The sequence below is a fragment of the Periplaneta americana genome, chromosome 16 (assembly GCF_040183065.1).
Source record: "Periplaneta americana isolate PAMFEO1 chromosome 16, P.americana_PAMFEO1_priV1, whole genome shotgun sequence".
NCBI classification, from domain to species: Eukaryota; Metazoa; Arthropoda; class Insecta; order Blattodea; family Blattidae; genus Periplaneta; species Periplaneta americana.
This window is the reverse complement of record NC_091132.1, coordinates 185,884,826-186,010,070: the sequence shown is the minus strand read 5'-3', so window position 1 is coordinate 186,010,070 and position 125,245 is coordinate 185,884,826. Positions and strand designations below refer to the sequence as shown.

The following is a 125,245-nucleotide window of genomic DNA, read 5'->3' as shown; positions in this document are numbered from 1 at the left end:
AAAATGCGATCATTTTGATCCAGAGACCACTCATTTGGTGCAATGACAATTCCTTTAACATGTTATTAATTGTTATTACCAATTATTTTTGGAAAAGCGAAAATTAACAGAAAAATTTTGGCTACAAATTTATTATTATGTTTATATTATATTATATTATGTAAAAAGTGTACTGATAACGGATATACTCGAATTAGAAAGTTTTTAATTTGTTGTGGGAGCTCTTGAATCTCAGGAGGAACAGCTTTTACAACAGAGCAAGATAACCTGCTTCGCTCATTACCCAATTTTTTTGCATTGCATTTATTGCATATATATTTTATGTATTTTAACACGATTCAATTGAGCATAGTTAAAATTTGAATTATAAAATAATGGATTGCTAAGCTAACGTACTATTACTGGATACTAAATCAATACACTCTCGTTGTTCGTTAATTCTCTGAGATAAAAATGAATATGTTCATAAACATTATTTTCAGAAATACAGGACATGAATATACAGAATAACCTATCAAGTTTTCTGTGCATAAGAAGCTATTTTAATCTTACCTGTCCTCAATTCACTCACAAGTTACTGTAATAACATTCTAGCATTATGTCCATCCAGAGAAACTACACTTTCCAATGATGAATTATACAAATCGGTTAATTTAGCTTCCGATATTACTTCATACAAACACAGAAACATTCTCTGTAGGCTATGTTTCATAGCTTTCGATTGTTGTGTCCAAGGCCCCTTATAGACGAAGTCATTTGTTTTTTATTTCAATACACCGCCTTAGATGGCAGTTATTTTAATTTTAAAACTCATTTATCTCATTAAATATCAGTCCTATCAAAATTTTTCAGAGAATAAAACTTATCAGAAATCATTTTTAAAGAAATGTTTGTTATGTAACGTTTTTCACAAAAATTAATAATAAGCGAGATATTTCGATTTATTTAATTCAGGCCCCCTTATAACCCCCTTTTAAATTATGTATTTTGAATGTCATATAGCCTAAAATCTAAGCTACAACGAACTTAATTTATATTCCAATTTTCATCGAAATCCGTTCAGCCATTATCGCGTGAAAAGGTAACAAACATACAGACAGACAGACAGACAAAAATTAAAAAAAAGCGATTTTCGATTTCAGGGCGGTTAATTATATATGTTAGGACCAATTATTTTTGGAAAATCGAAAATTACCAGAAAAATTTCGGCTACAGATTTATTATTAGTATAGATAGTGTTGTACAAATCTAATCTAAAAACACTCAGCTTGTTTTATTTTTGTTCTATTCCTTTGGATTTATATTAAAAAGCAATTGAGGGCGTTTTCACAAAACTCGTTATCTACATTTTTTGCGATTTTGAGGTTTTAGCGTATCCTTACGTTTTTGGGTCAGGAGAATCCAATGGTGCTATCAGAATTAAGCTAAAGTTGGTAAGTATATCAGTAAATTGATCTTCAAGTAAAGGAGATTTTTTCAAAACTCGGTATCTACAGTTGTGTATTTTAGAAAAGAGTTGTCTTGAAGAAAAGAAGATCAAGTAGATAACGAGTTTTGTGAAAACGCCCCTCCTGGAGTGGTTTTGTGCTACTAAATTATCAAATAAAATTAGTGAAAATGTATATTTTTATAAGCTGAATGTATCGCATTATTGCAAGCACAAACTAAGTTATATTACGATTATTGACATTTTATTGTTTATTCTTTAGCATTAGCTATCAAGGTTTAAACCATCTTAATTGATAAAAATGAATGACAACTGTCATTACAATTTAAGGTAACTTTGATTTCAGCTTTCGTGAGCTCTGTGGAACATCTGTTCCTTTCATTCCTCCCTCCCCCCACTTAATTTTCACAACAGAAAATAGTCTACCATTTTCTCATAGACATTAGAAGAGATAGGCAAAAGGATCCATGTATTGTGGATCCCTATCACCACGGCATGGCGCGTCCTCAGGATGTGGATAGAGGAGACGGCCTCCAAATATGGAGGGTAGCTGCGAATATATCGAATAAGCAGTCGTGGACAGCCGATAAGGGGTGGTCCTCCAGCTTGGGAGTTGGGTGAAGGGCTAACAACCCATCACCGTAAGAAACAGCTTGTTACGAAACCAAACAATAACTGTTAGTTGGGAGGCCGCAAAGCCGGAGGGAATAAGTCCTTTGGGGAGGCCGAGACGTAGAGGGGAGGATAATATTAAAATGGATTTGAGGGAGGTGGGATATGATGATAGAGAATGGATTAATCTTGCTCAGGATAGGGACCGATGGCAGACTTATGTGAGGGCGGCAATGAACCTCCGGGTTCCTCAAAAGCCATAAGTAAGTAAGTAAGTAAGCCAAAAGGATACTAACATTATTATGTGTGGGACTTCACAAGTTGACTTCGGTAAAGAAATTGGTGTAATTTGTATTTACACTTTCATTGTGTATAGTACTGAAAAAATGTATCAGTCTTACTATTTTATGTTAAAGAATAACTTACCTCGCATAGAAAATAAAAGTAAGTTTTCGGAAATGCAATTTCAGGAAAAATATCGCTATTCAGGCCGGTGTGGCATTAATAACATTGAAACACTTGACCAACGTTCTAGATCTTACGTACTGGCTTTTAAGGAACCCGGAGGTTCATTGTCGCCCTCACATAATCCCGCCATAGGCCCCTATCCTGAGCAAGATTAATCCAGTCTCTACCATCATATCCCACCTCCCTCAAATCCATTTTAATATTATCTTCCCATCTACGTCTTGGTCTCCCCAAAGGTCTTTTTCCCTCCGGCCTCCCAACTAACACTCTATATGCATTTCTGGATTCGCCCATACGTGCTACATGCCCGTCCATCTCAAACGTCTGGATTTAATGTTCCTAATTATGTCAGGTGAATAATACAATGCGTGCAGCTCTGCGTTGTGTAACTTTCTCCATTCTCCTGTAACTTCATCCCTCTTAGCTCCAAATATTTTCCTAAGAACCTTATTCTCAAACAACCTTGATCTCTGTTCCTCTCTCAAAGTGAGAGTCCAAGTTTCACAGCCATACAGAACAGCCGGTAATATAACTGTTTTATCAATTCTATCTTTCAGATTTTTTGACAGCAGACTAGATGACAAAAGCTTCTGAACCGAATAATAACAGGCATTTCCCATATTTATTCTGCGTTTAATTTCCTCCCGAGTGTCATTTATATTTGTTATTGTTTCTCCAAGATATCTGAATTTTTCCACCTCTTTAAAGGATAACGTTCTCGATCTTACAAGCAAATATTCTCATGGGAGTAGATAAAAAAGTTATTTTTTTTTTCTTCCACCACGTTAATGTCAAAACAAGTGCTTATCCAAATTTTGACACTCGAACGCAATTACGAGGGTCGTCCAGAAAGTAAGATGCCCTTAGGCCGTTTACAGGAAGGAAACACAATTTCATAGAAAGATTGATTGGAACAGATACAACAATTGTTGCGCTAATTTTCAAAATATTCCCTACCGGAATTGAGACATCTTTCATACCGTGGATTAACAGAGATGTGCAGAGAGTTGTTACAGCAGCAGACTTCTACGACACAGGGATACAAAAGTTGATTCCATGTCTAAATTCCGGTGGGGAATTATGATATTACATTTGTAATCTTCATCTTACGATGTTTGGTGACGTATATTAATCCCACAACAAATCCCTGTTTTCTACGGTTTGTTCTTTGACACTTACAGCCATTTTTATGTCCAGTCTTCATTTAAAGACAAAATAGATTTAATAAAAACGATTAGGGTAGAGTAGCATAAATCGCACCGCTTCCTAAATGGGACCACTGCTATTTTAAAGCAAGTTACTGTAGTAGTGTGGCATCTAGTGGTATTGTTACAATCTACCATATGAACTTCCACCGTGTCACTTGATTTGTGCCACTTCTTTTTGTCAGCAGCGTGGTGATAGTGTAATATAATCGCTCGGGTGGATGTATATTTAGCTAACATTTTGTAACTAAATAACGGATTTGTATGCAAAGGATCCCATAATCTTAAGATGTTATTGGTTTAATGAAATATTAAAGAACATTTAACTTTGTATGATTTTCGAACATGTGGTAATTATAGGCTAGAATGAAGGAAATAATAACTTATGGCGTAGTTTCTCAATTCGCACCACTTTGTAGGTGCCTAATTCGCACCGGTGCGATATGAGTAACTGTAGCAATTCTAGTCGTACAAAAGAAGGCCCCAAAAATTTTAACTGAACTAGGAATGCATCAGGTGGGTGCAATATCAAGTGGTGAAAAGGGCGTTAATACAACAAGTGTGTGTTGTACAAGCGCACCAGGCATTTTGTGCCATCTATGATAATTTTTAAACGTCAAACAGTGCATCCTACATTATCAGCTGGTGCTCCTCCAGGATCGTTATTTGTTTACTCTGAGTCAGGTTACATCAACAGTGAACTATTTGTCGAATAGTCAAACATTTTATTTGCTGCTTCTGTATGTCCACCTATACGACCCATTCCAAAAATTTAGAAGTTAGATTATCTCGGGAACATGATGTGCTCCTGTTTCAGCTTTCTCGTCATAATACTCATAGGCCAAGCCTTTAGATGTTTCTATGTTCAAACCATTTCAGACAGCTATATCATGAAGCAGTTCTTAGGTGGCTTCGAGATAATCGTGGAGAAAAGGTGACGCAGTTTACAGTCTGAACTGCCTGGTGAAGCACATGGCAAATGTATAACAATAAAAAACGCATTCAGGCTGTTTAAATGTTAGGTAATTTATGCTCTATTTTTCAATTTCATGTGAAGATGTGTTACTCTCTTTCATTAATTTCAATAAACTTGTAATTTGCATTTATTACATTATTCATATTAAATATGTTCAATATTAAAAGCTTTCCTTCATCCTGTTCCCTGCAGATAAAGAGGTGCGATTTAAGAAACCGCAGGTGCTATTTAGGAAACTAGTTGCCTAAATGGCACCACTGACAAGTGTTTCGAAAATGTCACTCTAATTAAAAAAATATTAAATCAAATTCAAGGATTCTTTTTTACATGAAAGGTAAATGTTCTGGGAATGTATCTCTGTAAAGGAATGCAGAAAATAAAAGCTGTATTGTTCAATAAAAATTATAAATGCTAAAGTGGTGCGATATAGGCAACTTTACCCTATGACTCGATGACAGTTATTACTTTAACTTATTTTCTTTTATAGCATGTTATTAAACCAAATAAACACCTAAAATGTAATTTATGCCATCCTAGCATTATAAACAGGTTGTTACTACATCGAAAATCGTGCGTTATTGGCTTATTATAGCACTCGTGCCGATATAAACAATGACGTATTTGCTATGACGTAATATCGGAACGCTTGCTATCTTGGTTGTCGCTTCTACGCGCGACGTAACAAGAAATTAAATGCAGGACAGAAGGTACAGTTGGGACGGTCGTTCTGTGCCGGTGTGCTTGGTTACTTGAGCAACAGAGTGAGTTTATAGAAACACGTGACTTACCGCCTCGGCTGGGATCTGCAGCGTGTAGTGACATCATCATGCGCAGTTGATTCCAGGATGTGCGATGAACGGCGCATTCCACTCACAGTTGTCCAGTATCACTTATCACATCACACGTGTTATCATAATAAATACAAACTGATTATAAACATAACATGTTATCCATGGTTCAATTATATAGCAATGAAGAGAAACAGACGCAATCAATATATCTAATCATCAAACTTTCGATACCAGATATATCACCACCATTGTCGTCGTGATTTTCGTTATGATCATCATCTTCATCGTCGTCGCTTTCACTACTGCTGTCTCCGCCCGTAATTATGAAGCTTTCAATTACATTTTCCATAATTCCTTCCTGTTCAATATATTCATCTTCGATTTTTTCAACATGTTCACATACTTTTTCCCATTTTTCTACACTGATGTCATCAACCCGTTGTTGGCACAATTTCATCACTTGCTCTAATTTAAAAGTTGTGTTTTGACCGGCTACCCACTGCTTGATATCTGCCCAAATCAATTCCAATGGATTTAGCTCAGGTGAATACGACGGCAATCTGAGTACACAGTGTCCATTCATAGCTAAGAGATTGTCAATCACGTAAGTTTTATGAAGTGGCTTATGTGTTTTAATGAGCCCGTAAAGCTCCACTTTCAGCATATTTTCCTGAAACTGCACATTGTTTCTTCTAAGCCAGTCCTGCATATCACTTTTCTTTGAATTACTTGAGGGAACTTTATGCAACTGCACGTTATGGTAAGGTGCGTTATCTATTATAAAAAACAGATCTAGGGGGCAAATTCGGAATCAACTTTTCCGTTATCCACTTCTGGTAATTGTTGGCATTCATTTCATGATGGTAGTCTCCAGTTTTCCTGTTCGATTTAAACATCAGAAATGCGCCAGGTACAAAACCCGCTCGACCCCCTGCATGAACAATAATAAGCCTAGGTCCTTTCGAAATAGGCGCCAGTAAACCTGAGGTTTTGTCATCACTCCAATTTTTTGGTCTTGTATGCGTGCTATGAATATACGTTTCATCCTCGTATATTAGAGGCCTACCTTCTTCTCTGTATTTCTTTATTGCGCGTAAATATGATACAAGCTGTTCTCGAATATCATGCCTTTCCTGTAATACCGCTTTATTATTTCTTGTCTTCTTCCATTTAAACCCCATATCACGTAAAATGATCTTTAAACTTGTACTACCGCCGTTAAAGTTTATGGCATCTTTTAGTTTAGGTAGCAGTTTACTGACAGTGGGCACTGTTTTGTCATTTAAATAAAAATTATAAATTGTCTGTCGTATAACTCTTTTATCAAACTCATCAACATCTGTGATGCGTTTCGGTACACGATGAACTTTACCGGGCGTTCCAAAAGAGGTCCCTTCTTCCTCACACTGTTTCCCTTCTTTAATTATCTTTCTTATTGTTCTTTCGGGCACTTTAGTTGCTGCACTCACTCGTTCTTGCACCTTTTTCAGCGGTATTAAAACAATATATTAAATAAACAATATGAATATGAACTAACTAAACTAACAAACAGCAATTATCACGCACGTGGCAGGACGATGTTACACAGCCAAGGCTTTCTGCGAGACTGGCCACTTGCCATATTCTGCGCATGCGCGAGAGTGTAGGCTCACTGGCTAGCTACCACATGATTCTCACCGGCACAGAACGAACGTCACAACTGTAACGTGGTATCATTTATTTCTAATTTTTAACAATTTTGTGTATATTTTTCTTTTTTTTACATGCAATTTGTGAAAAAAAAATCTAATTTAGGAATCTTTCAAAATTCAATAAAACAGTTAGAACTAAAATATAATTTATGTATATACTATATTACTTTCATTATATTATTGCATAATATTTTGTATTTATTTTACAATTGTACTATTTAATACTTTTTCATTTCATTTTATTATTTTTTAAAGGTGCCATCGGCTCTTGTACTTTCTAGTTAACCGAATCTTCTATGTTTTACCTGATTTAATTTCATTGTATTTCTTGTATTATTATTTCTTGTATTGTTATTGTGATATTCATCACTTTCTTTTGCTTCTTTTGATATAATTTCATTGTATTTCTTATATTATTCTTTCTTGTATTATTATTTTCATATTCATCACTTTACTTTTGCTTACATACATTTGATTATTTAAATTAAACAATTAAATAATTATTTTAGTGAATGCTTAAACTTGTAATATTACTTTTTCATTATTCGATGTAAACTCCACTCCCGGCTACAAGCTTTTGCTTCATCGGGAGTGTCAACCAAAAGTGTACCATTATTATGATTGTTTAAATAAATTATTATTACTTTTGTAATACTTATTTACTTACTTACTGGCTTTTAAGGAACCCGGAGGTTCATTGCCGCCCTCACATAAGCCCGCCATTGGTCCCTATCCTGAGCAAGATTAATCCAGTCTCTACCATCATATCCTACCTCCCTCAAATCCATTTTAATATTATCTTCCCATCTATGTCTCGGCCTCCCCAAAGGTCTTTTGCCCTCCGGCCTCCCAACTAACACTCTACATGCATTTCTGGATTCGCCCATACGTGCTACATGTCCTGCCCATCTCAAACGTCTGGATTTTATGGTCCTAATTATGTCAGGTAATATCTGTAATATCACGTAAAACAGTTCTGTGGTTCAGAGAAACTATATTAACAAAATAAAGGAACATTTGTAACATAACCTCCAAGATCATTCATTTCTCTTTACTCAATGCCAATTCCAGGCGCAACTAATCGATACGGACATATGAAGATAATTTGTCAGCTATGGATCCCGAATTGAATTTATTTCATAATTTTTTTCTATAATTTATAATGCTAATATGCCATAAAGTGTTGTATCCAACTAGTGGATAATCTTATTATGACACTCGTGAAAATTGTTACACTCACTATCGTTCGTGCGACAAACATTCATTCACGCCATAATCATCAAGATTATCCACTTGTTGCATAAATAACTATTTTACTGCATATATTTCAATTTTTAGCGCGTATTTCAAGAATTTTTATTGCATAGTGATATTTTCAGGTTCTTTAGTGCATAAAGTTCCGTAGTCTAATTTATTATTTACTAGCCGTACCCGTGTGCTCCGCTGCACCCGTTAGAAATAAATATAAAGTAATTACATAATTAAAATAGGACGTTTGATCCAGGGAACATTCGTGTTTGATAGAAGGATAAATCGTTTAATATGTTACTTAATTTGAATTGTATTTAAATAATTAAAATGCGATCATTTTGGTCCAGAGACCACTCATTTGGTGCAGTGACAATTCCTTTAACATGTTTCTTATTTGTTATTACATGCAACCATAGTTTAATGAAGATTGACATATCATTTAGTTTTAATTTGTAAACTTTATATTACTTGCTATATGTTTCCATTGAATTATGGTAATAACTTAATTTTAACCATTGTTTTCTACGTCTTCAGTAAATGGCGCTTGGCCCACTATGGTTCTGAACCCTTCAAATAACTTAAATAGTGATACATCTATATAGTGATAGGTAATTATATTTCTTTTTTTCGAAAATATAACAATTCACGATCTCCTATGTACCATTGCCATGGAATGAATATATGTTTTTTCTTCCTACTCAAAAATTTTATATTTTGCACATAGGAGTTACTGCAGGAACAACAATGCTACAATCTGAGGCGGCGGTGAAAATGTATTGTATTGTTATTTTAAAAGTCTTATATATCCTTAAATATCAGTCCTATTAAAATTTTGCATAGAATAAAACTTATCGGAAATCAATTTTAAAGAAACGTTTGTTATGTAACATATTTCACAAAAATCAATAATAAGCGAGATATTTCGATTTATTTAATTCAGGCCGCCTTATAACCCCCCTTTTACATAATGTATTTTGAATGTCATATAGCCTAAAATCTAAGTTACAGCGAACTTAATTTATATTCCAGTTTTCATCGAAATCCGTTCAGCCATTATTGCGTAAAAAGGAAACAAACATCCAGACAGACAGATAGACAGACAGACAGAAGACAGACATACAGTACAAACAAAAATTTAAAAGAAGCGATTTTCGGTTTCAGGATGGTTAATTATACATGTTAACATCAATTATTTTAGGAAAATCGAAAATTACCAGAAAAATTTTGGCTACAGTTTTTTTATTAGTATAGATTAGTTAACCTGTAACAATAAAGAAGTAACATTATATGGCTGTAGAGTATCACCAACGTTATTTAAGATAGCTATACAGAGTGTTTCAAAAATACGGGGCATAATTTCAGGTATGTATTTCCCACATGTAGACAATCAAAATAGTTAATTACAACATGTGTCCGGAAATGCTTTATTTCCGAGTTATAGCCTTCACAACATTGAAATTCACCGGAACGTTTTTCTTTCCGCAGGTCGTTGCCGTCAAAGGAGACATAAAGAGGGCACTCTTACAGTTCATTCCGAGGCGAAGGTTGCATTCAGTGTTGTGTAGGCGTTAGACTGTGAGACATGTATTCAAATCAAGAGCTGGCAGATATACACTTCATGTACGGTAAGGCGGACGGCAATGCTGCGCTGGCTCGTCGTTTGTACCAGGAGAGGTAGGCTACCCACAGCGACAATGTCCAGATCGGAAGACATTTGTACGTCTCCATTATCGTCTGTGCGAGTATGGAAAATTTAACTCTCCTGGTTTGGGAAGGGGACGACCAAGATATACAACTCCAGAAGTACAGGAGGAGATTCTGGAGGCTGTGAACATGACTCCTTCTATCAGCACACGAAAGGTAGCGTTGCAAGTCAATGTTCCTCATACGACTGTCTGGAGACTGTTGAAAGAGTATCAATTGTATCCTTATCATTTGCAACGTGTACAGGCCCTGTCACCAGCAGATTATCCTGCACGAGTTAGGTTCTGTCAGTGGTTCTTGCAGCAGTGTGGTGTAAATCCGAACTTTCCTGCCTTAGTATTATTTACAGATGAAGCACAGTTCACACGAGATGGCATAACAAATTTCCACAATCAGCATGTATGGGCGTATGAAAACCCACGTGCAACTGTTCCATCTCATCACCAGGTGCGGTTCTCCCTCAACATGTGGGCCGGTATCATTGGTGATCGATTAGTTGGACCCCATGTAATTGTAAACAGATTTACGGGGCAGGCGTACACAAACTTCCTGGAAAACACCATACCTCATGTTTTAGAAGACACTCCACTGATCAATCGTCAACACATTCACTTCTTGCATGATGGCGCTCCTGCACACTTCAGTCGTACGGCTCGCCGGTACTTGGATCGAAGGTTTCCTGATCGATGGATAGGTAGAGGTGGCCCAATTGCTTGGCCTCCACGCTCACCTGACCTGAACCCTCTCGATTTCTACTTGTGGGGCCATTTAAAATCATTGGTTTATTCGTCTCCGGTGCCTGATTTGGAATCCCTTCGGAATCGAATTGTGGCATGTTCTGAGGACATACGCAATACTCCTGGAGTTTGGGATCGTGTTCGCAGGTCAATGAGACATCGATGTGAGGTCTGTATTCAAGCAGGAGGTGGACATTTTGAACATCTTCTGTAATGACAACGACCTGCGGAAAGAAAAACGTTCCGGTGAATTTCAATGTTGTGAAGGCCATAACTCGGAAATGAAGCATTTCCGGACACATGTTGTAATGAACTATTTTGATTGTCTACATGTGGGGTAACGGTTAACACGTCTGACCGTGGGTTCAAATCCAGGTTGGGACAAGTTAGAAGGTTTTTCTGGGGTTTTTCCTCAACCCATTAATACTAAATATTGAGTAACTTTGGGCGTTGCATTCTGGACTCATTTCGCTGGCATTATCACTTTCATCTCACTCACACGCTAGATAACCACAGCAGTTCGATTCAAACTTAAAGCAAATAAAATACTACAAACACTACCGCATGCGAATGACCAAATATTGATTGCAAGCTCAGAAGGTGAATAATTACAAATGGCTCCATTCACATTAAATGACATTGCAAGAAAGTATGATATGGGACTCTCAAAAACAAATAGGCCTACATGGAATTTTAGGGAAAGAATATAAGCAGGGTGAAAATTGAATTTGAAGGGTCCATAATAGAATAGGTATCTCAAACTACTTAGAGGCGCTGATAGAAAACAGCATAAATACAACTAGTTAATTGGTGTTGTTAATAGTTATTATGTACTGTACAATGCCGAGCAAAAAAAAAAAAAACGCAACACTTCAATAAATTTGAAATAACAAACCATAAAATAAATTATAACATTACTGTATCCTTCTACAAACCTGTTTGTGTTAGGCAAGTGTTAATTCATGTTTTGGGAAGGAAAGTATACCCATTGGGTGGTTTGTGACACTCTCTTTGCTACTTTCTGTCCCTTACTCTATATTTATTGCTATGCCATTAAAATTTACTACCCTAAACACAATCAGCCAAAACAAAGTTACAACACTATTGTTTTTTCTTTGTATAATGAAATTCTGTGATATTTAACTCAGTTTTAAAAAACATTATATTTATATTTGTTACTGTTCCTCCAAGATATTTGAATTTTTCCTCCTCTTCAAAGGATAACTTTCCAATTCACGAGACATAATCATATACTTCGTCTTTTCTGGATTTACTTCCAAACCTATCTCATTACTAGCTTCAAGTAAAATTCCGGTGTTTTCCCTAATAATTTGTGGATTTTCTTCTAAAATATTCACGTCATGTGCATAAACAAGCAGTTGATGTAACTCATTCAATTCCAAACACTCCTTGTTCTCCTGGACTTTCTTAATTGCATAGTCTATTATTATTATTATTATTATTATTATTATTATTATTATTATTATTAATCTCTTGCAAACTAGATAGGCCTACTTAATAAATTCCTTCTGAAAACAGCAGCGTGTTTAATATAGTCTATTGTACCCTGCATATTACGTACAGCTCAAAACGTTTAGCTCTATAGCATTTTTATCACGACAGTTAATACAACTTAACTCGCTGAAGCTTTAATATGAGTCTGCGTTTGGCTATCTTCAGGAATTCAGCTTATCTCCTTAACTAATTACGGTACAGAGTTTCATTATGTGTCTGCCGGTCAGTGACACCGTTAAATTTATAGTGACTTATCTTAATCGTGGGCGTCAGGGTATTAAAAAAAATAGGCTACAACTTTTATCGTCTCTCTTTTCTCTTGCCGCAAACTTCATTGGGCCATGTACCCCATCCAGTAACAATGGGCTCTGGAGGTAGAGGAAGAGTATGTGCTAGTGTCATGAATTTCGCAACCGTCTTTGCGTATTTGTTGGCATTCATTCTACAGTACCCCCACCCACTGTACGCTTTACGACTATACCTATAGTACGCCGTTATGCGGATTTCCCACGGAACTGCTCTATTGGGTCCGATGTCTCGAAGCCTGCTTATTAGTAATGATATCAAGAAGTGAAATTTGTATGTACCAAAATCTATTGCAGCTCCCCCAATCCATAAGTTCACGAGCCGCCACTGAAAACAATTATAAATAATATAAACTACGGTAGATAAAGGATAGAAAAGTTTTAATTAAGGATGATGAAATACACATTAATCATTTTAAAAGGTACAATATTGAAAGTACAATGTTGACAACGAAAGAAACAAGTGCTAGGGGGATGATAAAAGCAAATTCTAGAGAAGTTATAAAAATTATAGGTTAAGTAGCCATCATTGCTTGAAACACGTCGTTCCATACCGTTTTATTGGTCAAAATTAGTATAGTAAAAATGTAACAGTCATAACACTTCCGGCGCACTCGATCGCAGTTGGGATTTTCCTTGAGCGGGCCCGAGTTCATATCCTGGTTGAGACAAGTTGCCTGGTTGAGGTTTTTCCCTGGGTTTTCCTTCAACACATTAGAGGAAATTCTGAATAACTTTAGGTGCTCGATCCTGGACTTCTTTTGCTTAATTTCACTCAGACGCTACATAACTATCACAGTTGATAAAGCGTCATAAAATAAATCAATTAAAAAATCTGAGAAAACTTTGATTGCTGTTTCTAAAAAAGTCGTTATGTATTTTTCAGAAAATAACATCATGTGATTTTTTTATACAGTGCAGTGTCAGTAACAATAGACCTATTTATTTTTTGTTCTCCCATAGCGCATTCCTAAATGCACATATGTATATACACAGAGATATGTACATATTGCATATAAATGGAATTTTAGTAAAATCTGTAGGCCTATTGCTATAAAACGAAATCGATCGCATTGTAATGTATATAATCGGCAGTACAAACGCTATAACGTCTGTGAACGTCTCCTGTTGCTTCAACTGAGCCATCGAGGTTGTGTCTATCCATGATAACCAACTGTCGTATTTCAGTTAATATTTAAGATAACATATTTCACGTAGTAAGTTGTAGTTTAGTGAACTTAGAATAATCGAAATAACAAGGAAGTATTATGTATAGTGAAAAATATAAAGTAGTTTTTGTGTTATTAATTTAAAAGGACACAACGCTAAGGAATCTAGGGGAAATTAACTTCTGTATGTCGATCAACCTAACGTAACAAATGTTATATTTACGTCATCGTGTGAATTGTCCGGAATGGTCTATAGAGTGAAATATTTGGGATAATTGATCAGCTGTGGTTACGTTGAATTATATGTTTATCTGTGTATTTCTACAGCATTTAATGTTTAACTGTGTGTGTTTTGCAGAGGCGAAATTCTATGGAAGGGGATCATACAAGTCAATGCGAGCGACAGGTGCGTAATGTTTACGACAGATATAAAACATGCATACTATGTTTGTGACATTCCCTGAATACTCTTATGTTATTAGCTGTACGAATTGTAAATTCTGTTTTCCTCTAAACAAATAATAGAATGACATGCTACAAAATCAAAGTAAAGAGATATGTATTTACTTCAGATACGTCATCATCATAGTTTTGAAAGTTTAATAGTGTTTTACCTACAATGAAGACATTTTCGAGGATGTGCAGTACGAAATTTTCACTGTTTGCTTTGTTTGTTTTTTAGTTTTAAGTATCTAGTCACGTATTAATTTATGTGGCAGGATATCTTTTTAGCGTAGTTAGTATAATAAGGTAACAACATAACCTACAAGTTAGATGACGATCTAAACTATTTTGCAACCCCAGGTACCGGTATAACTTAAGTTAAATTTCTACTAAAGTCTTACACAGAAACCAAAAGCGAAAAAAAAAAAAATTACGAGACCAATGTGATGTAACATAGTATACCATATTGTACTTAATGTAACTAAACCTATCGTAACCTACACTTCTAGGCTTATATTCTAATTTACTGTAGGTATTCCATTTTATTCTGCTGTGCTCTAGTCTCTTAACGACATACCGGTAAATCATAAAATGTTCCTCAGCAGAATAAAATGTGTGGCTAGAATGTAGGCCTATCAAATGAATGAACAGTTGTAATTCACATACAAACAGAGAAGCCAGTTCTAAGTGCCACTTCTTCGAACATATTTTCATGAGTCAGAAGAAAAAGATGACGAAAATGAACTGTCACTGATATCAATTCTTATTAAGCTTCTTTACTGGTTAGTCTGGTTAAAGTTACTGAACCATTCTAGTGTCTAGACGAATCTGTTTTGTAACCTTTCATCCTCTTAATTCCGAAAAACTAGCGATAAGGTTGTTCCGGTGATTTCGAAAATGAAAATTGTTCAATTTGTAAGGTTTATTTTTTTTTGGTAATTGTATTGTATTATGATGCAGCTGATCGTATATGCAAGGCATAACAAAAGCTCAAACTAACCAAACCTAACTTGTCACTGATTCGTATATGCAAGGTATAAGAGTTCTACCAAGAGAACTACCTCAGCGCTAATTTAGTCTAGATTTTCAACGTGTACTGTTCGTAATGATACAGGGTCGAAGTCACGTAATGGTAAACATTAGGGTATTTCTTTACAAAAGCGTTACCACTTTAAGGCACAAATTTATTAACCAACTTGGCTTCAGTAAAACTGTAGCCCATCATGACGACCTCTTTTAGCTTTTTTTCATAACAAATGACCGTATTTTATGTTTTTTTTAGAAACACAAATTAGCCTACTGAAAAATGGCGGAAACATAGTTTAAATATCCAAAACCTCAGGAAATAAGACAAACTCCAAATTAAAAAAGTGGATAATTTCCAAGGAAAAAAATACACACACAAACGTAGCACCATTATATTTCTATCTGTGTACATATCTACCAGTAAGCGTATATGCTAGGCATACCAAAAGTCTAACACACCAAACCTAAACCTGTCACTGATCCTCGACCTTACGAAAACTCTCCATTTACTATATCTCAATATCTACCAAAAATCGTACATGTAAGGCATACCAAAAGCCTGAACAAACCAAACCTAACTTGTAATTGATCCTCAACCTTATGAAAACTCGCTTATTCTATTAGTTCCACAATTTGCACACACACATTTATCGGATAATATACACTATATAGTCCACACCTGTGGAGTAACGGTTAGCGCGTCTGGCTGCGAAACAAAGTGGCCCGGGTTCGATTCCCTGTTGGGGCAAGTTACCTGGTTGAAGTTTTTTTCGGGGTTTTCCCTCAATCCAATATGAGCAAATGCTGGGTAACTTGCGGTGTTGGACCCCGGACTCATTTCACCGGGATTATCACCTTCATCTCATTCAGACGGTAAATAATCTAAGATGTTGATAAAGCGTCATAAAATAACCTACTAAAATAAAAAATAAAATACACTATATCATCCAAGCAATACCAATGGAGGGGGGAGGGTACTTTGTTCCCACCTTCTCCAAAATTCATATTTTAAATAACTTATTTAGGCCTAATTGATTTATTAAAAATATGAAAATAATATATATTGTCAGTTATGAAGCCATCTATCTTATTGTATTATTGTTTAATTGTTTCCACTGATAGTTTTATTAAAATACGGAAATATGCCAATGCGGACAAAAAATATCCCTCACTTGAAGTAATTGTTCGAAAATATTCAGTGACGTTTGAATTTTTCTCTTTTATAATACTGTACTGGATGAACAGTTTAGAGCAGAATAGGTTTTCACGGCCAATCGGTTATGCGCGCAGAGGTGGGGAACTCAAGACCGCGCTAGCCGTGAAACCTGTTCTGCTCTATACTGTTCACCCAGTAGTACATACTATTAGCAGGTTAGGTTAGTTTAGGCTTTTGTTAAGCCTTGCATATAAGAATCTGTGCAGGATTTTCACAGTTTGGTGGTTTTTGTATGGTGATGTCAGTACTGGCTAGCATAATGGCGGACATATAAATGAAATTACATTACCGTATGGAAATTGTGTCATTCATTCATTCATTGTTCTGCTCAAGGGCAGGTCTTTCATTGCAAACCCAGCTTTCTCCAATCTTTCCTACTTTCTGCCTCCCTCTTTGTCTTCTCATATGATCCATATAGGCTATCTTAATGTCGTCTATCATCTGATATCCTCTTCTGCCCTGAACTCTTCTCCCGTTCATCATTCCTTCCGGTGCATCCTTCAGTAGGCAGTTTCTTCTCAGCCAGTGACCCAACCAATTCCTTTTCCTCTTCCTGATCAGTTTCATCATCATTCTTTCTTCACCCACTCTTTCCAACACAGCTTCATTTCTTATTCTGTCTGTCCATTTCACACGTTCCATTCTTCTCTATATCCACATTTCAAATGCTTCTATTCGGTCCACACCTGTGGAGTAACGGTCAGCGCGTCTGGCCGCGAAACCAGATGGCCCGGGTTCGATTCCTGGTCAGGGCAAGTTACCTGGTTGAGGTTTTTTCCGGGGTTTTCCCTCAACCCAAGATGAGCAAATGCTGGGTAACTTTCGGTGCTGGACCCCGGACTCATTTTCACCGGCATTATCACCTTCATCTCATTCAGACGCTAAATAACCTAGATGTTGATAAAGCGTCGCAAAATAACCTACTAAAATAAAAAAGCTTCTATTCGCTTTTCTTTACTTTGTCGTAATGTCCATGTTTCTGCCTCATACAGTGTCATACAAAGCACTCCACTAGTATCTTCCTTAGTTTTTTTTTTTTTCCAGAGGTCCGCAGAATATTCTCCTTTTTCTATTAAAAGCTTCCTTTGTCCTCCTTTTGACTTACTGGCAGCAGCTCATATTACTGCATGTAGTACATACCAAGTATTTGAAGCTGTCCACCTGTTCTACTGCCTCATGTAGAATTCGCAAGTTTACCTTTTTTGTTTTTCTTCCTATGACCATGCTCTTCGTCTTATTTGTATTTATCTTCATCCCATACTGTTCACAGCTGTCATTTAGCTCCAGTAGCATATTCATTAGTATCATCTCCTCTTCTATTAACAATGCCATATCATCAGCAAATCTTATGCATTTTATTCTTCTTCCTCCTACTATCACTCCTCCCTTGTTCTGAAAATAGTTCTTTATAAAATCCTCCAAGTAGATGTTGAACAAGATAGGTATTCAATGGTTATTGAATTAATACAAGTTTTGCGTTCTTCACATTACGTATATCATATCGTGTGTTTTATGCCCCTATGTTCATTTCCTTCACTAGAAGCCGTAACATTTGCACTTCCTCAATTTCATATTGTGGTATGCCGATAAGCTATTAATATTGACTATAATTATTTATTTACTGTGCCACCTTTGCTTATCTTAAAAGTTAATAATTCACATTAACGTTTTCGATACATGTGTATCATCTTCAGATGTAAAGTATTAAATAAACATTTATGATGAAAACCTTGCCTTATGGTATGGAACTTATTATGATTTTCGGATCTTGCTAAAGTGAATTGCTCTAACTTAACCTAATTTGGTCTATAACACACATGTTACATTAAGTTAAAATCATTTGCAGTCCATATAGTACAATTTAAAAGATTTAAAATTATTTAAAAGTGATATAAAACTATAAATAATCAGAGGAATATAAAAACGTTGTAGGACACTTTAAAACACTGTAAGCACTTGTTGGCTGTGTGTGCCAGTTTTTAACATCGTTAGATGGGGCTGCTTCTGTTGATCTTGATTTTAACAACGAACTAAAATGGAGCACTGTTTATATCACTAACATGTCTATAATTATTAACGATGTGTATTATTAAAACATTTCATTCGATTTTGGTCAATAGATTGATGTGAAAATCATAGATATTTGTTGCTATGCTGCTATGTGTCGGTGGTTTGACGTTATTGGTACAAGATGGATGTTGTTGAGTCCATGAGTTTAATACAGCCTCGCGTGTGATTTGACGTGTGTTGAACTGTATCGAAAACATTAATGTAAATTATTAACTTTTAAGATAAGCAAAGGTGGCACAGTAAATAAATAATTATAGTCAAATTTGCACTTCCGTTACCACGCACCTCTCATATCAGACGTAATTTACTACATTTCCGAACAATTTATTCTTCTTCAAATATATCTATAAAATCCCTACCTATACCTGTCTTTTCTCTGTTTCTTAGTTGACACACTAGCAATCCATGTCGTCAAGTGTGCAGTTTGTGTGAGTGCATTCGTGGTGCCTCCTGAAAAATTATTGCATGTAGAACATAACACATTTCCCACGCTCAAGAGCTCACTAGTGAGGCTGTCAAGATAAAACTAGACGTGCTATCAAAAGACCCAGGTTACACTGTGCTCGAAATAAAGAAGGTCTTGTGCCAAGAAAGTGTTGCTTGTTTGAACCTGGATCTCACAAACTCACAATCTGTACTATAAAATTGTGTCCAGTAACTTCATGTGATATTGAATGATCATTTTCAGCATTAAAAAATATCCTTATATGTAATAGACAAAGTATGAAAGCAGAGAACCTTGAAAAGCTGTTAGTTGTATTGTGCAACGAGAATAAGTAAGGTAAACAGAAATAAAGTGAACATACTGAACCTGAAATGTGCAAAATATTATATATATATTATATATATACAGTATATACACACAGTGAAACCTCTCATTTACGGACATCGAAAGGACAACAATCTGTCCGCATCTGGGAGGTGTCCTTTATTGGGAGAGAGGCTTCCCAATCTAACAGTAAATTATAATATGTATTATGTATCCCTTCGCGCTTTAAATGAAATGTGTTACTGTAGTTTAATTCTAAATATAGTATACTGTATTACATTAAATTCTTTGGGACTTTGAACTACAGTAGATAAGACCGAAAAAGGAAAATACAGTGCTGTGCCATGCAATCTTATTCTAGATCTACAGTTATGCAGTACTGTAATTTACAGTTTTCAACTTAACCTTTACGTTCAGGTGCCATGTCTCTCGAAACAGAACAACTGATTGAAGTGAAGAGAATAATCCTACTAACCCCATCATGTGTCAAATACAATTTCACGATCGTGGAAACCTTGGACCCATCAGACAGGTAAAATTTTATACATTGTTTATCCACCCGCTTCCAGCTAACAAGGGGTAGCTGGCTGGGCTAGTGGTAGTCTACGAGACCCTTATTGTCTTCTTTCATGTTAAGGAATTTCTGTACTAAATTTTCCATTTTTGTAACACAGTAGGTCTTGAAATCAAAGTTCTGTCCGCAGTCAGGAGGTAAAGCAAGCTTTAGGACTGTGAAACAGCTGTCCGTGTCCATGTCTGAGAGTGTCCGTAAATGAGAGTTAAATTTATCATTATTTCTATATTATTTCAGTTGGAACATGAAAATCTGTCCGTATATGAGGAGTGTCCGTATCTTGGGGGTGACCTTAAGGAGAGATTTCACTGTATGCCTATCTGACATCGTTCACATTTTGTTTTTTAAAAAGATAGTAAAGTATACAAAAATGGAGTTTTGCATGTTTTGCATATTACTTGTTTTATTAAACACTAGCCATACCTGTGCACTTTGCTGCACTGTTACAACTAAATATTATTTACTTAAATCTATTATATTTTCGAATACAGCTTTGTTATTACTTGCTGAGTAATTAGCTTGTAATGAGTTGTAAGTCATTTCCCCTGAATTATTTTCAAAATTATCTCAAACTATTGTAACATTCTCCTAAAAATCAATAGTAAGCGAGATATTTCGATTTTTTACTTCAGGACCCCGTATAAAGGAAGTTTTTTCGAACGCAGTGTAGTCTAAAATCTAAGTGGAAACTAACTTATTTTACTTACTTACTTACTGGCTTTTAAGGAACCCGGAGGTTCATTGCCGCCCTCACATAAGCCCGTCATTGGTCCCTAACCTGAGCAAGATTAATCCATTCTCTATCATCATATCCCACCTCCCTCAAATCCATTTTAATATTATCTTCCCATCTACGTCTCGGCCTCCCTAAAGGTCTTTTTCCCTCTGGTCTCCCAACTAACACTCTATATGCATTTCTGGATTCGCCCATACGTGCTACATGCCCTGCCCATCTCAAACGTCTGGATTTAATGTTCCTAATTATATCAGGTGAAGAATACAAAGCGTGCAGTTCTGTGTTGTGTAACTTTCTCCATTTACCTGTAACTTCATCCCTCTTAGCCCCAAATATTTTCCTAAGCACCTTATTCTCAAACACCCTTAACCTATGTTCCTGTCTCAAAGTGAGAGTCCAAGTTTCACAACCATACAGAACAACCGGTAATATAACTGTTTTGTAAATTCTAACTTTCAGATTTTTTGACAACAGACTGGATGATAAAGGCTTCTCAACCGAATAATAACAGACATTTCCCATATTTATTATGTATTTAATTTCTTCCCGAGTATCATTTATATTTGTTACTGTTGCTCCAAGATACTTGAACTTCTCCACCTCTTCAAAAGATAAATTTCCAATTTTTATATTCCCATTTCGTACAATATTCTCGTCACGAGATATAATCATATAAGTTACTTTGTCTTTTCGGGAACTTATTTTACATACCAATTTTTATAGATATCAGCTCAGCCATTATCAAGTGAAAAGGTAACAAAGATATAGACATAGAAACAAAAATAAAAAGAATGCGATTTTCGGTATCAGGATAGTTCATTATACATGTTAACACAAATTATTTTTTTAAAAACGAAAATTACCATAAACATTTAGGTTACCATACAGTTTTATTATTAATATGGACAGATATTTCAGACTTTGTGCCTATAACTTCTGGTTTTGGTGATAACATACCCATCTGAGGAGTTTTAGGCCCAAATGATGAGTCAACAGGACAAGAATTTGGAACAGAATGGTTGGTAGGAATCAAATCTGGTACCAGAAGGAGAAAGAAAGAGATGCATGTTTAGTATGATCATAGGAGGGAAAGAGTGCATGTGGGCAGTAGAAGTAGAAGAGGACATCTGGTGCAGTGCTGTATCAGTTGTGATCTACAAGGTACTTGTAGCTGTAGCGCATTTCTTTGTTACTGCATTATAAAATATCTCTTGTTGTGTATTATGGCAGGAGGCTGCAGAGGATGAGGCGTGGAGGATGTGTCCATCACCCGACTCTCCTCGGAAGCCTGTCAAGTCAACGGCAGTGGTGAAGTACTCGTCTGTACAGTCGTTGGCCAACTTTGCACTCCTCCAGTGCAACACTGACTTGAATCTGCCACCCTCCAACTGGCTCAGCAGTTCTGCCGAGTCGTATGGGCTCCAATATGTTCCGTCTCACTCATCAGGCTTCTCCAGGTACCGATACAAAGAGAAACTGCATCAAGTAACTAACTTTCCATATATCAGAATCAGAATAGCTGATGTCATTGCTTTGAACACCACTGTTGCCTCTATGAAAATCATACTTACTTATTATTGTTGTTGTTTAGTCAACTCTCCGAAGACAGGTTTGAACCTCTTAAGTAACACCAATAAAGCATCACTCATGAGGCAACTAGGCCAGGAGATAATGGGGTAGGGTGGCCAGTTCCTTTCTCCCTCCAATGTATACATCGCCGATTAGTTACATATTCCACTAATCAGACTCCAGATGCATACAAACAATTGTTCTTAAAGCACGATTATTAGCAGATTAAGCACCAAAATAGATTACTTTTATTTACTATTGTTAGTAAAATGAGTCATTGTTTCATATGAGCCGTTGAGAGCAGAAGTGGTGTAAGTCAAAAATGGGTAATGAGGGTTAAAGTAAACATTCTGTAAAATACAGCGTAAAGAAGCAATTAAAATTAAATTTATTTAAACTATTAGTAGTCAGTGGATAGCAAGAAGGGCATATTAATTGTTACTTTGCGTTGTATTTTACAAAACTTTTACTTTAAACCTCAAAACCCAATTCTGACTTACGCCACTTTTGCTCTGAACGGCTCATATATTTAAATTGCATACATATTATATTACAATTAATTAGAAAATTGGAAATAAACAAGAAATATTGCTTTAAAATGACAAAAAGAGGCATTTGTTATTGAATTAGTAAGAAACACATTAAAAAGGCAAAATAAAAATTCGCCCTATCACTTTGATTTACTCCAAATTGAATTTATATCTATGAAAACAATGATTTACTTCCACCTAATAAAGAAGGCATTTTGCCAAACATCTGGTCTCTAATAATTACATACAATTCTTTTTAATGCAGTAAAGTGAAAATAGAAGTGATTATGTTTTCCTTTTTTAATCCAGTTATATCCCCTTTTTAAATCCTTTTTTCGACAATATGTTTCCCTTTATTTTGTCCTGTTTTAATTAATAATTTCACCTTTGAATTCGGTCTTCAGTTTTTAGTAAACCATTATTTTGGGAAGTTTAATGTTTATATTTATATTTTGTGTTAATATATAACTTGAATATATGTAGCATCAAAACTTACGTGAATTTAAATTTCGTTGATTTTGCATTAATTTTAAGTACTCCCTTCAAAAACGTACAATCCAAATTTCACTTTATTTATTACTTTCCACAGTCCATATTATTATTTATGATTTTTGCTTGTATATGCTGTAATAATAATAATAATAATAATAATAATAATAATAATAATAATAATAATAATAATAATAATAATAATGACTTTATTTAACCTGGCAGAGTTAAGGCTGTAAGGCCTTCTCTTACACTCAACCAGGATTGAAACTTGCTTACATAGTTGAACATAAAACTGGATCAGAATTAAGTAATTACATACTGATACAATTTAGGTGCATGATGAGATCAAAAGAGGTACTAGTTACATAAAAATTTACCTCCTAAAATAAAAATAAACATAGTGGAATACATATTAATGTTGTTAGAATGAAATAGGCCTACGAATCACATAAAAACAGAAGCCGATAATTCAATAAAAAATGTACACAGTAGAAATAAAAATAAACACATTAGTATACATATTAGTATTAGATTACAATTAAGTAGGATTTACATAATTAAACCAGAAACCGACAATTGAATAAAATGTACCCAAAAAATAGATTAATAATAAAAAAAACAACACAGTGGGATACATATTGGCGTTAAGTGATAAATAAACACGATTTACATGATTACACAATAAAAAAAATAAATACAGTGAAACACATTCCATTAAATATTTGCAATGTGTTAGGTCTGGCAACTCATCATAAGATATTTTTCTAATTTACATTTAAAGGAAATTAAAGTTCGGTAGCCCTTGACTTCAGGTGGCAGAGAATTCCAGTGACGAGAAGTAGCTGAAGAATAAAGAGATGATGTGTATGAATATGTAATTTTTGCTTTCAAACTTGAGTGGCTGTAACACGTTGTTGTTTTGCAGCTTTCGGATGGCCCACATGTTCCCCGACTGCGTGGGGGAAGTGGACGTGGTGTCAGACGCGGAGAACATAAAGAAGCTGCTCAAGATCCCGTACAGCAAGTGCCCGGTGAGCATGATGGTGCACCGTGTTGAGAACACCCTGCTCATCGATGAGTTTGACGTGCACAAACACTTGCTGCGCACCGCGGAGACTGAGTGGCAGTGGCTCAAGAAATTCTTCTTTGAACACGTCCTTAAGTCACTCAGCGACAAGGAGAAGGGCGTGTTCCACAAGAACAACAGTCGCTATGCCCTTCAGCAGAAGAGCCTCGTGTCTAAGTTCCTGTACCACAGCCTGGCCGTCTCGGAGCCCAAGAGTGACGAGGCGGAAATACAGGACAGCAGAGACACCACAGCGGTGCCGGTGCCTGTCCCCACGGTGAGTCATTTAAATGACGTTGCTTGTAATCCGTGGTAAGAATAAACATGAGTATATAGTATACTAGTGGCTTGTGCAGCAAATACTGCAAACTAAGTCCATAAGAAGTTCAAATTAAAATTGTTCAGATTTATTTTCAATGAAGAACACGAGACATTTTGAAAGTTATTTGCTTCCATAATAGTGAAACATACTCCCTCTGAATGTTTTTTTTATGCCAAATACTTTTCCTTGAACCTATCCGTCTTCAGTTCTAGAGTTTCAATGCGAAATCGCAAGTAACAATGTCAGGACGATCAGCGAGTTTTTCATGTGGGAGTAATGCAGTAGCTATTTCAGGTCATTGCGGATTGTAGGTGAGAGTTAAGAAAATGTAAAGTTTGCCATGCTTTGAACAAAAGACTTATCTTGGTATAGCTGCTGCATGTTTCGTTAACTACCCTGAAATGTAGAGGGCAGAATCACTTTTTCCCACTAAGAGATGTTGCTGAGGTGATCATGAGACTACGAAATCTTGTAGGCCTCTTATTTTATCAGTAAGTAATACTTTTTGGTCTTTTCTTAAGAATTGTAATATTTGCACTTCCTCTAGACAATACTGATCTACCAAATACTGCTGGATTAATTTGTGTAACAATGAATGTTATCCCGTATATTTTCTGTAATATAGGCTGCTGTGAGGAATCTATTGCTGAGATGCAGAAAATGAGGCGAATGATATGTCAGAGTTGTAGAATCTTAATTGCGCCCTAAATAAAATTGTCCATCGCAAATCGTTAGCAGTTTCAGTGTTTCATTTGTTGCTGGTTGCGGGAAATAAACTTACTCATCACGGTAGCAAGAAGTGAAATGGCATGCTATTTTCCCTACAACAAAATATGCTTGGCAGCGATCACAGTTCTAATGGATTAAACCAAAGAAATATGAAATTAATTTTGATGTAGTTTAAAGACGCAGCTAAAATAGGAAGCATGACTCAATTACTACCAAGGAAAATTAGAGAATCAGACATATAAATATCTATATCATACTGCCATTAAATATATGAAAAAGACTGACACCACTTGATTAATAATTATAAAAATGTTTCATATTTAATAACAATATTGTTACCTTACATAAGTTTTATAGTTTCCAGTAACATATATAATATACCCGTTACTCAGTAAATTATAGAAATGAAGATCTAATATAAAATATTCTTTCTCTGCGTCTACTTATTTAAAGCTCCCGAAAGGTTTCACTTTCATATCATCAATATACCATTATGTGTTGCATTAACTATAATAATATTTCATTTTTAATGGTAATAATGTAATAAAAATTCATAAGTTTTGTAGTTCTTAATATCCAATGCACAGCTGTACTCGGAAAACTACAGACCAGAGAATCAGACTTGTAAATTATTTTTTATACATTATCAAAAAATTACACAAATGAAGATCGACATATGGGCATTATGATGTGAAAGAATCTGAGCCATCTGAACTCAACCATGTCAGCAATCCTGTAGGTCATGGCCTTCGTGTAATAGTCTGTTGTTTATTGTAGTGTGTGTTTGTTTTATTCTGAAATGCAATTAATTAGTTCTTAAAACTGACGAAAGATGGATTTTGGAAAATAGGAAAATGATGTAGGAAAATTGACATTTCACTGAAAACTACTATTTTTCTGAAAAACTTAGGGTTCTAATCTTCAAAATGAGGGGTCATTTATTAAAATCCATTCAGCCATTTTCCCATAATTTCCATTACCAGTTCAAATTATATATATATATATATATATATATATATATATATATATATACTGGACTTTTTTTAGTATATACTCTTGTTAGTAAGAATAAAAACATTTGAGTACCTACTCATTTTTGATTACATACTCATAACATGGAAGCATAGTAGAATATACTCAAGTGTCCATCTTGTACAGAATATATACTCATGCTTGATAAGAATAAAAGCTAGTATATTCTCATTTTTATAAGTTCGTTCTCATGTTATTTCTGAGTAGGTTTGTAGCAGGCTCAATTCTGAATATTTGTTGATTTGTGTTCAGTTTAAAGTTAAATAAAAAAGAAATAGCAGAATTTATGAACGATGTAGTGCCTCATGGAAAAATATAGAAAAAGACGTGATCTTCAGAAGCCTTTAGCGCTTCACAAAAGTGAATGTGAAAAAGATTAAACACGTATATGTTATTCATAAAAAACATAACCTATAAAAATATGAATGGCTATCAAATTACAAGGTTAGATTGTATTGTTAAATATAATTAATTACAGTTTATTTTGTAAAATTTGAATTGCAAAATGCAATTACTTGTAACTTTAAATTATATATATAACTCTCTATAATAAAAAATAGAATTAGCATAACTGGAATTCTATAAATGGATTGTAATCTCTATCCAACATCCCGTAATGACGATTTTCCAGTACTATTTTCTTGTTTCCTGTTTATTAACGTCACTTATCTGATTCACTTTCTCTTTCATATTTATTTATTTACTCATTTATTTATTTACTTATTTATGTGTTTATCTAATTAATTAATTTTATTATTTAATTTAAGTATTTATTTGTTTTTTTTTTACTTATTTATTTATTTACTTATGTATTTATTTATAAAAAGCAAAACACAAACCACTACAGCATGCGGATAGCATGTGAAAGTCTATAAAAAAAACTGAGCATCACAGTGCAATGTAATCAAAGTGGATAGATAACACGAGTACATACTAACTTTTAAACGATCAAGAAGGCTGTAGAGATGAGTAGATATTCGCATTAGGTAGAATGTCTTTATTCTTACGAATATGAGTATGTTCTAGTGGTTACGAGGAAGTCCTCATACTCAAAAGTATAAACCTTGAGAAAGTACTTAAGCTTTATTCTTACTACCCAATGTGTAAGCTTCCATTCACCTTTATGATACCATATTTGCTCGAATATAATTTATTTACAGTAGAAGCCTGCTAATACACTCATCAAGGGACTGTATCCTTAGAGCATTATAGACGGGAAATGATTTATGAAATGGAGAAAACAATTTAGGCACCACTTCATAGGAAACATATTTTATTGTATATTAGTTACAATGCAAAATGTTGTTGTTTTCTAATGCCAGGCATTTGACAGTAAAGTCATTTCTCCTCTAGCACTCCAATATTTTTCAAGCCACCGGCGTGGCTCAGTCGGTTAAGGCGCTTGCCTGCCGATCTGAAGTTGCGTTCGGGCGCGGGTTCGATCCCCGCTTGGGCTGATTACCTGGTTGGGTTTTTTCCGAGGTTTTCCCCAGCCGTAATGTGAATACAAGGTAATCTATGGCGAATCCTCGGCCTCATCTCGCCAAATATCATTTCGCTATCACCAATCTCATTGACGCTAAATAACCTAGTAGTTGATACAGCGTCGTTAAATAACCAACTAAAAAAAAAAATATTTTTCAAAGATATTGTCATGGCTAGCCACTGAAGCACTGAGGAGTTCCGAATCCATTTCTTGGTTTGAGTTGCACAATGGGCAGTTAGGGGACTGATATATTCCAATTCTATGCAGGTGCTTGGATAGTCATGGCCTGTTGCCAATCTAAATGCAGCTACAGACGATTTTCGTGCTAAATCGGGAATTAACTGTGGATTATTTTTTCCCATGAGATTTTGTTGTCAAATTTTGTTTGTTGAAGTCTAAGTATGTAGATTTAATAAGTCTTTTCACAGAGTAATATGTAGATTTAGTAACAGGTCTGTAAGTAGCAGTGCTGCCCTTCTTTGGTAAAGCATCCGCATTCTCGTTTCCCAGGATTCCACAATGGGATGGTATCCATTGGAATACAATTCTTTTATTGAGTGATATTAATTGAGAGAGCATTTTAGTTATTTCTGCTGTTTGAGATGAAGGTGTGTGTTTAGAGACGATTGATAGAATAGCTGCTTTGGAGTCTGACAATATAACTGCATTCCTAAATTTATTGATGTGGCATAGAAGATTCCTGAGACATTCACATATTGCAATGATTTCACCATCAAAACTTGTTCTTCCATATCCAAGAGATCTATAAAGTGAGAAGAGACAGCACGTAACACCTACACCGGCACCTTGTTCTCTGGAGATCAAGGATCCGTCGGTGTATAAATGAAGCCAGTTTTGTGGAGGGTACCTAATATTAATTGTCTCTAAAGACAATTGTTTCAGTATTTCAGTGTTTACTTCTGATTTCAGTATTTCTTCTGTTAAATTTAGATTATATTCTATATTTAATAGAGTTAAAGGGTTTGGTTTAATTTGTAAGTTTTCTTTTAAATTCGGGATATTGATTTTCTGTTTTAATTCTTGAACAATGGATATGAAACTTTTTTGAGTTTTACATTACATAATGTATATAACCGCCTGAAGACTTGAGTTTGTGAAAAACATCAGCATTCCCGTTACCCAGAATTTCACAATGAAATGAGATGAAGGTGTGTGTCTAGAGACTATTGATAGAATAGCTGCTTTGGAATCTGACAATATAACTTACAGCTCACTTACTTACAAATGGCTTTTAAGGAACCTGCAAGTTCATTGCCGCCCTCACATAAGCCCACCATTGGTCCTTATCCTGAGCAAGATTAATCCATTCTCTACCATCACATCCCACCTCCCTCAAATCCATTTTAATATTATCTTCCCATCTACGTCTCGGCCTCCCCAAAGGTCTTTTTCCCTCTGGCCTTCCAACTAACACTCTATATGCATTTCTGGATTCGCCTATACGTGCTTCATGCCCTGCCCATCTCAAACGTCTGGATTTAATGTTCCTAATTATGTCAGGTGAAGAAAACAATGCTTGCAGACAATATAATTGCGTTCTTAAATTTATTGATGTGGCATAGAAGATTCCTGAGACTTTCACTTATTGAAATGATTTCTCCACCAAAACTTGTTGTTCCATATCCAAGAGATCTATAAAGTGAGAAGAGACAGCACGTAACACCTGCACCGGCACCTTGTTCTCTGGAGATCAAGGATCAGTGTAAAAATGAAGCCAATTTTGTGGACTGTGCCTAATATTAATTGTCTCTAAAGACAATTGTTTCAGTATTTCAGTGTTTACTTCTGATTTCAGTATTTCTCCTATTAAATTTAGATTATACTCTTTATTTAATAGAGTTAAAGGATTTGGCTTAATTTGAAAGTTTTCTTTTAAATTCGGGATGTTGATTTTCTGTTCTAATGGATATGAAACTTTTTTGAGTTTTTAATCTACAGACAGGACTGTATGAATGCCAATTTTGTTTCCTGGTAATCTGATAAGTTTTTCATATAGAATCAGTGCTTTTTTTTTTTTTTTCTATTGTCATTTTGATGCTTTTAATATCCACTGAGTTAGCTCTGTGGTAGTGTGTCTGCCTCCAAAATAGCCAGTCCAGGTTCGATTCCTGGCGGGGTCAGAGATTTACTGGTAAAATTTCTACCTTGGGACTAAGAGAGATGGTGGTGCACAACTTTTAATTAATAAATTGTACACCAATATGCCTGGGTTAAATCTCAAATCTCTCCGCAGTGCATATGAAGGGAAGGCATATGTCACTGTTGATAGTGATTTGTCCGTTGGATGGGGACGTTAAGCCTGGCGGCCCCCTTGGTGCTATTCGACTGGAGTAGGCTATGTGCCTGCACTGGGTTTCTCCTTCTCCCTTCCTCACCTTCATCATCATCCTCACCCATTCCCTACACTACACTTACACGAACACTTAACATACACTCACCCTAGTACACAACATAACTCTTCACAGTTACATAGTCATCATGCATAACATGGCCTGCTGAAGTGGTCTGCAATTTGAAAATGGGTCATAGTCCTGCCATCTATTTGCAGTATATGGAACCCGAATCTCGCAAAGTGAAGTGGGTAGGCATCACGCACGCATGCACACCTGATAGAAGAGCTCATTTCATACGACAAAAAATTGTGATTGTCACACTTACTGCACACTCCACAGAATTATATGATCAAATTTTACAGAAAGGACAGGAATGTATTGATAGGGAGACTTTTAAGTGTTAAAATCCTTTCATACAAAGGAAAGTACCAGGAAGTGCAACTTCCGACTGTGCCCACCAGAGAGTTTTTCAGATAGAGGGTGAAATTTCTTCCTTGCACTCGTGGTACAGTGATTCTCAATACAGTCACAGCAATATATTTCTTCACTGTGCTTTTAAAACATTACGGGTGCTATTCATAGACATTTCGCAGCACGCACTACGAGCATACTAAGCTAGCCCCGGCTATCCACTGGTTACTAGTACAGAATTCAAATCATATCCTATTGCTAACACTGGTTTATGAATACGAAAAACGCTGATCATCCACCGGAAGCCCGCGCTAAAAATTCTATGAATATGGCCCTACAAGTTTCGCAATATATACGGAATTTTTTATTCATTTTGGCTCCGAATAAAGCACTACAAGCGGGGTTTGGAAGCGTTACAAGAGGAAAAAATTGTACAGGATTATATGATACTGCTTCCGTGACCTCCAGAATGTTGATATTGACTTGAAACTTGGTGAAAGGGAAATTCAAGCATGAGTAGAATTATTTATACATTTGATGGAAAAATGGCGTAACCTTTTGATGCGCTTATTCCATCAAACTTCTCAATTGCGTAAATGCGATGTCATCATCATTATCCTAGTGGGTAGTAGTGATGGTGTTTGTGGTTGTTAGTGGTCAATATTGGGTACTAGTGAGTGGTGGTGGTGGTGGTGGTGGTGGTGGTGGTGGTGGTGGTGGTGGTGGCAGTGGTGGTAGTTGTAGTAGTGGGTAGTGGTGGGAGTGGTATTGGTGGTGGTAGTAGTGGTGGTAGTGAGTAGTAGTGGGTAAGTAGTTGTGGTTGTTAGTGGTTAGTAGTGGCTAGTAATGGGTGGTGGTGGTGGTGGTGGTGGTGGTGGTAGTGGTAGGAGTGGATAATGGTGGTGGTGGTAGTGGTAATGGAGGTAATGGATATGGTAGAGCTGAGACGAGATGTTATGGCACCAACCTGCGCGAAATTTTAAATTGCCAGCCAGCAGGCTAGAGGAGTGGGGATTGTTTGGGTTACGGTTCTCAAGCTCAGAGCGGAGGCATATCCGTTTTATCTCTTTCCAAAAACATTCGTCTTACCTTAGTATCACCACTTTCCTACGCAAGAGTCCGAAGGTACCTAATGGAATTACGCCCGCTATTCCATCTTTACATTCTTATTCTCCGTCAGAATCAGACGACTGATCTGTGCTGGAATCAGATGTCCCTAAGTTTATTGAAATGTTCTAAAAATACTGTCCATCACGTGCTCACTTTCAATGTAATTATTCTCTACTTTCTTCACATAATCATACACTGATATCCATTTTTGGAAGAAGCGATTGCAGAGTCGGCCTCTGCTTATGCGTAGCGTAGAAATTATAGATGAGTCTTCTTATGACTTCCTCATCAAAACTGTCTACAGCTGCAACACTCTTCTTCTTCGGCTGTGATTTTTCCGGACTGGAGAAAGAATCTGCTGTTCCTGCCTCAATATTTTTCCCTTCTTTCCTGATTCTTGCCAAGGTTCGCTTTGAAATACCAGTGGCAGCCAGTACTCTCGCACACACGCCTTTCAATGGAATTGGTATTCCGTTTACAGCCTCTTCTGCATGAATTTCCATACATCGTATGCTATTTCATGTCCTTGACTATGAACTAATCTATGATTTCACACCTTAGACAATGCCATAATGAGGGCGCTCAGAAGGACAATGTTTTCAGTATTAGCAATAGCGGTAGTATCAGAACGATCTGAACACTCGGAATGCTAGTAACCAACTAACCCAACACCCCTCCAGTTGAGTGTGAGGGCGAGTCCAAGCAAACGAACTAAAATGCGTCCCTTGCGCTGGTGCCATAACTTCTCGTTTGGGCTCTAGTGGTGGTGGTGGTGGTGGTGGTAATAGTAGTGGCAGTGATGCTAGTAGTGGATAGTAGTTGTAGTAGTGGGTAGTGGTTGTTGTAGTAGTCATGGTAGTGGTAGTGGATAGTTGTTGTTGTTTTCTAATGCCAGGTGTTTGACAATAAAGTCATTTGACCTCTTGCACTCCAATATTTTTCAAAGATATTATCAGAGAAAATGGCAAGTTGTAGCCGATTTAAGTGAACACCATATTTTAACGTTTTGGTGGCTACTTCATTCACACACAACCCCCAGAATGTCTGGAGGACCACACCTGCTGTTGGTCGACGGGTCCACTGGACCTAGCTGGGAGATCTTGTTGATCACCAGCTTTCCCTCCTTAAGCCACTGGAGGACGATTTTAGTGCCATAGCAGGTCAGCACTAGGAACAGAAAAGTAGAAAGAGGAGGAAGGAAAGGGAAATGAACCCCTAGGCCTCGAATGCTCTAATGCCGTCGGGGTCGAAGAAAGTAAGAGTTCAGTCAGAGGACTGGATAGGAAAGGGTAAAGAGGGAATTAGGTATTGAATAGAGGAAAATGATACCAAATTCAGTCATTAACTCATCAAGCTGACCAGTGCTAATTGATGAGTAGCCCCTCCCTTTAGTTCAGCTTGTAAAATTATGCTTACTAACAGCTGCACCACGGGAAGGTAGGGATGGGACATTGGGTATTTGTCCAGGTTGGTTCCTTAAGGCCTTCAATGGGAAGGATTAATGGTTCTCCCCCCTGTATCCGACAGATACCCTCTTGCAGCCAGGGTAGTGGGTAGTAGAGGGTAAAGGTGGTGGTGGTAGTGGTGGTAGTAGTAGTGGTAATAGTGGGTAGTAGCGATAGTGGGTAGTGGTGATGTTAGTAGTAGTGGTGGTAGTGGGTACTAGTGGTAGTAGTGGGTAGTAGTGGGTGGTGGTGGTGATGGTGGTAGTAGTAGTAGTAGGGGTAGTGGTGGTTGTGGTAATGGTAGTGGTAGTGGTAGAATTTTGAACTCTGTGTACTCAGGCTATTGTAACCTTGCACCTGACAGCTTTGTGTAATGTTCGTAGCATAAGAACGACTTGGTATGAAGTATTGGGGGAGATTTTTACATGGACATTGAGTTGATATAGTGACTCTATTGTTCAGCCATGGCCACCCCTGCCTGAGCCACGGCCTGAAGAAAACCTGCCTGACCCGACATCAAATCACAAGTTCGCGCGCAACGTAGTGTGGACGTTCGAGGACATCCAGATGCTGATTGGCACGGACATGCCGATCTTCGGGGGGTCGACACACCCCTGCATCAGCCTGCGCCTGCGTGACATGTCCAAGCCCATCAGCGTGTTGACGGGCATCGACTACTGGTTGGACAACCTGATGTGCAACGTGCCCGAGCTGGTGATGTGTTACCACTTGGACGGCATTGTGCAGAAGTACGAGCTCATCAAGACGGAGGACCTGCCCCACCTCGAGAACTCCAAGTTCTCCCCCAAAGTGATCCGCGACGTTGCGCAGAACATCCTGTCCTTCCTCAAGTCCAATGCCACCAAGGCTGGCCACACCTACTGGCTCTTCAAGGGTGAGGACTGAGTTGGTTCTGTGTAAGGGAACACACAGGTAAAATTTGGCCAAAATCTTTGAAAAAGAAAAGAGGCAGTTTTTTTGTTTTATTCTTATAAATATGCATGAAGTTTCTAGTTTCATAATCTGTATCGATTTTTTTTTTGTCTGAGACGTATTTTAAGGATGTCATGTGACCTTTTCTGTGTCCGTGCTCACGTGTTCTGCAGGCCTTTAAATACAATTTTTCTGCATTTAGCTTTTCTTACATTTTGTAGTAATGTATTCAAACTGTTCCACACGATGCAATTTTTATCCAATTTTCTTCAAACTTTCAACACAATCTCACAAAGTATAAAGTAAAGAATTGCCACTTGGTTTTCCTGAATAGTTTATATTTTTCGAAATTTAAATTTATTTATGTGCTCAGCTCTTAAAAAATGTGAGAAAGGTAATATTATGAAACCTTCTCTAGTACAAAGGCATACTAGAATTCGCCTTTACAAGACCTTGGCGAGACCTGTACTTTGTTACGGCAGTGAGGCATGGACATTGAGGAAGAAAAACGAAAGCAGAATAACGGCTGATGAAATGAAATTTATGAGATATACAGCGAGATGTACGAAATGGGATCACAAACGCAATGAAGATGTAATGGAAGCATTTTCACAAAACTCGTTATCTACTGTACATTTTTTTCGATTTTGAGGTTTTAGCATATCCTTATGTTTGAGGGGCGTTTTCAAAAAACTCGTTATCTACATTTTTTTCGATTTTGAGGTTTTAGCGTATCCTTATGTTTGAGGGGCGTTTTCAAAAAACTCGTTATCTACATTTTTTTCGATTTTGAGGTTTTAGCGTATCCTTATGTTTGAGGGGCGTTTTCACAAAACTCGTTATCTACATTTTTTTTCGATTTTGAGGTTTTAGCATATCCTTATGTTTGAGGGGCGTTTTCACAAAACTCGTTATCTACATTTTTTTTCGATTTTTAATCACGTAAAACATTGTGAGAACAACTGGATAAATCATCTGCATCGCATGCATAGAGATAGAATCCCAAAAGTCATGTTCCACTATTGTCCAAACGGGAAGAGATCTCTCGGTCGTCCAAAGAAGCGCTGGATTGAAAATTCAACTGTGAGATCGTAACAGGCCATTTGGCCTAATACTTGAAGGGAAGAAGAAGAAGAAGGAGAAGGATTTGTTTCTGAGACAGTATGGATGGTACAAAAAGAATCCGTAAAATTCTTTATTGCTATTTACTTAAAGTAACAATATTTTTATTCTGGGCTCTTATGCAGAGGGCCTGGGTTCGATTTCTGGTCGGGTTGAATTTCCTGGTTGAGGTTTTCAGGGTTTTTCCTCATCCGTAAGGCAAATGCCAGGAAATTCGGCCCACAACATCCCTGAAAATCACCGGCCTCATTCATCACCGAAATTATATTCATAACAAATCAGTAGTATATACACAGTCGCCATCTAGTTCACAACAATAGAACCAGTCTCAACAATAGTACAAAGATTTTCAACCAAAGATTAACTCGTGATATGACCAAAGATGTTAAATCGAGTGTAAATAAGAGTGAGGAAAAAAAAAATTTATTTTGACAAAACTGCTAATCCTTCATCGTGTGGAGCATTTACAGTCAAACTCTTCTCTCACACTTTTCAAGGGACTCTAAAAATGATGTAAATTGAGGGATACTATGTGAAATGGGTTACGTATACCAGAAAATTATGGATACAGTGTTCAACACACAGAATGATTTGTAATGAACATGGATCTGAAAATAGTTTATTTCAGAGTTACAAGACAAGAAACTGCTGTAACATGCGTTGGCAGAAAGTTCTTCTTGGCTCAAAGTCCGCCACATTTAATCTTTGCACCCATTGAAGGTGATATAGGTACAGAAGACCTTCATGCACAATTCTCCAGATAGTCATGTGACTAACGTCTTCCCTTACTGCAGTGTTTTTTGTGCTATCTGATGGGTTTGCGTGCACATCACGAAGAACTCATTCTTTAAACTCAAAGCTTTGTACCTCTCTTGGTCTCCCAATATCTGAAACACCCCTCTCAAATGGGCCAGTTTCTCTCAAACGTTGATGAAATCTTGAAAATGTTCGTGAACAAGGTAATTTCCTGTCAGGGTACCTATCTGCAGAAAGTTCACGTGATTTAGTGCATATCTGTCTGTTCACATACAGAATACATTTTCATCTCATTTCTTTGCTCTACAACAAGCAAACAAACAAACAAAAAGCAATCAATCAGCGGTCAATGAAGAGACAAATCCTTTAATAACTCCCTAACGAATGGTTTTCAGACTCATGTTCATATCAACCTTTTTTTTTACTGTTTTGATGTTAGGAGCACGTCCCCGAAATATTTGACATCAATTTAGATACACCCTGTATTAAATATTATGTATATACTGTATTTCGGATTTGTGCAGTTGTCGTTCTCCATCCTCAATTTCCATTTCACTGTGTCTAAGCAGTCTTCTTCTTTAAGTCCCCTTTTCATCATAGCTTCCATTACATCATTTCTTGTCCAAACCTGTGGAGTAATGGTTAGCGCATCTGGCCGCGAAACCAGGTGGTCCGGGTTCGATTCCCGGTCGGGACAAGTTAAGACTGGTTCACAATAAACCGGGAACGAGAACCAGAATGAAAACGAGAAGCAGAGGACGTGAATATGAAAATTTTTGATTCACAATAAACCGAGAACGTAGACGACTATACATATCGATATGCATGTCAATAACGATATGTAAAGTCGATATTACGCATTCTGATGTTATTTGTGTATAATTGACCAATGGCGTTCTCTCATGAGTACAAGGCAGCCAACATAAACACAGGTTAAACAACTTCGAAATTTCAACTGAAACATTTCATTAGGTACGGTACTATAAATATGCCCATGCATCTTTATTATCACAACCTATTTTAAGTCTACCATAACGTAAAATAATTAGAGAAGAAACATTTGTAATAGAACAAAAATGAACACAACAGTAGTTATTGAATTGAAGCATGAATATGTAGTGTGTAATACAACCAATACAGTAATAAAATATGATTCACTTACGATCGGTGTTCAAAGATGCAGCTATTGAAAGCCACGTATTCTCCTTCATTTTCTCATCTTTATACGAGGTGCGCCGCTTATCGTAAATGTGAGGATTTCAATATTAGAATCTCATCAAATAAAACTTGCTCCATGATGCACAGCACAGAACAAAATAATGCATAGGTTATTTACGGTCTTCTTGCTACAAAATATGTGACGACAAAATAGCTTTTAGATGGCAATAGAATGAATCTAGTGGGCTGTGATCAGAAACGTGAACGCCAAAGTTGAAACTTGGCCAACTCTCCATTCCCGATCCTGGGCTCCGGGAAGCTTTTCGTTAATTGTGAATGCTCACATTTAAATGTACACATTTTAACAATTTTACCATTTTCGTTTTCATTTCGATTTTCGTTTCCGGTTTATTGTGAACCAGCCTTTACCTGGTTGAGGTTTTTTCCGGGGTTTTCCCTCAACCCAATTTGAGCAAATGCTGGGTAACTTTCGGTGCAGGACCCCGAACTCATTTCACCGGCATTATCACCTTCATCTCATTCAGACGCTAAATAACCTAAGATGTTGATAAAGCATCGTAAAATAACCTTCTAAAATAAAATAAAAAAAACATAATTTCTTCAACTATGTCTGGGCTGACCCTGTACCCTCTTCCCTGGTGGTGTCCATACTAATATCTACTTCGGCCATCTTGATTTGTTCATCCTTACAGTGTACCCATATCAAACTGTTGTTTCTGGACTTAATCTATGATGTCTTTATCTATTTCCATGTTTTCCCTTATTACTGCATTAGAAATTCTATGCATTCTTGTTTTTCTACAACATCTTCTTCTGCTACTACTATGACCTAACAGCCTCCTCTAGCTTCTTCCTCCATTTTTCCTATCCATCGCCATCCTTCTCCATGCCGCACTTCCGAAGAAGAGTCTGGAGTCAGTCGTAACTGCATCAATCCACCTATCTTTAGGTCTTCCAACAGGTCTCCTCCCATAAATCTTTCCTTCCAAAATTTTCTTTGGTATTCTCTGCTCTTCCATTCTGTAAACTTGCTCCGCCCATTCCAGTCTCCTCAGCTTGATATGTGTGACTATATCTATTGATTCATATAGTTCATACAGTTCCTGGTTGTATCATATTCTCCATTGTTGATTCTCTTGTATAGGACCGAATATTCTTCTGAGTATCTTCCTTTCGAACCTCCCCAACATACCTTCTGTTTTCTTTGTTAATGTCCATGTCTCACACCCATAACATAATATACTCCTAATTATAGTTTTGTATATCCTTACAGTCTTACTAATAAACCGTGTATAGTTTTTATACGAGACTTATGCAGAGTTGGGACAGAAAACGTTACTAATAAACCGTGAATAAGCGATGGATGTATGAACAGTCTGTAACTATACAATGGGAATTGCTTTGCAGTAGTTATATACACGAAACCCCTTGTTTAAGCGTTGTATATATAGAAAAAATGGCCGCTCCTCTAACAGCTGTTCATATCGATTGTCATTTTATGATGATAGTTGCCTTGTAACCACAGAAGAACAACCAAAGAGCACAAAATAATATTGCTGTAGCTTGTACTCTTTGACCAAAATGTAGTGTGATCATTGATTAGAGCCAGTTGTACTATCGATACTTAACCCGCCACACTAGAGCGCTCTACCGGATGCAATAGAGAACCTCAGATATTCTATTACCTTTGTAACGAAGTAATGACGAAACTATGACGTAGCTGTGTAACAGTTGTACTGTTATACACGATGTATGTAGTGATTATTAGTAAGGAATTTACACACGACGTATAAACGAGCTACTCATTGTATAAGTATAAGACAGTTAAACGTCTTTATATAGAGTTTTTATTAGTAAGACCGTTAGTTTATTTCTCAACATCATCTTAAGAAAATTAATTTCTTTCTAAATCTCTGCCCATATCTCATTACACTCTGGATCATGCTTCTGTAAATTCTTCTTTTTATACTCTGTATATTCATTTTCCACAAAATAGGATTCAGACATCTTGTTAATCTTCTGTCTCTATTAATTCTGTAACTCTTCACTATTTCCATCTTTATTAAATACAACTCCTAGGTTTTTGCATTTTTCTACTCCAGTTATTTCTCCATTTTCCAGACAGAGATTCTTTATTGATTTATTGTCTACAGTTCAATATTCTGATTTTTTGTAATTAATTCTTAGTGCAGCTTTTTCATATGTGTCTTGAAGTTTTCTGGCAATATATCCTAAATAATCTTGATCTTCAGCAATAACAACTTGATCATCATTGTTTATCTGAATTCCCTTTGATTCACATTCTGCTGCCAAATATTTGTGGAAATGGCAGTCTCACCATTTTCATCCACAACACACTGTAGCTTGGATCAGTGCTACCATACATACTATTAAACCAAAGACAAAAAATTCGATCTCTTCTATGGGCAAATTAAATTCATCCATGCTAATAACATAGAACTTGAGGGACAAAGTTTAATAGCCCCTCATTGCTGTTTTATTGATGGAAAAATTACTCTTTAAAACAAATATTAACTATTATTAAACATACAATTACTTCAGAAAAGTAACGTGACATTTGGGTAAATACTTAATTTGATCTTCAACAGGCCATATGAAGGATATCCATGCTAATGATAAATTGCATATATAATATTTTTTACCTTCCTATTTTGCAGTAATTTTCCAAGACAGGGGAAAATTGTTTGAAATATTTCTGCCAGCACGGTAAACAGTTTTAAGGAGCCGAGACAGGTGTCTCCTAATTGTAGAATTGTGTCTCCTCTCACTTGCTGGATTGGTGACATCACAATTTTAAAGAAACGAACCAAAAACATTTTATGATGGATGACGCAGAATTTCTGCATGGAAATATCATAATAATACAAAAATATTTTGTTAATTTATCGCCAAAGCTGAGAGAAAACAGCTCTGCGGCTCAGTCAGTTTAAGGCGTTTGCCTGCCGGTCTGAAGTTGCACTTGGGCGCGGGTTCGATCCCTGCTTGGGCTGATTACCTGGTTCGGTTTTTTCCTAGGTTTTCCACAACTGTAAGGTGAATGCCAGGTAATCTATAGCGAATCCTCGACCTCATCTCGCCAAATACCATCTCGCTATCACCAATCTCTTCTTCTTCTTCTTCTTCTTTCACTACCTCCTTTTTGCCGCCTAAGCAGCGTGGAGGGGTTACCTCTGATCCATTTCTTATATTGATCCCGGCCAGCTGCAAGAAGTTTTATTTGTGCAATCGACTTTCCCCTTTTTTCGACTATCTCCTTGATAACTTCTTCCCACATTATTCTTGGCCTCCCTTTCGGGCGACTTCCCTGGGGTTTAGCTTCTGCAAACTGCCTTGTCTTCCTTCCTTCCTCCATCTCAACTGCTGTTCTTCTATTCTTTTGACTACTGGTTCTTGTTGAAATTCCTCTCTGATGCGTTCATTTCGTACCCGGTCTCTCCTGGTTTTACCTGCTGTTCTCCTTAGTGCCTTCATCTGTACAGCATTCACCCTACTTAAATCATTTTTTGTTAAGACCCAGCTCTCGCATGCATATATTAGTATTGGTTCTATAATTGCTTTCTGAACTCTAGTCTTTGTTTTCTTTTCCAACTCTGACTTTCCAAATATAATGATATTAATTGCGAAGTATGGCGAGGTTGCCTTTTGGACCCTGTTACGGACTTCTACTCTCTTTCCAGCTAAAGATTGAAGTAAATGTAAATAAATGCACGTGGCATAATGGTTCCTTATTGGCTATTGGACGCACAACACCTCCAAACTCATACTTGTCATCTTCTTCCTCACATTAAAATAGTTCCTTCTAAAATAATAAAATGTATAATATACATGGAATACGAGTGAATTAAACATGCTTATAAGAACACTTTCTTACGATTTAAACAACATGTTTATATTAGTGGTTTCAGACATTGCGTGTTAAATCATTGTAACATGTATTATGGCAATGCTCATGCGTAATAGGCATTAAATCCCTCCCAAGGTGACTTGCAGCTTCACAGAGCACATCAGCACAGCTGGTATAACACAGTGCGAGATTCAGTGTTGCCAACCTCAAATAAATTTCTGTAGAATTAAAGAAATTCTCCACTCTTTGAAGAATAACATTTAATCACGAATCTACAGAAAAAGAAAATCCACTATTCCCAGTATGGAAATAATAAATATTAACCCTCTGTGAGCATTTTACGGGTTAGTTTAATGAATGTGTTGAATTGTCTGCAATATATCATACGTTGGCTGCCCTGCGTGCTCACTTGCTGAAAGTAATGCGCCCTGGTGGCTGCTTTGGTAGCTAGCTTGCGATTGCGGAGTAATACATTTCGGTTTTGTTTACGTCTACTTCAATCTTTAGTTGGAGTTTTTCTGTTCGGCGTATTCGGGTTCTGAGGTAGTTGTAGGACTCAACTTGTTGTAATTTTTGTCCTAAGCACATGATCTCTTTATGTTCCACCTGTTCCTCCGTCCTTGTAACCATCATAACTTGACTTTCCTTCATATTAACTCTCATACCCCTTTCTGCCAATGTTTCCGTCCATTCCGTCACTGCCTTTTGTAGTTTGCTTTCTGTATCTGTTATGAGCACAATATCATCTGCATATACTAAAGCCTGCACATATACTGGTCTCATTTTCCACATCCCAACTACAGATTTATCCGTTCTGGCATTACATGTCTTCATTATTTTATCCATAAAGATGATAAATAGTAGTGGACTTAAACTGTCCCCTTACTTAATACCTCTCTTCATGTCAAATATACCTGACATTTTTCCACCTATAAATACTACTTCTATCTTTTGAAATACCGACTGTATATCACCAATCTCACCGACGCTAGATAACCTAGTATTTGATACAGCGTCGTTAAATAACCAACTAAAAAAACAATACAGCCTTTCTGTAGCAGGAAATGATAGATTTTGTCATTGGTCCCTTGTGGCAAGCAGAATGCTTACATAGCAAGGGATGGATGGCCTATGGATTAATGAACTGAGAAAGCAGAGAAGGATATAGATGATATAAAAAGTAGTTACAAATAACACAATTGAAGGAAGCTCTTCTCATTGGTCACATAACATGTCTGAGTCCTTCCGTAATGAAGTTCCATGAACAACTGGTAACACAAGACAGGATACCTGTTAGTGTTACCAACAAGTGTACAGGAAGTCTCTAAACAATAGTTCTAATGTCGTTTTTCATCAATAGAAATAGTTTTATTTTTGTTGCTAGGGGTGCTGAAGAGTCGCTATATCCCTGTTTAAACAATAGAAAATTTCTTCTTCTTCTTCTTCTTCTGCTTGACAAGTGTTAGGCCACAAGGCCTGTTACGGTCTGACATAAAATTTTCATGCCATCTCTTAGCAGGACGACCCACAGATCTTTGGCCATGTGGTACATAATCATAAATTGCCTTTGGGAGTCTACTATTACTCATTCTTTCCAAATGATGTTTCCAATTAGACTGATATTGAACAATGTAATCTAAAACTGGTCGAGTTTTTAGTTCCTTTAAAATTTCACAATTTCTTTTCAGATCCCATTTAGTATAGCCCGCTGTTCCTCGCATGAATCGCATTTCACAAGCCGTTATTCTGCTTTTATCTGCTTTCCTCAGTGTCCATGCTTCGCTGCCATAGCTGAGCATCGGTTGTGCCAATGTGTTGTAGAGACTTATGCGGGTGTGTTTCTGAACCAAGGATGGTTTCATCACACTAATTATAATGCCCATAGCTCTTGTGTATTTATTAATTTCCTGTGATATGTCCAATTCTTCAAAAATGGAAAGATTGTAACCTAAATATGGGAAACTATTACATCTTTCTAATATTTTATTATCGAGACAAATTTTACTTTGTATTGGGTATTTCCCACAGAATGCCATAATTTTTGTTTTTCCCACAGAATGCCATAATTTTTGTTTTATCTGTTGAAATTTCCATATTGTATGTGGCTGCTACTTGCTGCAAATTATATATTGACCTTTGGAGGTCATCTTCTGAAAGTGCTAATAATACCAAATCATCTGCAAAGAGAATTGAATCCAATTTAAGGTGTCTGTTAATTTGTATATATCCATGGCGAGTTTGCTTCCACGCTTTAATTATTCGGTTCATATAAATAATAAAGAGAATGGGTGATAATCCACATCCTTATGCTTTCAAGTCTCAAAACAATAGAAAATTTAAAAGATATTTTTTCCAAAAAACAGTTAAAACTTGCCACATTTAGCGACAAATATATATGTATATGTCAAATGTTAACAGTATTCATAAACTTGTCGAAAATGGCCAGAAAGTCATTTAAATATGTGCTCCTACATACATGACTTGTATGTCTTAAAATGCAGATAGTAGGCTATGGATGATATGAAGGAGAAGAGTTCGGCCGGCACCGTGGATCGTGTCCTGGCATAGCTCAGTTGGAAAGAGCACTCAGTGTGCAAAGCTGAGAGGTCCTGGGTTTGATTCTCGGTGTCAGAACGAATTTTTCTCAATTTAATAGATATATCTACAGTATGGCTACTTACAGTCATTGTATTCAATGAGGATGGCGAGACCTCATATATGAATATATATATATATATATATATATATATATATATATGTATGGGCTATTCCAACTCAAATCGACCGAAATACAGAGAAAATTGACCTTGCAATTTTTAAATACAATGAAACTTTTTCTGTCCGTTGACAACTGTGATGCAATGCTTTGTGCAAAGTTTGAGGCATCAGAACTTCATAGTGTTTAAATTAAAAATATTTAAATTTATCATATTTTCATAAAATTAGCAACTTTAAACTGTTGTGATTTCGAAACCCTTTCACCCAATGATCAAAATCACGGTTTATTTTGATGCTGAGAAATTAAATTTTATATTGACATGTAAACAGTTTTTCTTACTTTTTATGGAAATGGAGAAATTTAGATTTTTCTTCATTAAGAAGCCTTTGCCCACGAAAAAATATTTTTAAAATATATGGTTAGATTCCGCATTGAAAGTACAAATAAACACATATTTTTTACTGGTGGTATGTTGATAAGAAAATATTGAAAATATCAAATAAAGAAAATAAATAGTACGCGCGTGAAGTAACCAGCTGACTGTGAGGCGGGATTTAGCCCAGACAACCAAGGCCAGGAGACAAACACGTGATGTTTCGTCTAGTAGCGCATAGCTGGGCTAGCTTTATCACAAGTTTTCATACACACATGAGTAAAATGACGCCCAACGCTCACTTATCTTCAGCTCTCGGCCAGTGCTTTCTGTACTGGGCCGTTCAAGTCCAGGCGTGTGAAAATAATTTATTTAATACCCTCGAAACTTATTGCCGAGCCACTAAGCAAACAATGCTGAATCCCTCTTAATAATGTAAGTTTTTTTCCTAAATTTTTTTCACATTTTTACAAATGGCCAAAAAGCCTAAAAGCAAGTAAAATCAGAATTATCTGTCTCTCTGTATAGAATAAAAATAAGGATTACTTCTTAACATAACCTACCAAATGTCAGCTTCAAAATGAGCTCCCATTCAGTGTTCTGCAGTAAATGGTTCCAGAGTTCTGAGCGCTGAAAGAGGCTTGTTTTTATAAAATACGCTAAATTTGTCGCTCAACAACACGAAAACCGTTTGACTTTCGATAGTATATTTTTGAAAATGCACTGTCCTCAGCACCTTGTATAAATAGGGAAAAAATTAGAGTATTAAAAAAAATGCGAGGTTTTTTACTGATCGATTTCATATGGAATAGCCCATATATATTACTAATAGTTTTTGCAGATTTCGATTCCTCTCAAATTCTGTGACATTTTTGACGCAAGTCTTTGTTTGTTGTAAGTATTACTGTTGTGTTACAGGAAAGGATGACGACGTAGTGAAGCTGTATGACCTGACATCTCTCTGCACAGATGTGATGGATGATAAGGGACAGAATCCGTTCACAGTGCCTGTAGCAATGCTGCTGTACAGGTATGTTATAAATCTCCTTTGCACTTCACGATTGTGTGTGACCATAATAATGCTAAGTCCTAAGATAGGTCATAATTATAGAATGCACCTTGGTTTGCTATGTAGAGGACTTAGCATAACAACAACGGGAGCGTTGACATTGACATCACAGCAGAGTAGTATCCGTACAGTACATTTAAGTACACAAGGAGACGTGCAGTGAAAAGGAACTGAAGGTTATTGAATCACGTTCATTCTAAGTTTGACTTGTGTATTGTTGAAGTGCAGTGTAATACGACTGAAAGTGATGCCGAAAACAAAAACCGCAAAAATCAAGCAGTTTATAGAAGAATATGGTAGTAAGTACTTTAGAGGAAATAGACTACCTAGGTATATGCCTAAAATAGACATTTTTATAAGCACTATGAAATTTGAACAGGTACTTTTAAATTACCTAATATGAAATTTGAAATAAGTTCCCTAATATAGTGACAAGACTACATACACATACACTAATCACGACTATCGATCTAATCGTGATCGTGGTTGTAATGTGCACACGTCCTGATCACGATCAGGAACTTAATCCTGCTTCCAGAACTAGATAATCGTGCTGAGACACAGCCCAGTGGACGAAAGTAAGATTTTATTAATCCTTGGTTTCGAATCACCTTGATATTTGGAAGTTTTCTATTATTTAGGAAGTCATGGTAGCTGCTGCTATGAAATTTTGTTACCTCTTCTGTTGTATTATATGGAAGAGAAAAGAAAACTAAGTGAATGGCTAGAAAATGACATTTGGTTACTATTAGAAGTTTTGGAGAAATTTAATGCAGATGTGAGAAAAGTAAAAAGAAATAAATATATTAACAAATGGCAGATGAATTATTCGTATATGGAAGGCAACAGAAGACTGCTGAAAGATGTTTAATTTCAATGAATCTTGGTTGAACTGATTATTTTGCAGATTTTTAATTTGAGTCTCTATTACTACGATATTGTTGAGATTAGGGTTAATTTTAAAAGTATGTTTTATTACAAAATATTGCAAACAGTGGGCCTAATGATATAAATTGTATATTAATATTTGAGGAGAAAAATTCGCTCCAGTGCCGGGGATTGAACCCAGATCCTTGGTTCTACGTACCAAGCGCTCTGACCACTGAGCTACGCCAAATTCAATCCACAGCATCGGATCGAACTCTCCTCCTTCAATGTCTCCCTTTGTGGCCTGACTCCAAGTTAGGCATATACGAGGGGGATCCAGGAAATAACGACCGTTCGTGCATACCCGCCGCGCAGCTGACTCCCCTTCCTTGTTTGAAGGTCAACTGGCTTCCTTAACATGTGTTCTCATAATGTTGTGAGTACTGGTTGCAACAAGTCGCCATTGTACATTTTGTGTTACTTCAAAATGAACGACGTGATTGATAATCCTGCCGACTGTGAGGTGAGGAGTGTGATTCGATTTTTGAATGCCCGACATTTGAAACCTGCAGAAATTTACCGGCAATTGAAAGAAGTGTATGGTGATACTGTAATGAATGAAAGAAATGTGAGAAAATGGTGCGAAATGTTCAACAATGGGCGGACAAATGTCCACGATGAAACTCGACCCGGACGCCCATCACTCATCACAGAAGACCTGAAGACTAAAGTGAACGACAGAATCTTGCAAGACAGGCGCACATCACTCGACGAATTGCATATTTCCTTTCCTGACATTTCTCGTTCTTTGCTTGGTGAAATTGTGTCGCAACATCTTGGCTACCACAAAATCTGTGCACAATGGGTTCCACGGCAACCGAGTGTCCAACACAAAACTCAGAGAATGGCCTCAGCATTGACATTCTTGATGCGATATCACATAGATGGAGACGCCTTTCTTGATCAAATTGTGACTGGTGATGAGACCTGGGTGTCTCACAACACCCCAGAGACCAAGTGCCAATCACGTCAGTGGCATTATCCCTCATCACCCAAGAAACCGAGAAAATTCAAACAGACTCTCTCAACACAAAAAGTCATGGCTACTGTCTTTTGGGATCGCAAAGGTGTTCTTTTGCTGGATTTCATGCCAAAAGGCACTACGATCAATGCAAATCGTTATTGTGAGACTTTACGAAAACTACGGCGAGCCATCCAAAACAAGAGGTGAGGAATGCTTTCGAGAGGAGTTGTGCTTCTTCACGACAACACCCGCCCGCACACTGCTGTTTCAACTCGAGAATTGCTGGATCAATTCGGTTGGGAAATCTTTGATCATCCGCCCTATAGTCCAGACCTTGCTCCTAGCGATTTTCACCTTTTCACTAAGCTGAAAGACTTTCTGGGTGGTACGCGTTTTGGAAGTGATGAAGAGTTGAAGAAGACAGTGAACACCTGGCTTAATGAACTGGCGGCAGAGGAGTATAACACGGGAATTCTAAAGCTAGTGAACAGATACGACAAATGTTTAAATGTAGGTGGTGATTATGTAGAGAAGTAAAGGAAGCTTCAGTTATGTAACAGACTTTGTTTTTTCAAATAAATATATTTTTTTTAATTATTACAACAAAACGGTCGTTATTTCCTGGATCCCCCTCGTATGTTGACGTATATGTCCAATGTCAACTGCCATTATACTAGGAGTGCACTCAGCTGAGTGACTTGTTTGGCCGGGATTCCGCAGTTAAGTGCACAGTAATCTGTACAGACATATGCACTGCAGCTATGAGGAATATTATAGATTAATTAATTTGTCCTACAGAATAATATCTCCTCAAATATTAATTGTCAGTATTGCGGATATTATTCTGAAGGACAAATTAATTAATCTATAATATTAATCTATAATATAAATTGTATAGCTTATAAAATCTCTTTCCAAAATAATATGAATAGTAATGGTATAAATTGTATCAGTTTAGGTTATAAAATTCTGAAAATTTTAACAAATAAGCTGCAAGAAACAACAATCTGAAGAAAGGAAAAACAATGAACAAACATCGAAAGAAAGTATGAACTTCAGATGTTATTCAGAGGGGAAACAAACATGTATCAAACAATCTTCTTAATGTATCCAGTTGTTTGCTGACAACATAAAGTCCACTATAATCCACTGTAGTCTTTTCAGTTTTTTTTTTTTTTTTTTTGTGAGAGATGAAGGGTATTTTGATCGGTGTTCATTATAGATGCCTGTTGCTAGTAGCCAGGGTTGGGGTGTAGTCAATATATACTGCAGGGCTGTGTCTTCTGCAACTGGTACCGATGACTTTAATTTACTACTTTTGTGGTTTATGGATGGACAATATAAACATAAAAGTATGAACATGGAGAAAATTGTTTCCTCTATGCTGATTCAGCTGTTGACCAGACAGGATTAGTGTGTCCACATATTTTCGGTAATCGCAATAATGGTAATTGCGGTTAGTGACTGTAGTCTGTCACTAGTGTAACTTACATACACAGGAATAAAGCAGGCATAGAGGACAATGTCTGAGCTCTACTGACGACACTGATCTCTTGACAAGTGTGTCTGTTGCAGGGTTTGCTCATCATAAGAATCATTACCTTCAAAAGAGGAATCGAATTCAAATTTCGAAGATTTCTCTAAAGATTTGCTAGCTACACTCTTATTAGATTACCAGAGAAGCGAGAACATTCACGTACGGCCACAAATTTAAAAATCTGTTTGAATGTAACAACTAAAACTGAACTGGTATACTCACATACAGAGATGACTACCAAAATTACTCATCACAGAGACAAGAATTTCAAGCACTATAAAATCCCAAAATATGCATGCATTCATGCACTATCAATCTATGAAACATGCACGATCAAGCGAAAAATACATTAAAATATGCACTTTCATTTTTCTTCCAAGTATCTTATTTCACTTCACTTTTTTTTTGCACAGTTAACAACTAGCAACATTCCTAAATTGGTTTCTGTGAGGTTCCTGTACTTGTCAGGCAATATGTTTTTGTAGACAGAGAATGACCTCTGTACATCGCAGGAAGTTATGGGTGCAAACTTGAATGAACATATTTGTGACAGTGTCACGTCAAATTCTTCATTCAAGTTTTCACCACAAATAGCCTTTTTCACTGAACAAAAGAATCCGTAGTCCGGGTTCGCATTTATGACCCTGTCCAGTTTTTCTGGCACTAGAATCACTTTCCCATGGGCATAACTGAGGGATCTATGGAATTCTTTGCAGATTCTTTTCTTTTTGCATTCTTGCAATATGTGAAGCAGATGCAATATGCTGGTCAACTTGAAATTTTTTAGTACATTTTATCTGAAATTATGATCACCTTACGGTTACCTAGATACAATTTTAAAATTTAATTAATTATTTTAAAGAAGTTTTGTAATTTTTTACAAAGAACAACTGCCATAGAAGATATTCAGAAACAGAATAGCAGTGTTTACCTCTTTACTGCAACAATCGCAGAATACGACATCCCCATATGATCTAATAAAATAATCTTTAATTGGAGGCATATTAGAACCACATTAACACACGCAAACAGAATAAACAAGCACATTAACCACTTACGAGGTTCACTCACTGCAAAGACAGTTTAGTGAATGATTCCAATTTTAGAAGGATCTAAATTGCTAATGCTAGAGAATTTACTACTTCCCTGATAGACGGTGCTTTTAACCTAAATTATTTGTCGGCAGTTTCCTTGAACCCTCTGTATTTCCTATATACTATTCTCAGAGTTATTCAACGTAATAATAATACATTATGCAACGAACCTATAATGGTAGTAATTAAGACGCAAGTATGTTTGTTTATGAAACGAGCTCAAGCAAGTTTCATAATTTTCATATGGGCGTCTTAATTACCATTATAGGCAAGTTTCATACGACTTTTTATGCTCGACCGTATTTCTAACTTGATTATTCAAAAGTTACGTTATGTTATGGTTATGTAAGTCAGCAGCGAACTCACCTGAATTGTGAGATGTGCGCAGACGCGAAAGTATTGATTTTTTCCGAGGCCGAATGTCATTCACCTTGATAAAGAATATGATGACGATTAGCCTTGATATAACCTGGAAATTGATTTAGAATTGAAAAACGAGATGACAAATTGAATTTATTTGAATTATTATAGTAACAGAACATAACCTTCTGCGACAGTATTGGATTTCCAGGCTCCGTGACGTTTTCCTCGTTGTCTTTCGATTGCATATCCAGAATAATCGAAAACCTGAACTGTAATGAGTAGGTGTACTTTAATGACATGCATTAAAGGACTGCTACCAGGTGTATAATTACTACATTTCGGCATGGTCGAGCATAAATCCATTTATGACACGCAGTCTGTAAAGGATCATTGGTAAAATGTTATAAAATTGAACTTCCATCCAGGGAAAGGTCCTCTAATATCTTATTATGAAAACTTGACATTTTATTTCATTTTTCTGTTGTTTAGTTTTTTCTTTTCCGTCTTCACTCCTGATTCCTGAAGCTGAAATAAGGGACATAAAAATCGAGAAACTGAGGTGTCCACTCAAAACCATTAAAACATGCTTTTAAACTCAATATAATGTATATTATATGCATTATTAAGCTAAAAATTGCTTAAATATGCATTATGCATGTTTTTATCCCCAAAAAGGTCAAAACATGCAAATATGCACGGAAAAAGTACACAAATTTGGAATTGGAAAGTAATGAAATGGATAGGTACTAAGTTTGAGTTATGTCCTATGTTCCTATAAAAAAAATGCATTTGCATGCAATTCTCGTCTCTAGTCATCATCATACAAAGCTTAAATTTTTACAGATATTTTGTATTGACTGGTGTAACAAATTGGGCCACCTTAATGTTCATTGATACTTATTTACAAATGGCTTTTAAGGAACCCGAAGGTTCATTGCCACCCTCACATAAGCCCGCCAGCGGTCCCTATCCTGTGCAAGATTAATCCAGTCTCTATCATCATACCCCACCTCCCTCAAATCCATTTTAATATTATCCTCCCATCTACGTCTCGGTCTCCCTAAAGGTCTTTTTCCTTCTGGTCTCCCAACTAACACTCTATATGCATTTCTGGATTCGCCCATACGTGCTACATGCCCTGCCCATCACAAACGTCTGGATTTTAAGTTCCTAATTATGTCAGGTGAAGAATACAATGCATGCAGTTCTGTGTTGTGTAACTTTCTCCATTCTCCTGTAACTTCATCCCGCTTAGCCCCAAATATTTTCCTAAGCACCTTATTCTCAAACACCCTTAACCTATGTTCCTCTCTCAGAGTGAGAGTCCAAGTTTCACAACCATACAGAACAACCGGTAATATAACTGTTTTATAAATTCTAACTTTCAGATTTTTGGACAGCAGACTGGATGATAAGAGCTTCTCAACCGAATAATAACACGCATTTCCCATATTTATTCTGCATTTAATTTCCTCCCGAGTGTCATTTATATTTGTTACTGTTGCTCCAAGATATTTGAATTTTTCCACCTCTTCGAAGGATAAATCTCCAATTTTTATATTTCTATTTTGTACAATATTCTGGTCACGAGACATAATCATATACTTTGTCTTTTCGGGATTTACTTCCAAACCGACCGCTTTACTTGCTTCAAGTAAAATTTCCGTGTTTTCCCTAATCGTTTGTGTATTTTCTCCTAACATATTCACGTCATCTGCATAGACAAGAAGCTGATGTAACCCGTTCAATTCCAAACCCTGCCTGTTATCCTGAACTTTCCTAATGGCATATTCTAAAGCGAAGTTGAAAAGTAAAGGTGATAGTGCATCTCCCTGCTTTAGCCCGCAGTGAATTGGAAAAGCATCAGATAGAAACTGGCCTGTATGGACTCTGCTGTATGTTTCACTGAGACACATTTTAATTAATCGAACTAGTTTCTTGGGAATACCAAATTCAATAAGAATGTCATATGCCTTGTTCATTGATAGTGGTAAAAATATGAGAACTTTAGCTTCGTTATTTAGCAATTTTTCGTACACTGTCGTTGGCAACATTGCATAATGAAAACTCGCATTAGTAAATTTCTTTAGCTGATTTAGTAAAGCTTCTCAAACTTTATAGATTATAAATTTGCATTTGTTTAAAAGTATTTGTAATATTTTACTTGTGATTTGTATATTGATCATTTATACTTTAACTTTGTGATACAGGCTCAGTGACATAGAATTTTGCTTTTATTCATGAGTAAAAGTAACTGTTACATGCGTTGTAGCATATGGCACCATTGCCTTTACTTCCTAATCTAATGGAAGCTGAACTTGAGATTTATTTTTCTTGAAAATCCATTGTTCTCATCTGAGTTCGAATATGCATACCTTCAGTCCAGAGACAAATAATTATGATCATTACTAGGCCACTGAGACAGGCACAAAAATGAATTATTGAAAGCTACTTTTTCAAAGTGCGTAGAAAAGCATCTCAATCTTTGTTTTAATGATTTTAATATTGATTTGTGCTGTATCACTGTTTTAAGGGTGGCACGCAACATGAAGCACTCCGCAGATGGTCAACGGCAGCACGGCACCATCCGCATGCTGCTCAAGAACTGCTTAGCTCTGTTGGTAAAGGAGAAATACCCACAGGTACTGTACACTCATGGAGAGATAAATCTGATTTCTCCAGAATCAAAGTGTTGTTGTTTTTAACTAATGCTCAGTTCTTGACAATAAAGCCGTTAATTCTCTTGCTCTCCAATATAGGAGAGTGATGTAGCAAAATGTATAACCGTTTTAATGTAGGCACCATATTTTTATGTTATGGCGGTTATATCACCTACATGCAACCCCCAAACAAACTCTTTGGAGGGCCACACCTGCCATTGGTTAGCGAGTCCATATGACTTAGCCAGAAGGATTGTCAGACAATTCCACTGACTTAGGAGATGCTTATGCGTGCCATGGCAGGTCAGCATGTTGAAATGGCATTTCCTCTATTTTTGATAGAACAGTTATATCGTTGTGATTCGTCCCCATAGCATCGTTTGTTAACACTTTAAACTTTGAGTTACTGGTATCTGTTTTCTACCTCCTAACTGCAGGTTTTTAACACATTTTGTGATATTTTTTTTCAATTACATGTACCATCTTATGCAATAAGAAATCACTTATTTAGAAGTAATAAACTTTATTCTTTTACTGATGTAGTAATTTTTTGATTTAGTTATCAATTTTTTTACAGAATTTACAGAAATGCATGTTTTTGGCATATATATATATATATATATATATATATATATATATATATATATATATTGCACTTATTATAAATAATGAAACATAGTCCTTCTGAATGGTTTTTTTATGCCAAATACTTTTTCTTGGAGTTATTTTCGATAGTAAGTTAACCATTTGAAATACATTTCTGGAAAAGCTCGTAAAAGATTCTCCCTTCTAAAAAGACTAGCAGGAAAGAAATGGGGGTGCTGTAGGAATACTTTGAACACTACAAACAAAATGTTTATACAGCCAGTGCTGACATACTGCGGAGAAATTTTAATTACTTCACCTTTCATAAACGAAATAGAATATGTTCAAAACCAAGCTCTCAGGCTCATTACTGGTGGAATCAAAACAACTCCAATAGATTCTATGAGATTCCTCACTAATATTAACAGCATCAAAATGACAATAGAAGAAAAAGCACTGATTGAATATGAAAAACTTATTAGATTAGCAGGAAACAATTGGCGTTCATACAGTCCTCTCTGTAGATTGAAAATTCAAAAAAGTTTCATATCCATGGTTCAAGAATTAAAACAGAAAATCAATATCCCGAATTTAAAAGAAACCTACAAATTAACCTTTAACTGTATTAAATATAGAATATAATCTAAATTTAACAGAAGAAATACTGAAATCAGAAGTAAACACTGAAATACTAAAACAATTGTCTTTAGAGACAATTAATATTAGATACCCTCCACAAAACTGGCTTCATTTATACACCGACGGATCCTTGATCTCCAGAGAACAAGGTGCCGGTGCAGGTGTTACGTGCTGTCTCTTCTCACTTTATAGATCCCTTGGATATGGAACAACAAGTTTTGATGGTGACATAATTGCAATAAGTGAATGTCTCAGGAATCTTCTATGCCACATCAATAAATTTAGGAATGCAGTTATATTGTCAGACTCCAAAGCAGCTATTCTATCAATAGTCTCTAAACACACACCTTCATCTCAAACAGCAGAAATAACTAAAATGCTCTCTCAATTAATATCACTCAATAAAAGAATTGTATTCCAATGGATACCATCCCATTGTGGAATCCTGGGAAACGAGAATGCGGATTCTTTAGCAAAGAAGGGCAGCACTGCTACTTACAGACCTGTTACTAAATCTACGTATTACTCTGTGAAGAGATTTATTAAATCTACATACTTAGACTTCAACAAACAAAATATGATAACTCAATCCCAAGGGAAAAAATGGAACTCTCTGCATCAAAATCCACAGTTAATTCCCGATTTACCACGAAAATCGTCTGTAGCTGCATTTAGATTGGCAACAGGCCACGATTGTTTGGCCAAACACCTGCATAGAATTGGAATATATCAGTCCCCTAACTGCCCATTGTGCAACTCAAACCAAGAAATGGATTCGGAACAGCTCAAAATCTGTGCTTCAGTGGCTGGCCTTGATAATATCTTTGAAAAATATTGGAGTGCAAGAGGACAAATGACTTTATTGTCAAACGCCTGGCATTAGAAAACAACAACAACTTTTTCTTGAACCTATCCATCTTCAGTTTTTGAGTTTCAACGCGAAAACGCAAGTAACAATGTCAGGACGATCCGTGTGTTTTTCTTATGGGATTGAAGCATCTTGGTATAGCTGCTGCATGTAGAGGGTAAAATCATTTTATCCTCTAAGAGATCTGAAATGATCGGGAGACTACAAAATTTTGTACGCCTCTTATTTTATCAGTAAGTAATACCGGCTTTCCTTAGGAACTGTAATTTTTGCGCTCTCTCGAGCCAGTACTGAAGAGAATGACGCATATAAGTATCTACATCACACCGCCATTAAGTATATGAAAAAGACTCAACCCCACTTGGTTAATAACTATAAAAATGTCCACACCTGTGGAGTAAAGGCTAGCGTGTCTGGCTGCGAAATCAGGTGGCCCGGGTTCAATTCCCAGTCGGGGCAAGTTACCTGGTTGAGGTTTTTTCCGGGGTTTTCCCTCAACCCAATATGAGCAAATGCTGGGTAACTATCGGTTCTGGACCCCAGACTCATTTCACTGGCATTATCACCTTCATTTTGTTCAGACGCTAAATAACCAGAGATGCTGATACAGCGTCATAAAATAACCCACTAAAAAAATTATAAAAATATTCGATTTTTAATAACAATATTATTATCTTATGCAAGTTTTCTAGTTATATATTAACTACATGGCATTAACTATAATAATATTTTATTTCTAATGGTAATAATATCATCAAACCACCTCAAGCTTTGTAGATTTTAATATCCAATACACAGGTGTACTCAGAAAATTACACACTGCAGAATCACACCTATAAATTATTTTTAGTAAGTCTTGAAGTTTTTAGTAACCAATTGAATTTGAACTCTAAATATGTCAGCTATCCTGCAGGCATGGCCTTCGTGTAATGGCCTATTGTTTATTGTAGTGTATGTTTTGTTTTATTCTGAAATGGAATTACTTCTCAAAACTGAAGAAAGATGGATTTTGGAAAATAAGAAAATTATGTAGGAAAACTAACACTTCACTAAAAGTAACTATTTTTCTGAAAATCCTTGGATGCCAAGCTTCAAAATGATGGGTCATTCATTAAAATCCGTTCAGCCGTTTTCCCGTAATTTCCATTACCAGTTCAAATTATATATACATAAATGCAGTTTCTCAACATTCTAAATCTTGATCACTGTGCATGTTCTTAGTATTATCACAGTCTAATATGTCACATATGAATATGTGATGTATTAACTGTTAGCAGTTGTCACAAACTGATGTTGAATATGGCCACAAAGTCATTTAAATATGCGCTCCTGCATATATGATGTGTATTGTCTCAAATGCAGGTAGTAAGGTCGTAAAAGCATTACGAGAGGGGTTCGGCCGGCGCCGTGGATTGCGTCCCGGCATAGCTCAGTTGGAAAGAGCGCTCAGCGCGCAGAGCTGAGAGGTCCTGGGTTCGATTCCCGGTGCCGGTATGAATTTTTCTCGTATTAAATAGTAATAATACAGTCTAGTATATACAGTCGCGAAGCTCAATACGTAGTAAATATGCAAACATTAGATAGTTGCTCACCACTAGGAACGCTAATATCGCCTCATTACAGGCAAGGCAAAATAGTACCGTCACAGTCTATTGTTTCTAGCACCCTCAAAACTCAAGCTTCGTGACTATATAGTTTGTAGACTGTGGTATTATCACATCACCAGGATTAGTTTTAATTGTATTGTTTTGACTTATGTTTATGTTGAATTTATGCCAACAATTGAAGTGTTTAGTACTCAGTTCAAAAAATATGGCTGGCCACTTTATGTTTCCATGGCTATAATGCATGATGAGTGCACTCTGTTGAGATATTTAGCATGCGGCTCATTTGTTGACCTGTTTGCAGATTGTCACATCAGCGCATTACATGCTGTCTGATCTGTATGTGCCAGCTGGCACTGACCCTGGCAAGCCCTGCCTGGACGGCCAACTCAGTGACGAAGACGAGGGAGGTAGTAACCATGGAGAAACAGAAGACTGTGATAACAAGAGTGGCGTTGAAGGTGAGTGTCATTTTACCACCACCACATTCATTTGTTGATAATAAAATTACACTGAGGTTGAGCTGGCAACTGCTTATTGAGTGAAGTGGATAAAACGTAAACAACAACAACAAATGGCTTTTAAGGAACCCACAGGTTGATTGCCATCCTCACATAAGCCCGTCATCGGTCCCTATCGTGTGTAACATTAATCCAGTCTCTATCATCATATCCCACCTTCCTCAAGTCCATTTTAATATTATCCTTCCATCTATGTCTCGGTCTCCCCAAAGGTCTTTTTCCCTCCGGCCTCACAACTAACACCTTATATGCATTTCTGGATTCTCCCATACGTGCTACATGCCCTGCCTATCTCAAACATCTGGATTTAATGTTCCTAATTATGTCAGGTGAAGAATACACTGCGTGCAGTTCTGTGTTGTGTAACTTTCTCCATTCTCGTGTAACGTCGTCCCTCTTAGACCCAAATATTTTCCTAAGAACCTTATCCTCAAACACCCTTAATCTCTGTTCCTCTTTCAAAGTGAGAGTCCAGGTTTCGCAACCATTCACAACAACCGGTAATATAACTGTTTATAAATTCTAACTTTCAGATTTTTTGACAGCAGACTGGATGATAAGAGCTTCTCAACCGAATAATAACAGGCATTTCCCATATTTATTCTGCGTTTGATCTCCTCCTGAGTATCATTTATATTTGTTACTGTTGCTCCAAGATATTTGAATTTTTCCACCTCTTTGAAAGATAAATCTCCAATTTTTGTATTTCCATTTCGTAGAATATTCTGGTCACAAGACATAATCATATACTTTATCTTTTCGGGATTTACTTCCAAACCTATCTCTTTACTTGCTTCCAGTAAAATGTCCGTGTTTTCCCAAATCGTTTGTGGATTTTCTCCTATCATATTCACGTCATCTGGATAGACAAGAAGCTGATGTAACCCATTCAATTCCAAACCCTCTCTGTTATCCTGGACTTTCCTAATGGCATACTCTAGAGCGAAGTTAAAAAGTAAAGGTGATAGTGCATCTCTTTGCTTTAGCCCACAGTGAATTGGAAAAGCATCAGATAGAAACTGGCCTGTATGGACTCTGCTGTATGTTTCACTGAGACAGCAACTAAAACTTACCCTAGTACAAACCCTAGTAATGCTGCACTTTGATTATTGTGACGTTTTGTTAAGTGACCTAAGTTCTGAACTGTCAGTCAAGTTACAGCGAGCTCAGAATATGTGCGTCAGATACGTGTTCAACATCCGACGATATGATCACATATCACCGTCCTTCGCAAGTCTCTCGTGGCTCCGACTTAAAGAACGTAGAACTTTACACACTTTGTCTTTACTCTTTCGAATTCTGCACACCTCAACACTAAATTACCTTTCTTCTCGTTTCTCTTATCTATACTCTAACCACGACGTAAATACCAGATCACTTATCTGTGGCACGCTAAGTATACCTCTTCATAGAACATCTTGTTATTCATCATCTTTTACAATATCCACCTTGCGTCAATGGAATTCCTTGTCACAAAGTATTAGGGGCTGCAAGACAACAAACACCTTTAAGAACAGCTTAAAAGATAACCTTATTAGCATTTCACTCCAATCATACTGATTTAAACTATCACTGACTACACTGATACTTTTTTCTTTAGACATCATCCTGATTATGCTGTATTTTAATTGTCTCATAATAATCTCTTTCTATTATCTAATATTATTTGAAATATATTAACATTCTATGTATTTTAGTTTAATTCTGCTACACAGTTTATTTCAGTGTTTAATTAATAGTTCATAGTATTTTGTTGTTTAATTCGTAAATAACTCTTGTATACATGTAACTCTCATCTAAATCAAATTGTTGAATTCTTTGTAAGTTCATGCATATGTATATACACTTTTTGCTGGTTGAGTGGAAGAGAAGGCCTTATGACCTTAACTCTGCCAGCTAAAATAAATCATTATTATTATTATTATTATTATTATTATTATTATTATTATTATTATTATTTTAATTAATCGAACTAGTTTCTTGGGAATACCAAATTCAACAAGAATATTATATAAAACTTATCTTTTCACCGAGTCATATGCCTTTTTGAAATCTATGAATAACTGATGTACTGTACCCTTATACTCCCATTTTTTTCTCCAATATCTGTCGAATACAAAAAATCTGATCAGTAGTCGATCTATTACGCCTAAAAGGAAATATTCCAGGACCGATAAAAGTTATTCTTACATCAGGGTTTATTATTATGTCATTTTCTGTTGTACGGAGGTTTTATTGTATTTATATACAAAGTGTTTCATCGAACATTGCAACCTCAAATATTTTCGTAATAGAACCACATATGGAGTACCTGCTTGCACGGGAATGTACGAACATTAGGGACTCACAAAATGAGAGCTTATACACAGTCCAACAAATTCAGAAAATATTACTTTCAGCACAAAGTGTATTGTTTTTAAATGGAACTTGGATTTTTTTTTCCTAGAGAAATGAAAAGTTGTTGTTGTTTTCTAATGCCAGGCGTTTGACAATAAAGTCATTTGACCCCTTGCACTCCAATATTTTTCAAAGATATTGTCATGGTCAGCCACTGAAGCACAGATTTTGAGGTGTTCCGAATCCATTTCTTGGTTTGAGTTGCACAATGGGCAGTTAGGGGACTGATATATTCCAATTCTATGCAGGTGTTTGGCCAAACAATCATGGCCTGTTGCCAATCTAAATGCAGCTACAGACGATTTTCGTGGTAAATCGGGAATTAACTGTGGATTTTGATGCAGAGAGTTCCATTTTTTCCCTTGGGATTGAGTTATCATATTTTGTTTGTTGAAGTCTAAGTATGTAGATTTAATAAATCTCTTCACAGAGTAATACGTAGATTTAGTAACAGGTCTGTAAGTAGCAGTGCTGCCCTTCTTTGCTAAAGAATCCGCATTCTCGTTTCCCAGGATTCCACAATGGGATGGTATCCATTGGAATACAATTCTTTTATTGAGTGATATTAATTGAGAGAGCATTTTAGTTATTTCTGCTGTTTGAGATGAAGGTGTGTGTTTAGAGACTATTGATAGAATAGCTGCTTTGGAGTCTGACAATATAACTGCATTCCTAAATTTATTGATGTGGCATAGAAGATTCCTGAGAGTTTCACTTATTGCAATGATTTCTCCATCAAAACTTGTTGTTCCATACCCAAGAGATCTATAAAGTGAGAAGAGACAGCACGTAACACCTGCTCCGGCACCTTGTTCTCTGGAGATCAAGGATCTGTCGGTGTATAAATAAAGCCAGTTTTGTGGAGGGTACCTAATATTGTCTCTAAAGACAATTGTTTCAGCATTTCATTGTTTACTTCTGATTTCAGTATTTCTTCTGTTAAATTTAGATTATATTCTATATTTAATAGAGTTAAAGGGTTTGGTTTAATTTGTAAGTTTTCTTTTAAATTCGGGATATTAATTTTCAGTTTTAATTCTTGAACCATGGATATGAAACTTTTTTGAATTTTCAATCTACAGAGAGGACTGTATGAATGCCAATTGTTTCCTGGTAATCTAATAAGTTTTTCATATTCAATCAGTGCTTTTTCTTCTATTGTCATTTTGATGCTGTTAATATTAGTGAGGAATCTCATAGAATCTATTGGAGTTGTTTTGATTCCACCAGTAATGAGTCTGAGAGCTTGGTTTTGAACATATTCTATGTCGTTTATGAAAGGTGAAGTAATTAAAATTTCTCCGCAGTATGTCAGCACTGGCTGTATAAACATTTTGTATGTGGTGTTCAAAGTATTCCTAGAGCATCCCCATTTCTTTCCTGCTAGTCTTTTTAGAAGGGAGAATCTTTTACGAGCTTTTTCAGAAATGTATTTCAAATGGTTGCTCCATGTTAACTTACTATCGAAAATAACTCCAAGATATTTGGATTCATAAGTCCTAGGAAGGTGTTGGCCATTGTATTGGATATTGAATTTTCTTTCTTTTTTACCGAGTGAAAATATTTGGTAGTTACTTTTGCTTAAATTGAGTGTCATCAAATTTGATGTATTCCATTCATGTAGTTGATTTAGAGCTCTAAGAGCAGAATTTTGAATTTTGTCTCTATGTCTGTAAGATCCGGAAGTCCGATAAAAGTTATTGTTGCATCAGGGTTTATTATTATGTCATTTAACCACTCCAGAAATGAAAAGTAGATTGTTCTTATTGAATCTGGAAAGACCCTCGTAAGGTTTTTGGAACAGAGAGATGTCACTTCATTCTCGAATGTTGCTCTACTTTGTAGAATTAGGATACGAACACGTTGGCGCCTAGCTTTAAAGCTAGCAGGCTCCGCTATCAGTGTTATGAAAGACAAGGAAGCTTGGTGTGCACAGATTGGAGCTTGTTTGCAGGTCGCTTTAATCTGTCAGCTGACTCACAGCTGATTAGGTCATTTCCTTGGAATCTCTGTGTAGACTTGATATCGCTATGAATCCAAGTAGTGGGGACGAATTTGATTTATTAGACAGGATCAAAGTGGTTAATATTACAAGAATCCTTCTCTCGAGAGTGCTCTGTTCACCCTATAAATAATGAAAGGGTTGCATTTGGTGAATATTATCTTTTTAAAAATTTGCGGAACTTCCCAGAAAAATTTATTAGCTATCTGAGAATGGAAATCGAAACTTTCGATTATCTTCTCTATTTAACTAAAGATTCCATACAGAAGACTTGAAAAAATTGCCAGGGAATCCTATTTTGCAGGAAGAATGGCTTATACTCACACTGAGGTAAACTGTACAATTCTTACAAAATAGTGCATAGTGAACATTCTCAATAATTTGATTGATGTTAGTTATTATTTATTTGTTTATTTTTTTTATTTTCGTGGTATTAAGACACATACAGAAGAAAGTGATTAAACTCTTGAAATGAGATCAAAGACTCCAAATTAGGCCTATTGGTGAACGACAATGTCCATTTGTCCGAATTCACTATGTAGTAGTTTGTAATTTAAAAATTAATTAAATTCTACCTTCAGTTTTGAATCTATACGAAAAGTTAATGTCGTGGCAGGTCTTTCAAACACACGAGCAATCAGTTTTTCTACATCCAATGTGTGCAGTGTTTTAAAACTTTACAACCACTGACACAGGATTCCCGCCATGAGTGAAGTAAGAGGTATGCTCAAGGCGGAGCTTGACAGGCCGCTGGCTGATAGTTGGAGTAGCCAAGAATGAGATTTCCCACTTCGTTTAACATTATCACGTCGTAGCATCTATGATATTCAAACAATCGTGCTGCAATTTTTTTATTGATAGGTCAATGTCCAAGGGAAGCATAGAAAACAATTCGAAGTCAAAATATTGTTTTTAAAAGTGAGAAAAAAAATACTAAGTTTGAAGTGATCTGCTCAAAGCAAAAAATTTACGGTAAGCGGTAAACTTTTTTGTTTTTCACGTTAGATGGGGGTCAAAGCGAGAAAAATGTTGAGTAAGAATGGTACTTCATTTTAAAAGTTACCGCTGCTCAAAATCTTTACTGGTTACCGAGTTACGGCCAATTAACGTCAAGACTAAACCAAACGTGCGTAGTTTAAAATAGAATACAAATTTGTGTAAATTAAAAAGCACGAATTACACAAATAATTGATAAAAGTCGTCCCTACTAATTACACAAGTCATCATTGACATCTGGTCCACAGATCACCTCTCCAGTGCCTCTCTGCTCCACGCCAAGACTTGCGCTGCAAGCTTGAAAGAATGACTGAAACCATTCTTGGAGCTTACAGCGTGCTGGAAAGCTAGCAGTAAAGCGACCATACGTGAGTCAACGTGTGCGGTGTCATATGATTCTAGCGATTCATTTCCCCCACTACCGCTACCAGCTACTCTACCATCGTCAACATGTTCGTACCCTTAGAATGGAGATCAGTAAAAGAATGCTTGTAGTAAGCCTAAAGCTCAGAAAAAAGTTGCATTCTTAAAAAAAAACACATAAAAATAAGGTAAGAACAAGCAGAATGGATTATTCCCCTTTTACAATTAATGTTCCTTTCTTCCCCTTCATTATGATGGATAGTCGAGGTTCTACCATAATGTCGAGCAAACTAGAGTTCAACTGCATGGAGCCCTGCTTCAATTACTGACAGCCATCTGTGCTGTTTACAGGAAGAAGTTAGTCGACAAGCACAAGTATGCATCGAGATGGAGGGTAGTCATTTCGAACATCTGCCTGCTTCATTGTACATTATTAATAAACTTTTCCAACAGGAGTATCATCTCTTCTCTGTTGCCCATTTTACAATCTTATAGTCTTCTCAATAACTCCTCAGCTATTGCTCGCCAAATGTAAGTTCCTACTTTCAATGTAATCAGTATTGTATCCTCTATCTGACCATGTAGTTCTTGTACACCATTTTACAATCACTGTCTACTTTATTTAATATTTATATAAATGACACCCTCCCTATTAGAGGAATCAAACATGAAAACAGCACTATTTGCAGATGATACAGTTTTGTGGACTTCCGGATCTTACAGACATAGAGACAAAATTCAAAATTCTGCTCTTAGAGCGCTAAATCAACTACATGAATGGAATACATCAAATTTGATGACATTCAATTTAAGCAAAAGTAACTACCAAATATTTTCACTTCGTAAAAAAGAAAGAGAATTCAATATCCAATACAGTGGCCAACACCTCCCTAGGACTTATGAATCCAAATATCTTGGAGTTATTTTCGATAGTAAGTTAACGTGGAGCAGCCATTTGAAATACATACCTGAAAAAGCTCTTAAAAGATTCTCCCTTCTAAAAAGACTAGCAGGAAAGAAATGGGGATGCTCTAGGAATACTTTGAACACTACATACAAAATGTTTATACAGCCAGTGCTGACATATTGCGGAGAAATTTTAATTACTCCACCTTTCATAAACGAAATAGAATATGTTCAAAACCAAGCTCTCAGGCCTATTACTGGTGGAATCAAAACAACTCCAATAGATTCTATGAGATTCCTCACTAATATTAACAGCATGCCCATTGTGCGACTAAAACCAAGAAATGGATTTGGAACACCTCAATCTGCGCTTCAGTAGCTGGCCTATCCTTTTGCTTACTCTGCCTTATAAACAAACGTTCAGTAAGTTTCTGTTCATCAGTGGTGGATTTTAGGCGACCAGCAACAGCTGAAAGTTCGTAAAAGCTATGATACCCACCTCATACAACTCATCTCTGACCTTCCTTCCTGCTAAACCACACCAAAACATTAAGGGGTGGTCTGCAGTGACTCAGTCGAGTTAATAACGCCCAGGACTGATATATTATCTTACAATTCATTGTGGAATTTCCAATAAGTTAATTACTATAGTCCCGACGCTGTTATTTCCGGCGTGACTCCGCCTCTTTGCTTACGTCTTAGAAAGTGATGGCTCTATAAAGTCTAGCTAGGTAGTATTGTTCCCCGTTTTTGTTCTTATGTTGCCGAGCTACCATACGAGGAATCTATTTGCCACACCGTTAAACATTATCATGTTGTAGCTCCTATGATAATAAATCAAACACAATGTAATTCAGCAAATAATTGAGTGGCAAATAACGTCTTCGTGTGCTTTCTGCGAACGCCAACAAAAGAGCTAAAATGGCGCACGATTATATTATGTATTTATCGAGCCTTAAGGAATGAATCAGCGAATCACAAGACGCAAACGTTTAAATGTACCCGACCAGCAACACGATTGGCTGCTGGAAATTAGAGCGACGGGACTATAACTTCAGTATTCTTGTTTATTAATAATACAGTCCATATGACTTATTGTAATTAACATTTTACATCTTGCTATTTACATTACATTAATATGGCAGTAAACGTTTTCGTCAGTTTGGCTCCATGTTCATGAAGTTAATTTCACGAAGAAGAGATAAGGAAAGCCATTGAAAAGTCCAATTGGAGTTACTCTGTAAGTGACCTGCCTTTTGGTTACACAGGAAAACAAGAAAGACATGTTAGATCTTCTGAAATATACTACCCTTGTTTATCATGGATACTATAAGAACTTACCAACATGTGCTTCAACAATTCTGTCAAGAAATGCTGAAATTTCTGATAGTGAAAATAAAGAAATTGTATACAACTAAAGTATTACCCTCTTATTGCACTGAATTTTCAAGGCACAAACCCAGCAAGTCCTTTTTTGTTGATAGTACACAATACACAAAAGATGTAAGAATTAATTTTTTTAATGAAATAAAGTATGTATTAAATCATATAATATATTATGTCCTTTTATGCTTTGAAGAGGTGGAAAAATTCAAATACCTGGGAACAACAGTAACAAATATAAATGATACTCGGGAGGAAATTAAACACAGAATAAATATGGGAAATGCTTGTTATTATTCGGTTGAGAAACTTTTGTCATCTAGTCTGTTGTCAAAAAATCTGAAAGTTAGAATTTATAAAACGTTATATTACCGGTTGTTCTTTATGGTTGTGAAACTTGGACTCTCACTTTGAGAGAGGAACATAGATTAAGAGTGTCTGAGAATAAGGTGCTTAAGAAAATATTTGGGGCTAAGAGGGATGAAGTTACAGGAGAATGGAGAAAGTTATACAACACAGAACTGCACACATTATATTCTTCACCTGTCATAATTAGGAACATTAAATCCAGACGTTTGAGATGGGCAGGGCATGTAGCACGTATGGGCGAATCCAGAAACGCATATAGAGTGTTAGCTGGGAGGCCGGCAGGAAAAAGACCTTTGGGGAGGCCGAGACGTAGAGGGGAGGATAATATTAAAATGGATTTGAGGGAGGTGGGATATGATGATAGAGACTGGATTAATCTTGCTCAGGATAGGGACCAATGGCGAGCTTATGTGAGGGCGGCAATGAACCTCCAGGTTCCTTAAAAGCCAGTAAGTAAGTAATATATTATGTGAATAAGTGGAGGACTTAATGTGAAACGTAACTACAGTTGATGTTTTATTCACAACAAAATTCTTAACGGGCAATACATTTATTTCATATAAACTATACCATTATATTTTGTAGTTACGAAGTATATTACATATAAGACTGTTCGGAACTGAGTTATGATTTTTTGTAACCAAGTACAAGAAAGAATTTGCTATGAATTTGTGTAAAAACCTAAAAATGTCAACTTTTGTAATTACACTAGTTTCACACTTAAACTCTCGAAATATTCTTTACAATTATTATTAATTTTTTACTTCACATTTTACAGATACTCATTTTTCGCAGAAGTATCCTAAATGGAGTTACAATATTTATATTCTGAGCCCCTCATATTCCTTTTCCAAATCTAATACTGTATAGGTGTAAGTAGATGAAGTGAAAACAAAACAGTGTAGAGAAATGTGAAGAAGAAACATGTGCAGCAGCTTGTACAGCAGTGGCAAAAAAAAAAAAACCGGACCGACCCTTGTAGCTGATTTCAGAGCCTTGTTCACTTCAGAGCATGATAGACTGGTAACTAAGACTTTCGTGGTTCGAATCCTGCTTGGGAAGGAAACTTTTTTTTTGTTCCTTATTCAAATTTATTTCCAATGCTTTTCGACTGCAGCAATATGTTACTACTTAATTAACTTATTATTCCCAGAACATAAATTTAACCAGCCACATTACGGTTGAGAGTTTGTTCATTCATATGAGATATGCAAGACATCGCACTGTGTGCAGGACCCCTGAGCAGCAGCAGTGTGCCAGTGAAGGCGTTGTGCTTGTCCACGCCAGACACGTCCTCTCAGGAGTCCAAGTGCAGCTCTCCTCCACCGGTGTGTGGGGGCGTGGAGGAACGATGCAAGATGGCTCTGCAGCACGTGGCGTCTGGGCTGGAGTGTCTGCAGTTCTTTGGGCAGGAGGAGGCTGCACAGGATGATGTGCAGTACCAGGTCTGTACTTCTGTTGCAGTTATCTGCCTTTATTTATATATCTCTTTTGACGTAGAACTACGTCTTTATCCTTACTAGATGAAGGGAGGAGATGGGTGACAGTTTGGGAATTGACTCACATAAAAATGCAATTTCCCCCTTATTCTCCTTGTATTCCGCTTGTTCTTCTTGTATCCCCCTATATACCCTGAATTCCCCTCGTTCTCCTTATATTTCCCTTGTTTTTGTATCCCCCTGTATGCATTGTATTCCCTTGTTCTCTATGTACTCCCCTTGTTCTCTCTCTCTTCCCCTTGTTCTCCTTGTCCTTCCTGTATTCGTCTTGTTCTGTTTCTCGTCTCCTTGTTCTCCTTATCTTCTCCTTGTTCTTATATTCCTCCTTATGCCTTGTATTCCCCTTATTCTTCATGTCTTCTCCTGTTCTGCTTGTCATCTCCTTGTTGTCCTTGTATTTTGCTTGTTTTCCTAGTATTTCCCTTGTTCTCTTTGTCTTTCCTTTGTTCTATTTGTATTCCCCTTCGTCTCTTTGTATTCCCATTAGTCTGCTTGTAGTCCCCTTATTCTCCTTGTATTGTCCTTGTTCTCTTTGTATTCCCCTTGTTCTCTGTCTATTCCACTTGTTCTCTTTGCATTCCCCTTGTTTTTCTTGTATTCACCTTGTTCTATTTGTATTTCCCTTGTTCTCTTTGTATTCCACTTACTTTCCATGTATTCTCCTTGCACTTCCCTTCTTCTCTTTGCATTCCCCTTGTTTTTCTTGTATTCACCTTGTTCTATTTGTATTTCCCCTGTTTTCTTTCCATTCCACTTATTTTCCATGTATTCTCCTTGTTCTCCATGTATTCTCCTTGTTCTCCCCTTGTTCTCTTTGTATTCCCCTTATTCTCCTTGGACTCCCCTTCTTCTCTTTGCATTTCCCTTGTTTTCTTGTATTCACCTTGTTCTATTTGTATTCCCCTTGTTCTCTTTGTATTCCCCTTGTTCTCTTTTTAGTTCCCTTATCCTCCATGTATTCTCCTTGTTCTCCATGTATTTCCCTTATTCTCCTTGCATTCTTCTTGCTCTCTTTGTATTCTACTTATGCTCCTCGTCTTACAACTTCTCCTTGTATTCCCTCTGTTCTCTTTCTATTCCACTTGTTCTCTTTGCATTCCCCTTGTTTTTCTTGTATTCACCTTGTTCTATGTATTTCCCTTGTTCTCTTTGTATTCCGCTTGTTCTCTTTTTAGTCCCCTTATTTTCCATGTATTCCCCTTGTTCTCCTTTTATTCTCATTGTTCTCCTTGTACTCTCCTTGTTCCCTTTGTATTCCCCTTGTTCTCCATGTATTCTCATTGTTCTCCTTGTATTCTCATTGTTCTCCTTGTACTCTCCTTGTTCCCTTTGTATTCCCCTTGTTCTCCATGTATTCTCATTGTTCTCCTTGTATTCTCATTGTTCTCCTTGTACTCTCCTTGTTCCCTTTGTATTCCCCTTGTTCTCCATGTATTCTCATTGTTCTCCTTGTATTCTCATTGTTCTCCTTGTACTCTCCTTGTTCCCTTTGTATTCCCCTTGTTCTCCATGTATTCTCATTGTTCTCCTTGTATTCTCATTGTTCTCCTTGTACTCTCCTTGTTCCCTTTGTATTCCCCTTGTTCTCCATGTATTCTCATTGTTCTCCTTGTATTCTCATTGTTCTCCTTGTACTCTCCTTGTTCCCTTTGTATTCCCCTTGTTCTCCATGTATTCTCATTGTTCTCCTTGTATTCTCATTGTTCTCCTTGTACTCTCCTTGTTCCCTTTGTATTCCCCTTGTTCTCCATGTATTCTCATTGTTCTCCTTGTATTCTCATTGTTCTCCTTGTATTCTCATTGTTCTCCTTGTACTCTCCTTGTTCCCTTTGTATTCCCCTTGTTCTCCATGTATTCTCATTGTTCTCCTTGTATTCTCATTGTTCTCCTTGTACTCTCCTTGTTCCCTTTGTATTCCCCTTGTTCTCCATGTATTCTCATTGTTCTCCTTGTATTCTCATTGTTCTCCTTGTACTCTCCTTGTTCCCTTTGTATTCCCCTTGTTCTCCATGTATTCTCATTGTTCTCCTTGTATTCTCATTGTTCTCCTTGTACTCTCCTTGTTCCCTTTGTATTCCCCTTGTTCTGTTTGCATTCCCCCTTGTTCTCTTTATATTTTCCTTATTCTCTTTTTAGTCTCCTTATTTTCCATGTATTCTTCTTGTTCTCCATGTATTTCCCTTATTCTCCTTGCATTCCCCTTGTTCTCTTTATATTTTCCTTGTTCTCTTTTTATTCCCCTTATTTTCCATGTATTCTCCTTGTTCTCCATGCATTCTCCTTGTTCTCCATGTATTCTCATTGTTCTCCTTGTATTCTCATTGTTCTCCTTGTACTCTCCTTGTTCCCTTTGTATTCCCCTTGTTCTCCATGTATTCTCATTGTTCTCCTTGTATTCTCATTGTTCTCCTTGTACTCTCCTTGTTCCCTTTGTATTCCCCTTGTTCTCCATGTATTCTCATTGTTCTCCTTGTATTCTCATTGTTCTCCTTGTACTCTCCTTGTTCCCTTTGTATTCCCCTTGTTCTGTTTGCATTCCCCTTGTTCTCTTTATATTTTCCTTGTTCTCTTTTTAGTCTCCTTATTTTCCATGTATTCTCCTTGTTCTCCATGTATTTCCCTTATTCTCCTTGAATTCCCCTTGTTCTCTTTATATTTTCCTTGTTCTCTTTTTATTCCCCTTATTTTCCATGTATTCTCCTTGTTCTCCATGCATTCTCCTTGTTCTCCTTGTAGTCTCCTTGTTCTCTTTATATTACCCTTATTGTCCTTGCACTCTCCTTGTTCCCTTTGTATTCCCCTTGTTCTGTTTGCATTCCCCTTGTTCTCCTTATATTCTCCTTATGCTCCTCGTCTTCCTCTGTATTTAAAAGTGGAAAAAGAAACAGTGTTAGAAATTATATACCAGTCTCTATTCTAAATAACTTCTAAACATCTTTTGAATCCGTTATTCACAAACACATTTCCTTTTGGATGAAAAGCAAACTCTGTCGAACATAACATGGATTTACTAAATCTGGTCTCCTACCTGAGTGCTAACCAATATCGATACTCCATAAAAATGCTTGACCAGGAGCTAGGTGGCAATTTTAACTGGTGGTTACACTAACTGACATTGATACACTTGGCCATTACTTCTTTAAAATTGTAAGTATTTACCATTAATATCATTGGTAGTCTTTAATTTTTCGTTATAACTATTCTGTTATTTTTGCAGTTGTTAACATAGTTTTCTTTTTTAATATGATCAATTTAATGTATAGTTTTAGTTTTATATAGGCATACTTGTATAAAATTTTCCATTATTATCTTCTGTAATACAATGAGTGCTGATAGTTTTCCGGTAATTTAATTGAGCTCAATTAATTATCTAACAACAGCGAACATGAGTTTAAAAAGCGAAATTAAATTACCTGAGGATAACTATTATCACAAATTGTATTTGGCAAAATAATCCCAATGCGAACAACTGTAATTTTGAACAACTAAACATTCGAGGTTATACTAATAAGATTCAGAAAAAGAGTCGAATCGAAGCAGAGATGATAAGAATAAAAGGCTCCTTGAAATAAAAACAACTTAACATTTGAGGTTATAACAACACTTTATTTTGAACTCTTTTTTCATTGCTTATCTATAATTTTCAACGTGTTTAATTTTATTGCAGAACATTTTTACTTATAGTAATTAATTGTGCAATTATTGTAATTAATTATTGTTATTTGTTGAGACTGCGAATCTCATGTAATTGCTTAATTGCTGATACATCGAAATAGAAATGATACAAATAAAACAAATGGACATAGGAAGAAAACTATCGCTTATTAATTTTGAGCAGCATACTTTTAATTATCAGTGTAATTTGATTCTCATTGGTCAGTCTAGCATCAAAGAGCTCGTTCATTGGCTGAGGAATGTTTGTATGGTGTTATCATTATAATGTTATTGTTTTCATTTTTATTGTTGTATTATTATTGTATCCATTGTGCTAGCCTATTATTGGCTAACACATTAATGTTAATAAGTGAATATAATTAAATTAGTTAAATTGAGGACATCACCCGAATAAGGGCGTATACAGCAAAATGTTGTTGTTGTTTTCTAATGCCAGGCGTTTGACAATAAAGTCATTTGACCTCTTGCACTCCAATATTTTTCAAAGATATTATCATGACCAGCCAATGAAGCACCGATTTTGAGGTGTTCCGAATACATTTCTTGGTTTGAGTTGCACAATGGGCAGTTAGGGGACTGATATATTCCAATTCTATGCAGGTGTTTGGCCAAACAGTCATGGCCTGTTGCCAATCTAAATGCAGCTACAGACGATTTTCGTGGTAAATCGGGAATTAACTGTGATGCAGAGAGTTCCATTTTTTCCCTTGGGATTGTGTTATCAAATTTTGTTTGTTGAAGTCTAAGTATGTAGATTTAATAAATCTTTTCACAGAGTAATACGTAGATTTAGTAACAGGTCTTTAAATAGCAGTGCTGCCCTTCTTTGCTAAAGCATCCGCATTCTCATTTCCCAGGATTCCACAATGGGATGGTAGTTCTGATATAAACTAATTTCAATGTTTGTAAGCTGTCAGGTCCATCATAGTTGCGTCGAAAAAGTTTTTCATTACTGTTAAATAGTTTCGAGGATATTTAGAACAAAATTATTGAAACATAACAGCAATTAGTATGCTCTGCTATTAGTAAATAAATATAATATGGAACTTTGTATACGCCCTTTTTCCAGCGACAATATGTTTTAGTACTGGTTTTAATTATTCTGATGCTCTAGGTGTCTAACTTTGCATGAAAATTAATTACATTAATAATTATGTCGTAAAAAATAAAATAAAAATAAATTCAACAAAATAAAATATAAATTTACCATAACATACTAAATAAAAATATTGAATAATTACACAAGTAGGCCTACAAAATAACATTACATTTTTAGTTTATGGTTTTCTTGTCTTTATGTCTTTTTCTTCTTTATATTTTATCACTATTATTGCTAGAGTCATCTTCACCATTGTGTGATAATGTCCCGACTTTATTCAGCATTGATTTCAGCCAATTTTGGCCATCTTCATCTAAAAACTGTAAGAGATCTCTTCAGTCCTCCGCCTTGGAGGTTTTCAAAGACACTGATGTCCTGTATTGCAGTTGTTGGTACTTTTGCATCATGATTGTATGAGGACGATTTAAGTGTGTACCCGTTTTATCATTGAGGATGTCACCGGAAAACAGTTTATTCTGAACTGTTGTTAATCGTTTCTCTGAAATTTGCAATAGACTCAATAGAAAGTTTTAACAACATCAATTTTTTTACCTCCATTACAGGAAACACTATCTTCCCAAACATTATCCCTATTCTTGAAAGACTGAAGCTTCTTAGTTTCTAGATTCACTCTTTCAAGGCAAGAAGTAATAAAATGATATTGTTCTAATTTCGAATCCATGTCCCAAAAGCGTTTAAAAATAGAGAGTTGATCGTCCTTTGAAATTTCATGTGTACACATTTTCATACATCATCTCCTTACCGGTGTAAATGACTTCTTTTCTATTTCCTTGCCTGTATAAGTTGTGTATGACTTGCCACTGTTTCTATTAATTTTCCTTTCTTCAGTTTTCCATTTAGTTTTGCTCACAAGCTTCTTTTTTCCCATATTTTCGATCACGATTTACTGCTGCAACTGACAACCTGACGTAAGCTTAAACATGGAATATTAGCCTACTACAGTAAGGCTTGCAACAGCATGTGGCTGCTGCTGTAGTAGGCGCGTTCACTTGTTCAACGTAAACACGTAACATTGTGTCCTGTGTTACGTATTGAAGCTAGACTTACGAAAATTTACTACAGTGTACTATTCGCATTCAACTATCTAATCCCTTGATCGTCGGAAAACGGGCGTATAAGGGTATACGCCGTTATTCGGGTGAAGTCCTCAATTATTTTTATATGAGAAATTTCATAGTGGGATGGACCTATAAAACATAACAGAATACAGTGAAACCTCTCATTTACGGACATCGAAGAAATGTAACAATCTGTCCGCATCTGGGAGGTGTCCTTTATTGGGAGGGAGGCTCCCCAATCTAACAGCAAATTTATAATATGCATTATGTATCCCTTCATACTTTAAATGAAATGTATTACTGTAGTTTAATTCTAAATACAGTGTACTGTACTACAGTAAATTCTTTGCAACTTTGAACTACAGTAGATAAGACCGAAAAAGGAAAATACAGTACTGTGCCATGCAATTTTATTCTAGGTCTACAGTTATGCAGTACTGTAATTTACAGTTTTCAGTGTCATATCCCTCGAAACCAAACAACTGATTGAAGCGAAGAGAATAGTCCTACTAACCCCATCATGTGTCGAATACAATTTCACGATCGCAGAAACCTGGAACCATCAGACAGGTTAAATTTTATGACTTTGTTTATCCACCCACTTCCAGCTAACAAGGGGTAGTCTGCTGGGCTAATGGTAGCCTACGAGACCCTTGTTGTCTTCTTTCATGTTCATGTACTCTCCCTGGTAGAACTCTTGACTCAACCCGTTGCAGAAGATGCGACGAGCAAGAAACGCTTCCTCACATCTTGGGTTTCTGCCATCATGGAGAATTGCTCCGAATCAACAGACATAATACGGTTTGTTCTCTCATCGCATCTTCAATCCGTCAGAATGCTTCCTATGAGGTTTATGAGGAGGTTGGTTGGTCTCTTCTGATGGCTCTACTAGACGTGCTGATATCATCATAATTGACCGGCAGAAGGATAAGGGTGTCATTCTTGATCCCACAATCCGTTTCGAGATGCATGAGCAACAGCCACAAGAGGTGTGTCGTGAAAAACAAGTCATATATGAGCCTTGTTGTCAGCATCTCGGAGCACAATACCACTTCACGTGCCCATGACATGATCACACGAGAAACTTTAAATCAACTTAAGGGGACACGCTACTGAGATTTCTAATCTCCACAATTTTGATTGTAAGTTTTTGAAATTTTAAAATCGAATAGATGTTGATGAGTTACATATGCACAATTATTTTCAAAATTTTATGTTGAAAAATGTACTCGGAAAAAAATAAAATATAAAAAAGTGTTTATAATTTTAGTAAACAAATATCTGGGTCTAATATAAAGATAATTTGTTTCTTAAACTTTTAAAATGATGCTAAGACTACCTACAAAGAAATAGTGCATGGGTTTGTTCCTAGTCAATATAGTTCATCAGTAAAAAAAAATTAACTTTTAACATTGACCAAAATTGACGAAAACTCAGTAGCGTGTCCCCTTAAACAATTTAAAATTTCTGATGCAACGATTGATGCATAGGATCTCGTGTGTTAAAATCATCCTTAGCTATAATTAGTAATCATTTGTACCCAACAAACTTTTATTGTAAATGATTTCCTATGTTTTCATATCATTTATCTTAATGTTTTCTTTTTCCTTTCAAATTGTCACACAATTGGTTTTCATGATTATTCTTTATGAATTGATTAGTAGGCTGATCTATTCGAACCTTTATTTAGGGCGGCTTTTTTATTAAAAAATTAGTGCTGTACAATTCTCAAAACTAAATTTTCCATTTTTGTAACACATTAGGTCTTGAGATCCAAGTTCTGTCCGCAGTCAGGAGGTAAAGCAAGCTTTAGGACTGTGAAACAGCTGTCCGTGTCCGTGTCTGAGAGTGTCCGTAAACGAGAGTTAAATTTATCATTATTTCTGTATTATTTCAGTTGGGACATAAAAATCTGTCCATATATGAAGAGTATCCGTATCTTGGGGGTATCCGTAAGGAGAGGTTTCACTGCATCTCCTTCATGTTGTTCGTGAGGGACAGTGCCATAGCAGTTCACATACTCTGTGTTATGTTAATTACTGCGCCCCCACACAGAACAACACATCTAACTGTGCATTTGCGTATTCTCTGCAGACTGACAAGCAGGCGTGTGAAGAGAGAGATGCTCCAAAGATGGCGAGGCCGTTCCAGGCTATTCCCATGCCGTACTCACCACTTGGTTCTCAGAACGAGAACAAAGAAGAAGCGGTGAAGAAGAAAAAGGAGGATGGCACTCTGCTGTGTAGGCCGGACAAGGAGGACAACCTGTCCTGGAACACACATCTGCGCATACTGCTGTACGAGAAGGCGTCCCTTGTATTTGTAGTGCTTGAGGAGAAGGACTTCGTCTCAGAGAACTATGGTATGTGCAGGGCCTGATTTACAATTTCAGAGGCCCGGAGCTCAATTTTCTTCATGAGGCCCCTTCTTTTCTTATATGATAACTAAGCCTATCTTATTTTATTTAAATTTCGTCACCTACCTCCTTTCACCATGTATTTATTTCGTAGAGGTTTTTATTAATTCTCTATTTTGAGGAAAAGGATTAAAAATAAACTAGACCCATAAGATATGAGTGATTAGGGGAGACTGTTGTACCTTTAAACACTTTACAGATTTTATTTTTTTTTTAATTTTGGGAAATTATATTTTTTAAATTAAAAATACTTTAAATAATTATTGAAGATTCCTTTACAACTTCGTGTATATATTTTCCTGTTCTACAAATCTATTAAGGATGGAAAAAAATAAAATGTAATGTGTTCAAAGGTACAACAGGTTCATGTACCTTAGAACATACCCTCTTGTAAGTTGAAACACATGGAATATAGGTGGGAATATAGCTGTAAAACTGACAATCATATTTGAAATGTATTTGAAATCATAAACCATAGCAGGCTTCTCTGATTTAGATTTTATTTCCTGGAGGAACAAGAATTGTTTCAACAGCTTTCTTCAAGGCATCCGGATCAATTTGGGGCCTCTTATCTCCAGACTTACTTCGTGACATGATCTTAATATAAAAGAAAGACAAAAACCAATAGTATCGTGTACCTTGGAACATGTTCCATGGTACAAGATGTTCTGCGTTCAGAGGTACAAGAGGGTGCACGTTTAAACAAATATGGCTACCAAAACTAGAGATTCAAATAAATCACGGAAATTAAAATATGTTATTACTCACCAGATGATACGGAACACATTGTACTTAATGGACGGTAACAAATACAATCGGGTTTCATGTAGATAACATATATCAATGAACGAAATGTTTACTTTTGGTACTAAAAAAGATTCTTTCGTTTACAGAACTCACACTTTGCAATAAATCAAACCAAAACTATGACCAGATCTACTTAGTGGCTTTCCCTACAATCTACTTCAGTTTGAGTCGTCTAGGTAGTAGCAAAAAATAAAAAACAAAAAATGTTCAAAGGTACACTATGCTAAAGTACAACAGTCTCCCCTATGTGTGGCCACAAAACAGGGTAAGAGCTGATTGCATTGGTTTTAGTACTGGTACTATCCCTGTTTTCTGTAGTGCAGCACTTCAGAAGTTTGAAAGCAATGTTCAATTTTCCTAAATTCTGACTTAGACTTGTACAAAAAAAAATACATTGGCTCTCCACAATTTAGTAGCTGTGGCGGACTGTTGTCTCCGTATGCCATAATCTTCATTAGTCTGTGTTAAAACAGTCTTAACTTTTTGAAACTGGAGGTCTCTGTGAGTAAAGGAGTTACTGCTAGCAACTGCTACTCTCCTAAACTGTAATGTCGTACGATGAAAGAGTAATGGAACGGAGAAAAATTCTCTCCGGCGCCGGGATTTGAACCCGGGTTTTCAGCTCTACGTGCTGATGCTTTATCCACTAAGCCACACCGGATTCCACCCCGGCGTCAGACAGAATCGTCTCAGATCAAGTTCCAACTCTTGGGTTCCCTCTAGTGGCCGCCCTCTGCACTACATCATAGATGTCTATGAACATAGGACCGAAGTCCACACATGTGCTGAGGTGCACTCGTAATGAGTGGCGTCGTATTTTAAGATATGTCTGCACTACAATAAGAGATGTGTTAAGCCTTTCATTATGCACTGCAACAAGAAATCTTCATATATCTGAGCTGTATGCCGTAACACCACGTGGTTTTGAGTACAGGTCAGGCCCTGCACTACATCGCGCACGAGCTGCGGGTGCTGGCGGTGCTGGAGGCCACATCGTCGTATGCCGCCATGCGTGCCAATGTGCTGGGGCGTGCTGGGGACTGCTGCTTCAAGATAGTGCAGAACTGGGCGCAGGTGGATGTTCACCGTGAGGACTACGCCATCTGCAGCAATGAGGACTGTGCTGTCATGGAGGAAGTGGACAAGGATCTGGCTGCCCTTGATGTGAAGAAAGGTGAGATCGGCATGAGATAGGCTTGCGCTTTCTCCTTTGATGATGATGATGATGATGATGATGATGATGATGATGATGATGATGATGATAAAATATAGCATTGGCAGGGCTGGGCAGTATTTGAAATATATTTGTATTTTGTAATTTGTAAGGATTTTCGAAAGTATTTTGTATTTAAATACATAAAATTGATGTATTTTGTATTTCAAATACTCAAAATATTCTTCTTCTTATTCTTATTCTTCTTCTTATTCTTATTCTTCTTCTTATTCTTATTCTTATTCTTCTTCATCTTATTCTTATTCTTATTATTCTTATTCTTCTTCATCTTCTTCTTATTCTTCTTCATCTTCTGCTTCTTCTTCTTCTTCTTCTTCTTCTTCTTATTCTTATTCTTCTTCATCTTATTCTTATTCTTCTTCTTCTTATTCTTTTTCTTATTCTTATTCTTATTCTACTTATTCTTATTCTTCTTCTTCATCTTATTCTTCTTATTCTTCTTCTTCATCTTATTCTTCTTCTTCTTCTTCTTCTTCTTATTCTTCTTCATCTTATTCTTCTTCTTCTTCTTCTTATTCTTTTTCTTATTCTTCTTATTCTTATTCTACTTCTTATTCTTATTCTACTTCATCTTATTCTTCTTATTCTTCTTCTTCATCTTATTCTTATTCTTCTTCATCTTATTCTTCTTCTTCTTCTTCTTATTCTTTTTCTTATTCTTCTTATTCTTATTCTACTTCTTATTCTTATTCTTCTTCTTCATCTTATTCTTATTCTTCTTCATCTTATTCTTCTTATTCTTCTTCATCTTATTCTTCTTCTTCTTCTTGTTCTTCATCTTATTCTTATTCTTCTTCATCTTATTCTTATTCTTCTTCATCTTATTCTTATTCTTCTTCTTCATCTTATTCTTATTCTTATTCTTCTTCATCTTATTCTTATTCTTCTTCTTCTTCTTCTTCTTATTCTTATTCTTCTTCATCTTATTCTTATTCTTCTTCATCTTATTCTTATTCTTCTTCTTCATCTTATTCTTCTTCTTCTTCTTGTTCTTATTCTTATTCTTATTCTTCATCTTATTCTTATTCTTCTTCTTCTTCTTATTCTTTTTCTTATTCTTCTTATTCTTATTCTACTTATTCTTATTCTTCATCTTATTCTTATTCTTCTTCATCTTATTCTTCTTATTCTTCTTCTTCATCTTATTCTTCTTCTTCTTCTTGTTCTTATTCTTATTCTTATTCTTCTTCATCTTATTCTTATTCTTCTTCTTCATCTTATTCTTATTCTTATTCTTCATCTTATTCTTATTCTTATTCTTCTTATTCTTATTCTACTTCTTATTCTTATTCTTCTTCTTCATCTTATTCTTATTCTTCTTCATCTTATTCTTCTTATTCTTCTTCTTCATCTTATTCTTCTTCTTCTTCTTGTTCTTATTCTTATTCTTATTCTTCATCTTATTCTTATTCTTATTCTTCTTATTCTTATTCTACTTCTTATTCTTATTCTTCTTCTTCATCTTATTCTTATTCTTCTTCTTCTTCTTCTTCTTATTCTTATTCTTCTTCATCTTATTCTTATTCTTCTTCATCTTATTCTTATTCTTCTTCTTCATCTTATTCTTCTTCTTCTTCTTGTTCTTATTCTTATTCTTATTCTTCATCTTATTCTTATTCTTCTTCTTCTTCTTATTCTTTTTCTTATTCTTCTTATTCTTATTCTACTTATTCTTATTCTTCATCTTATTCTTATTCTTCTTCATCTTATTCTTCTTATTCTTCTTCTTCATCTTATTCTTCTTCTTCTTCTTGTTCTTATTCTTATTCTTATTCTTCATCTTATTCTTATTCTTCTTCATCTTATTCTTATTCTTCTTCATCTTATTCTTATTCTTCTTCATCTTCTTCTTATTCTTCTTCTTCATCTACTTCTTATTCTTGTTCTTATTCTTATTCTTCATCTTATTCTTCTTCTTCTTCTTCTTATTCTTATTCTTCATCTTATTCTTATTCTTCTTCTTCTTCTTCTTATTCTTTTTCTTATTCTTCTTATTCTTATTCTACTTATTCTTATTCTTCTTCTTCATCTTATTCTTATTCTACTTCATCTTATTCTTCTTATTCTTCTTCTTCATCTTATTCTTATTCTTCTTCTTCATCTTATTCTTATTCTTCTTCTTCTTCTTCTTATTCTTCTTCTTCATCTTATTCTTATTCTTCTTCTTCTTCTTCTTCTTCTTCTTCTTCATCTTATTCTTATTCTTATTCTTCTTATTCTTATTCTACTTCTTATTCTTATTCTTCTTCTTCATCTTATTCTTATTCTTCTTCATCTTATTCTTCTTATTCTTCTTCTTCATCTTATTCTTCTTCTTCTTCTTGTTCTTATTCTTATTCTTATTCTTCATCTTATTCTTATTCTTCTTCTTCTTCTTCTTCTTCTTCTTCTTCTTATTCTTCTTCATCTTATTCTTATTCTTCTTCTTCTTCTTCTTATTCTTTTTCTTATTCTTCTTATTCTTCTTCTTCTTCTTGTTCTTATTCTTATTCTTATTCTTCATCTTATTCTTATTCTTCTTCATCTTATTCTTATTCTTCTTCATCTTATTCTTATTCTTCTTCATCTTATTCTTATTCTTCTTCTTCATCTTATTCTTATTCTTCTTCATCTTATTCTTATTCTTCTTCATCTTATTCTTCTTCTTCATCTTATTCTTATTCTTCTTATTCTTCTTCTTATTCTTTTTCTTATTCTTCTTATTCTTATTCTTCTTCTTCATCTTATTCTTCTTCTTCTTCTTGTTCTTCTTCTTCTTATTCTTTTTCTTATTCTTCTTATTCTTATTCTACTTCTTATTCTTATTCTTCTTCATCTTATTCTTATTCTTCTTCTTCTTCTTATTCTTCTTCTTCTTATTATTATTCTTATTCTTCTTATTCTTCTTCATCTTCTTCTTATTCTTCTTCATCTCATTCTTCTTCTTCTTCTTCTTATTCTTCTTCATCTCATTCTTCTTCTTCTTCTTCTTCTTCTTATTCTTCTTATTCTTATTCTTCTTCATCTTATTCTTATTCTTCTTCTTCTTCTTATTCTTCTTATTCTTATTCTTCTTCATCTTATTCTTATTCTTCATCTTCTTCTCATTCTTCTTCATCTTCTTCTTCTTATTCTTCTTCTTCTTATTCTTCTTCATCTCATTCTTCTTATTCTTTTTCTTATTCTTCTTATTCTTATTCTACTTCTTATTCTTATTCTTCTTCATCTTATTCTTTTTCTTCTTCATCTTATTCTTATTCTTATTCTTCTTTATCTTCTTCTTATTCTTCTTCATCTCATTCTTCTTCTTCTTCTTCTTCTTATTCTTATTCTTCTTCATCTTATTCTTATTCTTCTTCTTCTTCATCTTATTCTTGTTCTTATTATTCTTATTCTTCTTCTTCTTCTTCTTCTTTTTCTTCTTCTTATTCTTTTTCTACTTATTCTTCTACTTCTTATTCTTCTTCTTCTTCTTATTCTTATTCTTCTTCTTCTTCTTCTTATTCTTCTTCATCTTATTCTTATTCTTATTCTTCTTCTTATTCTTATTCTTCTTCATCTTATTCTTATTCTTATTCTTATTCTTATTCTTATTCTTATTCTTCATCTTATTCTTATTCTTCTTCATCTTATTCTTATTCTTATTCTTCTTCTTCTTATTATTATTCTTATTCTTCTTCTTCTTCTTATTCTTCTTCTTCTTCAAGTTTTGGATTTCGATTTGAAGAATGAATTTCTGTCTTATTTGCCTACCCAATTCAGGTGTGCTAGCCATACACTTAGTTTTCTTGCCACAACTGATTTCCTTAATGCCATAAAGAAATCTCCAACAGCATCAAGGATCCATCACCCAACACTTGCTAAATGTTCAGCATTATGGAATGCGTCTAGGAGACTCAAATACTCAGAAATTATATCAGATGTCTTGAAATATTCATTAAAGTTTCCTTGCCCTACTCAATGGAATTCTCTTTATGACTCAATCCCTCAAATATTGCAATTCAAACATTATATAAACAAATGTAATCTTCATTTTACGATGTTTGGTGACGTATATACGTCCCCAAACATTGTAAGATGAAGATTACATTTGTAAAAAGTTTCTTCACACCCATAAGCAGTGCTGACTAGATCAGACGCTATGGACAGTACTCTATAACAGAGTCACCAATATGAAAGGATAATTCCAAGCCTTTGGCGTGAGACGAACTCGATAGCTCAGTGGTAGAGCGCCTGACCAGACCACAGGAAGTCGCAGGTTCGATTCCTGCTCGAGGTTGTGTAATTTTTCTTTCATACCATGGCATGATTGTGACCATAATGGTATTCATTCATTATATAAACAGTACATATGAAAAACTGGGATTGCCAGCCTTCAAAGATGTTGAGTTTCAGTACCTTGAAGAATATTGTACAGTTCTGAAACCCATTGCCGCATAGCCCTTAATTTAATGCAAATGAGAAGACGTGCTATTACGGCCAACTTTTGTCCACATTAATTTCCCTTAAAAACAGATTATATATTCTGTTACCTAGTAATCTACGCCATTTATTCCAAGTAACTTCTATCCTAATAAGTTTGCTTTCATCAAGATTTAAAGCGATGTTTGATCTGACCCCAGAAGAAAATTGAGCTATTTTGGCAGCTTGCTCCACCCATCATTGAAGATGAGATGGCTACCTGACATTGCCTCACTAAATGATAAGAAGAGGATACAGAATATGTGTGTGAAATCAGCTGAGCAGTTGTCTGCTACATCTTTGGTCAGTTCAGACGATGAAAACAATTTTTATGTTTTCAACTAAAGTAAAACAGACTTTGAAAAGCAAAAAGAAAAGAACTTGTCTACTGCGGAGTATGAGCTCATACAATTCTTCAATGGCAAAGGGACAACCCTGTGCACTCTAGAGAATTACCCAACAGTGAAATAAGCTTTTATAAATATGATACAAGTTTGTGTTCCTCTACGCCTGTAGAAAGACTGTTCTGTTTTGCAGGATTTATTCATTCACAAGCAAGGGGATCCTTATCTGATGAACATTTGAGGAACTGGTTGTTTTCAAAGGGAGCAGTAATTATTCATATGTAGCATAATTTCATTGATGACTGGGAAAAGGAAGAATGTTCATTTACAGTGTTTATGTAAAACTTCGAGGTAAAAATACTTTTAATATTAATATTAATTCAAAACTATTCGAGCTTCCCCCTAAAAAAATGACCGCAATCAATTTATCATACAGGACAGCGAAAAAGCAGAAAAATTAAATTCCTATTATGCCACTGTTTTTGGGATGAGGACAATAGTACCACACTTAGCTTCTGTGAAAAATACGGGTCAGTTTTCTATCAAGCCTAGAGACATAAGGAGAAGGATCTCTAAATTGAAAACTCATAAATCAGTAGGACCTGATGGTATCGCCGGAGACGTACTAAAATTGGGAGGGGAAGCCATGATTCCCTATCTAGTGCGTATATTTGAAATATCAATTAACAATGGTACTGTCCCGCAAGATTGGAAAGATGCAATAGTGATGCCAATTTATAAGTCAGGGTCTCGCTCAGATACAAAAATTACAGACCGGTCAGCCTCACCTCTGTGGTTTGCAAACATATACTCGTGGGTTTTAGTTCGATCTTAGGTCTAAGATACAAATTAGATTTATTTCATATGTTATTTTAAGTGATCGTTTCATTTAATTTAGGATATTCACTGTTGTTGTTATTATTTTGATTATTATTATTATTATTATTATTATTATTATTATTATTATTATTATTATTACTTACTTACAAATGGCTTTTAAGGAACCCTCACATAAGCCCGCCATCGGTCCCTATCCTGTGCAAGATTAATCCAGTCTCTATCATCATACCCCACCTCCCTCAAATCCATTTTAATATTATCCTCCCATCTACGTCTCGGCCTCCCTAAAGGTCTTTGTCCCTCCGGTCTCCCAACTAACACTCTATATGCATTTCTGGATTCGCCCATACGTGCTACATGCCCTGCCCATCTCAAACGTCTGGATTTTAAGTTCCTAATTATGTCAGGTGAAGAATACAATGCGTGCAGCTCTGTGTTGTGTAACTTTCTCCATTCTCATTATTATTATTATTATTATTATTATTATTATTATTATTATTATTATTATTACTACTATTATAAATTATTGTTAGTATTAATTATTAGTATTATTATTAATACAGAAGGTAGAAATAAGAAAAAAAAATTTGCAGATACAAAGTATGGAAGAAAAAATCCATGATTATAAACATAAATAAACAGAACATCTATTCAGAATGGATGACAGCAGATTGCCTAAGTTAGCCTTAAATTACAATCCTAGAGGCAAACGTGAGGTGGGAAGACCCTGGAAGAGATGGACACCCTGCTGAGACATCGCCGGAACAGGCCGAAAAGGCCTAATCCATGATGTTGATGATGATTATTAATTGTATTTTTAATTTATAAGTTTATTATTGTCATTATTCAGTGTAATTAGTTACCACTGCCAGCGGATATATACCCATTGTAGTGTGAATAAATAAATACATACATACATACATACATACATACATACATACATACATACATACATACATACATACATACATACATACATACATACATACATACATACATAATATTTTAGATTTTCAGTAATAACTTATTCTTATTTGTTTAGGCCTATATATTGTATCGAGTATTTGAAATACAAATGTATTTTGGTTAATTTTTTTTAAAGTATTTTGTATTTGTATTTCAAATACAATTATTTGAAGTATTTGTATTTGAAATACTTCGATGTCAGTATTTTGCCCAGCCCTGTAGCATAACATCATCTTCTGTGGATGCACACTAACTTTTATATGGTGTGTTGTGTGTTGAAACGACAGAACCTTTTCCTTGCAGTGCTTTCTCCGATGGCATTCTCCCCATACACAGCACAAGTGTTTCGAGCCGACTCTGCTGTTCGTTTTTTCCACTTTACACTCCAACTTCCTTAGGCCACAACGACAAACAATAAAATTTTTCTAACAAACGCAGTGATGTAATGAACAAAAATGCTACCAACTTATGCATAAACCTACTATCTCACTGTATTAATGTCTACAGCAGCCGTGGCGAAAATGTAATCGTGCGCCGAGCCACTGTGTAACCTGCAACGTGCATAGCACCTATGGAGGGAGGCAGACACTCGAAGGGGAAGTGAAGCAACTGTCTGACTTATTAACGGATTTTCATTTTCCTTACGTCAAGCACTTAAATATAATTTTATACAGTATAAGGTTACAAACTAATGTTTAGTACGTGTAACGAAGAAAGAAATGAATAACAAACATGGCACACATTATCACAACCTAAAATTAACGATCTTCAGAATGTCTCTGCGACAGAGTTTCAAAATCAGGAATTATGTCACTTACTGCCAGTCGTACTTGATCACGAAGGTATTTGTCTGTCAGTCATGATCTAAATTTGGTTTTTACTGTTTCCATTGTTGAAAACAATTTTTCACAAACGTAAGTTCCGCGAACATGATTTCAACGGAGCAAGCGAAAGAACGAAGCTTCGGATATTTATTTTTGACAAAGATTTGAAAAGTTCAACATTTGCCAAGTCCTTACAGTCATCTAGCTTTCTTCTAACATCGCATTGTAAGTAAATCTGTGAGTTTAAATTGAAGATCTAACCGCATTATTCGTACATCTGCTGAAAAAGGATCGACGTACAGAGATAATAATAATAATAATAATAATAATAATAATAATAATAATAATAATAATAACAACAATAACAATACTTAACCTTTTAATCTTTCATTACTGACATGTACAGTAGTATAATGCTGTTTTACGTTATACAACCGTTTCCTCGTGATACGTCTTGTGAACAAATCATTCATTTAATATTCTCATCATATTGGCAGCAAAAAAATGCGTCCTCCCATCTTACTTGAAACTTTCGTTTTTGTAGAGGTACATGGTTTCGAGAGAGACATTGCGACGATACACCACTCGCAGGTCAGAGGCAAATACAAATGGAACGGAGTTTGATTCCAGTGATTGAGAGGGTGGAGGTTAGGGGTGGTAGGAAGCAAGAGAAAAGCACAGCTATCATTGCAAGCCACAATGTGCTCCCGAGTCGCATTTTCGCCACGGCTGATCTACAGTATTGTTACGATACATATTTTTTAGACGAAAATGGATCTCAATTGGACTAATTTTCCACACAGTGAAGAATTCAGTCACAGCCCTTTGTTTTATACGAATAAATACTATAAAATAATATACACTGCACCTCCTATTACATTTTCAGTCTAATCTTCTCAACCTTTACTTAAATGTATTGATTTTGAGAGGACCACCCTGAAAGATAGCCGCAGGTAAGAGGTTCCAGTCTACTATTGTGTGGTTAACAAAAGAAAATTCTGCCACGTCCGTTCTTTGTTTTCTACATTTAAACTTCCTAATATGATCAGCCCTTCCTAAGTATGATGGTGTTGTTAATCTAGCATTGATATCGGTCCATGCTTTGTGTCCCATTTGTGCCTTAAACAATGCGGTGAGTCTGGTTTTTCGTCGCCTTGATTTGAGAAGTTCCCACCCTAAGTCTTTTACTATCTCCTCACCATGTCCCTTCCCCATTTTGACATATTTTGCTGCCTTGCGTTGGACCTTTTCTATTGAATCGATTTGGTTTTGTCTGTATGGATCCCAACAAATAAATACTATGAAATAAGATCTCTCAGTCTATCCTAGCAATTAAACGTACTGTGACAAAGAATTGAACACATTGTACTCTTGCAGGCTTGGACGTGGTGCCTAGCAGCATCGAGAGCATGGAGCAGATGATGCAGGCGAGCTGTGCCTGCTATCAGGAGGCGTTGGCCCTCGAGGTGGAGGAGGTAGAGAAGAGCAACCTGCAGCGGCGGCTCGGCAACATCCACAACGAGCTGGGCGTGTTGTACATGCACCAGGCTGCCGCTCGCTACCAGGAGGAGACGAAGCAGACATCGGCAGCAGGCGAGAGCCAGTTCCAGGAGCTGTTCACACGCTCATTGCACCATCTGGAGGCGGGCGTGAAGGCGTTTGATACCGTGCATGACAAGAACAATCTGGCCCTGTTGTACTCCAACACTGCACGCCTCATGCGCATGTGTGCGCACTTCCATGCGCCGACCTCGGGAGAGACTCCAACAGGGCTGGCGGGACAGGAGCGCAGCTTCTATAATAAGGTGAGGATCAACACTGCAGAATGTCTGAATTCCTTTTCCATAGTGAAATTGAAGATATTTTTTTCAAAAACCACCCATGTCAAAATTTTACAAAAATGCGATTTTGACGTCATTTGTTACTTCAGAGGCAAATCTATATGTTAGAGAACAAATATTCTACAAAAGTAGCCTATGTCAGAGGGTATGACGCAAAGAAATACACATGGTGTCTTCATAAACTGTCTGAGTTTAACACTGAGATTGGACAGTATATCTCTATGCAAACCTATGGGGCTAGTGATGGAAGTCTCTCCTTTGATGTAGCATTTCGAGTGAAATTTTCAATATTTTCAAAAAGAAAAACTTCTTTCATCGGAAGACTTTTTTAAAAGTTATTTTATACAACTTCTCTATTTTCTTAGCACTTTTTAAAACAAAGAACAATGGACTGTAGGTCTTTCAGAATTTAAAACATCTTTTTTTTTTGTCCTCATATTTAAGTGTACAAAACGGCATTTCTAATAAATTACAACTGTGTCATTTTCGGAATACATACTTCGCACTCATTTATCAACATTTTCTGTGTACTGGTACCTAAGTACTCGTATTTGTATAATAGCACTATGGTAATTAAACATATAATATACACTTAAATGTAGGATTAATACAATATATATATATATATATATATATACTTATCACTAGACTTCGTGAAATTGCCACGAGAATCGTAAGGTTTACTACGCATGCGGTATAGACTGTATGAGAAGGGGACGTGCAACGGATGGAGTATGCCTCTGATGTGAACACTGCGGTTACAATAAAACCTGTATCCTGCATTCAAGAAATATAATGAATGATCATTGAAGTAGGAAATGTCTAAACATGTAAATACAATTATACAATTATTTTGTAGTGAGATATATTAACTCTTAAAATTTAATGTAATATACTCACATCATCCTGGAATATGTGCATTGCAGTGAAGAGTTACGTACATTTTGAGCGACTGCAAAGTGAACCTCCTCCTCAAACAGTTTTTATATTGGGAAAATGTACGTTCAACGTCACACGATGTAATAGGTGCATATTTGAAGATCGGAAATTCACTAGTACATCAACTTCAGCCGTCTTGTCGTGACCTGATAGTACATAATTTATAATACGAAGTTGTGAATAGGCAGAATTTTTAGCAGTAATGTTTCCCAACTCACATTTCACTTTTTCTGAAATTAGTGAATTGTTATTTTGGATAACGGTTTGTGATACTTTATCCACTATATTAAGGGCTTCTGAGAGTTGTAGTTTAGACGATTCTAATAGGATGATGCTTTTGGACACGATTTTAAAATTAGAATCAATGAACAGAATATCTTCCAAAAGTTGTTCAGAAGGCAATGATTTTACAGCTGCAACAGCGGGACTGTCTGTGCTATTCAATGCATCAATTACCTCCATTATTTTGCCGTAATATTCTGCATAATAATTAACAGGATCCAACCATGTTCCCCAACGGGTCAAGAGACTGGCTGCGGGGGTAAGGGGCAATTATTTGTAACAGCAACACTCTCATTATAGTATGTTTGATTGGATTCTTGTCTGCATTGAACAAATGTTAAGCTTTGACTATTCCAACCACAGTAATGCAAAAACAAGTGCTTACATAGGTATACATTAGCTATAGCTGCTCTATCTATTTGGACCGGTCACATCTCTCAACATGAACTGCTTATACTATGAGACCGGGCAGTCGCTCACCTCCTCTATACTACCATACATCGGCAACCTGATTGCATGCTGCGTGTGGCAGTTCAACGAAGTCTACTTATCACTAGTACACTCTAAACACACTAAATAATAAGTTAATATATACGTACACAGTATTACACTACATGTGTACATTTACGTGCACGTTAAACTTTAAAATACAAGAGCTCGAGCAAAACTGCTGAGCTCATGAGAAGAAATAATACACGCCACAGAAAACAACTTTTAAACTTTGCACATGTATGTGAGGTGTATTCCTGATAAAATAACATGGAGCCAGCTAATTTACCACTGCAGGGGTGGCTGCTAAGACACAGAGAATGAGAATACTATTCTCGAAACAGGCACTACATACTGGATGAATATATAATTTTATCCATGCCCCGGTCTTGGAGACCAGTTTCAACCCTTCTCTTTTATTAGTACCGTTAGATCTGCAAACTGGTTACTCCACTTACAAGTCTGACAATTCTCCGTAACTGAAAGACTCAGAAACGTACTTCACTCATACAATCTTTCTTTAGTGCGTGACGTCACGTTACCATGGAAACCAAGTGGTGTATGAGAATGGGAGCCCAAATAATTTCACCTCTGCTGTATTGTAAGTTCCAATAGACACCGCTCGGCGCTCGTAACAGTTGACATTATTCTATTCAGCGGACGGTTACAGGTACTATTTATACAACTAAACACTGTTCATAACAACTGAAAAGAAAACTTATTTCATTTTATAAATACTGTACCGGTAGTAACTGGAATTAATTATTAATACGAGATAAAATTGTGTTTTACACGTAAATAGGTGAAGTAGCACTTCACCTACTTCACCTGAATAACCGCCCCTGTATGAGATCTGTAATTATAGACCAAACTATTAGTCTCTAAAGATTTATTTTGTATAGGCCATTCGTTATCTCGTGAAACCAAATGCATTCGTGTGTCATAGCTCATAGTAAGAATATCTTCAATTTGATTAAATAAATTTATAGCCTATGTGTATGAATTAATCAACCTATATTATATTTGTATTCTATAATTTTGAAATATATATATTGTGCTACTTTTCATGTGCGATATTATTCTTCTCTAATGTTAATATTATATTATATAATTTCCATTGCCGCTGTAATTTAAATTTTAGTTCCTATTTTATTTTACTTATTTATTTTTATTATTTTTTTATTTTCTATATTTCTCTTATATTAATATTGTGTTATATAATTTCTGTAACTGTAATTTTAATTTAATTTTATTTTATATTCTCTTATAGTCCTATTAATATTATATCTGAACTGCGACCGAACACGAGCGCTGCTCATTCGGTCTCAAATTTTGTTAATACTACTGTATCTCCTTTTTTATATTGATTGTATTATTTTATTTCTATTTCTCTTGTTTGTTTGTAATTATATTCTTTATTCTGTATATTTAAATTTAAATTTAAATTTATGGTGGGGGTAAGTGAGCTAGCTGCTAGTCGAAGTGTAGTGAGGGAGGGAAGCTTCCTAGTCCACATATTCCTTCCCCTCACACGCAGGTAGGTTTCACGAGATATCGAATGCCCTGTAAATAATTATATAAGTCTGTTCCAAATGGTTTAGGAACAAAGCTATTTTAACATTGAAATATTTACAGGGTTATTCAAAAAGAAAGAGCAGATTTCAAATATTTATTTTAAACAAACTATAAACAGTAGAAACATTTGCCGCACACCATTGGATAGAGGAAGGTTTAAAGTTTTATAGACCATGAGGTCGCAAGCATCATGTGTTGCGCGACAAACATCAAAATGGTGCCCATTTCTTGCCACACAAGAATCAACTGGTCCCTAGTTATCGAATTCACAGCTTCAACAATTCGATATCATAGATCTTGAAGCATAGCAGGGAGGTGTGTTACAAACACCCTGTCTTTTATGTACCCCACAGATAAAAATAACAGGTGGTAAGGTCGGGGGACCTGGGGGGCCACACACAATGAACACAATCTTCTCCACCTCTTCCAATCCAATGCCTCGGAATGGTGTCGTTTGGATAATGCTCCACTAAAAAAAAGTTCATACACTTTCTTTACAGAAACAGCGCAAAAAACATTCACCTTCGGTGAGTTCTTGCATGTTTGGTGACTATCCAAGAATTTTCAGTCCCTCAAATTCGGATCGGCGAGTAACTGCGGCAGACAGGCCGTTGCTGTTTCCGCTTTGCTTATGGCCCTGGATCGAGCATCGCGTGTAACCAAACGTTAAAAAAACATTGAACCTCCCTCTATCCATTGGTGTGCTGTAAATGCTTCTAGTGTTTATACTTCGTTTAAAATAAATATTTGAAATCTGCTCTTTCTTTTTTAATAGCCCTGTATTTTATATTTTCATATTTTGCCAAAATAAATTTCATATTAATTTTGGCAAAATTTTCTTCTTATTTTGCCGGTCCCTGCTCATAAGCCAAAGATAAGTATGATCCTCTCTATGTGGAAATGTAATTAATCGGATGAAAATGTTGCAGGCCCTGAGCTACTACCAGAAGGCGCTGCAGGTGCTGTGCAACAGACGCAGCAGCCCTTCTGTGTGGGACACGGTCCTGTGGGAGCTGTCGTCTGCGCTGTACACCATGGCTACCCGTCTGCAGGACTTTCCTGCCCTTGGCAACAAGGTGAGTGAGTTTCTTAGGCTTACATCTTTCAGAATATGCCATTGTGTGTTGTCTCTAGGGATGCAATATCAAAACAAAATATTGACACTTTTATTTGGTATTTATTTCGAAAATAATCGTTCATATTCACTTGAATCAAAAGAAAAATTGATTCCTGATTTATTCCATGTCAAATCAACACAGTAGTTTCGAATTAAAATCTCCCTGGACCTCTCAGATTTTGATGAAACTTGCTATATCAAGTGACCTTACATAGTTGTGAATGGAAATCGTAAGAAATATTTTTTTCCTGTGTTCAAAACTTATTAATAGAGGGCAGATATTGATGATCTAAAAACCTACTTAAAATTATCACTAAAATGCCCTTACATTAATGGAAAAATGACATAAAATTAAAAGAAAATGACATTTAAATATTATTCAAAGTACTCGCACCACAACTTCTAAAAAATTAGTCACCTTGTTTCAATGACGCAAATGTCGGAGAGAGGAGGCAACTTCCTGGTATTTGACTAAGATTAAGGAAAAGAACATGCAACAAAATGAAGGTTTTAAGGGAAAACTATAGATTTTAATGAGGGTTTACGTGTTTCAATCATGGGTGGTCCATGTCAGTGCCTTCATTCTCCGTCTCCTCCTCCTTCTGTGCTTCACTTTTGTTAGCAGATCTTCCAGATGAGGGAGTGTGAATGACAAAACAAATTGTGGGCGCAGCGTGCATTCTTGCAATCTTTGTGTTAAAAATACTGTCTACTACAGTAGACATCCCTTCCGAACCATGTTGGGGACACAATATAAATTCTAAAGACACCCTCGTACCAACAAAAGAACAGTAGCGATCAAAGCCCTCACTTAAACTAAGCTGCTGTCAAGCATTATATATTATTTCTGTTGTGTGAAGTGAAGCCTTCAGTGGAATTAGGGATGGACTTTAGAGTCTGTTCCAAACTATAAAACTCAAACTTCACTGTTATTCACCTATTTGGTTAGAAAATGATTTATCAGTAAAGAAGAAAGTAAAATGCATTCCAAATGAACTAAAAGTTCTTCAAAGTATTAAAAATGGCCAAAAAATGTCGAAAAAAATATAAAAATGACCTCTTAGTTCAAAAACGTAAAAAAATGCAATATAAGAAATTGTTGTTTTACGTTGATATTAACATAGACAGTATTTCTTCTTTTAAATTCGGGATGTTGATTTTCTGTTTTATTCTTGAACCATGGACATGAAACTTTTTTGAGTTTTCAATCTACAGAGAGGACTGTATGAATGACAATTGTTTCCTGGTAATCTGATAAGTTTTTCATATTGAATCAGTGCTTTTTCTTCTATTGTCATTTTGATGCTGTTAATATTAGTGAGGAATCTCATAGAATCTATTGGAGTTGTTTTGATTCCACTAGTCCATAAGTGATTATTAATACCATTCTTTTTTATCCTTGAATATCAGGATACTTTTTCTCTACACTTTTCATTTCTTTATTAAACTTTTCGACATATGTCACATATCAAAGGTGTATTCTATACTGGGGTACTGAGTCCAGATTAAATTTCTGACACTCTGGTGCCCACCTGTGAGAAATATCTGTAAAGGACAGTTTTCTTCCTCCATAAACCTGTTTAGTAATTGAATAATTTCAAGGAAAAATTGTTCCAGGGCCGGGTATCGATCCCGGGGCCCTTCGCTTAGCGCACAAACGCTCTTCTGACTGAGCTACCCCAGGAACTATACACGACACCGTCACAATTTTTCCTTTTGTATCCACACGACTCAAGTGAGCTGACAAGACGCCAGAACTCAACTATGAGTGCACACAAATACTTGTGTTTTTTTTTTTTTTCGTTGTTGGTAACTCTATAGCATCTATTAGATGCTTTATGGTTGTGCTAACAGATGGAGTTACTTGTCAACAATGTGATGCTGAAACGTGTGTTCAGGTTACTGCCCAGTGACAGTCCTGATGTATTTTTATATTTGTGATGATTGGTTAATTAATATTAACCCGGCACACTCACATTCATACAAATTTCCAGACTCTAGACACACAGAGAATTCTTCTTCTTCAAGAAAAATTCACCGAAAGCCGAGCCCGGGAATCGAACCCGGGACCCCCTGATCTGGAAGCCAGCATGCTGACCAACAGACCACGGAGGCAGTCAACAAATACTTGTGTGACTTAAATTGTGGGTTTTTGTTAACGTACCTCCAGTAACGAATGTATTATGCAAATCTGGCTTTCAGGTAGTAGCTCCCTGTAAAGCAGGTTTGAATAATTTCAAGGAAAAATTGTTCCGGGGCCGGATATCGATCCCGGGGCCCTTATCTTAGCACGCAAACGCTCTTCCAACTGAGCTACCCCAGGAACTATACACGACACCGTCACAATTTTTCCTTTTATATCCACACGACTCAAATGAGCTGACAAGACGCCAGAACTCAACTTTGAGTGCACACAAATACTGTGTGACTTAAATTGTGGCTTTCTGTTAACGTACCTCCAGTTACGAATGTATTATACAAATCTGGCTTTCAGGTAGTAGCTCCCTGTAAAGCAGGTTTGAATAATCTGTTTAGTAATTTCTCACACAAAAGTCTCTCGCCCTTTATGATACTCTTTTGCACTAGTTGATAGTCCACTATAGTACCTAATAATAGTATAATAATAACAACAATAATCTCTTTTTAACTTTGTAGTACAGCAAATACAAGTGCTTTGGTTGTTTTTGGTGTTGCAGAGCCGTGAGGAAGTGGAAAGAGAGGTAGCGGAGCTCTACATGAAAACCCTCAAGTACTGTGATCTGGAAACACCTGGTCCACGACTGCCTGTGTACCAGTTCCGAGCTGCTAACATCCACCACCGTCTGGGTTCGCTATACCACAACTCATACAGGTGAGCACCGGGCAGCTGTGATATGACCAGAGTGGGACAGACTGGGTTACATTTATGTTACATATTTGGAATAAAACATGGAGGCCCATAGGCTAGTGGGAAGTTAAGGCTCCCACCTTCACAGACTCGGAATTACTAGCAGCAGGGATGTAAGTTGTATGGCGTTTCTCAAATTGTGTTCCACAGAACCCTAGGGGGTTCGCAAGCAAGTCCTAGGGGTTCCCCAGGTCCTAAATGCTTTTTAAATTTTGTTTTATATTCAGAGTATATACTGTAAAATGTATACAAAAATCGTTAATTATGGATAAATGATAACATGAAAAATCACCAATAATTATAATAATTTGAATAATAATCGGGACCATTATTATTATTATTATTATTATTATTATTATTATTATTATTATTATTATTATACATCTAAAATAGATACTATCATTACCACTTTTATCAGTGGGTTTTGTGCATTTCTTCGAAATTGCTCATATTTCGGTGAAAATGCAATATAATTGATTGCAATAATACCTATTGTATTTACAGCATAATGAAACTGGCTTCAAAGGGTTGCAATTGTGATGAAATATAAATAAAACTGAAAAAAGGAGCAAAAATAATGCTTATTGTTATCATATTTGCAATGTTTTCATGTCTCTAGCTATAAGTTCTGAAATACAGAGTTCATAGTCATTAACAAATAAAGCTTACATTTTATTTTTATTTTATTGGGTTATTTTACGACGCTTTATCAACATCTAGGTTATTTAGCGTCTGAATGATATGAAGGTGATAATGCCGGTGAAATGAGTCTGGGGTCCAACACCGAAAGTTACCCAGCATTTGCTCGTATTGGGTTGAGGGAAAACCTCGGAAAAAACCTCAACCAGATAACTTGCCCCGACCGGGATTCGAACCCGGGCCACCTGGTTTTGCGGCCAGACATGTTAAAGTGTACATAAAACCCATTAAAATTTAACATAACATTTTTTTTATTACATTCCATTTGTTGTATTCTTCCTTACGTTTTCCCTATTAACTATTTGTACTAACTGAGTTGCTTTTACTATATTCCAATCTTTAGATCTGTATTTTACTTTATTTTTTCTATTCTGGTATTATTTTCATGTTTACTTACTTACTTACAAATGGCTTTTAAGGAACCGAAGGTTCATTGCTGCCCTCACATAAGCCCGCCATCGGTCCCTATCCTGTGCAAGATTAATCCAGTCTCTATCATCATATCTCACCTCCCTCAAATCAATTTTAATATTATCCTCCCATCTACGTCTCGGCCTCCCCAAAGGTCTTTTTCCCTCCGGCCTCCCAACTAACACTCTATATGCATATTTCGCCCATACGTGCTACATGTCCTGCCCATCTCAAACGTGTGGATTTAATGTTCCTGATTATGTCAGGTGAAGAATACAATGTGTGCAGTTCTGTGCTGTGTAACTTCCTCCATTCTCTTGTAACTTCATCCCTCTTAGCCCCAAATATTTTTCTAAGCACCTTATTCTCAAACACCCTTAATCTCTGTTCCTCTGTCAAAGTGAGAGTCCAAGTTTCGCATCCATACAGAACAACCGGTAATATAACTGTTTTATAAATTCTAACTTTCAGATTTTTTGACAGCAGATTAGAAGACAAAAGCTTCTCAGCCGAATAATAACAGGCATTTCCCATATTTATTCTGCGTTTAATTTTCTCCCGAGTGTCATTTATATTTGTTACTGTTGCTCCAAGATATTTGAATTTTTCCACCCCTTCGAAGGATAAATCTCCAATTTTTATATTTCCATTTCGTACAATATTCTGGTCACGAGACATAATCATATACTTTGTCTTTTCGGGATTTACTTCCAAACCGATCGCTTTACTTGCTTCCACTAAAATTCCCGTGTTTTCCCTAATCGTTTGTGGATTTTCTCCTAACATATTCACGTCATCCGCATAGACAAGGAGCTGATGTAACCCGTTCAATTCCAAACCCTGCCTGTTATCCTGGACTTTCCTAATGGCATATTCTAAAGCGAAGTTAAAAAGTAAAGGTGATAGTGCATCTCCCTGCTTTAGCCCGCAGTGAATTGGATAAGCATCATGTATGTATGTATTTATTTACACTGCAAGTGGGCAAGCACCCGGTGGCAGTGGTATATACAATATTAACAATACACAGTTAAAATGATAGGCAATACACAATAAAATTTACAATACATAATAAAATTTACAACACATATACAATTTTATACACAATACAATAAGAATACACAATACAATTTAACACAATAATAATAAAACATAAAATAAAACACCTAATTTTACAACACAACCTACATGATTATGTATAGGTCCTACATAATTTTCAATAGTCTTTCACTTTACTCTCATCTCATTCCCTGTAGTGGCACTATGACGCATTTCACTGACACTTTAGCATACATTTCACTGACACTCTGTAACACATTTCACTGACACTATAGAACACATTTCATTGACGCTATAAATTATCACTGATCGGAACTGTTCACTGCACTGTAAAACCATAACTTCACTGACTCACCTCGCTTCACTGATACAACAGTTCAAATAAGTCAAATAATTGCATTCTTATGCATACTGTACTTATAAACAGAACTACATTTAAACTAAACATTTCTAGTCTAAGGCCCTCTTACACGCTATTTTTAAATAATTTACAATTCAAACCAAGGAAGTAAACTCGTCAGGCTAGATAAATACATGCCACCTTAAAAAATTAAATGTTGAATGTCACCTTAATTTTAATTTTCACTTTATACACAACTCTTTAAATTATTCTTGAATCTCCTTAAGGAAGGACAGCCCTCAAAGACCGCTGCAGGTAGGTCATTCCAATCATTTATAGTTCTATTTAAAAATGAGAATTTACCTACATCCGTTTTCTGTTTCCTACATTTGATTTTAAAATCATGATCGTTCCTACCATAGTACGTTGGCTTTTCTAACCGAGCCGTTATGTCTACCCATGCTTTCTGACCTAGATGTGCTCTATACAATGATGTTATTCTAGTTTTCCTACGTCTGTTTTCCAAAGTTTCCCATTTAAGTTCTTTTATCGTATCGTTCCCATCTTCTCTTTTACCTTTAACAAATTTAGCTGCCCTATACTGGATTCTTTCTAAGGAATTTATCTGATATATTCTATAGGGATCCCAACATGTAGTTCCGTATTCCATTAACGGTCGCACTAATGTTAGATATGCTATTTCCCTCGATTTGGGGCTAGCCTTTCTCAAGATTCTCATAATAAAGTGAAGTGCCCTCCATGCTTTGCCTGTAACATTATCAACATGCTCTCCCCAAGAAAGTTTGGAGTTTAAATACACTCCTAGGTATTTACAACATTGTTCTTGCGGAATTACAACACCACTGAATTCGTAATTTAGAGTAGTTTCCTCTCGGGTTTTACAAAATGTTATAGATTTACTTTTAGAACCATTTATTTTCATCCTATGCTTTAACGCCCAGTTGTAAATTTTATTCAAGTCTGTTTGAATAGCATCTACATCTGAATTATTTCTAATCTTTCTATAGATAATGCAGTCGTCTGCAAATAGCCTCACATTTGATGTAATATCCTGGCATAGGTCATTTACGTATATTATAAAGAGTAATGGACCCAGAACGCTGCCCTGTGGCACCCCTGAACTTATATTTCCAATTTCCGATATTTCATGACCTACTCTAACTCTCTGGGTTCTACCTTTTAAGAATTCTTGGATCCATAGCACCACTCTTTTATCTATTCCTAGCCTACTTAACTTATCTATTAATATGTCATGTGGCACCAAATCAAATGCTTTCGAAAAGTCAATCACAACTGCATCGATTCTTCCGCCTCTATCTACCTCTTCAGCTAGATCCTGAACCAGCGACGTAATTTGACTATCACATGAGAAGCCTTCCCTAAAACCATGCTGGCGGTTGTAAAACCAGTCTTTCGCATTTAGAACATGACGAATATAATCCGATATCAAATGCTCCATGACTTTACATACGACAGATGTAAGGCTAATCGGTCTGTAGTTTCCGACATCTAATTTATTTCCACCTTTATGTATGGGTACCACTATAGCTGATTTCCAGTCACATGGAATAGCTGCATTGTTTATGGAAACATGAAATATACGCATTAAGTATGGAATTATTGCCTCGGAACCTAATTTAAGAATCTCTGTAGCAATACTATCTGGTCCTCGAGACTTCCGATTTTTTAATTTCGTTATTCTCTCTCTAACCCCTTTGGAAGTTATTTTGAAAGTCGAATTTGGTTCACATTCACGGTCTGTGACACAACCACTCCTATCAGCGGGATTATTATTATTATTATTATTATTATTATTATTATTATTATTATTATTATTATTATTATTATTATTGAAAACCGAAATGAAATAGGAATTTAATAAGTCGGCCTTTTCTTTGTCATCAGTTATACTTTCTCCGTTCTGATTTCGTAAAAGCACTACTCCTTCATTTTTCCCTTTTCTCCTGCGTACATAATTATAAAACTGTCTCCAATTGTTACTTTCATCTTCTTTTAAAATAGTTTTTAGAAAATTTTCCTGAGCTAACCTTTTTTCACACTCAAGTTTCTTAATTAATTCAACATATTTTTCCCAATGCTCATGGCTCCGTTTACGTTTGCTAAATGCGCGCCTTGTCTTTTTCTTTAAGTAGCGAATATAATTAGTGTAATATTCTGGGTCCGGATTTTTCTTAATTATTTTAGAAGGTACACATTTTACTAATGCCTCGAAAATTATACACTTAAATTTATGCCATACATTTTCCATATTTCCTTCAGTCCTTAGAAAGTCATCATGCTTTTGTCGTAGAAACGTTTGTAATTCATGGACATCAGTTTTGTTAAAATTCCAGACAGACACTGGACTTGACCTCGGATTTACTGTGTTTTCCCATAAGATTTCTAATAAGACGCTATTGTGATCACTTATTTTATGAAGACTTTCAGAGTTGACAAAGAGAGAGACAGGTCTTAGTAGGTAAACATCTAAGAGGGCATTGTCACGCGTCGGACCATTTACTAGAAACTGTCATGTTTAGTGTCGATTTTGTTATGCTATTATTTTTTTTGTGATATGTTATACTATTTTCCACCTTATGGAACGACTAAACAGGAAATGACATCATGTTGCTGTCAATAGAGGCTCAGTTGCCACATAGATAATTTCTATTTCCCTGTCTTATATTTTTCGCTTCATTTTCATTTTTAAGCACTCAGGAGATTCTGTGCTTCTTTTAATCACAGTGTTAGTAACACTTTATACTGGCAATAACAACGGCAATGGTACAGCACACGAAAGCAACTACATATAACACACGTGGCCTGGCGCCATAAGTTTGGCAACATTGTCCCGGCAAACAAGAGAATATCACATCGCACTCAGTTGGCATTGTATTGCCAGTTTGTTCCTAGCAGACGAATTTTTCTATTGTAAATGCCAGTGAAAAGTTACGTTTTCACTCAATGTGACAACACTGTACAAGCTACCTCTCTAACCCCCACTCACCCCTCGCCTGTAGAACTACTTCCTGTTTCGTCGCTTTAAAGCATGGAAACTAGTATAGTACTCTTTTCCTTTTTGTTAAATTTTCACTGCTTATATACTTTGTGACCTGGTAGGGTGTAATAGAAGGCCCTATGGCTTTAACGCTGCCAGTATAAATAAATAAGTTATTATTATTATTATTATTATTATTATTAATATTAATATTATTATTCTTCATCTTCTTCTTCTTCTTTTTCACAAATCACATTAAAACTTAGACCTTAACACTTTTTTCCCCCATTTCGTCTTCAAATATAAATAGAAATTTATCTTACTTACTTACAATTGGCTGCAGCCTCCCAACTAACACCCTATATGCATTTCTGAATTCGCCCATACATGTTACAAGTCCTGCCCATCTCAAACGTCTGGATTTAATGTTCCTAATTATGTCAGTCGAAGAATACAATGCGTGCAGTTCTGCATTATGTAACTATCTCCATTCTCCTGTAACTTCATCCCTCTTAGCCCCAAATATTTTCCTAAGCACCTTATTCTCAAACACCTTTAACCTCTGTTCCTCTTTCAAAGTGAGAATCCAAGTTTCACAACCATACAGAACAACCAGTAATATAACTATTTTGTAAATTAGTACTTCCATTTTTTTTTTTTTTTTCAAATTTTTTTAGGTTCTGTTACTTGCAAAAGTTTGTAATTTCGTCAATAGTAATTCGGAAAATGCACTTGAAAAGTATTCTTAAAAGCAGGAATTAATTACATTATTCTTATAGTAATTTGACTGACACTTAACAGATTATTCCTTAAAAATGGTACCGGTAATGTTAAAATGGGGTTCTGTATGAATAAATTACAACCTTTAACATAATAATAATAATAATAATTTAATTATGTAGTGATATACACCATGTCCTGCTTAGAGGGATCGAGAAATAAGTGATAATTTCAAGTGTAAATAATGGTTTATTAACATATCTTTTTACATAACTTGATGTAAAAGCTCTCCGAGTTTCGGAGAATGCTGATTGCCATTCGATGTGTGTGCCTTGAGTTGCTCTGCAGACATCTAAGCGGTATTCAACCTCCCGCCAAGTGTTCTGTAGCATTTGTGGAGTCACTAGCGCAGCTGCATTTGTGATGCGTTGTCTCAGTTCCTCCATAGTGTTAGCTCTGCCTCTTTGGTACACAGCATTCTTCACAAAGCTCCAGAAAAAGAAGTCCAAGGGATCAGATCGGGTTACCTGGGTGGGCAGGCAATGGGTCTTCGTCTTTTGATCCACCTATCGGGGAATTTTTCACCCAAGAACTCTAGCACTCGATGATAATGGGGTGGGGCCCCATCCTTCTGAAAAACCGATCCTGGGGGAAGTTGGCCAACAACAAATTTCTGCAACATGTCCAGATACACATTTCCTGTGACTGTAGCTCTACGAAGAAGAAGGGTGCAATGACGGAGTTTCCCGTCAATCCACACCAAACATTCATTGCTAGCAATAGCATACACTGAACTTTACGTTGTGGTGTCCATATGTTTACTATAGCATGTTCTACTACAAAATGGCACCAGACTTGTTTTAATGCCCTAGCAACAAACAAACGAAAGTCCACACCTGTGGAGTAATGGTTAGCACGTCTAGCCCTGAAACTAGGTGGCTCGGGTTCGATTCCCCGTCGGGAAAAGTTACGTGGTTGAGGTTTTTTTCGGGGTTTTCCCTCAACTCAATATGAGCAAATGCTGGGTAACTATCGGTGTTGGACCCCAGACTTATTTCACTGGCATTATCACCTTCATCTCATTCAGACGCTTAATAACCTAAGCTGTTGATAAAGCGTCGTAAAATAACCTACCAAAAAAAAAAAACAAAAAAAAGTTACACATGCAGCTGTTTTCAAACTTTTGGTGCTTGAACTTGGTCAGTTTCTCTGTCATATCAGATGTAAATCACAACAATATCTATATCTGATTTTAAGTGGTGAGCATTTATTTCTCGATCCCTGTAAGTGGGACATAGTGTAAAGTAAATGATTTCAATAAATAGACATTTTCAAGAATTTCGAAAACCTTATACAGTGAAACCTGTTCAAATCAGAACCTGAATAATCCGGAATCCTGTCTATTTCGGAACAATTTATTGGTCCTGGCGAAATTTGTATGTTGTTGTTTTCTAATGCCAGGCATTTGACAATAAAGTTATTTGACCTCTTGTACTCCAATATAAAATGGCAAGTTGTAGCCGATTTAAGTGAACACCATATTTTAACGTTTTGGTGGCTACTTCATTCACACACAACCCCCAGAATGTCTGGAGGACCACACCTGCTGTTGGTCGACGGGTCCATTGGACCTAGCTGGAAGATCTTGTTGATCCCCAACTTTCCCTCCTTAAGCCACTGGAGGACGATTTTAGTGCCATAGCAGGTCAGCTCTAGGAACAGAAAAGTAGAAAGGGGAGGAAGGAAAGTGAAATGAACCCCTAGGCCTCGAATGCTCTAATGCCGTCGGGGTCGAAGAAAGTAAGAGTTCAGTCAGAGGACTGGATAGGAAAGGTTAAAGAGGGAATTAGGTATTGAATAGAGGAAAATGATACCAAATTCAGTCATTAACTCATCAAGCTAACCAGTGCTAATTGATGAGTAGCCCCTCCCTTTAGTTCAGCTTGTAAAATTATGCTTACTAACAGCTGCACCACGGGAAGGTAGGGATGGGACGTTGGGTATTTGTCCAGGTTGGTTCCTTAAAGCCTTCAATGGGAAGGATTAATGGCTCTCCCTCCTGTATCCGACAGATACCCTTTTGCAGCTGAAATTTGTATGTATTATGTGTAATTTTTCCTGAATAAAACGAAAACTGTCCAACGCGGAAACGGAAACTGTGTGCTACTGTTCAAAACGGAAACAATATTTTGGACTCACTATATTTTGTAACTATATTTTGAAACAGCGTGTAATTTCAAGGAATGTACGAAATATGTAGGTCACTAAGATAAAAACAGGTTTTCTTTGCAAAATTCTAGAGGGTACGAGGGTGTGTTGGCCTGTTGGTCATAAATTTTATTACCCTGTTGACTAGGCAGACGAGTCCCTTCAAAGATTTTCAATGCTTCACACCCATGTACTGTCGTAGCTAAACAGAGTGCAAGTGTAGTGATTTCCAGGTAAAAAAAAAAAGTTGAATAAAATTTGGCATTAAACATTAAGTGATGAAGTAAAAGTTATCGAGATAAAGGAAAATTAGGAACAAAGTCTATGTGAATTAATGTTGAAGTTCAGTTGTGGAAAACTCAGGTGTGACACTTCAAAAAATAAAGATCATAATGAGTGGCTTGCGGCCAATATTGGTGACACAAAAGGAACCAGAAAGCAACTGTTTATGTGGAAATAAATGAACTGTTGTGGGAGTGGGTTGTTCATGACCTTTCAAAGAACAAGCCAATTTCTGGATCTGTTCTGCAAAGCAAGCTATTGAACTGGGAAAGAAATGAAATAAACCAGAATTCAAGGCTTCTAATAGATGGCTCCTAGTCCAATTAGTTAATAATGTGCAGTGATATGCAGTACAGTATTAGAGCATAGTGTTAGATATTAAATAGAATGAGATTAGTAAACTTTAGTAATGTTTAATGACTAATGAGTGAGTTACGATAATATTTATACAGAAAATGAGATTTTAATCAAGATGATTCACCAACGTAATGAGCGACAGAAAGCTGATTTAATGTGATTAGTGTTAAATGGAATATTTTGTACTTCTTGCAATTTGCGGCATGCCATTTTGTTTTTCGTGTATATGAATGACAAAATATTCCATTTTAATGTCACACCTGAATAATACGGAAACCTGTCCACAACCTGTCACTTCCGTCTACAATATTGGCTGTGATGAAACGAAACTAAATGCGAGTTTTGTGACCATCCATAATATGCTACTGAAAAATATAAACAGTTTCTCTGAAGCAAAATGGTTGCATACCAATGTAATCTGTGGTTACAGATCTCTGAGCCCCGATGACGCTCGGCGTAGGAACTTGCTGATGCTGTCACGCCTGCATTACGACAAGGCAAGTCGCCTGCTGCTGCAGCTGGAAGCGCCCCTGCATTTCCTGCGCGTGCAGTTGGAGCGGGTGGCACTTGCAGAGTTCCAGGCACAGAGTGAGTTGCTCTCTTCAGTTATGCATGTAACTCCTTGGGTTGAGTCATACTGCTGGTGGAGGAATACAGTATTTCCATGCATTCTTTACTTCAGGTATTGCAAGACAGTGTGTTGTGAAGGCCCAGTAGATATGCCTCTAACATTATTTTCAGAATGTCTTTGAAAGAATCACATCGCAATAATTTATTTCCAGACAAACTGTACGCTTTAACTCAATGAATGTCTAACTAAAAATAATAATAACAACACAATCTACTATATACAGTCGCGAAGCTCAATATGTAGTAAAAATGCAAACATGGATAGTTGCCCACCACTAGGATCGCTACTATCGCCTCATCATTGCAGATCTCTCTCCTAGCAGCCGACAAAATATGTTACACTTTCGTTGTGTTCTTTTGGAAAAATTAACACCTTTCTTCCATTATTGAAATATTAAATGCATAAAGTTAATTTATTATTTTAATGAAGTATATTAAATTCCACCATAAACTCGAAGATACCTGCAAGAAATAGGTTAATATTATTTTTGTTTGTGCAAAACGAACTGAAATTTACTATAATCGCTTCACTCATTCAAGATTATAGCGATAATTAACTATGAAACCAATAAATATTAATTTGCATTTCCCTTTACAACAATAATAATGGAAATATGAATTAATGGATTAACTTACGTACGTGTATACCGGTACTTGTAGTGTAGGCTTACGTAGTTGAGGTTAAGCAATAATAATCACACCAGAATTGGAAATAAAACGTGATTAATAAATTTTATTGTAACAGACTTTTTCTACGTCTCTAATAAAGTAACAAATAAAAATAACAACAAAATTAACAGCTATAATTAAAAACATATCCTTTGAAAAAAAAAAAGTAGGCCTAAGCAATAATAATCCCACCAGAATTGAAAATAAAACGTGATCAATAAATTTCATTAAAAAGAACTTAATTTTTCTACGTCTCTAGTAAAATGTTATTATTCCATTTATTGTATTTTAGCCATTAACATTTTCATTACAACAAATAACGAACATTTCACAAGCATCAATGTGAAATACGCAACGAGCTAGCACTCGATGGAAATACGACACAGTCCAAAGTCGACCGTGGACAGTCTATTGTTTCTAGGTGCTAACCACTTGGAACGCTTTATCACGAGATTTGCAAAAAATCACCCCAAGCTTCGCGACTGTATATAGTAGACTGTGATCATAAAGTCATTTTAATACATCACCTGTGTATTTGACACAGTTACTGAATTACATACCCTGAACTGGCAACAACCTCGAAAAGTGAGAATGCTAATGATTCTATATTACAGTATTACATACAGGGTGATTCACGAGGAAAGGTAAAAAATTTAGGATGTGAATTCTGAAGTCATTCTGAGTGAAAAAGTTCATATGAATATAGGTCCGTTTTCGAACGGTTACGGAGATATGGCTCTTTGATTTCACAAAAACTTCTGAGATTCCATTGTACTAATTCGCATTTAGAGACAGATAACGGACAAATTTAAAGTTTATATTCACGTATGTATACATACTTAATATTCTAGAAGTCGGGGTCGATGTTTTCACACATTTTCAAAGGTACCTCCTTCTGCTTCAATGCACTGTTGCGCTCGGGCATGAATCGCGCTCATCGCTCGGGAGAGTTGCACGTGGCTGTCTTTATGCCGCATCCAAAATACGGTCGATTAGCACCTCTCACCTTTCCCCCTTCCTTTGCTATACCAAGTCTTTCATCCAACCCCATAGACAGTAAATACTCTTCAATATGGTACCCTTCTGTTCGGAAAGCGTCGTTCATATTCAGTGACGGCACACAAGGAACTTCCATCGTACAAACCATAAACATACACAATATCAGCGTATTCTGTAGTCAAAAATTTATAAGGCATCCTGAAAAACACAACTTAACACTTCCGATAACTGTACCTGTATAACTACTGTACTGTAGGTAACTGACTGAACTGCTGTGAACTGATAAGTGATGGTGTATTTGTAATATGTGTGGGTTCTGTGTCATTACATCAGACAAGGGCAGGCGATTGGACATTTGTAATGCCCCACCACCCGGTTTGTTTCTCTTATCTACATCGCTCACAATCCAGATTCCAATGTTATGTCATTCATTGCGAACTTGACCTTGTCTCACGCCAGCAGCATGTGGTAACGTCTGATTCACATTGGGGTGAGACGTTTTACCAAAAAAATGCATCTAGCTCCGCCATCGTTTGAAAACGGACCTATGTTCATATGAACTTTTTCACTCAAAATGGACTAAGATATCGTATCCAAAATTTTTTACCTTTCCTCGTGAATCACTTTGTATAGATACATTGGAGAAAAATACTATTGGAGAGTTTGGCTGTCACCTTGAATCGGGTCTTGGCATAGCTCAGATGGAAAGAGCGCTCAGCGCATAAAGCTGAGAGATTCTGGGTTCGATTCCCGGTGTCGGAACAAAACGTTTTCAGAATATTTAACATGCTGTATGAACGAGTCTTAGGACGTATCAATATGATTGTTCGTTACTTGGTGTAATACACTGTAATATGCATCTGTGCAAAATTTGAACCAACTTTGACTTGTAGTTTCTGAGAAAAGGAACATTGAAAATTGCAAAATGTCTTTTTGAGAAAGACAACGATAAAGATCAATTTTATTATTGGTGGTTATGTAGTCCATCATACTTCAGAACATGCCACTTAAAGGGCGATATGTATTCTAATTCATAAAAAAGTGATAAATTTAATTGAATTAAATGTGAAAAATGTCATTTTTGGTTGTTCCGGTCTTCCACCTTACCTTAAGGGGAGAGGATGGTATTTTTTTAAAACTTTCTTCCTATTTGGTGTAAAGTATGTAGAGAGCTCATAGCTGGGGCAGCTCAACCAAATAAAAATATTTGAAAAAAAAATATATTTGGGGGCCCAAATTTGAAAAAAATATGCGCAATGCAGGATTGTACTAAAACCGATATATCTAAACCGTTTTTAAAGATAGATTCAAACACTTTTTTGCAATGTATTTGCAAAAGCATGTTCTACAAACTGTCTGTAACAGAATTTTGATATTAGTCCCTACGTTTGTAAAATAAATAATTAAAATTTAATAACAATTTTCTGATTTCCTTTCTTGCAAACAAATGGACGTAGTTGTAAAATGAAATCAATTAACAAAATTCTGTTACAGAGAAAAGTTTCCTAATAGTCTAAAGAATGTGTGTTCTAAATTTCATGAATGTATCTTTAATAGTTCATAAATTATATCCATTTTTGTCTGGCAATGTAGCAAAAAAAAATGAAGTTACTGGAAACATATAAAAGCGGGCGTGTGATTTAAATATCCATAGTGCAGGAAGTTTAAACATCCGATAAGGACACAAATATCCACAAAATGTTATGCAATGCATTCCACACATATCAAAGAGTATTTTAAAGAAAAAAACATTTTTTTTTTTAATTTAATTTACCGGAAACAACAATAAAAGTGGGCGAGTGATTTAAAAATCCATAACACAGGAAGTTTAAAAATGACGTCTCAACATCCGATAAGGGTACAAATACCCACAAAATGTTATGCAATGCATTCCACACATATCACAGAGTATTTTAAAGAATTTTTTTTTTTTTTAATTTACTCATTTTTCACCAAAAAATACCATCCTCTCCCCTTAAAATTCTTGAGTAAAATTATGTACATTATACTAATATACTATACTAATTTCCATTATTACATACTGAAAATACGAAAGAAAAAGACAAAAAATGTAAGTAAAATTGAAGTAGGATAAGCCTGCATTATTTCTCATAATTATTTTCTGCTGACGGCAGCTCCAGATTTCTCATGCTGAGATTCGTTCTGTGGTCTGTGAAAACATATGATAATTTTGAAAAGAATCGACCGTTCACAAATCATGTTAGATACTGCAACTTACAACATGCTCTCTGAGCACCATCTATGAAAGATGACTTCACATATTACCTCAAGGCCTTTCTGCACCAAAGTTTCGGGATTGTTGTGAAGTGTGTATGGTGGCAAAATTTGAAACTATTTGAATCTGGGACTTCTGTTAAACGTGGAAAACTAAATGAAATGCACATTTCATTTTCCAGTGTCTCATAAATAATAATAAAAATATTCGTTGAAGATTATTTAAATATAATAAATTAAAAAAATTAAAAAAAATTTCATGTAAATTCTCGACTTGACGTAAAAAATCGTCGAAGAAATTGCGAGTTATTTTTGAGTAAAAATGGTAGAAAATGTGGTTCAAATAATTTAAAACATGCTGATCTTTATTTTAAAGAGAGAGAGAATAGTAAAATTCAGGACCGTGTTTGCAAAACTTGCTAACTGCAAAATTTTCAAAATTGAGGTTTTTGTAGATTCGTCAACATAAAGCAGGCCTCTACACGATGTTAAAGTTATCTTAGTAAAATTGAGTTATTTCCCTTCATTGTAGTGTGTCAGAATGTGATGGTTGCACCTATAACCTATTTGTCTACATTCAGTTTTTTCTGTCTCCTGTAAAATTTAGTTTTTTCAGTTAGCAAGTTTTGCAAAAACGGTCCTCAATTTCAATTTTTTTTCCTAATCGATGCACACTTTTCATTTTTGTTTGTAGGACTGTCATTGTTGCAACAATTTAAATTCGACATTAATTTTTGAAAAAAAATTGGGGGCCTAAATAAAAAAAAACCAGGATACAGTAATTCACTAAATGGATATATTTCAGCCACTTTTGAAGATAATCCAAAAAGTACGCTGTTTAAAATGTCTAGAGCACAATTTTGGTATTTTTTAAAGTTGGTTATTTAATGACACTGTATCAACTACTAGGTTATTTAGCATCGATGGGATTGGTAATAGTGAGATGGCAAGATGAGGCCGAGGATTCGCCATAGATTACCTGACATTTTCCTTATGGTTGGGGTAAACCTCTGATAAAACCCAAACAGATAATCAGCCTAAGTGGAAATTGACCCATTCCAGGGCCAACCCCGGATCAGAAGGCAAGTGCCTCAGTCAACTGAGCTATGCTGGCGGTCTCAATTTTGATATTGGCTTTCAAAATTGTAAGATAAATAGATCTTAAGATTGAATTTTAGAGGTACTTTTTTAGAAATATGGAGGTGTGTTTTTCAAATGCAACAATATAAGAAATCTCTATTCCAGAGAAAGGATTCCTAATAGCCTGAATTTTTTACAGTTGTAGCATTTTTTTTATAGAATAAAACAAAAAATTAAAGTAATGAGAAATTGCAATCAAGTTTAGTGTCATTTAAAGACCCTGTGTATTGGGGCTTTAAAAATAGCATGACACCAGCTGACAAGGCTATAAATTTATTTATTTTATTGGGTTATTTTACGACGCTGTATCAACATCTAGGTTATTTAGCGTCTGAATGAAATGAAGGTGATAATGCTGATGAAATGAGTCCGGGGTCCAGCACCGAAAGTTACCCAGCATTTGCTCATATTGGGTTGAGGGAAAACCCCGGAAAAAACCTCAACCAGGTAACTTGCCCCGACCGGGATTTGAACTCGGGCCACCTGGTTTCGAGGCCAGACGCGCTGACCGTTACTCCACAGGTGTGGACGACAAGGCTATAAACGCGCATTAAATGTTATGTAATGTATTTTCGAAAATTTACTGATTTTTCACCATATCTAACTATCCTCTCTCTTTAAATCTGTCGAAGTAGTATTTAAACTTCCCATGTCCAGAAAGAAATTGGGTAAGTACAAAGTCAAACACAAGCAGTTTGCACTGAAGACGATGCTACACTTCAGGAGAAAGGAAAGTTTTCCTTGGTGAATGATTCTTCTGATGCTGAAGCCCAGAGGCTGTTCCACTTGTAAGTTGTATATTTTCATATTTGACGTTTTGCATAAGACAGTGGAGATCCGTTGTATACAATTTCTGTCAGATGTAGCAGCTGTTTTTGCAAGTTCTGCTTTTTTCGTTCCCTGTGAATCCATATGCCCACGAATCCAGGAAAGGCAGATATGCGAGCGTTGTTGAATTTCCAATCTATATATATATATAATTTGAACTGGTAATGGAAATTACGGGAAAACGGCTGGACGGATTTTAATAAATGACCCCTCATTTTGAAGCTTGGAACTCAAAGTTTTTCGGAAAAATAGTAGTTTTCAGTGAAATGTCAATTTTTAAACATAATTTTCCTATTTTCCAAAATCCATCTGTCGTCAGTTTCGAGAACTAGCTAATAGCATTCACGGCCGACTTGATGTTCCCTTCGCTTTTTTGTAAAGGAGAAGCGAAGCGAGCATCAATTCAGCCATGTTGCACTTCAGAATAAAACAAAACACATACTACAGTAAACAATATTACACGAAGGCCATGATCTGCAACAATGCTGACATATTTAGAGCTCAAATTAAATTGGTTATTAAAAACTTAACTTACTAAAAATAATTTACAGGTTCGATTCTGTGGTGTGTAATTTTCTGGGTACAGCTGTGTATTGGATATTAAAAACTACAAAACTTGAGGTGGTTTGATGACATCATTACCATTAGAAGTGAAATATTATTGTAGTTAATGCCATGATGCGACTATTTTTCATTACTTATACATATTAATGCTATATTGATGATATGAAAGTGAAACGTTTTGGGGTTATATAAGTAGATGTAGAGAATAATTTAAATTAGATTTTGATTTCTATATTTTACTGAGTGGCGGCTATATAGTATATGTTACTGAAAGCTATAAAACTTACGTAAGATAATAATATTATTAAAAATCAAATATTTTTATAGTTATTAATCAAGTGGGGTTGGGTCTTTTTCATATATTTAATGGCGGTGTGGTGTAGATATTTATATGCGTGGTTCTCTTCAGTATTGGTTCGAGAGAGAGTATCTTTCATTGTTATGGAAGCAAATAACTTTCAGAATGTCTGGTATTCTTCATTGAAAATGAATCTGAAAAATGTTTATTTGAACGTCTAATGAACTTAGTTTGCAGCATTTGCTGCACAAGCCACTGGTCTTATAGAAACAGTATTTAGGTGTAATTATTGTATTTGTTACTTATTGCATTCAATGCAGCTTGTGAGTCACTGAATATACAAACGTTTTGTTGTTTTCTTTGCACCATTGTACCATAGATTTAATGGCCCAAAATTCGGCTTGAAAAATTGAGCAATTTGAGGAGAGCTTGTACAGTGCAGAAAATACTTCTGAATCATTATCTGAGACCACAAAAGTGCATCAAACCGTGTATTTTTCATCAATATTTACTATATGAGAGCTGTCTGTATAAATGTAGAAATATTTTGTGTAAGTACAACTTTCGCATGTAAGTTCTTGGTATTAAGTAGTGTGACCAAACTCCAAGAAATGGATTAGATTCTCCACTTCGACATTTAAAACAGGTATATAGAATACAATATTCTATATAGAATATAATATTCTATATCATCATCATACATGATATGACAGCCCATTATGGGCCCTAGCCTTCTTCAGAATGTCCTTCCAGACTTCTCTATTTGCTGCTAAATTCTTCCAATAGGGATATCTTATGCGAAGTTTTACCGTTAGATGGCAGGAGAGTTCCATGCAGCACATGTTGTAGGGCAATATTATGTCATATGCTATAGTTCTCCCATTTGTTGGTTTTCTGTGTGTGTCAAAATTATATTTATAATTATTTTGTATAACCTAGTATAATTTAATGTAATTCGGTATTTTCTTACCTCATAATTTAATTTAATTTAATTTACAATAAATAATAGCGTGAACTTGTATAATACTGGGCGATTCCCCTTAAGAGATGGATGGGGAAATCTGCAGTATGCAGAATATAGTTACGAGTAAATTGAACATTCATGAACCTAAATGAAAACTTTGAGAATGAGGGGCACGGATAAAAAAATAAATAAAAAATACAGGAACTTTGTCGAAGGTGAATATTACCTCCTTAATCATTAGTATTGTAAGTACCGTACGCTAAAAACAGAATTTGCAGCCACCAATATGTTTTTTCTTTTTTTTTTATAGGGAAGGGACTGTTGAGATTGAATTCCTCGTATTTTTTTCTCTAGTTGCAGAAAGATCAAATGCAATGTTTGATAAGATGATGTAATGTGATCGCAGTAGTATCACGATTATTCCTGCGTTTTGTAGGTTAAGAACATGCAGTTTTAAATACTATGGAGGACGACTTTGAAAATTTGAAGTAAAAACATGGTTTTAATAAATAGTCTACAGCACATTAAAACATTATTCACGAAATGGATTTCACTATGGATCGTCTAGATAATAAACATCCCAGTTAATCGAGAGTTTACTGCAGGCGTAAAATGCTGGCGTAAACTTTGAAGACTCCTAGAAGTACTGAATATAATCTAAGCTAACATAGCTTGCTGTCGAGGTTGCGTATGTTTTTCATTAATTTTTCTTTTCCCTCTTCCAAAATGAAACTGTAGCCAGCAATACTTTATTTGAAGTAGTTACTTTGTTTAATAGTTAGCACTTTCGAGGCGCAATTTAATTAGTTAAATTTTTAAGGTTTAAGGCATAATATATTCAGAATATTTCGGGACCTGAATGAAGACAAAAGACTTTCCCTGGTTTTTACATAATAGAAACACAACAAAACTTTGACATTTTGAGTTGTTTTTAAGAGTATTTAATGTACTAATACACTACGTAAATCCTCAATGTTTATATACCGGAAAACAAATGCACATGCAAAGCGCATCCCTCAAAGTACATGCGCGCTATCTGTTGGTGCTAATTCAAGATATCCCTATTTCTAATTTTACTAATTCTAATATCCTGCAAGACATCATCTTCCCATCTTAATTTCTGTCTTCCAACTTTTCTTGTTTTTAATGGCTGTGTCATATAGATCTTTTTAACAGTTTTATTATTGTCCATACATATCAAATTCCAGCCCAGGCCAATCTATTAATTTTAATTTATTTCACTAAGTCAGGTTCCTTATATAATTCATACAATTCACAATTTATCTTTCTTCTCCAAGTATAATATTCTGTATGCATTTGTAAATTAGCATGATATTAAATAATTTTAACTTTTTTTTCGTTATTTCAAGTTTTTAAACTTCGATGTGCTTATTACCGCATTCTGTTTAGTATATAACTGGTTATAAATAGTGAACAGACAGATTAAAAATGAATCAAACTAAAAAAAAATGGGTACATTATTATATCTAATATAATCATTAGATTGTGCACCAATATGCCAGATTTAAATTCCAAATCTCTCCGCAGTGTACATGAAGAGAAAGCATATATGAGTAGCTTAACATGAAAGGCGGACATCTGATCCTCAGATCGAAATTTAGATAGATGTGGATTCCTATACAATTTTCATGCTTTTTTCAGTTATGGTGAAACTATATACAAACTCTAACACTACATTTATAAAAATAAATTGTGTTAAAATATTACAAAGAAAACACTGTGAAACAAAAAAGTGCCTATAGATCAAAACTATGGAGACGACAGATGTCCGTCTTTGATATTACGCTACTCATATCACTGTTGATATTGATTCTTCTGTTGGACAGGTACGTTAAGCCTGGGGGGGCCCCCTTGGTGCTATTCGATACGAGTAGACTATGTACTGACACCGGGTTTCCCCTTCTCCCTTTCTCTTCATCATCAGTCTCACTCATTCTCTACACTACACTTACACATACACTCACCTTAATACACGACATAATTCTCCACAGATACAAATCATGCATAGCATAGCCTGTCGAAGTGGTGTGCAACTTGAAAATGAGTCACAGTTCTGCCATCTATCCGCAATATGCGGAACCCAAATCACACAAGCGAAGTGGGTAGCCATTGGATGCACACCCACACACACTTATTAAAATATATAACAGATAACATAATGACACTTTTGCTTTTAAGGTTGACGAAGTTAGTTTATACATATGCCTGTCTCTGTTTTACCCACATTCCACTCAAAGTGATGACGTCACCACAGCTGATAGCTTGGAGATCACGACCATAGATAGTGGTGAGAGAGGTGTTTGCAAGTTTCATTAATAAATTAATAAAATCGATTTTAAATCAGTTTGTAATTTCCTTAAATTTAATAACTTAAGCCATAGGAATATATTAGTCATGATTGGCTTAAAAATTTTCAGTCAACAGCTTTTAATCTTAGCTAAAATTAATTGAATTGAATTTTGTGTATGACAGACTTTTATGTTTAGGAAACAATTAACGTAATAAAACATAATGTCTTGCAACATTATTTATTATAGTCCCGTCACTCTAATTTCCGGCAGCCAATCACGTTGCAGGTCGGCTACATTTAAATGTGTGCGTCTTGTGATTCGCTGATGAAGATGTTAAGCATTTCCTAAGGCTCGATAAATACTTAATATATAATCGCCCGTCATTTTGGCTCTTTCGTTGGCGTTCGCAGAAAGCACACGAGGACGTTATTTGCCACTCAATTATTTGCTGAATTACAGTGCGTTTGATTTATTATCATAGGAGCTACGACATGATTATGTTTAACGGTGTGGTAAATAGATCCCTCGTCTGGTAGCTCGGCAACGAAAGGACAAAAATGGCGAACGATACTACCTACCTAGACTTTATAGAGCCTTGACTTCCTAAGACATAAGCAAAGAGGAGGAGTCAGGCCGGGAATAACAGCGTCGCGACTATAGTAATTAAATAATTATACAACTGAAGACTGATGCCCGCATGCATCAATGTCAGTTGGTGTAACCACTGGTTAAAATTGCCACTTAATCCCTGGTTAAGCATTTTTACAGTGCCTCAACCTCGGTTAGGACTTAAATAGGAGGTTAACCACTGTAATCTCTAACCGGCCATATTCGAGCGGTTAAAGGAGATAACCAGTGATTAGTAGGCGAAGTAAAACAAAATGGCTGCCAGATTTACAGGTGATTATTTCGAAAACGATTATTATTGTACAGTACTTGAATTACTTGGATAGGGATGATGATGAGCGTGAAGTTTCTTTAGTGGAAAGAGAGAATTCTTACGAGGAATTAGATGACAGAAAATTTCAGGAGGGATTTCTTTTATCAAAATCTACAGTTTCATTTCTGCTGCAACAAATGAATCACTTGAAATAACACAAGCATTCCTATTTCTCCTATGGATCGGCTGCTTATATTACAATTCTATGCAACTGATATTTTCTGTATTTTAAGAGGAACACTAGAATATCTCTTTCTCTATGTCACTGGCTGAACAAAGAGAGGTTATGGGCGGATCTCAGGATAATGCACAGTTCCCTGGTGTAAATGAGGACTGAAAAACAAAGAAATGCAACTCACAAACATAACAGTGCCCAAAGGCAAACAGATGCATTTTGTAGAAACAGTGTACCATCATAGACTTTACTCTGGTTAAATTAGGTTCAGCTAACCATGTTTAAATAATCGGTGATTATGAATGGTGCACAGAAATTACATTTTAACCACGATTACTGTTTAACCGTTGTTTCGTAATGCATGATTACTGCGTTTTTAATGGTTGATGCACTTCGCCATGAAATACCCAAACTATCATGGTGACAGGCTCCTTCCTTATATATGTTACTGTAAATGTACGAAGACTGGTAAATCTTAGAATTTACCAGTATAACCTAACATTTACCATTATAGTGCGGTAAAACCCCAAAATATCTTATTAGATGCATACATTTTGAACTTTTACCAAGAAATGTTGGTAAATCTCAGGATTTACCAATGAGAAATGGTAAAAGCTAGATCGAAGAATCCAGAACGAAGAATCTCGTCTTCGTTGTGCCGATTCAGACATGTTTGCAGGGGTGAAGCGGTTCTGAGAGGCTGCAAAAGGTCTTGAAATGCAAGCGAAGAAAGTGAAAGCAGCCACTTGTAACAAAATTCCAAAATTTTTAGTCGGATAGAATGTGAGAATCCAAGTACCGGATGCAAAAATTGACGCAAAATCAATAATATCAATGATCATAAATATTTAAGATGGTACCAAAGCTGGCAAACTGAAGTCATTGTACTCTAGGAAGCAACTTATATTGTGTAAAGAATTTTTATCAGCATTGAAGAATTAGAAAAAGAAGGAATTAGTGTAAGGGAAGTGGTTGGTCAATTATCTTTCGTTGGAGGACAAGGGTTCAAAAAGTGTAAATGTTTAAAAAGTGTTCAACAAAAAATTGCTTCATACTGTTTGTTTTACTTTATTTGTGGACTAGACTCTTTGAGGAGATGTAAAGGCTTTGTTAATTTTTATATGAAATACTATAACAGAGAGTGGTTAAAATTATGATATTTTTTCAGTCTTTTTATGTAGAATATTGCTTATTATACTCACATTAGAATGTATGAATATTTAAATAACTTAAATTAAAAATAAATACAAATTATTTCAGTCATTGCTGAGGTGATTTTTATTTATGTTTTTAAATAGATCCTAAAACAACAATAAAAGATGAATTGGAAATAGATATGTAAAAGTGCGAAGAACGGCAAATCTTAGTAAAGATTCTTTTTTCTTCTTTAATACGATTTTACCACAGCTGATCTGTAACTCCTGAGATTTACCAACATCTCTTGGTAAAAGTTCAAAATGTATACATCTAATAAGATATTTCGGGGTTTTACCGCACTGTAATGGTAAATGTTAGGTTATACCGGTAAATTCCAAGATTTACCGGTCTTCGTACATTTACAGTAACATGTACGCTAATCAGTAGAAATGGCCAGAAACAGAGTCTTTGAGAACTCAACACATGGCCATGGTCTAGACCTCGTTTTAGAAATCAACCCAAAAGGTTCCAAATATTGCACAATATTTCTCTCAAATGTCTGGCTGTGTTCGGAATGACCTTTCCATGCGAAAAAAAACTTTCTCACATATGAAACACCTCAAGAACAAAGCACAGTCATGACTAACTGAATCATATCTGCAAGACTGTTTACATGTAGCTACAAGCAACTTATCCTTGGACATCACTGAAATTCTTAGTAACAATCAAGTTCAAGGATCTCATTAACCTGGTGAGTGTTTTGAAAATCTATTTATTTATTTTATTTGTGTATTTATTGATTAATCCTATTCGATTTCATGATGCTCGTTCACTTGTTATTACATGTGGTATTAAAAAGATTGAGGACCTTGGTCTAATCTGTGTGCAGAATTCATACTATTCTCATTGTCATAATTTTGAAGCATTGTGTGGCTCTTCTCCCACATTTACCATGTCATGTGACTTGGTTTAAAATTCGAGACCTGCAGATTCCATTAACTGATCAAATACACTATAGTTCCAGTAACCTAAAAGTGGTGCTATTACATAGTCAGAGATTTTCGTACTATTCTAGTGTTTTTAGTTTCTGGTTTTTCGGTCATATATATAGGATTTCTATGTCTGTTTCTATGTTGCTGTAGCTGTGGTTGGTGTTGGTGATGTGTTCTGTGTATATGGAAGTATTGTATTGTATCAGTGAAGCATGGTGAGTCAGTGAAGTTATGGTTTTACAGTGCAGTGAATAGTTTCGATCAGTGATCATTTATAGCGTCAATGAAATGTGTTCTATAGTGTCAGTGAAATGTGTTGTATAGTGTCAGTGAAATTTGTTCTAAAGTGTCAGTGAGATGTGTCATAGTGCCAGTGCACCAGTGGCAGTTTCTCGGGGGAGGGAAGGGAGGAACGTCCTCCTCACATTTTTCTTCTTTTGAAAGTAAATACCAAATAAAATATGTGCCTTGAAATTCAAGAAAGATTCGATAATTTTTAAGTTAACAGCTATAAGAAAACCTCAGTTGGTCGAGTTTTAAACGATGCGCGCTCATGTGCTGCTAGAAAACTGTGAGAAAGATGCGAGATTGTTTGTGTGGAGGAAAGTCAATCCAGTCCTCCTTTACTGCAGTTAACACACATAGACAACAGCGCGCTAGCGGCCAGAGAAAGAGGCAGAGTTTTAAAGCGAGTAAATGAACGGAGAGGGAGGAGATCCTCCTCTGAATCAGCGCATGGGCGGGAAATAGAAACCGACTGGTCATGCAGCAAGCTCGCTACCGCTGCCATCTAACGATGCTGCATTCAACCAGACTATAATACATCTAGGAGGAGGCACAATAAGAACAGTTTTAACGCAACACTATGAAAGACACCATATAAACTTTTTTTTAATTATAAATCAAAAATATTATTCATTGCACTTTATATAAGCTACTATTCTTGGGTTGAAACTTTCAAGGATATTTCAAAGTTGAAGTCGGGTTTATATAAAACAAAGAGGAAGTAGTTCTACGTTAGTATCGCAGATCTTTTTGGCCCCTGAAATTCACTTCCGTTCATTGTGTACTAGACAGGGCAACAGCCAAGTTGTCAGTTTTGTACAAATATATTTGAAATTGAAAGTAGTACTCGAAACTACAAATTATTTTTTAACATAAAAATTAATTGGCCACCGGCAACTTTGAACAATAATGGTAGTATGACTTTACAAGAACTGATACTGAACTTTTATAATGTACATGTGGCAACACAGACCACGTGGGTGGGTGCAGTGTTCTCGCTTTCCTCAGATTATTTCCCATTCCCATTTCCATGGTTCCGAGTACGTCTTAGTAGCTATAGTCTCTTCCAACACGTGTGATGCTGTAGTGTGCTCGAAAAATGCTGCGAGGTGAATTTCCTTGTAATTGTTAATTTGTGCAATTATTCAACAATGAATGGAAGTGAAAACATTATATATTTTGGAAAATTTAGGAAACTCAGTTTACAAGAACAGATTATTGCTATACAGAAGGGAAGGCCAACCCCAACACTACCTGGTCTTACATGTATGCATGTAGGCTAATTTGTAGCATGTTTCATTCAAGAAGGTGTCATTTCGTGCTGTTAACTTCTTTCCTCCTCTTAAGAAATACGCAGGAGCCGCCACTGCAGTGCACTGAGTGAGATGAGAGTAAAGTGAAAGATTATTATCAGTACCAATGTGAAACTTACGTAGGTCCTAGACATATGTAGATTGTAATGTAAAATTAGGTTCACTTATTGATTAGGTTATTCTATGCATTATTATTAATTTTAATTATTGTGTATAATTGCATTGTATATTCTAATTGTATTGTGTATTGTAATTTTATTGTGTACTGTTTATATTGTGTGTACCACTGTCACGGGGTGCTTGCCCACTTGTAGTGTAAATAAATATGGCTGTGATGTGTTCCTTGTATTGTGTTTGTAAAGATCTCCCAGTTTCTCCAATGTAGCAGTCATTACAACTATTACATGTTAATTTATAAGCTCTTGTTAGGTTGTATTTGTTTGTCTTGTTTGTGTGCTGAGACTTTTTTTGTACTGAGTTTTGTGTTCTGTATGTTACATTATACAGTATTTTAATTTCCTGAATGTAGATGCGATATTGCATGTGTTTCCGTTTTCGTATTTTAGTGCGATGTATTTTTTTGTGTTCTCGTGTTTGTGTTGTGCTTTTTGCTTCTTGTGATTACCAGTATGTTTTGTCATAGATGTCTATTATGTTGAGTTGTATCGATTCTCTTATGCTATGTATTTGTTAGTGTGTATTTTTATTGAAAACAATTGTTCATGGACTACAGTATCTTACTTAAGGGGAGAGGATGGTATTTTTTGGTGAAAAATGAGTAAATTTAAAAAAAAATCTTTAAAATACTCTTTGGTATGTGTGGAATGCATAGCATAACATTTTGTGGGTATTTGTGCCCTTATCGCATGTTGAGTCGCCATTTTCAAACTTCCTGCGTTATGAATTTTTAAATCACTCGCCCACTTTTATTGTTTCCAGTAAATTAAATAAAAAAAAAATTCTTTATAATACTCTCTGATGTGTGTGAAATGCTTTGCATAACATTTTGTGGGTATTTGTGCCCTTATCGGATGTTGAGACGTCATTTTTAAACTTTCTGCGCTATGGATTTTTAAATCACATGCCCACTTTTATCGGTTTCCAGTAACTTCATTTTTTTTTTGCTACATTTCCAGACAAAAATGGATATAATTTCTGAATTATTGAAGATACATGCATGAAATTTAGAACACACATTCTTTAGACTATTAAGAAACTTTTCCCTGTAACAGAATTTTGTTAATTGATTTCATTTTAAAAATACGTCCGTTTGTTTGCAAGAAAGGAAATCAGAAAATTGTTATTAAATTTTAATTGTTTATTTTACAAACGTAGGGACATAATATCAAAATTATGTTACAGACAGTTTGTAGAACATTCTTTTGCAAATACATTGCAAAAAACCGTTTGAATCAATTTTTAAAAACGTTTTAGATATATTGATTTTAGTACAATCCTGCATTGGGCATATTTTTTTTCAAATTTGGGCCCCCAAATATATATATATTTTTTCAAAATATTTATATTTGGTTGAGTTGCTACAGCTATGAGCTCTCTACATACAAAAAATTAATATTTTACACCAAATAGGAAATAAGTTAAAAAAAAAAACACCATCCTCTCCCCTTAAAAGTCTAACAAGCTATATCTCTTGCAAGAAGAGAATAAAAATGAAATTGTATAACTTACAGAAATTTTTTACCTATTACATTTCCATTAGCAACTGCCATTGTTTCTAGGATGTAGTATTTTATGACCGATATTGTGAAAAGAAAGCCTTCCACTAATGCAGAAATTAATCTAGAACTTTCATTATATTGTAATTCTAAAGTAATGTCAGTATTAAATTATATGCGTTCTTTAATAACACATCCCTAGGTCTGTTATGTTCTAGCAAGTTTCTCCTCTCCTCTACTAACATACTTCAAGCACTTGAATTTCAGAATTTAAAATTTCCTCAGTTGCATTGATAAAAAACGTGCTAAACTCAGTACTTTAATCAACACATATAATTTATCTTTTTAAGATACATATTTCTGAAATTGTGAAAAATAAATCAAAGAGAAATGTTACAATTAAGACAGTGCATTACCTTAAATAAATGATTTGCTTGCATGAAATTATGTCCTTGAAATTTCCTGTCTGTGAGGTATGTCAATAGCAGAGTGATGACCTCTTTTATCCAGTCAACTGCAGATCATTTCACTGAAAAATATTCTAAAGCAAGTCCATTTATCGATATAAACAACAGAGATGGTAGTGTCTGAATATAATATTTCCTGTGTCCTTTGAAGGCGAAAGAAGTTTATGAGACAAAGAACAACTGACCTATAATTTTCCCTAGTCGGGATTCTTTTACATGACATAAATTGCGTGATGGAACCACTGGGAATTGACGCAAAATGAAACCCTTCTTTTGTTCTCCTTGTCTCCTTGTATTTCTCTTGTTCTCTTTGTATTCCCCTTGCTCTCGTCTTTCATTTGTTCTCCCTGTATTTTCCCTTTTCTCCTTGTATTCCCCTTGTTCTGCTTATAGTTCCCTTGTTCTCCTCGTCATCCACTTGTTGTCTTTGCATTCCCATTATTCTTCTTGTCTTACCCTTGTTCTCCTTCTCGTCCCCTTGTTTTCCTTGTTCTCTTGATCTTGTATTTCCTCCTGTTATGATTGTCTTCCCCTTGTTCTCCTTGTATTCCTCTTGTCCTAATATTCCTCTATTCCTCTTATATTCCTGTCATTATCATCGTCATCATTGGCGTGACGGTCCTTTAGTTTGGCCTTAGCCTCCTTTTCAACAGCCATCCATTCACTTCGTTTTATGGCCCTTGCTTTCCAATTCCTTATGCCTGTCTATACTTCATCCAGCCATCGTAACCTGGGTCTGCCGACTTTCCTCTTGCCATTTAGTTTAGCATTTAATATCATTTTGGACAAACGCGTATCGTACATTCTGCAATATGGCCCAACCATTCAGTACGTCTAGCTTTAATGTCTATAACTATATCATTATCTTTATACAGATCGTCTTATATTCCCCTAGTTCTCCTTATATTTCCTTAGATTTTCTTGTATTCCCCTTGTTCTACTGCTATTTCTCCTGTTTTCCTTATATTCCTCTATTCCCCTAGTGCTCCTTATATTCCCCTAAGTTCTTTTTGTATTTCCCTTGTCCTTCTTGTACTCCTCTTTCTCTCCCTGCATTCACCTAGTTCACTTTGTCTTCCCATAGTTATCCTTGTCTTCCCCTAGTTCCCCTTATTTTCCCCTAGTTCTCTTTATATTCCCGTAATCCTCATTATATTCTCCATATAGTCCCCTAGTTCTCCTTAATACCGCACTTCTTCCCTTGCTTTCCTTATATCCCCCTTGCTGTCTCTGTATTCACCTAATTCTCGTCTTCCCCTAGTTCTTCTTATGTTCCCCTAGTTCTTCTTATGTTCCCCTAGTACTTCTTATGTTCCCCTACTTCTCCTTATATTCCCCTAGTTCTTCTTATGTTCCCCTAGTTCTTCTTATGTTCCCCTAGTACTTCTTATGTTCCCCTACTTCTCCTTTTATTCCCCTAGTTCTTATGTTCCCCTAGTTCTCCTTATATTCCCCTAGTTCTCCTTATGTTCCCCTTGTTCTCCTTATATTGCCCTAGTTCTTCTTGTACTCCTCTCTCTCTGTATTCATGTAGTTCACCTTGTCTTCCCCTAGTTCTTCTTATGTTCCCCTAGTCCTCCTTATATTCCCCTAGTTCTTATGTTCCCCTAGTTCTCCTTATATTCCCTAGTTCTCCTTATGTTCCCCTAGTTCTCCTTATATTTCCCTAGATCTCCTTATGTTCCCCTAGTTCTCCTTATATTCCCCTAGTTCTCCTTATGTTCCCCTAGTTCTCCTTATGTTCCCCTAGTTCTCCTTATGCTCCCCTAGTTCTTATGTTCCCCTAGTTCTCCTTATATTCCCCTAGTTCTCCTTATGTTCCCCTAGTTCTCCTTATATTCCCCTAGTTCTTCTTATGTTCCCCTAGTTCTCCTTATATTCCCCCAGTTCTCCTTATGTTCCCCTAGTTCTCCTTATGTTCCCCTAGTTCTCCTTATGTTCCCCTAGTTCTTCTTATGTTCCCCTAGTTCTCCTTATATTCCCCTAGTTCTCCTTATGTTCCCCTAGTTCTCCTTATGTTCCCCTAGTTCTTATGTTCCCCTAGTTCTCCTTATATTCCCCTAGTTCTTATGTTCCCCTAGTTCTCCTTATATTCCCCTAGTTCTCCTTATGTTCCCCTTGTTCTCCTTATATTGCCCTAGTTCTTCTTGTACTCCTCTCTCTCTCTGTTCATATAGTTCACCTTGTCTTCCCCTAGTTCTTCTTATGTTCCCCTAGTTCTCCTCATATTCCCCTAGTTCTCCTTATATTCCCCTAATTCTTATGTTCCCCTAGTTCTCCTTATGTTCCCCTAGTTCTCCTTATATTCCCCTAGTTCTTCTTATGTTCTCCTAGTTCTCCTTATGTTCCCCTAGTTCTCCTTATATTCCCCTAGTTCTTATGTTCCCCTGGTTCTCCTTATATTTCCCTAGTTCTTCTTATGTTCCCCTAGTTCTCCTTATATTCCCCTAGTTCTCCTTATATTCCCCTAGTTCTCCTTATGTTCCCCTAGTACTCCTTATATTCCCCTAGTTCTTATGTTCCCCTAGTTCTCCTTATATTCCCCTAGTTCTCCTTATGTTCCCCTAGTTCTCCTTATATTCCCCTAGTTCTTATGTTCCCCTGGTTCTCCTTATATTTCCCTAGTTCTTCTTATGTTCCCCTAGTTCTCCTTATATTCCCCTAGTTCTCCTTATGTTTCCCTAGTTCTCCTTATATTCCCCTAGTTCTCCTTATGTTCCCCTAGTTCTCCTTATGTTCCCCTAGTTCTCCTTATATTCCCCTAGTTCTTTTTATGTTCCCCTAGTTCTCCTTATATTCCCCTAGTTCTCCTTATATTTCCCTAGCTCTCCTTATATTCCCCTAGTTCTTATGTTCCCCTAGTTCTCCTTATATTCCCCTAGTTCTCCTTATATTTCCCTAGTTCTCCTTATATTCCCCTAGTTCTTATGTTCCCCTAGTTCTTATATTCCCCTAGTTCTCCTTATGTTCCCCTAGTTCTCCTTATATCCCCCTAGTTCTTATGTTCCCCTAGTTCTCCTTATATTCCCCTAGTTCTCCTTATATTTCCCTAGTTCTCCTTATATTCCCCTAGTTCTTATGTTCCCCTAGTTCTCCTTATATTCCCCTAGTTCTCCTTATATTTCCCTAGTTCTCCTTATATTCCCCTAGTTCTTATGTTCCCCTAGTTCTCCTTATATTCCCCTAGTTCTCCTTATGTTCCCCTAGTTCTCCTTATATCCCGCTAGTTCTTATGTTCCCCTAGTTCTCCTTATATTCCCCTAGTTCTCCTTATATTCCCCTAGTTCTTATGTCCCCCTAGTTCTCCTTATGTTCCCCTAGTTCTTCTTATGTTCCCCTAGTTCTCCTTATATTCCTCTAGTTCTTCTTATGTCCCCCTAGTTCTCCTTATGTTCCCCTAGTTCTTCGTATGTTCCCCTAGTTCTCCTTATATTCCCCTAGTTCTTCTTATGTTCCCCTAGTTCTCCTTATATTCCCCTTGTTCTCCTTATATTGCCGTAGTTCTCTTTTATTCCCTTGCTCTCCTTGTATTCTTCTTGCTGTCCCTGTCTTCTCCTATTATGTATTGTAGTTCTTACATTCCTGTAGTTTTCCTTGTCTTCCCCTTGCTCTCCTTGTCGCCAGGTGAGCGTACCCACACGTAGTTCTACATAAAGCTGGTTTAAACCATCAAATCTCGAATCTGATGGTGGTCAGGTGACCACAAGACCAGTGAGGCCGACTTTAAGTTATGTTAAACGTGTTTTCCCAAGTCCAACTGCTGCTGTCCCTCATTGCAGGCGCACCAAGTCATGCGGGCAAACTGAAGGCGCTGCAGGGAGCGCTGGACCTCATGCTGCAGTGCCAGCCCATCCTCAAGCAGTTGTCGGCGCCGGAGCACAAGGACGAGGAAGAAGGCGAGGAGGAGGGCAACCTGGTGCAGTTGCTGCGGGAGCGCCTGCAGTTCGTGCTGCGCAGCCTGGCCAAGCTGTGCCTCGGCCGGCCGGGCACGCTGGCCCAGCGCTACAAGAGCCTGTACGGCCTGGCTCTGCGTGACGGCGGCAAAGACTCTCTCTTGCATGCGCTGGCCGAGGCGGCGAGGTGACATTTGTAAATAAAACTATTCGCACTCACTTGTGGCTTATTCTTAGAGTAATGCAGCACACATTCTTGTCTTGAACTGTATTCAAATCGAAACCGTGATGTTCGAACATCACATAATTTTCCAGACTGTATAGAGAGGATCACGTAAAAGTAGTTCCTAAAAGACTAACTTGGCCGTCTCTTCAGTGTTGCCAACTAATACCAGATATCACCAAAGAGGGTAAAATAACAATTCTACGTACTGAAATAATAATAATAATAATAATAATAATAATAATAATAATAATAATAATAATAATAATAATAATTTATAAACTTGTACTGGCAATTTGGGAAAAGGAAATTGTACCAGAACAATGGAAGACGTCCATAATCGTACCTATTTTTAAGAAGGGGGACAAGACTAACTGTAGTAACTTTCGAGGAATATCACTTTAGTTGACGCCGTACAAAATTTTGTCGAATATCCTTTTTAGAAGATGAACTCCATATGTAGATGAAATTATTGGGGATCATCAGTGTGGTTTTAGGCGTAATAGATCGACTATTGATCAGATTTTTTGTATTCGACAGATATTGGAGAAAAAATGGGAGTATTAAGGATACAGTGCATCAGTTATTCATAGATTTCAAAAAGGCGTATGACT

At 36.0% G+C, this 125,245-nt stretch overlaps 1 protein-coding gene across 1 annotated transcript; it reads left to right on the top strand.

Annotated features, from left to right (window-relative positions):
- Positions 1-14,106: 14,106 nt before the first annotated feature.
- LOC138692233 (erythroid differentiation-related factor 1) lies at positions 14,107-124,625 on the top strand. The gene is made up of 15 exons (XM_069815365.1): positions 14,107-14,277; positions 21,937-22,163; positions 24,223-24,640; positions 33,715-34,147; positions 45,118-45,229; positions 52,687-52,795; positions 56,814-56,970; positions 66,680-66,891; positions 74,893-75,160; positions 76,956-77,195; positions 86,047-86,474; positions 90,725-90,871; positions 93,609-93,763; positions 103,322-103,479; positions 124,295-124,625. Exons 1-15 carry the CDS (start codon positions 14,242-14,244, stop codon positions 124,597-124,599), a joined length of 3,405 nt encoding a protein of 1,134 aa, XP_069671466.1. The 5' UTR covers positions 14,107-14,241; the 3' UTR covers positions 124,600-124,625.
- Positions 124,626-125,245: the final 620 nt, after the last annotated feature.

What these genes read in the sequence shown, in the direction of transcription:
- LOC138692233 (XM_069815365.1), top strand. Translation starts at nt 14,242, where the DNA reads ATGGAAGGGGATCATACAAGTCAATGCGAGCGACAG. An exon ending in CACCTACTGGCTCTTCAAGG is followed by an intron (nt 34,148 to 45,117) that starts GTGAGGACTGAG and finishes GTTGTGTTACAG; the next exon opens with GAAAGGATGACGACGTAGTG. An exon ending in TTCCTGCCCTTGGCAACAAG is followed by an intron (nt 90,872 to 93,608) that starts GTGAGTGAGTTT and finishes TTGGTGTTGCAG; the next exon opens with AGCCGTGAGGAAGTGGAAAG.